The sequence below is a fragment of the Martes martes genome, assembly GCF_963455335.1.
Source record: "Martes martes genome assembly, chromosome: 17".
Classification (NCBI taxonomy): domain Eukaryota; kingdom Metazoa; phylum Chordata; class Mammalia; order Carnivora; family Mustelidae; genus Martes; species Martes martes.
In genome coordinates, this window is record NC_137905.1 from 1,618,088 (window position 1) to 1,755,927 (window position 137,840).

General features: G+C 65.4%; 2 protein-coding genes across 11 annotated transcripts; both read right to left on the reverse strand.

Moving 5' to 3' along the window:
• Positions 1 to 1,474: 1,474 nt before the first annotated feature.
• Positions 1,475 to 66,807, reverse strand: ZFPM1 (zinc finger protein, FOG family member 1). Of its 10 annotated transcripts, none has more exons than XM_080829453.1 (11): positions 49,302 to 49,349; positions 48,323 to 48,669; positions 41,187 to 41,312; positions 38,652 to 38,777; positions 18,339 to 18,472; positions 10,126 to 10,228; positions 8,364 to 8,567; positions 5,322 to 5,552; positions 4,893 to 4,988; positions 4,667 to 4,813; positions 1,475 to 4,529 (listed from the first exon to the last, which is right to left on the reverse strand). In XM_080829453.1, the coding sequence occupies exons 3-11, from the start codon at positions 41,269 to 41,271 to the stop codon at positions 2,677 to 2,679; spliced, it is 2,979 nt and encodes a 992-aa protein (XP_080685579.1). In that variant the 5' UTR covers positions 41,272 to 41,312; positions 48,323 to 48,669; positions 49,302 to 49,349; the 3' UTR covers positions 1,475 to 2,676. The 10 variants fall into 10 exon arrangements, with proteins under 10 accessions (XP_080685579.1, XP_080685577.1, XP_080685578.1 ...); XM_080829451.1 differs by lacking the exon at positions 49,302 to 49,349 and adding an exon at positions 48,928 to 49,014; XM_080829452.1 differs by lacking the exons at positions 48,323 to 48,669; positions 49,302 to 49,349 and adding an exon at positions 66,687 to 66,807.
• Positions 66,808 to 74,399: 7,592 nt separating this feature from the next.
• Positions 74,400 to 87,116, reverse strand: ZNF469 (zinc finger protein 469; the record flags this gene model as incomplete). Its single annotated transcript, XM_080827782.1, has 1 exon — positions 74,400 to 87,116. One exon carries the CDS (start codon positions 87,114 to 87,116, stop codon positions 75,777 to 75,779), a length of 11,340 nt encoding a protein of 3,779 aa, XP_080683908.1. The 3' UTR covers positions 74,400 to 75,776.
• Between the last annotated feature and the right edge of the window lie 50,724 nt (positions 87,117 to 137,840).

The window sequence follows — 137,840 nt, forward strand, 5'->3', positions numbered from 1 at the left end:
ACCCGGTCACAGCTGGCTCTAGGGAGATGCACGTGGCGCAGGGCAAAGGGCAATGGAAGTCAGGAGACCGGCGACGAGAGGGACTGGGGTCCGGAAGGGCCCCGGGTGGGGCTGGCGCCCCAGATGGCCTTCCGTTCCCTCTGGACATCAGCGACCCGAGTGCCCCTCCCAGTGCCAGGTGCCCGGGGCGCAGGAGGCGCTGGTCAAGGCAGGCGGGGCCTGGGGGAAGGGGTGACAGACAGGGGTCCCCAGAGTGACTCCTGCTGTGGTGTCAGGATGGAGGGTCAGAGAAGGTCCCTAAGCTGAGAGCCGTGTGCCGTGAAGGGCAGCCCTCCCTGGGAGCAGACCCTGGCGGCCGGGGTAGCGTGGAGCCGCGTCGAGCTGAGCGGCGCGGTGGGTGAGCAGGGCTCAGAGGCCACCTCTGTGTGGCGGGAAATCCAGAGAGCCTGAAGCAGGGCACAGGGCCACCCTCAGAGCCCAGCAGTGGGGACGAGCTGCGGTGGCCGTGGCGGCGGCCAGGCCACGGGGCAGGGAGAAGCGGCAGCCGTCCCCACGGGTAGAACCTATCACACTCGCTGACGGTGTTTGGAAGTGGGGGCTGAGGGAGGACGGAGGCAAAGTCACAGACCTGGAAGCCAGAGGCAGGTGGCAGATGGGGGAAGGCGTGCTTGGGGCGACCCAGAGCTGCTTTTGAAAGGAGGGTGGCACATGTCACTGGTTTGCGGGACAAAGGTTGCTGGCAATGGCCGTATCTGAGCAGGAGCAGGGAAGACAGGGAAGGGCTCTGGAGGGACAGGTGGGCGCGGTGCTCAGAAGGGGCCGGGCTGGAGAGGGATGTAGGGGCAACAAAACCCACGTGCCCCCTCCCGCGCCCCCCAGGGAGGGTATGTGCAAGGAGAGCTTCTAGGGAGGGCCCTGAGAGCCTTGACGCCCCCTAGTTAGAAAGGCAGCGGGTTTGGGAGGTGTGGCCTGGGAGCAGGGAGCACCGGGTTTCGGGGAGAGGGGCTAAAGGCCTGAGCTGTCCCTGGGCTGCCCCGGGACAGTGTGGGGGTAGGCTAGATGGGGGGGGACTCGAGGGGGTGGCATGGGCACGGGTGGTGTCTGTAGGGGGTGGGAAACCTGCGGTCTGAGAGGGAAGTGATGTGACCGAGGATCCCTGTGCAGGAACCTTAATGAGGTGCGTAGCGCTGCCTCCCAGCGGCCTCCTGAGGCCTGGGTGGGGGCATGGGCTGTAGGGCCCAGACCCAGTCCTAGGCTGGAATAGGAGTCATGGGTGTTCCTGCCCCCAAAAGGGGCTTTGGGATGACTGCGCACCTGCTCGCCTCCCCCGTAGGCAGGGGGCCCGAGGCCCTTCTGTGTGCGACCCTCCCCTTCAGTCTCTGTGCCCTCCTCCCGCAGCCTGCGCAGTCTGTGTTGGGTTTTCCCTTTCAGCCCCTGTCGGCTCATCAGGAGTCCTATCCCCGAAGCTCCCAGCACCCCTTCAGATATTTTATTGTATTTTATGTTCAGTAAAGTTCATTTGCATTAAGTTTCTACTAACAGTATGCGTGGACATTGGTGACGTCTGCTTTCTTCCGGGGGTCTGAGGCCTCCTGAAATCTCCATGCAGACTCGGGCAGGACAAGGCAAAGGGGCCGGACTGAGCGACAGCGTCAGAGGGCTTCATCCGCCCCAGCCTCAGGTGGCAGAGGCCAGGGCATCTCCGCTCCCCTGCCTCGACTGACTTCCCCAGAACGGGCTCTGGTGTCTGGTCAGGCCCGGGGCCTGGGGCCCCACAGGAGGGCGTGTCAGACGGGCAGGGGCCTGTGGCTGATCTTGTCCAAACGTGGGCCCATAACCCCACAAGGGCTGGATGGGAGAAAGACGTGCCTTGAGTAGGGAGAGTGAGCCTGAGCGGCTGGTGGGAGGTTGGCCGTGGGCTGTGGGGGGGGGGGGGTGTGTGGACGCTCTGCTTCTTCAGGCGAAGCTGGGAGGAGGGATGGGTGCTTTCTAGCAGAGGGGGCAGGCTGCAGGGTAAGGAGAACATGGCCGGACTCTGCTGGGGTGTGGCCACCCAGGTCCCGTGGTGGACAGCGGGACAGATTGGGGTGGGAGGTCCCCGGAACCCCTACAGGTGCCATGCTACGCCCAGCTCAGGATTTGGCTCCCGCTGGCCTCAGGGCACGCTGTGGGACCCGGTGCCCCCCTTCCCTGCCCTGCCCACCGAGTCCCCTGGTGCCTGCTGGATGCTTGTGTCCCTTCCCTCCCCAAGAGCCTTGGCAAGCACAGGGCTTCCTCCTCCCCTGCTGGCCGGCCAGTCCGAAGTCCTTCCCTTCGGTATCTGGTGGCCAACCGCGAGCTTCCGGTAGCGCCCTGGAGGACAGCAGAGGGCGGGGAAGGTCAGGGCGTGCTCCCCAGTGCCCCCAGGCGGGTCCAGAGCGGCCTGCGGGGCTGCGACCACCAGGATGTGCTGTGGCGTCCCGGGACCGGGGTTCGGCTCCGCTCTGGGGCCACTGACCACACGACCCCGGTGGTGGCCCGGGCGCCCGGTGTCCGGCCCGTGCGTCCCCCGCCCCCGGGCCCGCGCGCAGAGAACCAGGCCGCGCACCGCCGCGCTCGTCAGGCTGAACCTCTTTATTAGGAGCCGCGGTCCGGGCGCGCCGAGCCCCGCGGTGCCGGCTGTAGTGTGGCGGCGGCTCAGGGCCCGTGCTCGGCCGCGTGCGAGGCGCAGTAGTACTTCTTGTGCGCGATGAAGGTGGACAGGCTGCTGAAGCGGATGTTGCACAGGCGGCAGTACCGCTGGCCGCCCGGCGCCGCCTTGCCGGGGGTCTGCACGCCCTTGTCCGCGCGGGGCGGCGTCGGCGGGCGCGGCGGCCCCGCGTCGGGGCCCGGGGAGGGCGGCGGCGGCGGGCCGGGCCGGGGGCTGCCGTCGGGCGCGCCGGGGCCCGGCTCCCGGGGCTCCCGGCCGTTGAGGCCGTCGCGGGGGGCGGCGGGCGAGGGCGTCCGGGCGCCGGCGGGGGGCTGGGCCAGCAGCAGGCCGTGCGCCAGGCGGAGGTGCTCCACGAGGTCGCCGCGCCCCGGCCCGTCGGGCGGGCAGTAGGGGCACACGACGGCCGCGTCCTCGGGGGCGGCGCGCAGGCGGCGCGGGGCCGCGGGGCACGAGAACTTCTTGTGCGCCAGGTAGGCCTCGAGGCTGTGGAAGCTCACGCGGCAGGCCGTGCACTCGTGGTAGTCGGCCAGCGCGGGCAGGGCCGCGGGCACGGCCGCCTGCCGCCGCGGCTTCTTGCTCAGGTCGATGGGGCCGTCGGCGGCGTCGGGCCCGCTGCTGCCGCTGCCGCTGCCGCTGCCGCTTCCGCTTCCGGGCCGGGGCGACGGCGCCGGCGACGACGACGCCGACGACGCGGGCGGCTCGGGGGCGGGGCCGGGCGGCGCGGGGGCGGGGCCGGCGGCGGGGGGCGGGGCCGGGCCGGCCGCGTGCAGCTCGTACAGCTTGCGGCGCCGGCGCGTGCGCACGGGCGGCGCGGCGGGCGCGGCGGGCGCGGCGGGCGCGGGGGTCCCGGGGGTCCCGGCGGGCGGGGGCCGGCGCGGCGGCGGGTCGTGGCGCGAGGCGCAGTAGTAGCGCTTGTGCACCGTGTAGGTCTCGTGCCGGCTGAAGTGGATGTTGCAGGCCTCGCACAGCGTCCGGCGGGGGTCGTCGTCCTCGTCCGCCCCGCTGCCCGGGCTCGGGCTGCCCCGGCTGCCCCCCTCCGCCTCGGGCTCGGCCTCGGGGGTGGCCGCGCCGCCCGCCTCGTCCTCGCGCGCCCCGGAGCCTGGCGACGCGCGCCCCGTGTCGGCGTCTGCGGGCGGGGGGCCGGGGGGCGCGCGCGCGGGGGCCGGGGGCGCCTTGGGCCTGCGCGCGGGGGCCGCGTCGTCGGGCGCGCGGCGGCCGGAGCAGTAGAGGCGCTTGTGCACGTAGAAGTTGTTGACGTTGTTGAAGGTGATGTCGCACTCGAAGCACGTGGCGCCCTTGGGGGCCCCCGCGAAGAGCCCGGCCTGCGCCCCCGCGCCCGCCTGCAGCCGGCTGTGCACCAGCTCGGACATCTTGGCCAGGATCTCGGAGGCCGGCGGCGCCGCGGCGAACTGCGGCAGGAAGAGCGCGCCGGCCGCCAGCCCCAGCTCGCCGGGGCCGGGGCTGCAGTCCGGCGTGGGGCTGGACAGCTCGGCTTTCACCCTGGCCGCCGCGGGGCTGGGCGGGGACGGTGTCCGCGAGGCCGCGGGGGGCCCTGGCTCCGCCTCGGGCTCCTCCGCGGCAGCCTCCGTCTTGATGGCCCGGGGCGCTGCCGGGGGCTCGCTGCTGCCCCCGTTCTGGGAGGCGGCTCTGGCCTCTCCATTGGTGGTCTCCGCTGGGGCCTTCTTGTCCATTCCTGGCGATGGAGTGGGCGCCAGGCCGAGGTCGGCAGAAGCCAGGGGGCCGTGCAGGGCCGTGGGCTGCTGGAAGCTGGCCAGACTGTCTGCAGGGAGACCCCAGGGGCCACACTTCAGGGCTGGAGCAGGACATACCTGGGCCAGACCTGAGGAGGGGGAGGGTGGGAAGGGGAGAGCTGGACTGGGCAGAGGTGGTGGAGGACCAGGATTGAAATTCACCCCTGGCGGCCACGAGGACCAGCCCCATCCCTGCCCAGTCCTCATGGGGAGCCCAGGGCCTCACCTGGGGGGAGCTTGGCAGCGGGGTGCCCGGCCCCTGGCGAGTAGATCTCAGCCTTGGAGCCCGGCTGGCAGACCATGTGGTTGGTCACCAGGTGGCTGTAGAGGATGTCCCTTGTGGTGGAGATGAAGCCACAGCTGTGGCAGACACCTGCAGGCAGGCTGTGCTATCAGGGCCCTGGGGTAGGGTGCCGCCCCCCACCCCCGGCCCCTTCTCGGCCCCCACCTACCGCTCAGCGTGTCTGTGTGCACCTTCAGGTGCCGCTCACAGTTGGCCTTGGTGGTAAAGGCCGACAGGCAGATCAGACAGATGAAGGGCCGTTCTCCTGGAACACAGGGCTGAGTGAGGGGTGGGCTCCTGGAGCCCAGCTGGCCAAGGACCTGTGACATGGGGCGGGGGGGGGGGTGTGTGTGTGTGAACTCTGCCTTCTCTGCCCCTTGTCTCCTGGGACTGCGGCAAGGGCCCGGCCCCGAGCTGACCCTTCTGATGAGCACAGGTGGGCCATGTGCTGCGGGAGCACTGGGGTGCGGTGGGAGGACCACCCAGGCCTGTCTGTGGCAGGGCGGGCAGCTGGGGGCCGGAGGGGGCAGAAATGCATAGCTTGCGGGGGGCACGCACGCCCTGTTGCAGACAGCGGGGGTCCTGGGGAGGGGCTCACCGCTGTGGCTGCGCATGTGAATCTCCAGGGAGCTGGCGCTGGGACAGCTCTTGCGGCACTGGGGAAAGGGGCAGATGCGCTCGTTGGGGTAGGTCTCCTTGGGCTTGTCGTCGGCGGCTGTGGCCGCAGCACCGGTGCTCTGGCGGCTGGCACAGTAGTACAGCAGGTGGGCTTGGAGGTTTCTCTCGCTGCGGTACCAGATGCCACAGTCTTTGCAGGGGAAGACGTCTTCTGTCGGGGGAGAGGCGGGCGGAGGCTGAGGGGGTCCCCGCGCTGTAGCGGGGGGCTGACCACAGCTCAAGGCCAGGCAGTGAGCCTCCAGAAACGGACGGCTTTGCACGTGTGGCCTCTGACATCCCGAGGAGTGAGATGCAGGAATGGGGGGGGGCGGGGGGCCTCCCTCCTGGTCACTGCTGCTCACGCTCTGTCCCTTGAGAACCCGGTTCTCTTTCTCTCGCTCTCCAGGATGCCATCGGACCACATGGATGGGGGTCTCTGAGTAACCCCCCCCCCGCAGGCTGGCCCCCATGCTGCCTCCCAACAGCGAGCCCCCCCCCAGAAAGATGGCAGAGCCTCTGTGGGGGCCAGTGGGAGGGGTGTGGCCGTGCTCGCAGACCCTCGACGGAGGGAGGCTGGACGGCTGCCATGCCGCGCGTGTGACTCGGCGGGGGTGGCCACGTGTTGGTGAGGGCAGGCAGGTACCTGCCGGTGCTGGTGTGCTGTGAGCGGGTACGAGGGTGGGCCCGGACCTGGGCCCCTGTGGAGGAGACACCCGTGTGTGCGCAGGGGAGCCAGTCGGAGTGGCCAGGTGCGCAGGACACTCGTGACGTGAGGACGAGAGCGTGGCTCTGGGCGGCCTCGAGTGGGGAGGCTGGGGGCTGCAGAGGAAGAGGAGCCCTCCCCCTCTTAACTCTCCCCCCGTGACTTCACATCAGCTGCTGATGGGTCAGAACTGCTTAATTCTGCACATTTATCTCAGGAGGCCTGTGACTTCTCGGTTTATAGGAGCTCAGGTGGCGGGGGTGTGGGGTTTTCCCAGCCGGTGCAGGTTTTTCTCCTGGGTGGTTCTTGGGGTCTTTCTAGCGGGATGGTGAGGAAAGCTGTCTGTCTCTGCTCCATGGCCCGCTGCCCCTTGGCTGAAGACAGGGCAGGCAGAGGCCTCATTCTGGGCCCTAGGACGTGTCCGGGCTCTAGTGCAGTTTAGGACCTGGTCCTCACACCGGCGTCAGATGTATCCCGGGTCCCCAGTTACGGCAGAGGGGACCCTCCTCCCTCTCATGTTCCTCTGATTTGGGGGCCTCAGGGCGGCTCTGTTCGTTGGCTGAGGCGCTGAGCTCGAACTATAACCTGAAAGCACCTGGTGGGTTTATTTCTGTCCCTGGGGGGCCGGGGCTGGGAAGGGTGCTGCTGGCTGTGGGTGGGGAGAGGGGCTGGACCTCAGATGCCTGCTCAAGCCCTGGACGTAGCCCTGCGGTTTAGCGAGGACAGTCATGGTCCCCCTGCCCCAGGGCTGACCAGGGCCGAGTGTCGCCGGTGCGTGCGGGCGACCTGCGCAGACGCCCCTGTTACTACGATCCCACTGCACAGGTGAGAAGACGGAGGCCCAGGGAGGTTGGGTCTGACTTAAACCAGGTACGGTGGACTCTGTACGGAAGCTTTTCTAGCGCTCAAGGTGGAGGCGGGTGCTGGGGGGAAGGGGGTAGGGTACGTAAGGGGTGTAGCCCACAAGGGCAACGGTCCTGCTATTTCTGGGTGAGGTGTGGACACCAAAGCGTCAGACCCAAGAGGGAGAAGCCCTCCCAGCGCCTCTGACTCCCTCGGCCCCCTCCGAGCAGCCTGGACAGAGGATGGGGCCGGGGGGTGAGGCTGGCTCGGTGCTGGGGACTGGGCGGACCTTGCTGGGTCACCCTGGGCATTTCTCCTGGCGGCTGCGGTGAGGTGGCCGTCCTGGGCCCGGAGAGCCCCTTCCAGTCCCCCTCCCCTGCAACCTCGGTGTCTGGACGGGTTCTGCCTGCTCAGCACCCCCTCGGTCCCCTGCGCCCAGTCCCCCCAAAGGACCCGTGCTCTCCCTGGAGGGCTCTGGGGGGTGAGTATCCACCCGCGGCTTGTCCCTCCCCCCATGTCATTTCCACCAGCCCACAGATGCACACGGGCATCGCCCGAGTCTGAGCGACGCAAGCCACGTCCCTTCCACACTCTCCTCCTGCTCACTCAGCCCCGTGGTCCTTTCTCTGCCCTGGGTGTCTCCACAGCCAGGACGCCCACCGCCCTCCGGTGCCGCCTCCGGGGCTCCCCTTTGGCGGGGGTCATGGTGCTCAGCGTGAGCCGCCGCAGGTCCCCGTCCGGCCTGTGCCGCGAGCCTGCCTCGTGGGGCTTCTCCGCCACTTTCCCGTCCTGCGGGCCTGCAGTTGCCACCTCACGGCCCGGGGATCTCGGCCGCGGGAGTGGACCCTGCCTGAGGGCCCGTGGCTCTGAGAGGAAATGCGGGCCCTCGCCTGGCGCCACGCTGGTAGAACCACGCTGCTGGCTCGGGCCCAAGCGCTCCGAATAAAGCTGGCCACTGCCATCCTCTGATCGTGCCCCCGCTTCGTGAGCTGCGCCGTGCTGGGGGCCGGCCGGGCAACCCTGGAGCCTGGACCCCTTGGTTCGTGTGTGTGGAGCGCAGAGGAAACCCTACTCCGTGCACAGATGCGGTCTGACCCCGAGCATCCCCGCAGGGAGTGAGCGAGTCTCTCACCCCGGTGTTCTCACTGGGTGGCTCTGCCCCCAGGGGATGCCGGGCCGTGTAGTGACGCGTGTGGACACGGCCCTGGCCTCTGCCAGGGTGGGGGCCAGGCTGCCGCTCAGCATCCCACCACGGACACGTAACCCGCTCCTTGCCCAGCCGGCACGGGGAGAGCAGGTGGGGCTGGGGACCCTGTGAGGGCTGCCGCTGCCTGGGGCTTGCCTCCGTCCCCCACACTCATCGGCTGCGGCTTGGCCTCCGCCGCCCAGGTCCCAGTGCTCAGCCCCAGAGCCCGGGGGCACGCGTCGTGTACTTACTGTTGATGACCGCCGTGGCCAGGATGGAGGCCATGCCGGCCTGCTGCGGCAGGAGCTGGATGTCGGCGGGGGCGGGGCCCTCGGGCTCTGCGGGCTTCTTCACGGCGAGGCTGGGGGGGGCCCCCGGCTCGGCCGCCATGAGCAGCGCGCTCAGCCGTCCGCCTGCGGGCACCGGCTTGGTGAGTCTGCACCAGAGGGCTTCGTCTGTGGGGGCGAAAGCCTTGGTGAGGGAGGGCTGCGGGCGGCTCCCCCTCCCGTTCCGAGCCCCTCTGCGTGGCCCCCTCCTGGAGACCAGGGTTCTGAATGTGGGCGGGGGACGGAGCCCGGCCCCGGGCGGGGGGCAGCAACAGGCCCATGGCTGGGTCAGGCCCGTCTCTCTAACGACCATCCTGCCTCTAGGAGCCACCGCCTCACGGGAGGCCCCGAGGAGCGCCCGCACGGCTGCCCTGGTGTCCAGGAGAGCGGTGGCCTGAGGGACAGGCAGCAGAGCCCAGTGCCCTGCGGGCCCTCCTCTCCCCACTGCTCCCCTGAGAACTGTCGTTCCCACGGCGGCCGGCAGGGGGCAGCGCCATCCAACCACCCAGGCACCCGCCTGCCCGCTGCAGGCTCGGCCTGAGGCCACCAGGAACCCCACACCCGGAGCTGCAGCCCTGCCCCCCACCTCCCAGCCCAAACTCACGCCCGTCCTCTGTGAGGATCTTGTCCTGCCTGGCGGACAGGGGCTGGAGCCCTGCTGACCGGGGCGGGAGGGGCAGGCCACGCAGCACCAACTGGCCTGCGTCCTGGCCGGGTTAACACACCCAGGGCTGACCGCACGTCCAAGCACCCCTTCATGGGTGGGGGCTGGGGTCCTCCCCCACCCCTGCAGGGGACAGAGAAGTGGAGTGTGGCCCAGGTTCCCATGCCGCACCTCCACCAAGCCAAGGAGCCTCCTGGGGGGAACCGAGCCGGAGAGGGGGCTGCCCGTAAGGCCCGCCGGGCTGGGCATGTGCCCCTGGCCTGCCCTGGACGGCCACTGGCTCCCTCCGGAAATGAGAGCTGCCCACGAGACAGAGCTTGTCTCCTCTGGGAGCACGCTGCTAAGGTACGGCGTGCAGTGAGGCAACATGGCCATGCTCCCCCCCCCCCAGAAACATTCCAGCAAAGCGGAGCCCCCCACAGGGGAACAAGGTCACCTCCTGTGGTCGTGGGGCACACACCTTCCCGACAGCTGTGCTGGCCGAACCTGGCATGGCTGCAGAAACTGTCCTGACGTCGTCCCCTTGGGGAGGGAGGAGGCCCCCGCCTCACATCCTAGTAGCCTGAGCTCTCGGAACCGAACAGTGTGTGTCGGGGGGGTCCTTCCCCTCCTCCCTCCCGAGCCACTCCTTCTAGAAGGTGCAGGGAGGCAAGGGCAGAAGCAGGCCCGAGAAGGCCAGGGGATGTGGCCCAGGCCTCACATGGCTGGGTCTGAATGTGGCCGTCCGGCCCTTCCCAGAGCGCAGCGGACTGCACAAGACCGTGGTCTGGCAGACACTCGGCCCCTGGGGCCTGGGATTCTCTGCTGACCCTGGCGGTCTGCTAGAGACCCGGGGACAGCAGCAGCATGCCAGCCTCCCAAGACCCTGGGGCTGACCTCCTGCATCAGGGCGCCCCAAGGGCTGGCCCTGGCTCAGCTACTCTGCTGGGGCCAGCAGGCTGCTGTCCCTTTAAGGGCCAGCCAGGGCCAGCTGAGTGACCCCCACCTGCCGGAAGGCCGCGAGGGAAGCGCCATGATACCAACCCTTCCTGTAGATCTCCGTGTTGGCTTCGGCCTCGGTCAGGGCCTGGGGCAGCGACCGCAGCCAGCAGTGCTCGTCCTCCAGCAGTAGCGTCCGGGCAGGGCCCTGGGGGAGAGGAAGGGGACTCATCAAGGACAGAGCATAGGAAGAGCCCGCTCAGGGGTCCCGCGTGGCGCCGAGGGAAGAGCCTGAGCCCCGTGGCAGGGAGGCCTCCCACCAATGCAGCCAGAAGCCGGCCCCGTCCACGCTTGGGGCATTGGGCTTGCTTAGAAACCATGGCCCAGGGAGCGGTGGAGCGGGGATTCGCACCCAGATCTGGGCTCTCGCCCTGCCTCCCTGCTCTGGCGGGCCGCGGAGTGCCACGGGGCAGCCTGTGGGGGGGGGCACGGGCCAGATTGAGCATGGGCTCCCCCCACGCAGGCCCCCAAAGTGAGCTAGGTCCGTGAGCTGAGGCCGAGAGGGGCCTTAAGGAGAGGGTGTCTCCCTAGAGAGGGGCTCCTCTGTCCTCCCCGAGGTGCAGGGCATTCCCTGCCTGCTGCTGGGCACGGCAGGCCCACCTCTGTCCTGTCTGTCCTGAGGCCAGCACACGGCAGACACTAGAACATCCTCCTGGGCCCAGAGCTGAGGTCCCCATGCCGAGGCTGGCTCAGCCTCCCTGAGGCTCCCAGAGATGGACATCCCTGTGTGGGCTTAGCCCTTCTCCCACCTCGAGGAGAGGGAAGGGAGGTGGGGAGATGGGGAAACGGGGGCGAGGCTCACACCAGCACCACCTCGCCCAGCCATGTCCTCTCCCAGGCTTGGTCTGCAAGCCTGAAAGACAAGAGTGCTCTGGGCTCAGCCCATGAGGCTGCTGCCGGGGTCTGCAGAGTTGGGGGGGGTCCCTGATTTCTGACACCCAGGGCCACCTCAGCAGGAGAGGAGGCATACAGAGCCTGGTGCTGGGGAGGGAGGGCTGCCTGCAGTCCCGCTCCACGGCCCGGCCCCTCATTGGGGTGAGGAGACCAGCACGGGTCTGGGGAAGGCTCCAGGAGGGACAGAACCCTGGCCTTGCTTTGCCCTAGGAGGTCGGGGTGACTGCTGCCACACCCGGGCCCTCTGCCCCAGTGCCGGACCTGGGACTGGGCTGGCTTCTCTGAATAAGGGAGCCCAAGCTCCGCCCCAGGCACGGTGGGCAAAGGCACAGCACGCACCCACTTTGGGGTACATTTGTTTTACGCAAACAAGTGCCTTTTATTCAGAAGTGGTGCACGGGGACCGTGTACTGGAAAACCAGTCTCGCCTGGAAACGCTGCCTCCCAGACCGGGTGGCTCTGTGTACTCCAGGGGCCCATGCAGCCGCTGGCCGGGACACCCCCACGGTGTGGGACAGTGTCCTCACATTCGGGGCACCTCCCTGCCACGCACAAACACGGGGGCTTCCCTGGGCTCTGGGGTCCAGTCCAGGCACGCACCCCCGTCCACTCGGCCCGCACGCCTCCACGCTGCAGAGGGCGCGGGCCCCCAAGCCGAGCACTCCCGCGGAAACTCCCGACAAGGCTGGGGCAGCGTGGCCAGCGGGGTGTGGCCTGGCCACGGAGGCAGCAGCAGTCTGCACCCATGCCTGCCCTCTCTGCACAGGGGCAGTGCCCCTCCCTCGCAGCTGTGACCCAAGCCCGGTGCTTGTCACAGACCTGCCATCGTCCTGCCGTGGGGCTGGGTGGTCAAGGCTGCGTCTCAGCCCTGCCAGGGCACGGGGAAGCCCGATCTGCGCGACACCCTCCTTTCCGGCTGTGCCCACCTACGCGCAACCAGCACGGAAGACACGAGCCCCCGCCCCCCCTCGCGGCCGGCGGGACACAGCAGGCAAGGGCCGCGCATTTGGGCCCAGAAGGCTGCGGTCCATTGGGGCCCCAGGTCCGCAGTGACCACAGGCCGACCCCGGGGAGAGCATCTCCACCAGAGAGTGGCTCCGGGCCGGCTGGCAGCAGGCGACACCCTGCTTTTCGCAGACAGCTGGGGACCCCACAGCTGCAGAGCAGGACGCCCGCCGGGGGTCCCGCCGGCTCAGAGGGGCCACAGCCAGGGGGCGGGGGAGCGGCCGGGTGGGGCCGCCGCTGCGGAGGGTGACCGGCAGCCCCCACGGCCCGGCTGCGCTGACCGGGCCGGCAGCGTGCAGCAAGGCGGGGCCGGGCCTCCTGAGTCTCTAATGAATATTAATGAGCAGAGGAGGGTGAAAAAAATTAATCTGCCCGATTCTCCGATTGGCGCTGTGGTAACGATATGAAATCTAATTATTCGTTCCAATATTTCTAACCCTCAAACTGAGACTGACAGCCTCCCGGTAGGGTTAATGCTTATCACTGGCGCGGGCGGCGAGCGCCCAGCATGATGAAAACGCCGGACTGCTGACGCTGCACCGGCCCGGCGCCCGCGGCCCGCCGGGAGCGAAGGCGGCGGCGCCAGGGTCCCTGCCTCTCGGCGGCCGGGGCTGGGGGCAGAACAGGCCGGGGCATCTGGGGCTGCCCGACTCGGCCCGTGACCCCTCGACGCCGGGGCCGCCCACCTGAACAGGGGCGGCCTGGGGACACCACCTTCCCTGGCCTCACTGCCAGGCCTGCGCTCGGGTCCTGGGGCTGCGCGGCCGCCACCCTGGGGAGGGTCTGACCCGGCTGCCCGGCTGTTGGGTCTCCTCTCCTCCCCCGCCACCCCCAGTTCCAAGCAGCCGGAACAGAAGCCCCTTTCTCTGGTGGCCGAAGGCGACGGGCCAAGGCAGGCCCTCTTCCCGGCTGGCGCTGCGTTGCCCGTGGGCAGGGGCGTGGGGTGCGTGGCTGGGAGGGGCTGTCACTCCCCTGCCTGGCCTATGCTGCCGGCCACCTTCCCACCACAGGCGCCCGCCGGGTCCCACCTGGGTCCCGCTCACCCTGGACAGGCCATGTCGGGTTCAGGGGGAAGCCCCCTCGCCCGCCCAGCCTGTAGCCCCGTGGGGTCGCGCCTGTTCCTCCTGACCCCAGGACGGCCCCACCCAGGCCCCGAGCTAACGGGTGGCCACTTGAAGTTCCCTGGTGCACCTGAGACCACTCCTTGTTCCCCCCAACAAAGAGGTCAGTGTCTGGACTCTGTGTCTGCCGATAACCATCGGAAACTCTATCTCTGCCCCATCCGCTGTGACTTTATCGGGGCTGTTCCCAAACCTTGCTGGCCACCTCATGGAGCAGCATCACGGGGGAAAGGGAGGCAGGAGCTCCGTTCGGGCGGGGGAAGGGGGTGGCCCAGCCCGGCGAGCCACAGTGCCCTGCAGAAGGCCAGTGGGGCTGCCCAGGCCTCCCCTGGGCCACTGTGGGGCCCATTCATGGGAGGCCAGGGCTGGGGCAGGCCCGGTCTGGGCTCTGAGGGGCCCTACCCACCTCCTTCCTTCAGCTCATCCCCAGTTCTGTCTCTGTCCTGCTCGCCCTCCCAGAGGCAACTGCCTTTCTGTCCTCGGCTGCTTCTCTCCCCCAGACTCCGTGGAGAACCTATTATTTCACAGAGGAGGACTGAGGTGCACAGAGTTGTGTGACGCCCGGGGCCGCGGGCAGTGGCTGTGCGCGTGGGACTAGAAATGGGGTCTGCGTGGTCCTGGCTTCCGCCCGCCCGCCCGCCGACCCACGTATCCACCCGTCCCTCCGTCCCGCCCTCCGTCCACTCGCCCCTCCGCCCCGCTGTCTGTCCCTTCCCGCCCCCACCCGTCCATCTGCTCTTTGGTCGAACAGTCCCCCGGAGCCTGGCGTGAGCCCGGTGTGGGGGCACCAGGAGCGGAACGTGCCATCCCGATCTCCCGGGCTGACGAGAAACCACAAACGAAGGCTGGAAACAGACGTGCCAGAGACACAGGCTGAGAAGAGCACGAGGTGTGACGGGGTGAGGCGGGGGCCACGTGGACGGCTCCTTGTGGCCCCCAGGCCTCTTCCTCGGGTGGCCCTTGGGCCCAGGGATGGAGCCAGCTGTGAGGCGGGTCTGGTGCCCACGGCGGTCCCGGCCGCAGGAGGAGGCACCTCTCCCACCGCTCAGCTCAGGTCCTCCCCGCGTGGCGGCACGTGTCCCGTGGCCCCTGAGACCAGGCGGTTCCTCCTCCTGGGCCTCCAGGAGGCCGGTCTGAGTCGACCCCTGGCGCCCACAGCCTCTCCCAGACCCCACTCCTGCAGCGCCCGGCAGAGAGGCTGAGGCGTGGGGGGAGGGAGTCAGGGACCCAGAAAGCCGGGGCAGGTCACCCGCCTCAGAGCACCCCGCGCCGCCCTCCTCGGCCAAGCCCGACCGTCCGTCTCCTCAGGCGCTGCCCCATGGACGAGAGGGGCCTACCCGGGCGGGACCCCCGCTCTGCTGCTTGCCAGCTCCTTGGAGCAGGCTGGACGTGCCCCTAAGGACAGGTCCACCATTTGGAAAAAGGTCTTAGCAGATGGAATTAAACTGGGGACAATCCAGGTGACATCCTCCCAGCTTATCCAGTGTCCTGAATCTAGTGACGCATGTCCTGACTGCAGCAGAGAGGCAGAGGTGGGTGGTCCTGCGAGGAGGCTGGGCTCTGCTGGGCAGTGCCCCCCGGTGCCCAGCCTCAGGGCTTCTCGCATGAGGGCTGCTCAGAGCCAATAGGGCCCCTAGGGCCCCGGCGCCACTGCCATCTCCAGCTGCCGGATGGGCGAGGCCACCCAAGGGCCCTCTGTGCCGATCCCTGCATGAGGATGTGTGGCACGGCACGGCATGGCACGGCCAGCCGGGCTCGTTCGAACCACTCTGGAAGGGCCTTCTCCCCCGTGGGCCTGCCGCCCTCTTGCACCCACGGCTCCCGCTGCCAGCTCTCAGGGATGTCATGGTGACCTCATGGCCACAGCGGGTGAGCCCCACTGTGGGGACTACTGGACAGACGATGGATCGAGCCACTGTGGGCCAGACTCGGCGTGAGAGTTTGCTCATTCATTCATTTGCTCCTTTGCTCGTTAATTTTTCCACCCAACCATCCACCCGTCTATCCGTCCGTCCGTCCATCCATCCACCTGTCCATCTCTCCATCCATCTGTCCATCTACCTGTCCGTCTGTCCATCCGTCCGTCCGTTTGTCCATCCATCTATCTACCCATCCATCCACCCAACTATTCTGAACATTTTTTGGGTCCACGACTGCAAATTTTAGAGTCGGTTGGGTTTCTGAACCCTGGGAAGTGGAAGCCACAGCTCGACCAGGGAGGGACCCGCCCAAGGTCACAGAGCAAGCTGCTGGACCACCTACTCTGGACCTGACCCCTGCCAGGCTCTGTGCACTCGCTCTGTGTACTTCTGGGGTTCCCACCCCCAAAGTCTCGTGCGTGTGTGGGGTCGGGGGGACAGTGAGGGGAGCCACCCCCGTCCCGCTCCCATCGGCAAGCGGCTCCGGGGCTCAGGAAGTCAGCAGGGAAGGGCCGCCCCACTGTCGAGGCCCTCTCCGAACAGCTACGACACACCGCCCGGCGGCTGACGGGACGATCCGGGCTGGGAGATACACGGGGGAGAGAACTGGGACCCATCAGCTGAGCTCGATAAGGGGCTCGCTGAAATGTTAGCAAAAATATTTAGACAATAAATGAAGTATCGGAAAGGCGCGCGTATCTTTAAGAAATCAATCATCGTGTACGGTGTGTCTGGACACTCGGCGCCGACGCGCAGATAGCGCCTGCTGGGGAGATAAGGGTTAATCAAGGATTTAATTCTGCGGGAGATAAAGCTGCAGGGACGAGCAGACGAGGCTCCTTCCTCCCTCAGCTCCTCGGCCAGAGCCTCAAAGGCCACTGGCTTCCCTGGCGCTGGTCCCTCACTCCCTGTGGACATTATCTCCCCGCCTGGAGAGCGTCTCCAACCTTGTGCCAAGTCCCCCCAGGCTGACCCGCACCCGGGGCCCAAGGAGGACAAAGCCCTCAGAGAGGAGGGCGGACGGGGTGGGGACGTGGCCAAGACCATGGGGCCGGGTCAGCCCTGTCCTTACAGAGCCTGCGGAGGTCTCAGCGTGGAATCCCCGACTGCTACTTGATTCTGACACCAGTACCAAGTCCCTCAGCCTGCGGGAGACTCAGCCTCCTCCTCCGTGCGGTGGGGAGCACGCGGACGTGGCGCGGGCAGAGAAGATTGGGGCCGGGCGTGAGGAGGGCACACGTGGTGTGTGCAGGGAGTGACACCTGCCTGTCCCGGAGGGATGGACTGTCTCCAGAGCGGGGAGCAGGGGAGAGGGGGCAGGCCACACACAGGCGCACCCCTTTATCTCGTCAGTGCTTACGAGAACTCAGACGGGGAGCTCTGAGCGCACACACTGCTCCTCCTAGCCGTGGACTGCCCCTCCACAGCCCACCCTCTGAAAAGTCAACTCCTGCTTACATGCCTCCAGTGATGGGGAGCTCACTGCTTCAAGAGACTGCTCGGAACACCAGAACACCAGAAAACTCCATTCTCTCTGCGGAGCCAAAGTCTGCCTTGTGGTCGCCACTGATTTTTCCCTGCTTGGGCCGTGGGACAGGAGGGCCAGCCGTCCTGTGCGCTGGTGGTAAGCACCGTGCAGGCACTGTCTCATCTACCTGCCCAGCTGCCCTGGGAGGCGGGCGTGCCACCAGCTGCCCCACTTTACAGACAAGGTGCAGCTCTGCCACCCTGTCCTCTGCAGGGACGTTGGAGGGTCTGCAGGCCCCAGGGACCCTTCAGGGCCCCCCTGTGTCCCCACTGCAGCCCCACAGGCTCAGGAGCAGAAGCTCAAGTTGCTCAGGACCCCGCCCGGGAGCAGAACAGCCACGGGGAGGAGGCGATGGGCTCCAGACCCTGTGCCGCAGGGCTGGCCCGCTCCCGGGGCGGGAGGCCTCAGTCCCGCCAGCCTCCTACCGCACGGCCGAGGCCAGCACGCGCTCCCCTGAGCCCAGGTGCTCTGCCATGATGGGCGGCGTGGGTGGCCCGGGGGGCCTTGGCCGGGCTGCACGTCTAGATCCTGGGAGACCGCCTGGATCTCCGGAGCCGGGCCCCAGCCCAGAGACTCTGACGCACGTGGGCACTGTGAACGGCGGTCCGAGGGTCTGCAGCGGCGCACTCCCCTGGCGGCTCCCCACCAGCCCCGCGAATACCGCTGCAGGCCTAGTCCCTGCGCCCTGGTTTCTGCAGCTGAGAAACGGGGCTTCTGTTGGATGGCGGCTGCATCGAGCTGCCCGGGCAGCACCCGGTCTTTCCGCGTGGGGGAACCCTGCCCTGCAGCCCTGCCACTGCCCGCAACCACACGAAGGCTGACCAGAGGCCCACACCTGGGGCCTGAGGACCAGGAGGCCCGGCACTGAGGGGCACCCACCAGCCAGGGTGCACCTGGGTCAAGTCGCACCTGAATGCGACATCGGGAATCAGAAAGGGCCCAGGCTGTGGCTGTGCCTGCCCGTCTGGGGCGCCTGAGCCCGGGCTTGAGGGGACCCACCCGGGGGCCTCCTGGCCTTTCAAGTGAGGGGCAGCAGGGTGGGGAGAGGTTTCTGGACGCGTCACGGTCCAGCCCCTCCTGGTTCTGGTCCTGCTGCACACTGTGCATGTGGCCATCGTTTCCCAGACACCAGTGCCCTGTCTTCACCAGTGTATTTTAGAAGGAGCTTTGGTACCCGTGCGAGAGGACGCAGACCGACTTCCGTAAGAAAGCACTAACCCCGAAGTGGGTGACCCTCTCGTGGTGGCGACCGGTGGGACGGTGCCGCCTGCGTGGGCTTCTTAGTGACACAGGCCGGTCAGAAGTGTTGAGGACGTGAAGACCCTGGGGCACCAGAAGGACCCCCAGGGACGAACTGAACCTCAGCGTCTCTGCTGCCGCGGTCCCCAAGCTCCCGGAAAACCACCTCGCTTGTCCCTGCCCACAAAGGCCAGGTCCAGCCCCACACTGGGCTCCTTGTCGCCTCCCTACTCCAAACACGCGTCTCTTTCTCTGTCTTGGCAACTTCTACTCATTCATTAATGGCCTCCTCCAAGAAGGCCTTCCCGTGTCACCTCCTCCAGGAAGCCTTCCTTGTGCTCCCAGGCAGCCAACTCCTTCCCACCCTCCCAGTCCCAACACCTCAGGCCCACATTCCCCAACGCAGTGTGCGCAGAGGGGCAGGCGCTCCGGGGCCAGAGTGTAACCAGGGCTGGGCTCTCACAGCTGAGGGGGTCTGTGCCCCGGGCCGGCCTCTGCCCAGGCTGCTGCCCTGCAGCCGGAGGGTGGGCGGCCGGGGTTGGGGCTCCTTACCGGTTCCAGCTGCCCGGGCGACGAGACCTTGCTGTGCACGTTCCCACGGAAGGGGCCCCAGGACAGGCCCTCGGCGAGGCTGTGCCGAGCCCTCACGCAGCTCTGCCCGTCCTTCCGCAGTAGCTCCAGCTCGTCTGTGGGGAGAAGCACCGGGGAGTGAGGCGTGCCTGGCGCGGTGACCACCCAGCCCCGCCGCTGGCCCGGCGCACTCCACCTCTGCACCCCGAGCCCACTGGGAGCAGCTGCCGGGATGGGGGCACCCCGGGGGGCCTGTGGTCCTGGGAGCCGGGCCGACCCCTGCAGCAAGCCCTTGTCTGGGGGCCGCAGGGGATGGGACGCGGTGCCCGCAGCCGGCTCTGAGCCGGGGGGACCACGGCCGCTCTGTTAGGACGTGTGTCTCCTGCAGCACACGGGGGGCGCACAGTGGAGGGTGCCGGCATGGGTGAGGCTGGCCTCTTGGCCGCCCATCCGCACAGTCCTCCCAGGCCCTCCCCACTGGCCTGAGCCCCCCCAGACCCACAGAGCAAGCCTGTGATGGCAGCTGGGAAAATGCTGGGCCCGGATTTCCCCGAGACTTCCTGCCTCCTCGGGCTGCACGAGGCCGGAATGTGTTATCCCACCAACACGCTTAGCACAGCGCGCAGAGCAGAAACCAAGCCAAAGAGCCACACACCACCCCAAGGCCCTGGGCAAAGCCAGAGTCTGCCCCTGGGGGGCCCTGACGTTGGCTCCGTTCACTCCCTGCAGATGGGCAGGGACGGGGACCCCAGGATGCTGCTGCCGGGACCGCCGCTCACTTTCTGGAAAGGCCTGGGCCCTGAGACCTGCTGCCTCACCGAGAGGCCTCTCCTCGATGAGGGTCTGCGACGCTTGGGGGCTGTGGCCGCCTGTGCCATGGTGGGAGGGGAGCTGCCAACCCTCCAGGCGCCCAGTGCTCCTGTGGCCCGTCAGGGGCCCCGGGGCACGGGTAGGAGGGCCACCACAGGGCATGGCTGCATTTCTACAGACACATGGGCCTCTGCTGTGAGTCCCTGAGACCGTCATCCTCCCCAGGGCGGGACAGGGTCTGGAATCAGGCTCCCGGGTTCAGCCAGCCTCCCCGCACGGTCCACAGGACCTTCTATGGGGGCTGGACGCTGGCGCCTAGAAGATCCATCTGCCCAGAACTAGTGAATGCGCCCTTATTTGGAAAAAGGGTCTTTGTAGACGTAATCAAGTTAAGAGGCTGAGAGGAGACCCTCCTGGATTAACTGACGGGACCCTAAACCCAGTGACGGACGTCCCTACAAGAGACCCAGAGAAGAGACAGGGCAGTCAGAGACCCAAGGGACAGGGTCAGGAGGAAGCCGGACCCTGGCCCCTGGAGCTGGGGGAGGCAGGAAGGACCCTCCTCCCCCACTGCCCTGGGAGCCTCCAGAGGGACACGGCCCTGGCCCAGCCCTGGGAGGGAACGGATTTTTGAGGTGTCAGGACCCCAAGGTTGTGTGCACTTGTTGGGGCAGCCCTGGGGATTCTTTGCACCGCCTAAGCCTCTCAGTGTCCTCCTGGGACGCGGGGACAGGCGGTCGCGCCCTCAGAGGGCGGTCCCTTCCCTGATCCCACACCCTCTGCCCAGGAAGGCCAGGCTACCTTGTACCTCGGGTGCCATCCGGGCTGCCTGGGCCCATGGAGGCCTCACGTGGCCTGGCCTGGTCCCCAAGCAAGCGCTGTGGCGGCGGCCCCACTTCCTGGAGCCCCGATCGGGCAGGCTGCGGCCTTAATGGGCCTGATTATCAGATAACTGCCGGCCTAATGGCAGAGATAAGGTGTAAATACGCCAGGAGGCCCAGCTAAAACGTTCTAACTGGGTCCTTGTCTTCCCTGGGGCAGATAAGATGGCAGGGGACCAGAACAAGGCTGGGGAGGCCTGCGCCCCATTATCAGCCCCCTGGAGAAGGGGTAGAGACTGGCTCTGTCACTTTGCAGCTCGCCCACCACGGTCCACGTCCCTCGCCAGTCCACCCAGGACACCTGGGCCCCAGCCCAGGGCGTTGCCCATGGGCCACCCCTCCCTGGCCCTGCAGGGCCCATTCTCAGGGACGGGAGTGTGACCCAGCCGGCACAGTCACCCACCCCTACTCCAGCCAATTAAGTCCGCCTTCTCCTTACGCCCCTTACAGGTGAGGACTGAGGCCCCAAGAGGTCACACAGCTGGCAGGGGCTGTCAGGATCTGAACCAGGGCCCTGGGTGTATGTGGGTCTCTGGTTCCCTGCCTGGCTGGCCCTTGGGGGACCAGCATATGGGAGGGAGGGGATGAGGAGGAGAAGGCTGCCCAGAGGCAAGCTTGCTGGGGACTCATTTGTCCGTCCACTCATCTGTCAAGCTGTCCGAGGCTGGTGGGGAGCCCACGATGGGCTGAGCCTGTGCGCCGCACCCCCGCTCCCCAGCCGCTGGCGGGGGGTCACGGGGGAACCGTCCAGTGCCCTCATGCTGCAGCCAGCTCCTCTATAGGCCCCCAGAAACCTCGAAGCAACCAGGGGTTGGCTTGCCCTTGGACCTCTGAGCAGGGCTGGCCGTACGCCTCTCTGGGCGGCATTTCACCTGCCGGGACCACAGATGAGATAGGGGTGGTGACCGGGAGCCCCTCCGTTCCCACCTCATTCTCCGTCAGCGTCCAGATGTCCTGGAAGGAGCCCATTCCTGGCCTCGTTGGGCGCGGAGCCCCCATCGGGAGACGACACCTTCCACCTGAGGCGGGGGACCCACCTTCCCGCAGGAGGAGCCACTGAGAATCCAGCGTGTAGGGGCCGGCCCAGGGGTCCCCGAGGGTGGAGGAGGGGTCGGGGGGCAGCCCCAGGCTTCCCAGGTTTTCTGTCTTGGGGCCCTGGCCTCATGCTGATGGAGGGAAGGAGCCAAGCCAGTGAGCCTCCCCCCGCCCCTGTGGGCGCCCACAGCCAACAGCCCTGCTCCCTAATCGGAACCCCAGGGCTGGCCGGCCGAGCCTCCCAGATAACAGCGTGGCTGGCGCTTCCCACGGCGGCCACTCCATCTTCTGGGTATCGTGCCCTGCCAGAGGGAGGGCTGGTTCCCGATAAAGGCTGCCATTCTGCAGGCCTCCGGGCAGAGCCCGGCACTCAGGCCTGGCGGGGGGCCGCTCGAGGCCAGGGAGAGGGGAGGAGGCCAGGGGGCCGAGGAACTCGGGCTGGGGATAGGGCAATGCTCACCACAAAAACCCACCTTCCTGCTTCGGGGAGGCGGGTTCTGAGGGGCTGTGCGTTAGGAAGGGTGGCCGCTTGGTGCATGAAGGGCGATGGTAGGTACCTGGCTGGGTGAGGGGGACATGGCTGGATCTCACCCCCCACTCACCCAGAGCCCTTGTCACAGTGTACAACCCAGGCAACTGTACATGGTGGCCCTGGCAACGTTCAACATCCATCTACCCAGATAACCTATTTCTAGCAAACAGTTCCTGTCCAACCTCTTGCATAGTGGAAAGATGGTCAGGCAGTATGTGAGCCCAGTCAGCACCGACCGGAGACCCTCTCACACCCAGAAGCAAAACTGCATCAGGAAAGCAGGGGTGGGTGGGGCCACCCGCTCCTGGAGGGCTGGGAGCCTCAAGAGGGTTCAGCTGAAGGCCAAGGATGACTAAAAGTGTGGATGAGTGAGGGCGAGGGGCGAAGGGGTGGGAGACGCAGAGCTGGGGGTGGGGGTGGGGGACTGACAGGCAGGAAGACAGTTTTAAGCCTCTAATAGCCAGCGGACCCGTGGTGGCTGGAGGGTCAGCTCCCAACCAAACAGAAGCCTGGGGCCACGAGCACCCTAGCCACACCGCAGGCTCTCTCTGGACTCGGGACTCAGTGCTCACTCAGTCTCAAAGTGCCGCGTGGGCACCAGGCACAGGCATGAGGGAGACATGGCCTCTGTCCTCTGCATCTTCCAGGAGACATGGGCAGTGGCAGCCGGGAGGGTGGGCCAGCTGGGGTGGGCTTCCAGGTGGAGGTGTCCTTCTCCCTGACACCCTCCTGTGGTCCCTGTCTGCTCTCTCTTTCCAACTCCGGGCTGCTCTCTCTTTCCAACTCCAACTCTCTCTTTCCAACTCCAACTCTCTCTTTCCAACTCCAACTCCTGGCCTCTGTCCCCACAGGGGGTCACAGAGGTGATGCCACGTGCCCCGAGAACATGTGATCCCGACGTGATTCCCAGCCCCCGCGTATCAAGCCTTGGCCTCGCGCCTCGCACAGCCACTGAAGCTCTTCCCCCAGTGTACAGAGGGGGAAACCCAGGCTCGGAGGGGTTAAGCTACCGGCCTGAGACCCGCGACGGAGAGGTGAGACTTGAGCCCCAGCCACGCTCACATCCAGGTCCCCGACGTCCTTTTCGGGGCTGATGCAGAAGGCGGCAGAAAGACGGGGATGCCACTGGAGGGGCGGCGGGCGCATGGGGCAGGCTGACGACTCCTGCTCTGTCCTCAGTCTCCCCTCTGTCCTGGTCTCCTCCTCCTCTGTCCAGGCCCCCGTGGGGGTCAGGCTGTCGCTACAGATGCCACATCAGGACCAAGACTAATTCATCCCAGCAAACAACCTCACACGTTATTTCCAGAACAAACACGTCGCGCAGGATTCAGTTTTGCCCCCGAGCATCTTGAGGAGCCGAGGCCAGGATTCAGGCCTGCATATCTATAGGATCTAAAAGTCAGCTTAGGTGGGGCACCTGCGTGGCTCAGCGGGTTAAGCCGCTACCTTCGGCTCAGGTCATGATCTCGGGGTCCTGGGACCGAGCCCCGCATCGGGCTCTCTGCTCAGCGGGGAGCCTGCTTCTCTCTCTCTGCCTGCCTCTCTGCCTACTTGTGATCTTTCTCTGTCAAATAAATAAATAAAAAATCTTAGAAAAGTAGTCAGCTTAGGTTTCAGAGTCCTCTGACGGCACCCCAGAGGAGGCAGGGACGAGTGCTGCCACTTCTGGGGCCCCGACGGAGGGGGCAGCCGGGTAAGAGACCTGGGGTCTGGAATCAGCAGGCCGGGGCAGGGTCCCACCTCTGCCCAGCACCTGCTGGCCTCAGTTTACCTGCTGGGCCGGTAGCGGTGAGGGTAAAGGTGAGCGTGTTCATCTGGGAGGCCAGCACGGCTCTCCCTCCCCGGGCCGTTCCGGGTCGTGGGGCCCAGCCCAGGGTGGTCCTTGAGCCACGGCCCCTGGCCAGCTCTGCCTCACGCCTGGCAGAGCCCTTGGGGCCACGGTGTGCACAGTGAGCCCGCCGGTCTGCAGAGGCAGCCTGGAGAGCTTGGGGTCCCACGGCAGGGATGCAGTCACTGCCACAATGGTCAGGTGTGGGGCTCCGACCCTGAGACCGCCGGGCCTCGGTCCCCCGCCCTCACCCCCACGGCTGTCTTGCGGCTCTGACTAGGGGAAGCCCTGGGATCTGCAGGAGCGCCTGAGCTTGGGGCCGCCTCTGCACCTGGCGGGTGGGCTGCTCCTTCCAGGGGCCGGGCGGTGCTCGTGCTAATGGCGGGTGGTCTCCAGAGCAGACAGCAGGTCCACAGGCCCCGCAGCCCGCGGCCTGTGCGGGCGCTCTGGGGTCCCAGGGTCACCGCCAGCCCTCACTCATCTAACCGGCCCATCGCCTGGCCCCACCCTGTGGCTCCCATGGGCCAGCTGGCCCCCGCCTTGTCGGGAGCGGCCCTATCTCAAGGATCATGCTGTTTGCCTTTGATAAAAGTCACAAAAAGAAGGGGGGGAGAGGAAAAGAGGGAGAGGGAGAGGAAAAAAGCCGTAGGCCGAGCCGGCCCCACCCTGCGGGGTTCTAGAAGTCTCTGTGGCGCTCACCCAGAGTGGGTAAGGCTAGGAGGCTGTGTGTGTTTCCAAATGTCCTGTATGAGCACGGAAGTGAGGCCCAGAGAGGGTGAGCCACTCTCTCGAGGTCACAGGGCACAGCATGACCAGCAGGGGTGAGGGGGGCGGTGTGGGGGGCACCAGCGGGCACCAGCTGTCCCACAGTGAGGGGCCAGGCAGACCCTTTCCTCATTCGCTCGGCCACTCCCCCTGCAGGTGCAGACCCCACTGGCCCGGGCCGGGAGTATAAGCCCAGTGTTCCTGAGGGTGGCATGACTTGCCCAAGGTCACTGGCTGTCAAGTCCAGCCCTTTCCCTGCCCCCAACATAGTCCTCCTGACTGGGGAAGCCACGAGCTTGGCGGCAGGTGAGGTCCTAGAAGGACAGAGAGAGGCCACTGCTGTCTAAGGTCTGCCGGTCCTTCTGGAACCGCGCTGCCTACAGGAGGGGTGGAAGACGGACCCCTGTGGGCCCAGCCGTCGGGGAGGACGCAGGGTCTGTGCCACCCTGGGAGCTCTCGAACCCGGGCCTGCGTCCCAGGACACACATCTCCCAGCTGCATGGGCCACCTCCCTCCCTGCCCTCACTTTCTGCTGATGTGACATGGGGGAGAACAGCCCCCGCCTCTCAGATCAGCGCAAGGTGAGGGGGCGCAACGGGGGGGGGGGCAGGAAGGACAGCGTGGGACACATGGCGGGTGCACGGGAGCGTCCTGCCAGGCCACAGTGGTCCCCACGGGACGCTGGCCAGACTCTCAACCACTCTGGGCCCGGGGCGTCCCGCTCCTAGAACAGACCACACCAGAGCCCACCCTTGGAGGTAAGGGGGCTTCCTGCGGGCTCAGGTACATACAGCATCACGGGACCCCACTCCTCCCCCCGAGACCTCGGCGCTAGGCCACAGCGGCCGCTGCCTCCAGCTGCCCACCTGGGTCCCACGGGCCTTGGCCTGAGGGGAGATTTGGGACCCACACATGGTGGGCAGAGCCCGGTCACATGGATAGAGCCAACGGGGGTCACCTCCCGGACAGTCACCCTGAGGTGCGCGGAGAACCCAGCCAGGTGGGTGGGCGCTCCCTGAGGCTTGGGAACGGCAGGCCTGTGGCCAGGGAGCCTGCCGGTGGGGACGGGAGTGCCGATTCCGTGCGGACGCCGCCCTCCCGGGGTCTGGCTGGAGGGGACGGCAAGTTCCCGTCGGCTTTTGGGAATATCTTCACCTGCCGGACCTGTCCTGTCCGCGCCCGTTCTCGTCCTATACAGATGGGGCATCCAGGCCAGAGCAGGGGCCCTGGGGACAGGCTGAGCGGGAGGCCCTTGCATGGGCATGAGGAGGGCACGGGGCTGTGTGCTGGTGGGTCGGCGAGGTCCGAGTGCAGCGGGCAGGGAGGCGCTGTCCGTGGCTGCGCAGGAGGCCTGACCTGGCGCGGCCTCTCCCGTGGGCTGGCCTGGGGCAGTGGCTGGACTCCCACTGGGGAGCCGGCAGGCCCGGGGGCGGTCCTGCTGTCTCCTACCTCGCAGGGCGGCGGGAGTGCCAGTATGCCCAGACGGCCTGGGCCCCGCCGGCCAGCTCGCCCCCTGGACCAAGCCACAGCTGAAGCCCACATCAGGAGAAAATGGGCAGAGCCTGATCCCAGCCTCCCTATCGCCAGGGGCCACAGCCCCTTTGGGCAGAGCCCGCCCCATCGCAGGCCCCAGGCTCCCCTCTGTGAATAGTGGGGAGGAAGGGTCGCAGGGACGGGGCTAAAAGAGCTTTTTGGCAAAAACGGTGCGGTCCGTCTCCTGTGCTCTCCGCCAGTTGAGAGACGCGAGCTTGGAAAAGTTGAGGGATTGTCTGAGATCCCAGAGCCCAGGTGGCTCTGACCCCTACTCGAGCAGCACGTCCTCACCCCCACGAATCTGGCCCATTGAGTGGGCGGGGCGGGACAGGATCCCGATGCCCAGGTTGTGCGCGCACAGGCAGCGAGCCCACGGCACCTGCTGTAGCCACGAGAGAGGGAGTTATGGGACAGGTGCCGCCCCAGGAAGTAAGATGGTGGGGGCAGGGGGACATGGACACACATGCGGTCACCGGCTCAAGGGCCAAGTCCTTTGAGGTCTCAGGGCTTGAGCGCCTCTCAGGAACCTGGGGTGAGGGTTTCCACCTTGCCTCTGGCCTGGGCAACCCCCCAGAGCTCCGCTGGGAGGCCCAGACCCCGTGACCTGAGGACACATAAAAATGAGGACCACCGGCCATCATCTTTGAGAAACTGTATTCACCCACAATCTGGGACTTCCAGCCCCCCGCCGCGGCAGAGGCAGGCTCACCGTCCTGCAGTGTGAGGGCGCTTCAGAGAGGGAAGGGCTCTCTGGCACAAGAGTTCTTCAAAGGGCTTCAAGCCCAGAACCTTCCTTCCTCAGTAGCTGGGCTTAGGCTGGAGCGGGTGGGTCTCGGAGCTCAGACCCTGCGGCCCAGGGAGCGACTCCCTGGGGTTGCGGCCTATCTGCCAGGAGCCCCCAGCAGCCTGCCCGGGGTGCGCTGTCCACCGGACAGGGGCCTCGGCCGCATGTGCCCGCCCCCTGGGCGCGGTGCCACGTGCTCTAACCTCCCTTCTGCCACCAGGTGCTACTGCCCGTGGTTCTATCACACCGGGCTGGCCTGAGCCCGGGGGGAGCTGACAGGCGCGCAACATTCCTGGAAGCCAGCTGTAGGGGGTGGCCAGCAGGGACGCGCGGAGGCTGGCTCTGCCGTAGGCCGGTGGGTGCCAGGCACAGCGCCCACCCCAGGGGATGGCCCTGGGCACCCCGGTTGGGGCCTCCGTGTGCCCGTCCCCTCGCACAGGCAGTGGGGGCGATGCCGCTGGCTGTTGGCCTCTCCCTGCCTCCTGCTTCCTCTACCCTGAGCACCCCTGCCCCCAGTGCTGGGGGCTGGACGCTCACGGTCCATGAACTCAGCCTCTCTGATGGGCTGCCCATGCCTCAGGCCGGGGTCACTGACGGCCGTGTCCTACAGGCCCTGGCGGTGCCTGGGACCCGGGGGCACCTGTGCCTGGAGGAGGGCCGCAGGGGGCAGAGCCAATGCTGGACACCCAGAGCAGCCGACAAGCCATGGGCCCGGGCACACACGTGGGACCCCGGGACCTCCCTCCCCACACCCCTGCCTGTGCTGGGGGGGCACCCCTATACAAGGAGTAGCACGGGGTGTGGGGGGGGCAGGCCAGGAGGGGCAGGGCTGGGCCTGGGTCACCGGGAGCTGCCCTTGGACCACTGCGGGTCCGCACCACAGGCCAGCAGGGGTTAGAACAGGAGCTGCGGCCCTGCCTCTGCGCTCCCCGCCCCCCGCCCCACCCACCAGCTGGTGCCTGGGAACTTCTCTTCCTATCGCTGGAACATCACTGGAAATTATTGATTTTTTTGACACAGAACAACAGCCCATCTTTATCGGGCTGAACCCTGGCCCCAGCTAATGGCGGAGCTGGGGCCTCCTGGGACTCACCAGCAGCGCAGGGTGGGGCTCATGGGGGCCCTTCACCGCCCGGGGGCAGCAGCCCCGAGGGCAGGGGGGTCTGTGGGGCTGGGATGGGGCAGAGCCATCGGGACCAGGCCCCGGGTCGCTGGAAGGGACGCTGTGGGCAGCTGAAAGTCAGGTCTGGGGAGCAGGTTATGGTGGGGGCTGCCTTGAACTCTGATCACCCCGTCTGAATCCCCAACCCAGAGCTTCTTGGGGGTGGGCTTGTGCTCTCAGACACTAGGCCTTCCGGAAAAAGCCAAGAGCAGCTCGCCTGGCAGGAGGAGACACGGGGTTGGGGGGGGGGGCGAGACCCCTGGGTGGTCTACGTGCCAGGCCCATGAGGCTGCCTGGCCCCCCACAGCCCCACGGAGCCCAAGGACACGCCTTCCTGGCACCTCTGAGCGAGAGAGCCTGTGGTCCCTCCAGCCTTCTTGAAAAGCCAACTGCCGTGGGTCTGGGGGCCTCCGTCTTCCCAGCTGTGAAGTGGGGAGAGGGAGTCCCATCAGCTCCTGGGAGACCCTGAGGCTTGGGAGCCGGGGTGGGGGTCCCTGGCCCTCCCCGGCCCTGCCTCGTCCCTGCGGCCGGCTGGAAGCAGGGTGTGCGATAAGGTAAAGAAAATGTCTCCTGCGCAAACAGCCTCTCTGGCTCCTATCGGCCTTCTAGCCCCTGCCCCGTCTTCCCAGGGGCCGACGCCACTGAGGGCCCTTCCTTCCCATCCGGCCTCCAACTCACCACCTCCTGGCCCCTGGCCTGGCCAGCACACCCTGCTGCTCCCTGTCTGGGCTGGGGTGTGGCCAGGGGTCCAGGCCTAGTCTCCGCTCCGTAAATGGAAGGGCAGGTGGCAGGTGAGTGTCTGGGCAGAAGCCGGGTGGTCGCAAGGGTGGAGGGCTGGCCCTGGGTAGTGAGCCCAGCCTGGCAGGTACCCACCTTCACCTGGGGTGGGGGCGGCCACGGGCACCGGGGTCACCTGACGTCACGGAGAACAGGACACTGCCAGCGCCTAGGGCCCAGTGAGCCCCTTAGGGCTTACAAAGATCCTTCCAGAAATACCAATGGTCCCCAGACACCTGCTGATCCTTTCTGAGCCCAGCGTCTCTCCTCTGCCCCGCCCACAGAGGCGGCGTTCCCACGCCGGGGGGAGGCTAGGCCCCCGGAGAGGCCTGGGCCTACACGGGGTGGCGAACCTGCAGACACCGGCTTTCACGGCGCTGAGCCGACCGGTCCTCAAACCCGCCCCTCCCCCTTCCCCGCCATCACGTCGGGACGGTTCCTCTCCCCTTCCCAGGCCAGACCAAGGTCAGGGAGGACCCGGCCACACGGTGAGGGGGGGGTGACAGAGTTCAAGCCCAGGGGTCCAACCGCATCCAGTGCTCTGCCTTCATGCCCCTGGGGAGGGGGGAGCAGTGAGGAACAGGGCTGGGCCCGAGCAGGGGAAGAGTGTGATGCCCTCTGCCGGCAGCAGGCCCAGCTCCTTCCCGCCTCTCCTCGGCTCAGGAGCCCTCAGGCTTCCCCCCGGGCCCCAAATCGGGTGCCCTGTGCCGTCTGGGTGGAGCCCACCGCGGGGCGTCTCAGCTGTCAGGGCATGCGGCTTGCTCCCCTCCAACCGTCACCCCTCGCTCATCTGTCAGGGCAGTGGCACGGGGCCTCTGAGACCCAGCAAGGTCCCGGGCCGTCGGGAGAGGGGCTGCTCCTGCCCCGGGCCGGGGTGACTGGGAACTCTGCAGCCCCTGCGGAGGCCCAGGGCGTGGGGCAGGCGGTGGGCAGGTGCGGGGCCTCCAGGGTTTAGCCTCAGATCTGCTATTGCCGTGACAAGACCCAGGCGAGCGTGTGCGGGGAGAGACACGGGCAGGCCAAGCGAGGAGGAATCCCTATAGACCTCGCTTCTCTAAGGATTGCTTCTCCCTCTTCTAGAGATTTGAGAGGTCAGCAAAATAAATAACGGAGGAAGGAAGTGGCTGTGCTCCTGTCAGGAGCACAGGACAGGCCGATGCCCGTCCACGCGGAGGGGACTCCGCGGGGATGAATTCCCAGGAGCCGAATGGCTGAGTCCAGGTGGCACACAGGGGCAGCTGTGAGCGCCGGCCGGGCAGACCCAGTTTCAGGAAGCCAAGGCCCTGCAGGCCCCATGCAGACCACGGCCCCCCGAGCACCTGCCGAGGCCACGGCCGGGACCCGGGGGAGTGGTGCCGAGCAGATGTGGCACGGAGGCCGAAGTCTTCCGTTGCAGGGGGCAGAGGCGGGTCCCGGGCCGGGGGGGGGGGGGGTCCTTGCGATGACACACAAAAGCCCCTGCGATAGCATCACGCCGCATCTCAGGCCCAGCCTGGCCCTTTCGGGCAGGATATGACCAGTCCTCGAGCCGATGGCAGCCCCTTTGTCCCATCTCCAGGGACCGATCTTATCGGCCACGTCCACCGCTGCCCGTAATGGAAAAGCACGGTGAGGAAATCAAAAGTTACGCACAGAGATAGAGAAATAATAAATAAATAAATAAATAAGGAGGGACCCACGCTGGCAGCAGGGGAGGGGGTCTCGGCAGACCGAGTGTCGGCCCGAGGGGTGGGCAGGAGGGCTGTGGGCGCTCCCGGTTTCCATCCCGGGTCTGAGACGGCCGCTGCACCGTGCCAAGCCTCAGTTTCTCCGTCTGTCAGGTGGGTGTGACCGAGGAGCCCACTCCCTGGGGCTGGGGCAGATCCTGCGAGACCCTGGCACATCCCAGCAGAGGCCACACGGCCACGGCGAGGGCCCACACCGTGCTCCGGGGGGGCTGCTGTGCCCTGCAGCCCTCTGGCTGCCCGCCCTGCCCAGGCCCGTCCCTGACCCTCCTCCTGCCTCCAGACAGCTCAGACGCCCTGTCCCCATCCCAGAGGAGCAGCCGAGCCCACAGAAAGGCACAGTGGGCCCGAGGCGCCCAGTGAGAGGGGACAGCTGGAAGCCACCTGTGGGGCCCCGCCAGCCAGGGAGAACAGGAGAGGGACAGGGGAGGCGGACAACGACACCGGCAAGGGGAATCCTTCTGGCCGCCAAGACACGGGACCAGTGCTGGTCGCGGGAAGGGAGCCCTGCTGGTTTGTGCGAGAGCCATAGCCAGGGTGGCTGCTGTGGTGCGAACAGCCCCGTCCTCCCGGGTGTCTCGTAGGTGCGTATCTGTGGCCAACTCCCCATGGAGGTCACAGGCTTGAGCATGCTGAGCTGACATACCCCAGGCCACATGGCCTGGCCGGGGAGAGTCTGGGTTTGGGCCTAGGAGGAGGACAGGGAGCGAGAGTTCTGGAAGGGGTCCCCCAGGTGTGGACAGGGAGACCCCGACCTACGGCCACTGACATTTGGGAGGGGCTGGCCTGGGTGAGGCAGCCGCTCAGACACAGCCTGGGGCCAGGGGGCGGTGTGGCCGAGGCAGGAAGCCGGGCGGGAGGGCGGAGGAGGAAGCCGGCTCGATTAGCCTCGGCGGCCGAGATAGGCCACCCCGGCCACAGATAGCCGCTCCCGGAAGGCCGGTGAGGTCAGCGGGCAGCACAGGGCAGGCGGCCAGGCTGGGGCCCCCGCCCGCCGTCGGGTGGCAGAAGACTCGGGCCACTGTTCTGTCTACCTGCCCTCCGCCAAGCAGTGTCTACAACTGGGGAGGGGCTGGGGTAGCCCCTGAGGACTGTGTGCGATGGGGCTGAGAGGGGGCCGCTCCCCAGGAGGCAGGGCCATGGGCTCAGTCTCCACTCAAGTGCCCAGTGAGGCCCTGGGGGCCTCAGTTTCCACATCTGTAAAATGGGGAGCACAGCATCTGCCGCCAAACTTCCACCGGCTCCCTCATGGGTCTCTCGTGCACCCCCCCAAGTAGTGAGCCCTGTCCCCGGCCCTCCCTCCCCCACTGTAGTCCCACCACAGGGCTTCTGCTGGGCTGAGCTCTATGGGGTGGGTTACCCAGTGCGTCTGCAGCCTGCTCCCCGAGCCGTGCGCGGTCTGTGTGCATCCCTGCCCCCCGCCCGCTCCTCTGCAACCCTGGCTCAGCGTCCGCGCCCCTCACTGCTGTCTCTGCCCCGGGCTGTGGCCCCAGGAGAGCAGTGGCTGGGCTGTCTGTCCAGGCCGTGTCCCCCGAGTGTCTACTACAGGGGCTGGTACACAGCAGGTGCACAACGGACAGAGGCACCAACCAGTGAGCCCACGGGACGAGCTGCGGCGGCAGGACGGCGGTCTCGGGGTCTTTCGAACACCTGCTCCCCTCACAGGTGCCGGGCCCCGGGGGACCTGCGGCCCACGTGTCTGCTGGGGGTGCAAATGGAAGACAGAACCAGCCAAGGGCCCGTCTGGGTGTGGTAAAGAGCCACTAATTACCGTGAGGGGCTGCCTGGGGTCAAGGGGTCAGCAGCCCAGCCATGGGGGAAGCCACAGCCAGCTCCGTGCCTCAAAAGTCCCCACCAGAGAGGGACAGACCGGTCTTACCGCAGACGTGCCTCTGCACACGGCCTTTCTGGGGTGCAGTGCGTGGCCTGGCCCCCAGCGCCCGCTGGGTAGTGCAAGAGGGAGCTTCCGGGGGGCCAGGCCAGCCACGGAGGACAGGCCACGGGCTCACGCATAGCCCCCACCTCAGCCCTGGCCCAGGGGCCCCCCTGCAGGCCCTGCTCAGAGAGATGGGCAGGCCTGAGCTGTGGTGGTGGACGCAGGCCGAGGGTCCAGCGGTCAGAATGCCCCCAGGGGCCTGGCTAGCAGGAGCGGCTGACGGCTGAACTCTGTTTCCAAGACAACCACGTATGCGAGGCAGCCCCCTTGCTCTGAGCCTGCCTCCTCCCACCTCACCCTGCACGCACCCTGGCTGCAGGGGGCTCTCCCCTCCCCTGTGCCCTCTGCCTGGGGCAGCGGTTCTCCTCCCTCTCGTGGGCTGGGCGCCGTGGGGGCTCGGCGAGGCGTCACCCCCCTTTGTTCCTCGGACACATGACCTCGTTGCTCCCGTATTACTCGGTCTCTGTCTCCCGGACTCGGACATCGGCTCTCCGGCCGCCAGGACGTGGCCGGCCCCAGGCAGCATCGAACATCCACGTGTTTGCGGAGCGAGTCAGAGCCCCTTCTCTCCCTACTCCTGGGCCGCGGGCACCACGCTCGTTGGGCTCCACGGCCTGCGGCCCCACAACACACCTCGAGGGACGGAGGGACCACTCCGCGGGGCCCCCAGCTGGTGCTCAGTAAGCACCTGTGCAGAAGAAAGGCGGGCCAACCGCAGGGGACACAGCACCCTGGCCCCGGGCCGCCCCCGTCTCCTGGAGTCCCCGTCTGCTCGGCTGTGAGATGGGGAGGCTCAGGAGGGGCCGAGGGCCTGCGGCGTGGGTCTTGGGGCACACGTCCCCCGGGGCCCACCTGGCGTGGATTCCCTTCCCGGGGACGCCCAGAAGACGTGGCTCCTGACCCAGCCACTGGGTCTGGTCTCTGGAGCTGCTGACCCCAGGCTGACCCTTGCCATCCGCCATCCCCCCTCGCTTGCCCCTCCCCCATCTGTTAATCTAAGACAAACAGGCCTATCGGGCCGCAGTGCCAGGCCCCACGATAACGCAAAATAGCTGAAATGATTTTTCCCACCCACACACACGGAGCCGGTGGGAGGGGACGTGCGGCCAGGCCCTATCGGTCCATCTCCCGGGCTGTCCGTCAGGACAGACTGTCCTGCCTCGGCAGACCGACTGCCCGCTGCCCGATAACAAACCTTGAGGTTTGCCTCGAAACTCCGGCAATGAGATTAGCCAGTCGAGCACGGCCCAGATAGGCAGCCGGACGCCCTTGCTCTCACCCCGGGGGCCAAGATTCCAGCAGGCTCCCCAGGACCCCGGGGGTGGGGGGTGAGGCTCCACAGATCAAGCAGGAGGCAGCCAGCTCCTCCGGCCCCTCACAGTACCATGTTCTCTGGGGGAATCTTCCGACCCATCCGCCAGGTAGCAGTGAGCCAAACACCTCACTTAAAACCCTCCAGTCCCTCATTTTAGAGCCAAGACAGAAGAGCCATGTATGGTCCCTGCACTGAGCCCAGACCTTGACCCATCTGCGTCCATCCTAATGCTCCAGCCACACCTGGGTACTCAAACCTCAGGGCCTTTGCACATGCGTGCTCCATGTCTGAACTCCCTCACCCCACTCTAGTCGGTCCTTTAGGCCTTGGCTGGGGAGGTTTCTGCTGACCTACAGTGCCATGAGGACATGGCCAGCCTTCCCGTCTCTGCCTCCAGGGCCTGAGATGGGGACAAAAAAGGTAACCCCTGATACCAGCCAGATTTTGTTTTGTAAGCAGTGGCCACCAGGAAAGAGTTCCAGGTTCCACGGTACTTGTGGGTAAAAGGGACCCCGGTCCTGGGGCTCTGATCACAAAGCCAGGCCTGGCCACCAAGTGTGAGTCTGACTACCCCTTCCCTCTTCACAACCACCTGATGACCCCAGAACTGGTGGGGAGCCGCCGTGGGCCTCCCAGGTTCACCTCCCTGCTCCCCACCCGGCAGGTGGCACCTGTGGACAGCCTAGCACTCAGCAGCTGGACGCCCACTGCCCCAGCGGGGGTGTCTGGACCTTGGCTCCCAGACCGGCAGATCGAGAGCAGGTTCTCGCCTGCCCCGTGCCAGGCAAGCCGGCGGGGAAGGGACCCCACACCATGAGGCTGGTTGCAGAGGACGCTCCTGGACCGTCCCCTCCAGGGTCCCCACAGCCGTTCCCTTCATCTAGTTCCCGAACCCAGCCAGGCAGGCTGGGGGCACGCCAACTGCCATGGGACAGGGGCTCCGATGGGGGCCAGGAGGTGGATGACGAATGATGGACCCAGGACCCACACTCAGGACGGGACCCTAGAGGCTCTCGGTCCTAACAGGGCTGGCCTGTGCGCCTGACCTGCTTTTCCTAAATGTTAAATGGGGAGACAGGGGGCAGGGATGGGATGACGGCAGGAGGGCTGGGGGGCAGGGAGTAGGGGGCCGACCCCTCACAGGCAGAGAGCTCCTGGCCAGCTGCCCTCCAGACAAGCTTTGGGGACTGCAGATTTCAGCTCTCAGACATTTGCGTATCAGAATTTTAAACAGCCAGCCAGCCCCTCCAGCGCACAAGGTCATTTCAAAGACAAAAATACTGAGCTCCCCCCTTCCTCGCACCCATTTTTCCCTTCAAAGCCCCCAGCCCAGCATCCCCCTTTCCCCAAGCCCTACGGGGGGCCTTCCCCATCATGGGTTGTAACCCCCTCTCTACAGCCCAGGGACCAGGCTCCACCTCTCCCCTGCACCCTGCTCAGGCCCCAGGGCCTCCTGGCCAGGCCTCAATCGCACCCGAGCCTTCAGACTCTCCACTTGTTACCAGAGGACATTCTTGCCCTGGGAGGCCCGCCAGGATCTCCTTCCTCCCCCACGCACCCCGTGGCTGACTCGCTGGTGTGGTTCGAGCTCACTGCACGGACACATCCCTGCACACCAACCCACAAGGGCCAAGAGGGTATTCATGGAACCCCTGGGGTGGGCTCTGTCCTGGCTGCCACCCGCCCGAGGTGGGCTGCTGTCCCGCACCTCAGAGGACAGAGGTGACAGTGCTGGCTCAGAGCTGGGTCTCCATTCCCACCTGGCCCCACCGACTCGAGGTGCAGTGGGGGCTTCTCGTGCCCAGGGCAGGAGGGAGCATCGGGGAGATGAGCCCACACTGCGGAGGGCAGCCTCTCTCTGCCTTGGGGCCACAGTGCCTTTCTGGCCCAACAGTGGCTTCTTCCCACGGACCCCACGGACACCCCACTTTCCAGAGGATTGCAGGCTGCCCGGGTGGCCGGACAACACTGTGGCTGGCCCTCTGCCAGCTGCGGGGATGACCTCTCTACAGGCCCCCCGGGAAGCCACCACTCTTGGATCTCCCCAGCTCCAACGCAGAGATGAGGAAACGGAAGTCCCAAGAGGTCAGGCAAGCAGCCCACAGTCGCTCGGCAAAGCCGGACTCAGTCCTGGCCAGGTGTGCCTGGGGGCGCCCTGCTCCTGCCTCTCAGGGTGGCTACAGGAGCGGCTCCCGTGGGACCCGTGACGCTCAGAAGCTAAGCCGCCAGCCGCCCACGGAGCTCCCAACTCTTTCACACGAAGACACACCCCCGAGGAGCCCCCTTTGCCCCCGGACTGCTTTTGGAGCTCTGGGGTCAGCAGGCATCAGGAAGGGGCAGGAATGGTCCTGGGAGACTGTGGGCCCCTCACGCATCCTGGACCCGCACTCCAGTGTTGAAGATGCTCCGCCTCCCCCAAGACTGCTCCTGTGCTGGTGGGGTGTCCAGGCCCTTCTGGGAGGCTGCTCTCCTGCCTGGCGCCTCGGGGAGCCCTGGGGATGCTCGTGGCCATCCACTCTGGGCCTTGACCCCCGGAAGGGCAGCCACAGTGCACGTGCTAGGCTGCGGCACGGAGGCCCTGATGCCCGGTCTCTGCTGGGCTGCGGTCACCCTCCCCTGGGCCTCCCTGCATGGTGGGTCCCCCAGGGCGAAGGGGGTCCCCTAGAGCCCCATGAGCCCTGGTCAGTGGATGGCACCCAGACAGCAGAGGTGGGGGCGAGCACTGAGCACCATGCTGGGTGCCTGCTGAGCCCGGGGCTCTGTGAGATGACCAGGGCCCGCCTCGTGCACGCTGGGTGGGCAATGGAGGCTTGGGGCCCGGTCACTCCCCCAAAGCCAGGCAGCGCCTGGAGCACCGGGGTCCAAGCTAGCTCCTCCATCCCAGAGGAGAACGGGAGCTGGTGTCCCCCAGGCTGGCCTCCAGAGCCCGGTCCCCGAACCCGGGGGTCGTCCAGCATTTTCCACATCTGGGGACACCGAAGCAGCTGCCAGCCAGAAGCCAGACAGACTCAGTGACACAGGGAGGGAGAGAGGCTTGCCCAGGACTGGCAGAGGGGCTCAGAGGTCAGAGAAGGGGAACGGGGGGGCAGGGCTTGTGGGCAAAGGCCACGGCGGCACCCTCCTCTGCCGCGGCAGGTCACTGGGCTGGGCACTGCCCTCAGGGACGCTGGCCTGGACAGGCCCTGCTGCCCCATCGCTGGCACGGGCGGCCCCGCAGAGATAAGGGCTCAGTGGGCCTCTCTGGCTTCCCTGGCGGGCGATAAGTGGGCCTGCCTGGGGTCTGATAGGGGGCAGGCCCCACGGCGGTTGGCCACTGGCGCCTTATCGGCCCATCGCTGCCCACTGTACAGATATTCCTATCTGCGGAGGCTGACAGGGAGCCCCCTGGCCCCACAGGGTGCACCCCAGCCCTAAACCACAGCCACCCCGGGGCCAACCCCTGCCCTGGGGTCAGTCCTCGGCCTCTCGGGGCCTCCGTGGCCCATCTACAAAGTGGGGGTGAGGATTCTGACACCGAAGGGTGGGTGAGGCCCATTGGGGCGGCGACGGAAGCTGGCGTTGACGTACCACAGCCCCCTCCGGAGTCAGGTCTGCGACCCGCTTTGCCGCCTCCCTGCTGGGTGACCTTGGATAAGTCCCTCTGTCATGCTGTGTCCACCTCAGAGGCTGGCGTGGGGGCTGCCTGGTGCTCTTCTCCCCACGACGCTCTCCCTGGCGGCTGTGGCCTCAGCCTATGGCCTGCCCAGCGGCCAGGCAGGGCCCCTCCGACCCATGGGTGGTCCCTGCTCCCTGCGCTGGAACAGGAAGTTTCCTGATGACGAACGGGAAGGGTCACGGCCCGTGGCAGCGCTGACCTGCCTTCTGTGGGGGCCTCGTTGTTACCTCGTCTGCAGCTGGGGAAACTGAGGCAAGGACCGCACTCTGGCTCCAGGGTCCCCACCCAAGGCTCATGGCACCATCCTGTGTGTGGAAGGCCCCGGGGCAGACCCAAGCACCCAGCAGGTAGGCATGCGGCTTAGCGGTGCCTGACTAGGCCCTGAGGGCCCCAAGGACACAGGGCCCTACGCCCCCCTACCCCCCTCCCCGCCCTCGGGCCAGCTGCGCCTTGGTGGAGACAGGACACGTGGCCGCCACCTATCTGCCAGGACACCTGGGCGCCCCCTGCCATCAACGGGACCCCAAGATGGCAGGGTCACAGCTGAGGGACATGACGCCCAGTCTGTGAGGGGCAGCAGGCCTGCCGTGCTGTGGGGAGCAGCGGGGACCCCCAGCGCTGTCTTACCCAGGATGCGCGGCTCCTAGGCAACACCACAGCCCAGCCAGGGGGGAGGGGCTGAGAGCGGACTCGCGTTCCCCGTGGCGTGGGGTCACTGTCCTGGTTGTGACCATCTGTGGCCCTCAGGAGAATAATGGGCAGCCTCTGGGCCCTGGCCAAGCCCTCCCTGACCCCGCAGCAAGGCCCTGCCTGTGTGCCCCCTGCCACCGTCCCTGAGCCTCCCCCGCATCACAGCGGCATGCACAGTCCGAGGCCCGCCTGCTCCTGGCCATCTGGTACACAGCAGGTGCTCAATGGATGCTTCCCGCACCTGCACTTGCCCTTGGTCCCCAGCCCTTGAAGACAAACCATGCCTGTGCCTGGAGACGCAGCCCTAGAAACACCCCCCACGCCACCCCACGTTCCTCAGAATTACAAAGAACGGGATGTCCAGGTTCTCCGTTATCCGTAAAGGTGCAAGCGCACGGAGAACACCTCTGCTCAGAATTTTGGCCGCAAACTGGTGATCAGGCCGAAGGGGGGCAGGAAACTCCCCTCAAAACCACACCCCGGGCTCCAGCACCGGGCAGGTGGGGCCAACGCCGGTCTCCCACGTGGCTGCAGCCACCCGCACAGACCTGGACCCCCAGCCCAGCGGGGACGACCCTCTGGATGTACCCCCGCAACGTCTCTCCCTGCCCTTCCCACCTGTTCTTCTTTCCCAGCCCGAGGGGAACGCCTCCTGGGAGCCCCCGGGACTTGTAGGCACAGCGTGGTGCCCAGCCCCACGGGCGGGCTGGACTTCGGCATGGGCCCCGACCCTGGCTCAGAGGCTTGCCCGCTGGCCTCCTCAGACAGGAGGTGGTGCGTGTCCCCCACAAGCCGCCAGGACAGCAGTCTCCCCAGATTTTCAGAAGGCTGGGCCACCAGACCCCAACTGACCGCAGGTGTGCGTTACCTGGCCCGCTCCAGGAGACACCGGACTCCTCCTCCAGCCTCGTGTCTGGCTCCTGCCTCTCCATCTCCTGGGGGCCTCCTGGGGGCGTGGGGGGCGGCGGTGATGGTCGGGGTGGGGCGTTAGCGTCTGCAGACAGAAAGCACCATCAGGCCCCACCATCCCTGAGCGCTGATTCACCCACCTCCCCACCCTGCCCTGTGGCTGGGAGGGAAACTGAGGCCCAAGTGGGTGACACGTGCCCAAGGGCACCCCCACACCCAGGCTGGCTCTAATGGGGGCAGACACCTCAGTTTTCTCCTGGGCCTTTAAAACCTCTCATCCCTTCATTAATTGTGGCAATAATTGCTATTCTAGCTGCAGTCAATAATTAGAGCGTAGCGTGCCCTACTAGGCACACCCAGGCCAGCGGGCACACGTGCGGGCCCCGGCTCCTCGGTCTACTGTGCCAGCAGCTGGGGGCCCCTCGAGCCGGGCCCTGAACCCAATTCCAGCCCAAAGGGCATATTTGCCTTCCCTGCTGAGCCTGATAACTCCCGCAGCCCCCAATCGATGAGCTCCCATAAAAGCCCCCCCTTGGTGACGTCATGCGCCCGGCAGATTATTAATACCCAAGATAAGGACCGTGATTAACATCAAATAAATCAATCACACAGTATAAAAGTCCTATTATTTTTGGCTATAAATCAACGTGGCTGGCATTTGAGCTCCAGCCATTGCGCGGGAGCCGAGCTAGGCCCGCCCCTCCCGCCGCCTTATCTCGCCCATCGCTGCGTTATCACCACGGCCTGTGCCAGGTGCAACCCCGGCTGTTTTTTCCAGCTCCTTCCTGGGCCCCGCCCCCACCGCGCGCAGCCCCAGTGAGGAGCAGATCAGATAAGGGCCGGCTCCCCGGGAAAACCACCGGGTCAAAGTCCACCAGCAACAGGCACTTGCCCTTTGGCAGCTCTGGGCGCCCCCCGTGGCACACAGCGCCCAACAGCAGTGATGATGGCGGGGGCGATAAGGGGGCTCCTCATGTGCTCCTGCAGCCCTGGCCGCCCAGACACAGATGTGGAAACTGAGGCTCAGTCAGGGCAGGGGCACGGGCCCCAGGGAATGGCTGGGGGGCACGCAGGCCGCACCTCTAGCCGCCAGGAAGAGAAGGTGGGAGGCAGAGAGAATAGTAATGAACGCGACGCGGCTCCCCAGCCACTGTCCCTGGGTGAGCTGGCCGGAAGGGAGCCTCGGCCCCTGCTCCCAGTGAGCCTGCCACTGTGGAAAGGGACACTGGGGCCAGCAGGTCTCCAAGGACGAGGCTCGCCGGGCTCTGGGCCTGTGGTCATCCCAGGGGGCGGGGCACGGATGCACGGAGACTGGGGAACGCCGGGGGCCGGGGGCGGGGGGAGGTCCACAGTGAGCGCGGTGGGCCTGGGACCTCTGCTGTCCCCTTGCCAGTCCCCTTGCGGCCTCTGCCCTGGCAGGCGTGCCCCTCTCTGTGCACCCTTTCAGGCTCTGCGCAATCTCTCCTTCACCCCATCATGCTGCCCACTCACTGCCTTCCAAAGTGGTCCGGCCTGGGACGGTATCTTTCCCATCAGACTATGGCCTGGGGGTCACTTGGGCCGCATGTGCCCAGAGCCTCACGGCCCTGATTGGCGGTAAGGGCTCGGCCTCAGGCAGCAGGGGGGAGGCAGGGAGAGGCGAGTCACGCTCAGGGCAGGCAGCCCCGATCCCCCACTAATCCCCCAAGCCAAGTTTCCTCCTCAGGAAAACAAGGGTGAGGTGCTGACCTCCCCCCGCGCCTCCACCTCAGGGAGGCCTCTCCTCCTGGGGGTGTCTGGGGGTACGGCTAGCTCGAGAGGCTGTCCTCACTTGGAGGCCCTCTGGGGACCTGTCCAGAGAGCAGGCTTCCCGGTGTCAGGTTGATTCACCCCTGGGTCTCTCTCCAACACCACCCCCAGCCCCGAAACTGCCACCGAGAGGGTCCAAGGAAAGATTCCAGTGCCTGGTATGGGCCTAGGGGAAGCAGGTTTTGTAAGAAGGGCGATCACCCTGAATCCAGGGCTGGGATCAGATCGTTAGTTACTCGGGTGTTTACAGGCTGTGTGACCCTGGACAAGTCCCTTAACCTCTCTGGGCCTCGCTCCCTCGTCTGTAAAACAGGGTAAAGGGCCATAGCAGGAGAACGTGCTATGTGCTGAGGCCTCCCTGCCCCCATCCCACAGAGGGTCAACAGAGCTTTTCTCAAGGTCACTCAAGCCCAGGACTCCCCCTCCAAGCCTGGGCTAGACCTTCCCCAATGAGGCCTTTGTCTCCCCATCTGTAGCCAGGAGGGGCTGGACTCCCAAGGCTCTCCCGACGCTGAGGGTGCACATGTGTCCTGCGCCCGCCCCTCCGGGCCCTGGGGGTCAGGGCCCTGGCCGCCTAGCCCCCCAGCCGCGGGCCCACAAGACACCAGCCAGCTCAAGATGCGCTTCACAGGGGCGGGCGTGGGAAGGGGTGGGATGGCGCGGGGTGTGGGACCCCGGCCTCCAGCACACCCACCGCCCGACTCACCTGGACTGGAAGGGCTCGGGGGCTCAGGCTCGGGCTTGGGCTCCGGCGCTCCGGCCTCCCGCTCTGGGAGGCAGGTGTCGTCCATGGCCTGAGCCTCCTCCGTAGCCTCCACGTCTCCAAGGGAACCTGCAGACACAGCCCGAAGGGAATCGTGAGGCTCTGTGGGGTGACGGCCCCCGCCTCCAGACCCCCTCCCGGGCAGAGGGCACAGGCTCCGCCACCCCACAGGGCCAGGGGCCATGAGCCGCACCCCCGAGACCCGTGTGCACCTCACCCTTGGATCAACCCCAGTGCCGGCAACAGTTCCAACGCCCGGGGTCGCCGCCACCGTCCTGCACCGTCCTGCACCGTCCCGCGCCCCACCCCCAGCTCTGCAACCTCTCAGCCCCCCGGACCCCCGGGACCTCCCTGGGTCTCCCCTCCGCTCTGTTCCAAGCTGTGGGAGCAGACACGCTGCCCCTTCTGGTTCAAGGGGCTCCTGGGGGTTGTATGGATGACAGCCCTTGCCTCACCCTCGCCAGGCCCCTCTGGGGGTTCTCGAAGCCGCAGTGTGTGCGTGCAGCCCCACAGACGGGGGGTAACGCTCTCCTGGGCCCAGAGTGGGTGCCCCGAGGAGCCCCCCACACTCAGGCGCTGCGGTCTGGCAGCTCCGTGAGGGTGGGCCCCGTGCGTGGCGTCCAGGAAGCACCGGGAAAACCGGGCTCCGGGAGTCCTTGCTTGACGGGGCACAGGTAGGGGAGGGCACAGGTGTCAGCAGTTAGGCCTCTGGGACTTGAGGGCCTCGGGCCCGCAGCACCTGATTCCGACCCCATCGTCTCGCGGGGGCCTCCACAGGGATCCCTGCGGCTGAGAAGGCGGACTGAGGGCCCAGAGACTTCGTGGGGCGGGGGGGGGAGCCACACACACACCAGGGGTGTCCCTCATGCTGGTCTGGGCAGAACCCTCCGTCCCTGAGGTCAGACCAGGGCGTCCAGGGGGGCGGACAGAGGGAACACTGGTGAGCAGGTGTCCCTCCTTAGTCTGCCCTCCGTCTCCCCAGGCCCCTTCTGGCTGTCCCAGTCTGGGCCCTGAGCCCCCGAGACGGGGGCTGGCGCTGGATCTGCCTCCCGGCCCAGTTACCTTCCCAAATTGCTCCTCTAGCCAGCGCCTGTCCTGCCCCCACCCCCAGTCATCAGGGCATGGCCACAGGGCAGGGTCCTGACTCACAGACACCCCCTCCCTACTCAGCCCACTCAGGAGTAGGTGGGGGGCTCTTCTGGGCCCAGGGTGCCAACCCCACAGCAGCCAGGCCCTTCTGTTGCTGAGAACCTGAGCAAGAAGAAACATCTGGGGAACATCTGGGAAAGTCATCTGCAAATCCACGCGTCGGGAGCTCCTGATGGGGCAGAACGGGGCTTGGGGGACAGAGGCATGCGGGACGGAAGGGCCAGCTTCTAGGGGCTGAGCTCCCCATCCCTGGAGGCAAGCAAGCAGCAGCTGATGGAGATCCGACGGGGAGTCATGCCTTTGTGACCTTTTGTACATCATGAACCCTGTGGGGATCTGATGAAAGCAGGGCCTTCTCCCCAGAAAACGGAGAGAGACCCAAATCTGCCCAGTTTCAGGGGCTTCGCCCCAAACTCCTAGTCTCCTTCGTGGTGCCCTCCCTCACTCCCCTCCTTTGCTGTGTTCCCCCAGGGGTGAAACCTGGTGGCCCAAGCCAGGGTCCACTGCGAGCCACAGAAGCGGGCTCACGGCTGCAGTCCAGGGAGGCTATGGTAGAAGGAGCAGTGGAGACACGAGGCTCCAGCCTGACTTGCCCAGTCTGGTAGTTTCCATGGGGCCGCGCGGTGGGCAAGCTGCTTTCCTGTCTGCCTTTCGGCTCAAGTCCCTGGTCCCTGGCAGACGGCAGCCAGCTCTAGTAAGGAAAACCGAGTGTTCCCGTCCGGGCGGACGCCCTTCCTGCCTCCCGTGGACATCTGGGGCGAACACCGCTCCAGGAGGCAGAGGTGCCCGGGACATCTGGACTCTGCGGGGTCTTCCAGGCCTGCTGGGGAGACTGTCAAAGAACGACAGACGGGCCCCAAACAGGAAACAACAGATTCTAAGAGCCGTGAGCCAGGGGGCAAACGAGGGAGGAGAGAGCAGGGGAGATGCCACCAGCAGAGGTCAGAGGTGACAGACAGCTGGGAATACGGCTCCGGATGGAGGGCCTGGGGACCGAACAGAGCTCGGCTTCGAGGCAGGAGAGAGGCCAGGGCGAGGAGTGGACCCTCATCCCAGAGGCACTGGGGAGCCATAGAGAGCCCCAGGCAGAGGTATTTCCAGGCCGTCTGGACTCCAGCTCCAGACCTGAGCCCCGGCCTCCCCGGGACACCCTGGAGCTGTAATTGCAGAGGAGGGACAGGTGCTCACGCCCCTGTGGCCAGGCTGAGACCGCACAGAACCAGTCCCAGGCCAAGTCTCGTGCTGGCTTGTTGATGTGCCTGCATGGACAGGCGAGCCTGACGTGGACCGGGCACAGCCCAGGCTGGTCCAGCTTGTGCCCCTGGGACGGCTGGGAGGCCCGACTGCTGCGACCTCCCCCGGCAGGCATCTGGGCAGGGAACCAGAGGCTGTGGGGGAGGCTGGCCTCGAGCTGCCCTGCCCGTGGGGCTGGTCCTGAGCAGGTGCCACCGGTCCCTGTGGCCACAGCGTGGCTCCCCTCACCGGGCAGCACGAAGGCCTCTGGGGTCAGCCTGAGACATGCATGGGCCTCCCATGGCTCATTAGAGCTCTGAGGGGATGTCTCGTAGCTGAACGGCCACAGGGCCTCGGGGCCTCAGTCGCCTGCTCTGGTGACCGGGTACGAAGCCACCTGCTCTCGGGGCAGAGCTGACTCGGCCCTCCCGACCCCTGCCTGACCCAGGAACGCAGCTCTGACTGTCAGGGCCCTGCTCAGGTGGGCCTCAGCCACCCAGGGAGGCCCCAAGCTCGCGGCGGGCCCGTTTATGGGAGAACAAAGGCCCCCGCGCCACACAAAGGCGTGACAAGGAGCGTGAAGAAAGAGGCGGCCAGGCTGCCGCAGTTTATTCTAATGCCGCTAATTCAGTTCCAGCGCAATTAAAGCCGGGCTGATAATGCTGGAGACAGCCGCCGACCAGCAAGAGCTCCCAGGCTCTTTGCTGGCCAAGGCTGCTCTGTGCCTGCCTCGGCACCCTGAGAATGGGCCATCCCGCCCCCCGGGACACCTGCAGTCCTGGGGGGGGCACCTGGGTCCCACTCTGCCGGGGGCTTGGGGAGGCGGGCTCCTCCGCCGGCCAAACATCAGGGAGACCCTGCTGCGTCTCCAGCAGCCCTGTGCCGGGAATGAGCTCCCCGGGCCCCTGGGGGACACTCTATGGCCAAAGACCCCAAGAGCTCAGTCAGGCCAATCCGTGCACAGCAGGCGTCCGTGCTGCATGACCTCAGGCAAGTTACTCTACCTCTCTGTGCTTGGAAACCACAAGTGCTCCTCCGTCACAGGGTGAAGGGAGTGGTAAGTGCGCTCCTGCCGTCATTACCTGTCCCCACCTGCCACACAGCAGGGCCTGGGGAATGGGGTGGGGACAGGGGCGGCCCGTGTCGTTGCCAGACACCAGCCCTGTGCTCAGCATCTTATAATGCTCTCCCTTAACCACACCTGCCCGGTGGCCCAGAGTGCAGGGACGGTGGGGGAAGGGTGTGTGGACTACAGAGGGGTGGGGTGGGGGCTGGCCCGGCCGGAGCCAGTCACAATGGGCAGGTCTCCTCCCAGTCTCTCAACACCGCCCAGAACTCACACCCACTTTGCAGACGAGTAAACTGAGGCCTGGCAAGGTGAAATGACCTGCCCATGGCCCCCAGGAGGAAGCAGTGGTGGGGGCGGTCAGGGCAGGACCCCCCCCCAGACATACCAGCCTTGCAGATGCTGGCTCAGGGAAGCCCCTTTTGCACCGGGTGCCCCTGTGCCTCCCTGCACCCTCCCCGGACGCCCGGATCGAGGGGGGACGCCGGTCGCACAGGCCAGTGCCCACGGCTGGACCCTGTCTGGGGGCGTCCGTGGTGATGATGGCGGTCGCAGCGCTGCCCTCGCTGCCCGGAGCCCCTCGGTTATCACGGCGAGCAGACGCCCCGCGCCGATCCGTCTCCTACTCATTAAGCTGGACGTGGAAATGGAAATGAAAACATAATAGCTATTTGATTGGGGGCGAGATAGTTTGCATATTGGCTGCGCGCTGATAGCAGAATTTCATCAACGCCCGTTCTTCATGCTTCAAGACTGAATTACGGAGCCGGGCTCTGTGTGGCGGGATGATCCCGCTCCCGTCCGAGTTCCCGAGCCACAGGACTAAGGGCCCCTCCTGGCTTTGATGGCCAGGCAGCTGGTGGGGGCGGGGGGAGCTGTGAATGACCGCCTCGAAGAGGGCCAGCGCTGGTCTCTGCAGAGGGGACAAAATCCCCCAAGACCCTGCCTCCGAGGCAGACCGGTCGGGCAGAGTTGGTGAGGGTGTCTCTGAGCACTGGACGGGGAGTCCCGAGGCCCCGGGCCTCCTGCTGGTCCCAAAGACTGTGCCGTATTGAGTGAAGGGGACTGTGCCCGCTCCCCAAAACCACTGAAAACGTTATGTGAAAGAACCGGGGCAGAGTCCCCTCGACCCCCCCACCCAGCTCAGGGCCTGACCACAGCGTGAGTCTCTACCTGTGTCCCATGACGTGGGTCCTTTACGCCCCTCTGGTAAGGTCCTTCTTCTTCTGCCCCCTTTACAGAGAAGACAGAGGCCCCTCCTGCGTCTGGGTTGGATTCTGAAGGCAGGCCCCCTGCCCTGGCGGCGGGGCGGCCAATGATGGGTCACGGGGCCCTGCCCCTTCTGCTGGAGTGCCCTCATCCTGGGCCTCATCCTTCCCCACCGTTCTCTCCTGCACCCCTCCTAGGCCCCCGCATTCATTGACCTGTCCAACCTTTCCTGGCTCCGGAACCCCAGAGCAACCAGGACACACCCCACAAGAAAGCAGAGTGAAAAACACAAACACAACTGCGGCCATTGCTAGAAGGAGAGGTGCAGGTGTCAGTCAGGGAAGGCTTCCTAGAGGAGGCGACAAGTGCTGGTGATCTGGAAGGGGACAGGGGATGGCCTGCAGCTGGGGCCAGGGAGAAGCATTCCAGGCAGAAGGCCCAGCAGGAGGCTGAGGCAGGCGGTGGTGTGCAGGGTGTGCTGGCCACACCTCCCGGAGCCCGGTTTCCTTGTGGAAAGCAGGGCTGGGGTCAGGGTTCAGCAAGGTACTGGGCACAGACAGGTTATTATTACAACTGTTGTGACTGTCTCAGCTCTCCAGGGGGGTGTCACACCTGCCTTCTGGGGGTGGCAGGGTGGTGGACCGGGTTGAGGCCTGGCGGGGGGACAGTGCAGGCCGAAGGCCTTGGCCTCCTGCCTCACTGGCCCTGGGCGGCTGGTGGGCAGGCTGGCGGCGCTGGGCCCAGGGCGGGTGGGGGTGCGGCGCTGCCAGGAGAGAGACCCTGGCCTCTGGACCGCACACAGTGGCCAGATAAGGCCCTGATAACAGAGGGAAAATTGCAACAGATTCCGACTTTCCCACCAGGGGAACCGCGGGGCAGCTCAGGCCACGGTGGGGACAGCCCTGCTCCCCACGAGGGAGCCTCGCTAGGGGAGCTCTGGGTGACTGGGGACCATGGCCAGCATCCCAGGGGCCCAGGTCCCCCAGGCAGACAGGGGTGTTGGCAGCCGGCAGTGTGACCTCTGGGGAGTGCTTCCCTGAGCCCTGGTGAGTGCAACTCCTGGGGACGAGGGTTTCTAACCCAGCAGGTGTTTGCCAGACAAGGACACTGAGGCACAGGATGCCGGGGCAGCTGGCCGCTCTGGCCCCGCACTGGCCCACTGGCTGCACCCCCAAGACCCTTGGGGCCCAGCGACTCCTGCTTTACTAGGTCCTGACGAGCAGCTGAGCTGATTCCCAGGCCGAGGTGGATGGAGAGAAGCAAGATGGAAGAAGGGGGTGCTGAGCAGGGCTGGGGGTCGGGCAAGCCCAGGAGGAGCGGAGGGGGGCGGCACTGCTGAAGGGCAAGGGTGTCCCCACACCCCAGAGCCCCAGGGCCCAGTGCACAGCAGCCCCAGACAGCTCCGGTCCCATGTGGTCGGGCTCGTGCCGCCGATGGGTGGGCATAGAGGTGACAGGTGGGCACAGGTGGCAGTGGGGGGCGGGGGGCAGGTTCTAGACCCCAGTGGAAGCTACAAAGGCCTGGGGGGAGGAGTCCATTTAATAGAGAGCTTAACACAGCTTCTCAAATATTTAGAACAGAGGCGGGGGCCTGGCCCACTTCCTCCCAGAAGCCTACAGCCTCAAAGGGGTGGGGGCTCCCCAGGAGGGGTGCAGGCACCCACGGGAGGGAGACAGGGCTCTGGGGAGGCCTGGTGCACACACTGTAAGGAGCCTGGCTCTCCTGGGGGCGTCCACCGCACCCCTGATCCATACCCCACCGTGGCCTGAAGAGGCCCACGACTGCCCACCCCCACCAGCCGCGGGGCCTTTCCCAGGCGGCTCCCCTGCCCGCTAAAGGCCTCCTCAGGCCTCCGACCTCAGCAGGCTCTTCCCACACAGACGGGCCTTCGTGGGGCTTCCGAGTATCTGCAGGTGCTCTGCTCCCTGGCTCGGGCGGGGAGGGAAGCTGCCCAGCGGTGCTGCCCACCTGCCCCAGGGGCCTCGAGGGGCTCGGGCTGGGAGGGGCCCATAGGCCTCTACTGTGGCCCCACCAGTGGCTTCTTCAACCCTGGTCAGTCCCTGCTGACAGCCCGGGGCGACCACAAGAGGATGTTGGTGAGATAATCTTGGCTTACTTGTGCGGGCACCCTGGCCCAGTGGGGAGAGCGGGTATCTGAACCTTTGCCCCCCGTGCCCTCCCACGCTGGCTCTGCCCCCCGACTGCCTGAGTGGGCCGGCGGCGGCAGGGGGGCTGGGCAGCCGGGCAGCCGGGCTCTCCACCAACCATCAGTCTGCCAGTACTCGCATGCCCCTGCGGCGGGAAGCTCACTACGCCTCTCCCAGACACCTGGGTCCTAGAGCCTCTGCCTCTCAGGGTTGCCCCCGCACCGCCGCCTCGGGGAGTCCCTGTTAGGGCTGTGTATAACGGACTGTCGGTTCACCTGCTCTGCTGTCCGTCTGCGAGCCAGACCCCAACACCCGTGGCCTCGGGAGGCCAGCAAGTAGTCAGAGCATGCTGGCGGGGGCGGCGGGGGCGGCGCGGGCGGGAGGGTGCTGTCCAAGGTAAGCGGCTGCAGGAGGGCGACGGGCTGCTGTCCCGACACACTCTGGGCCCGCCGAGGGCAAGGAGGTGCCCCCACCCCCGCGTCAAGAAAGAACGTGGCGTGCTGACGACGGTGCCAAGCAGGGCCCCACACTCTCGGGGGCACAGACCACGTCTAATGAATAAGCGTCGTATGGCCTACTTCAGCTCTGAACACGCTGGAAGCGTCCCACTGAGACGTGATTCCTGCACGGGAAGAGTCATCTTTTAACGGTGGTTCAGCCTTCCAAGCAGCGTCACTGCGAGACGGGCGGGGCCCGGGCCTGCGTGGCCGTCCCAGCGCAGACCTTCACCCGCCCCCCACCCCCCAGCTTCCCGGGAGCCGCTCAGGGTCCGGGGCTCTGTACGGGAGGGCCCCCCCCCCCGGCCCCCGCGGACCCTGATGGCGCCTCCCAGGGCTCCTCCCCACGCCCCCTCGGCGGGCTGGCAATGACCAGAACTCACCGTTCCGTGCCCCCGGACAACATAAGCCCTTCCCCTCGGTGGCAGATGGCAGGCAGGTGAAGTGGGAAGAGCCAACCAGCGTGTCCCTGTGTCCCCATGTCGCCTCGGGGCCGCGGCAGTAGCCAAGAGCGGGGGAAGGCCGCCTCTCGGGGCCCCGGGCTCCTCTCACCCCGCGGCCACCCCCTCCTCCAGGCCTCACCCTCCCCGCACCCGGCCAGTCAGCTTCCCCAGCTCCTTCCTTTGGGGCCTTCGGCGTGGACTCCGACGACACACCCACCTCCTGACTCACGCTCCCCCCCACGCCCCCACCTGGCCTCCTCTGCTCCTTTGCCTCCCGGCTCCCCATCTCTCCCAGCGTGGAAGCCAAACCTCACTGGGGCCACTGAGCAGCCATCTCGCTCCAGGAGGCGCCGTCCTGGCCTGAGCTCCCACCCCTGCCCGGCTCTGCTGACCCCACGGCTGCCCAGATGCCCACAGGGCGCTCGCTGGATTAGTGGGCTCCCTGGCTGTGCCCGGGACGGCGTCTGACACACGGCAGGTGCTCATGGGAAAGGGGACCATGCGCCAGGGCTGGCAGAGGGCCCGGGCAGCAGGGAGCCTCCCCCACACCACGACGTGCAAGGACTGGGGTGCGGGGTGCAGAACGGTGGGGAGGACCGTTCTGGGGGGCTTGGCCGGGCCTGGGGGGCTTCTCGCCACAGGAGATGCCGCTTACACTGTGACGGCAGGAACGGCCCAGGCAGAGGAACGGCCAGGGCGGAGGCCCCGAAGTGGCCGTGTTCGGTGGCGTCCTGCCCGGCAGCGAGGGATGGGTGCGGAACAGGCAGAGGGCTCTCCTTGCCCAGGGTTTTATTCTCCCACGGTGGGAAGCAAGATGGGCTCTGGGCTGTGGGACACCCAGACCGGCCACCGCCTCCAGGCAGCCCCCAGCCGGGTGCCACCTCCTCGGCCTCGCTCAGGACCCTCCCCTGTCTCCGGCCTGGCCCGTCTCCCTGCAGGGCCGGGTCCAGGGCCAGTGGGCAAGACCCCCGCCCGGTCCCCGGGGGCAGGGGCCGGGCCAGGCGAGGCCGGGAAGGGGAGCGGGCCTGGGAAAGCCCGGCCGCGCGATAGGGAGAGATTGGTTTCAGCCGGAGCCGCGGGCTGCCAAGTCCACATCCTATCCGCGGCCCGCACCGCCTCAGCATTCATCACCGCCGAACTCGGAGGCTTTATCTCCGCGAGGGCTTGGCGCCATCTCCGGGCCCGGCCGCTCCCGGCCCTCCGATGGGCCCGATAGCCGCTGATAGATTACCCGAGATTGCCGCGGCCAGCGCCGAGCGCGGACACCCCTGGGCGGGGCGCGCACCACGTGGCCGGGCAGAGACCGCGGCCCGCCCGGGGGGAGGCGGGCGCGGCCGCGGGGCGGGGACGGGGAAGTCGCGCCCGCCGAAGGGCGCCGCGGGCCGCGCACTGATTCTGCCGATGCGCCGATAAGGGCCGGCGATGGCCGCGGGGGCCGGGCTCCCGGAGCCGCCGGGCCGGGCCGCGCGTCCGCGGGATGCAGCGCGCCGCTTCCCGGAAGGGGCCGGGGCCGGGGGGTCGGGACCCTCCCTGCCGTCTGGGGGCGGGGGGCGCGGCGCGCTGGGCCGCAGACCCCCGCCTCACCGCGGGGCCCGCTGTACGCTGCCCCGAGGCGCGGGCTCTGGGCCCTCGCGGCCCCTCCCCCGGGCCAGGCTGTCCTGCTGCTCTCTGGGTCAGAAGCAGGGGGCACGCCCAGGCCGGGCAGACCAGTACTCGGGCTGTGTCCCCGGCCCCTGGCGGATGCCATGCGGGGAGGAAGGAGCTGGGGCCTCTGGGCTAGTCTTTTTCCCTGCTGGGCGTGGCCAGGTCCCCGCAGCAACTCTACTGGGCTCCCACTGCACAGTGAGGGGTGGAGGGGGCTTCCTGGTCCGCCGGGGAGTCGGAGACTGCAGGGCTGAGCCCACACCTCCTGGCCCCGTGAACCCATTGTCCCCACCAGGGCCAGAGAGAGCCATAGGGTCGGGAAGCTGGAGGGGGCCCCTCCCGGGCCCAAAACCTGCCAGGCGGCCCCCATGCCTGTTTCCTGGACTCCCGAAAGTCTGCCTCAAGTTTCTAGAGAGAGCAGAGGCAGCCGGGGCCAAGAAAAGAAGGCAAGACAGGGGGATGGCATGGGGAATGAGTGCTCAAGGGGGACAGTTTCTTGTGGGATCTTACATCATAGTGGGGAAAACAAAGGTCTGCAGCCCAGTGTCATGCAACACACAGCAGGCACTGCAGAAGTGCCTGTTCCCGTCCTAGGGGATTCAGAGACGCGTGTCCTAGCCATGTGCACAGCCCCCCATAGTGATGTGGCCTTCCCCAACACTTTGGTGGGCTGGGGGATGCTAGGGGCTGCGTCGAGGCTGGGAGGGAGGCCACGGGCACTGGCCCATCCCATGACTGGTCGGTCCTGGGCGAACCTCTGGCTGCCAGTTAGCACTTGGCCTCCTGGATCTCTCAGGAGGGGGCTGAGGCTCGGGGGTCTTGGTGACTGGCCCAAGGGATCTGCAGCAACACTGTGCAGCTCCAGAGCCTGTGGTCTTGACCCCTCTAGGGTGAATGAGAGCCACGGCGATGATGGTCATCTCAGGGCCTGGGCATTACAGCTTTGGAACCAAACCTTCTGGCTGCTGGCGGGTCAAGGGCCCTGCTAGCATCTGGAGTCCTCAAGGCCACCCGCCAGGATAAAGTACATGGAGAGGAAAAGTCTGGTCCATGAGGAAGAGGAGGGAGGGGAGTTCCTGTGTCCTACCCCACATCCTGGGCCTGCCTGTGACGTGGCTGCTGAGGGCACACAGGAAGGGAGTGCCCGTCCTGGGGGCAGCGCTGGCATTTGAACTGAGACCTGACCCAGCTGGTCAGCGCCTGGTGGGGGCTGCCATGCCCCCTCCCAACCCCATGGTAGCTCATTGCCTGCTCAGAGCTCTTGCCTCTGCGGCTCCCTCTGCCAACACTGCTCTCCCCCACCCCCTGACGCCACCATCCGTCTCTGCTTAACGTCGGCTGCCTCACCTTCCACGACCCTAGTGTCCCAGCTTCAGGGGGCCCCTCTGTCCTTAGGGTTTATTTCTGGTGTTCCCTCTGTTCCCCAGCAGCCTGGGGGCATTATGAGGGCAGGGACCGAGTCCCCGTGAGGGTCACGGGGATCCTGGACGAGGACCAGGCACACCAGGGACTCAGCCAAGTTTGGAGGCCTGAACACATAAGGACACCCAGAAGTCCCACTGCTGTCCCTATTCCAGGCACCCAGCCTCCAAGGAAGCGAGCCTCAGCCCTGCTGCAGGGGACGGGTCCTCCTTGTCTGCTGGTAATGACCCCAGCTCCCTGGGCTCCACAGCTCTGTCCATGCCAGTGCTCAACGGAGGCGCTGACTTTTTCCTTGCACTTTCCTGGGACAGAGGCCAGGGTGGGGAGATTTTGAAATCAGTTGAGGAAGTATTTACTAAGCACCTACTGTATGCCCTGAGCTGTCCTGAGGAGACAGAGCTGCTCTAGAATGAAGGCCCCTTGGGGACAGACTCTGAGGCCAGTGCTGTTGGACCCCTCCCCGGGGACAGGGCCTAGGAGTTGTCCTTTCCCTCTTGAGCACCGAGTGCCTCTCACTCCATGGCCTGGGAGGCACCGTCACCCTGTTTTAAGAGGGTGTGAAGACGCTCAGTCTGGTTCTGGTCCGACAGCCCCCTCCCTATTTCCTCCCCTTAGATCTCAGCTCGAACCTGTCCCCTCCTTGCCCCCCTGCTATTTTCCACTTATGCATTTTTACAAAACACCCACGCCTGTGACTGGTTTTCGGGTCATGGAGTCCTGCAGGTGCTGTGGAACTGGGGGAGCCCCTGGCCACGCTCTGGGCCAGCTGGGCCTAGCCGGGCCCCCATCTCACCGCCAAGACAATCCGTGGGGTGCAGAGCGACTGTGAACACAATGAGAATTCCCCAGAGCTTCCTGAATAGTTCACACAGACACGGTCTCCTGTTATATAAGTTTTTGAAAATGGAAAATCTGAAAGACCCCAAGTTTCTAGAACATAGCCTAGCCACAGATAGACTAAGAAACCCCCTGAGAAACTCCTCTTTCAGCCCTCATTGTGTGGATGGGGAAACTGAGGCCCAGGGAGTAGATGGTGCCCATCAGAGTACACAGAAGGTGCCCTGAGAGGCAGACAGACCAGACTGTCCCATTTTACTAACAGGAAAGCAGGCTTGGAAAACGGGTCGGGACTCTCACGCGTTAAAATGGTACCATGGCCCCATCCCAGCCAGGGGTACAATGAGCCTGGCAGTGTGAGGTCCTGGATAAAACTCATAGCCTGGGGGGGGGGCAGAAATGGGGGGAAAGCCTGCACAGAGTCTGGAGGTGCCCCAGACACAGGGAGGGGGTTGCTGGCTGTCCTTGGCTGCCCCACCCCATTTTTGAACTCAGTGTTCCCATCTGGGAGTCAGAATTGGCGGGGCTGATCTCGGGAACGCCCCAGTCCTGGCCCCCTAATTCAGGCTGTGGGGGTCTGGGTTCTGAGGATCAGAAAGAGGTCATTCAGAGGCCAAACTGTCCATCCCCATGCACCTGGGCAAACGGATGGCCCCAGAAGCAAGGTCCCAGAAAGGCTGGCCCATCCAGAGCCGGGGGGAATTTCCATTACGGGGTCAAGGTCCGCGCAAAACAGTGTCCCCCATCCCATAAACTAAGGGCTCCTCCAGAGCCCCGCCCCCCGGGAGAGGCCCCGCCTCACACATGGAGCTCAGCCAATCCCCAGGCCTCCCTCCTGCCCATTTGCATGTCCGTTTCCATTGGCGGCAGGCGTAAAGATCAGGCCCTCCATTCCCGGGACGCGGGGGCGGGGCCTGGGGAGAAGTTGCTGGGGGGCTGGGCTGGGCTGGGCTCTGGGGGGCCGGGCTCTGGCCTCCGAGTGAGCAGATTCTGGGGGTGCCAACCTCTGGATGACCCGCCCCAGGCTCAAGTCGGGACACAAGATGGCCACCTGCCACACGGGGAGGGCTCTGGTTGTAGTCGGGCTCTTCCTTTTCCTCTAAAGCTCCGTGAAATCCTCGGACTCCCCCACCCCCTCCCCGCCCCCGCCCGTTAGAAGTGACTCAGAGGGGGAAAGACAGTGACCCAAGGTCACAGAACCGGGACGGCGGCGCACAGCTGGGACCTCGCCCCTCATCCCAAGGCCAGGTTCCTTCCCTGCAGGGAGGGCCTCCTGGGGGGCAGCTGATTTAGAGCCGCGTCTCCCCAGGGAGGGGTATTTTTTGGTTTCCTTCCCAAAACAATGATGAAGACGATGATGATTTTAAGAGGACCCCCCCCCCCCCGGTAGTGGCATCCCGTTCCCCATGAACAGCGGGGTGGTGGGCTCTCAGGGGTGAGTGTGAGTGTGCACAGGCTTTTGTTCCTGGCATTTTGGTGGGGTGAGATAAGGGGAGAGCCGCACACCGGCCGGGAGCGAGCAGGCAGATAGATAAGGCGATAGGGGCTCCTCCACCACACGGAACTATCGCCTTTTATCAGAGTTCCCTTTTCTTTTTTGTTGGGGGGGAGGAGGGTGGAACACAACCCACCCCCGGCCCCCAAGGCGGGAACCGAGGGGTGGGGGCCCCCCTGGCTCAGATCCCTCCTGCTGTGTCCCACACCCAGAGCCCTGGCCTCCCCACCCAGCTCTCGACCAGAAGGTGGGGTTCCCGAGGACTGTGCATACAACGGGGGGAACACAGCTGCACCGAGGGCAGGGGGGCCCAGAGGCTAGTGGCCTGGAGACTGGGCACTGAGTCCCTCTCTCCAGAAGGCCTGTGAGGCTCTGTAGGCAGAGCTGGGCAGGACAGGGAGATATTGCTGCCCTAGGTTTCTGGGGCTGGCCTCAGCGTCTTCAGCCCCATTTTATAGATGCAGAAACCGAGTCCTGCAACAAGGCTGTGCCTGTGAGCCACAGCAGCAGGGGCAGGCTAGACCCCCATATACCCTCTGCATTCCCTCTGGCTCTGGAAGCCACACTCCCAAGGCCACAGGATAAACATTCTAGAACCCTCCACAGTACTGTGTAATGGGGGGGGAGGGGGCTCACACCTCTGCACCTTGGAGCTATTTGCCAAAATCAGTGCAGGAACAATGCTGGTGGGATTCACAGGCGGTGTGCAGCAGGCAGGGAGGGCGTGGGGAGGCAGCCCCAGCCCTGGGGACCCCAAACCCTGCACATGTCCCCGGAGGACAGGGCCCACTACACATGGCTGGCCAGAGTTATGATTATGCCCACTGCACAGACGAGGAAACTGGCATCCAGGGACATTAAGTCACTTGCCCAGGCTACCCACCCAAGGGGCAGAATTTGAACCTTGGTCACCCCTGACTACGCTTGTCTTCCTCCCCCACATATGCACACATTTTACTGGAAATAGCTGACTTCCTTTAGAATAATGAAACAAAACAAAACAAAACCCAATAGACAGAAAGAAACCAATTTTATCACCAGAGGAACCTATTTTCTGGGGGCAGATGAAATGACCCCCAAGATAAGCAGGAGTGGGACGCCCCATTGTCTCCTGACTTCAGACAGGTCTCGTGGTCCCAAGCGCTCACTCACCCTCTGTGCCTGGGCCATTCTCCCTAAATGGAGGGAGGAGACCCCTTAAGGGAAGAGGGGGGCTACAGCTACAAACACCCCCAGAACCTCCAGCTATGATGGAGACCCAGACCTTGACTAGGTCTCCCAGTCAGTCTCTACTGCTCCCTTCTGTGCTGTGTGACCTTGGGTGAGTTGCTCAACCTCTCTGCCCCTCGAGTCCTCTTCTGAGAAGAAATGAGGTCAGAGGTGGCGCCTTTCCAGGGCTGCTGGGACTCTACAGGGTATCACAGGTCAAGCCCAGGCCTGGCATACAGAAGGTGCTCAGTAAACCAAGCTACCCGCTCCACCATTAGGACTGCTGGGACTGTGGCGTCCTAGATCACGTCGGAAACGTTGCTGACTGCCCACTCAGGCCTCCTGCCTCTGGGATCACAGAGAAATGTCGTGTCTTGAGAGTCACTTAAAAAAGAACTACAGAAAAGGGGGAACGATGACCTGCAGGCCGCACCTGCGGGGAGCCCTAGGCACACACGGGGGGGGGGGGGTTGTGCCCCCCCCCAGGCCTCAGCGTCCCCTCTGGCACAGCTGCGGGTGCCTGGCCCCCACGTGGCTGCCGCGCCTGTCCCTCAGCAGGGGGATTAGCCACACGCTGGGCCCTAATCGCTGCTAATCGCACCGCCATCACCACAGGATCTCGGATCAGCTGAAGGAGGCAGCTTTATCCAGACAGACGCAGAGATGGCACCGGCGTCCCATCCGGGGGCCGACCGTCACAAGTGGCAGTGGGGCTGGCGGGCCAGGGAAGGCAGGGGGAACGGGAGCCCCTCCCCATCGGAGCTCTGCGCAGTCCCTGCATCGACTGGGCACGCACTGTGTGACCAGGTATGGTGCCGGGTTCCCCGGGGACAGCGGAGACCCTGCCCTGGGGCCCACCGGACAGAGGATGGAACTGAGGCACACGCACCCGGAGTTAGAGCCCGGGCAGCCGGGGCAGACTCCCAGCTGTAGTGAGGCACCTTGAATCCTTCTCCCCCACCCCTGTGCCCCCATGAGGTTCACCCCTCAGGCCAGGGGTCCCCTTCTTCCAGCATGCCTCCTCCTCCCGCTGCTGCTTTTCTGAGTGGACGCCCAAGCCCTCCCCTCCCCAGCCGGGCCCCCGGATACTGCGTCGGTACAGAGGCCTGTGAGGGGCAGGATGGACGGGCTGAGGTTCACGGCCAGCCCGGGGGCCAGGAGAGGCTGGCGGGGACGGCCAAGGGCTCCCCTCCAGGGCCCTCCCCATCCCCACCCTCCTCCCTACCTTCTTTTTCAAAAACATAATTTATCTGTGTATTATCAAGAAATCCAGACACTTTAATCAGTGAGCTATGAAGTCAGAATTTCCATTCTTATCTGCGGGAGGAGTGGAAACGGAGGAGATAGGCGGCGGGAACGGATCGCTGGTAGGGAATGTTAATGGGCGGAGAGGCTGGGCTATTGGCCACGGAGACGCCGTATCTCCCCCATTATCAAGGCCGTATCTCGCCAACCATCTCAGCGCGGTAATGGGGCCAGTTCAACTTTCCGAGTTATCACAGGAGCTGAAACCTGTGCCTGCCAGAGGCCCGGCCGGCAGACAGTTCCGGGAGGACTGGAGTTCGGCGGGCAAAGCCAGGAGGGAGGGGGACAGCCGGCCTGGCTGGGGCCCCTGAGGGCCTGGGTGCCCCCCGACCATAAGGCCACCACAGTGAATGTCGGGAGTCTCTCTGTACTCTGGGGAAATGTTTGGTTTGGGCAGGGCCGGGCATGGGCACGAGGCACAGGAGGGGAAACTGAGGCAGGAAACGAGCTCAGGGTCCCAGGGGTCCTGGGCCTTCCTGAGCTGTGCCAGGCCCATGAAGCGACAGAGTGTGCTGGTGGGGAGAGGACGGGAAGAGCATGCCCTCGTACCAGGCGGCCCCTTCTTGGGGCCTTTTCCAGGCTCTAAGCCCCGGGAGCCAGAAACATCAGTGACAAAGCCAGCAGGGCGAAGACACCCTTGTGGCCTCTCTCCCCTGCAGGTTCTGACCTGAGGCTTGGCTTCGTGGCCCTTTGGCAGCCTGGGGTACACTCACTGCACCCCTCAAATGTGAAAGGGCCTCCCACGGCCCTCAGCCCTCCTGCATGGGACACCCCAACAGGCCATAAGTGGAACGCTTCTGTTCATTCAAAAGAAGGGACCCCAAGTCCACTCATTCCAACCCTGCGAGGACTGAGTGCTCAGAGGGGCATCTGAGCTGGGGGGCAAGAGTCTCCCCGGTGGCCCGGCCCCTGCCCGGAGCTCCCCATCTGATTCCAAGGGCCCTAGGAACTGCCCCGCGTATACACGGGGTCGACCGGGGCTCTGGTTCCTCTCCTGCAGCTCAAGGGCAGGGCAGCAGCCACCTGGGCACAGAGCGGGGAAGGGACTCGCCCAAGGTCATACGGCCAGTAAGCAACAGCCTGGAGACCATAGCTGGACGCTGCCCGGAACCGCAGGAAGGGCCTCAGTTTCCTGGACTCAGGCGTGAGTGCTGCCGGGCAGCGGGAAGCCAGGAGAGCTCTTCCCCGCGGAAACCACCACTGCAGCCATCCTCTCCCCTCCCCCGGGGCGGCAGCCCTCCATCCGAAAACTCACGCAGCCTCAGTTTCCTCTGTGCACGGGGTTAGCCACTCAGCGCCCCTCAGCGGGGGCTGGAGGTTCCAGGCACACAGTAGGAGCTCAGTAAGTGCTCAGGGGACGCCTGTCGCGCTGACCAAGGCCGGGCGAACCTGGCTTCACGGCAGGACGAGCGGGAGGCCCCGGACAAGCCGGGTCTGCACTGGGGGGAGGCCACGTAAAGTCCTGCAGCCGCCCGAGGATCTGAGCCGAGGCCTTCCCTTGGGTCTCGGTCGTTCCAGCACCTGAGGGCTGGGCAGCCGCCAAGCCCTCCCCAAGCGCTGAGAATCCGGGAGAGCCCAGGACAGACCCACCACTGCCCGCGAGGCCCTGTCCCCAGCGGAGGGCCCACTGTAGGACGGAGCCATGACCACCAGGCCCTAAGCCCTCTTCCCCTCCTGCTCTCTGGGTCTGACTTGCAGGGTGGGGGCTTGATGGAGAAAAGGGACACCGAGGCAGGAGGCCTGTGACAGGTGCAGGCACCCAAGGCAGACTGGGAAAGCTGGAGGGCTTGAGTCAGACACCAAGAAGAACTGGTGGGAAGCAGGCCCGGGGGACTGAGGAGAAGACAGACGACCCTCTGTGCTCTCCACTCTAATTGTCGCACAACCCCGGTGGCCCCCCAGCTCTGAACCCAGCCACCTCCTACACCAGGTCTTAGCCTCCCCACCCTGAGCTGTCGGAATCTATGTTCCACTTCATGGGGGAAACTGAGGCTTGGCGACTTGCAGGAGGTCTAGGCACCCTCAGAGCCCAGCCTGGCATCCTCATAACATCCTGTCTTGCGAAGGTAAAGACTGAGGCTCGGGAAGGCAGGGCAACTTTTTTGTCTCTGCAGAGTCTTACCCTTGACCCCAGGATTCTGGCCTGTCCTTGGCTGCGGCCACCCACAGGGAAGCTCCTGGAGGCACCCACGGTCGGAGCCCGCCCGGTGGCCATCCCCTCCTTCCCAGGAAGCAGCCTGCCTAGGATTTCTGGGAGGCCTAGGACACACACCCTCAGCCTTCTGTAGACCCCCTCCTCAAACCCGTTTCTATGCTGCTCATGTGCTGGGCGATCCTGGTGGAGCCACCTACCCTCTGGTCCTCCACTTCTCTGTGTGGACGATGGGTTGAAAACCCCAACCTTAGCAGGCGTCCAGGAGAAACACAGGAGGGGATGCCTGCAAAGCACTTAGCAGATGGGAGCTAGCAGCGGCTGGCTGTCTGGGTCTCTGTCCCCACTGCAGCGCCTGGATGGAAGGATCCAGGAGCACCAGGGCTGGTCTGAGCTCTGCCCGTGCTCAGGCTCCTGGAAGTGGTACCCCAGCACCCTCTCTCCTCTTCTACAGCCAGGGAAAGCTGGGCTCTGGGAGTGCACAGCCTCTGGTCTAGGGGAGGCAGACAGGAGGAACGGGAGGTGGAGAGGAGGGGCTGGCTTATCTCCCTAACCCAGCTCTGGCCCAAGGTCAGCTGCCACATTCCTGACCCAGCGGGGACACTGCCTTCCCCCAAACATGGGTCCTTGGGAGAGGGAGAAAGAGGAGGGGAAGAGTGGGCTAGAGAGGTCCTGGGACAGGTGGCCTGAGGGGCGAGCGAGTGCGCCCCAGAGAAGCTCTGCCTACCACCGGGGTCCACAGATCCAGCTTCCATCCCACAGCCTCCAGCGGGTCCCAGTCCCCCAGGGCCTCAATGTTCTCACCTGTAAGATGGGTGAACCCATAATGCTGCCGGTCATAAGGACAGGTAAGACCCTTGGGCAGGAGAAGGACTGAGGGGGTGTGGGGCCAGCCCAGCCCGGGTGTGGCACATCAGGGCACCCCGCCCACAAGTCCCCGCAGAAAGGAACACCCGAGGGCAGGACTCTGCGTGAAGTGTCCAGTCCTCCAGGCTCCCGGCAAAATCTCAGTAGCGCAACAAACAGCGCCTGGGCGGCCGCATCCACCAAGGACGTGACCTTGGGACCATACTTCACAGCTGGCACTGGCGATCGCACACGCCTCACATAACGACCCCAGGAAGGAGGTGGTGCTATTAAGCTCTTGCTTCGAAAGTGGGAACTGAGATCCAAGAAGTCATCTGTCCTCAGGGTCACGGTGAGGTCAGGACCCAAAGCCAAGCAGCGGCCCCTCTGCGGTGGCCTCCCGCTCTGGAGATGAGGGCAGCCCAGGCCCGAAGCACAAAGCCTCTGCTCCCTGTGTGGGCACAGGGTGGGGATACAAGCCCTCGGGTCCCAGGAAGAAGGGTCTCTGTCCTCCGTCCACCCACTGGCCCCCAGGGGTGCGTGGGAGCAACATGTCATCGAGAAACAAACAGCCCGGGCTCCCATCCTGAGCTGGGGCGCTGGCTGTGCTCCAAATGCTGCTGTTCATTAGGCACCCACGGCATCCCAGTCCTACTTGGGCCCTCGGCACAGCAGCAGGAGAAGGCACCGTGATATACCCATTCTACAGATGAGAAAACCGGCACTGGGAACGAAAGACACTCGCTGAGGTCGCTCAGCCAGGAAGCTGAGCGGAGGGGAGGCAGGAGGGGCACTGTCTCAGACGATGTGAATTTCCCTTGGATTCTCAGGGCTGTGCTCAGGGACCAGCAATGTCATCATCCCTATTTTGCAGATGGGTAAACCGAGGCTTACTCGGGAGGGCCTTGGCCATAGTCCTACAACCATTTCACACTGTGTATCCATTATGTCATTTATGTGACAGAGTTCTGGAAAGCCCACTATGTGGGGACAGGACAGATCCAGTCCCCGTTCCCAGGTAGCAGAGATCTGGGCTACCCGTGCAAAGGCCCTGGGGCTGGGACTGAAACATGCCAGAGAGAAATCCTCCCCTCTCAGCTAGAGCACAGCGGGCCGGCAGGTCCACGTGGAGGTCAGCCCCGTCTGCAGGTGTTGCTGTGCTCACTTCTGGAAGCCCCTGCACCCCAGGCCACGCCTGCCGAATGGGGAGCAGTAGACAAGGTCCAGAGAGTAAACACATGGCTGGGGCCTCAGTTTCCCCTCCTGTGAAATGGGAACAGGGACCCTGGGGCAGCTCCAGGGGTATGGTGGCTGGGTGGGCAGGAGCCCGAGGGCAGGCCCAGGCCCGGGTCTCTGCGCTTGGCGATACCAATCAGCGGGCAACAGCTGCCTCCAGGAGGAGGCCCGTCGATGGCAGATAGACCGGCTGGGACTATTATTCACGAGTCCGTCAAGCCCCAGGAACGTCTGGTTGGCATAGAAACAGAAGATAAGGGGTACAATTAATGGCATCACATTCCCTCCTCCTTTCTTCCCCAACTGACCCATTTAAATCCCTGGCGGGGCTGGTGCCATGCTGGGCTCCCAGTGACCTGCAGGGAGGGGCTGGCTGGGCTGGCCGGGCTCGGACAGGGCTCAGGCCCTCGGGCAGGGCAGGCTTCCGTCTCCCCAGGGAGCACCCCTGCGCAGCAGCGTCTCGGGAAGGAGGCCCTGGGAGATTCGGCCAGGGCTGGGCTAGAGAAGGACCCAGAGCAGCTCCGCTCCCAAAGGCCCATTTCACAGATGCAGAGACTGAAGCCGGATATGCCTGGGGGCGGACAGACAAGAGGAATGCTTGTCTGACAAGGTGATGCTCACAGGCAGGCTGGTCTAGAGCTCGGGGAGGGCTGCCTGCATTCCAGCTCTGGCTCTGCCACTTTTTTGGGGGAGAAACTTAAGCTCGGTTTCCCCAGATGGAAAGGTGCTAAGAATAGGACCTATTTGAAGTTAACATGTAACCTTAAATATTAGCTACAGTTAATGCCATTACTGTCTAGTGTATGAATGAGCGGTTCATCTTGCCTGAGGCCTGGGTGTGCAGGAAAACCAAGAGCCATCCAGAGCCAGGGCGGAACCCAACCTCGGGGTGAGGGGGGCGGGGGGGGCGGTTGGGGGTGTGTGTCTCCAGGGTCCACCTGGAGCGTTCAGGGCTGGGGACCCGTGGGCAAGGCCCTTCTGGCCTCCAGTCCTTTGTCCCCTGGGCTCACCATAAATCGGTCCCCGTGTTCCCAGGGCCAGCGGAGGCCAGGACTTACATCCCTGCTGACCCCGGGATGGCAGGCACCGTCACACCTGTCTTTCACAGAGGGGAAACTGAGGCCGTGGAAGGCAAGTGAAATGCCCATGTGGGTTGTGCATCAGGACAAGCCAGGTGGCCAGGTCCCCCTCTCTCTTCACCCCTCTGCCATCCCAGTGAGGGGGCCCTGTGGGGCCAGGCCGACCCCCACGCTGTTGTTGCCTCCCATACTTGGGAGGAGACTGTGCACAGCCTTGTGCAGACAATCCCTCTTACGTTCCTGAAAACTCGAGGAGAGACCACCTCTTCCTCCCCACCCACACCTGGCTCTCCAGCACCTGCCCTCACCAGAAGGCCCCGTCAGCCCTGTAGGCAGGTGCCGGGCTGCTGGAGAGAGTGCGGGGTGACGGAGTGAATTAGTCATCCTGCGGCCACCACTACTTTGCTTAATCAAACTCGGAGAACGGAGAAGTGTGAACACCACCCTCCCAGGAGAGGCAGTGGCTGCTGGAGGGAATGGGAGGGGCAGGCCCTCAGCTTCTGCTGGAAGCCCCCCACCCGGCCGGCCCGGGTTCCTACTCGGTGTCTAAGCTCATGGTCCCCCAGGGGCCTCCCCCTGCCAAGGGGTCCCCTTGACAACACCAGTCGGACCTGCCAGCATTTTTCAGAGGGGGGAAACCGAGGCCTGGCCCCACCCGCCTCACCCCTCCACCGTGGCGTCCCTTCCCTGGCGCCCCTTGTCTCTGAGCCCTTCACAGCCCTGCCGACAGCCAGGAATCACCATCCCACTTCTCAGAGCTGGAAACTGAGCCCGCCCATTGTCCAGGGTCCCGCCACAGGGGCCTCCTGCTGACCCGGCTGGAGGGACCCCCTTCCGGGACGCGTCTCTGGCTGGGCTTCCGCCTATTACCCCCCACTTAAGACAGGGCTGGGACCCAGGGCATGCATACAGCAAGTGCTCAATAAAGATTCCGCTGAGTGAGTCAAGGCGGGTCTTCCATCCTGATCTGGGGGACCAGCTGGGAAAGACCCTCAGCACACTGCCCCCGCCCCAAACTCAGCCTCGGAAACAGAATCCACCTTGATTTTTTTTCAAGAAAACTCCAAGGAGGCTACACTTAAAACTTGCCAGGAACGCACACCAACCCCAGCACCATTCAAGGGGGAAAACATGCTCTCGCTGGAGGTGACAAACCCCACCTAGGGCTATCTCACACCATCTCGTAGGAATCGGGCGGGTGACCCCTCCCCTCCCCCCGCAGCTCTGGGCCAGCGCGGAGTCACTTTCCTTTCATTTTGACGGACTGTACCACCCGCAGGGGAGGATCAACTTCTTGGCAATTAAGTATGTTTGGGAAGAAAACTCGCCAACACGACCCGTCGCAGACGCCCGCTCCCCCTGCCCCCGCCCTGGCCCGGGTCCGAGGCCCCCACTCCTCCAGCCACGACTCCCCCACGCTGTTGTTGCCTCGAACCCGGCCGGGCCTGGTGGCCATAGATAAGGCCTCTTATCGCTCTTGGCGATCGCCATCCGGCCGACCGGCCCTGCGCTTATCGGAGCTCACATCGACCCGGGCGGGAGGAAAGCTCCGCGGGCCGGGGGTCCCGAGCTGGGCTCTGCCCCGCGCTCCCAGCCAGCTCGGCCCAGCCTATCGTGTCGGCCATCTGGCCGGCCAAGGCCGCGCTCCTGCCTCGCCCTCCCCCGCTCCCACGTTTGAAGTTAATAAATGGAAGCGCCTATCGCCTCCGCCATCGGTTGCGCGCCTTATCAGCACGGCACATCTATCTCCGCGCGGAACAAAAGGCGCACAGAGGCGCGGGCAGCTGCGCCCCGGCTCTGGTGAGGGTGCAGGAGGCGATGGCCCCAAGCGCCCGGCCCCCTTCCCTCACACCCGCGGCCTGGTCGCAGGTGAGGCTAGCGCGGCGGGCGCACAGCTGCGAGGGCCGCACGCACCGCCGCGGGCAGAGGGCGGGCGGGCGGGCGCCGCCGCTTGGTGACAATCAGCGCTCGCATCTTAACGCGCCAAGATCTGCCAGAGGGAGGAGGCGCCCGGGGGTGCCGCAGGGAGGGTGCCCGGTGCCGCCTGCCGCGCCCCCACCCCTGCCCGGATTCTGGCCGCGCAGGGGGCCAGCAGCGGGGGTCCTCTGCGTGCCTGATGCGGTCCCTGTCCCCAAGGCGCACCGCTCGGCCGACCCCGCTGGGCCCGGGCGCTCGCCCTGCTCGAGGCCTTATCGGCGCTGTTGATCGGTTCCCAGCCCGAGATCTCCCTGCCCGCGCTATCTGTGTTTCTCATCACGCTGAAACACATACACACACGCACACACGAGAACAGACCGAACAGAGGCGCACAGGGGAGGAGGGGAAAAAGAAACCAGAGAATGAGCGCAGATCGGGACCTGTGGGTGGTTTTAATACTTAAGTTGACTTGATAGAAGGAGACTTTCGGAAAACAGGTCCCGCTTGCGCACTGAGGGAGTGGGTTACGGGAACCCAGATTCATGCTTGCTTTCCCCCTGTCTCGAACCTGGGGGGTAGACACTCCCCCCAGGCGCGCGCACATGGGATCCTGGTGGCAGCGGTCGTGTGGACAGCCCGGGTGCCTGGGGCTGGGCAGAGGGCTGGAGGCCTCCCCTCGTCGCTTCCCATCCTGCCTGGCAGATGCGACCCCCGGAGGAACCCCCGTACTCCGGCCCTAGGCGAGAGGCGCGAAGTTACGATGTGGGGTGGGGAGCGGCGCTTCCTGTGCGCGCGCGCTCTCGCTCCTCGCGCAGTCCAGCCGCCCAGAGTGCGCGTCGCTTTATCACTGGGCATTGGCAGTATGAACTCGGCGGCCGCGCGGGCCCCTGCGGAGGGGCCCGCGGGCCGTAATAGGCGACAAACTCGGGACACGCGCAGAGGCGACCGTGACCTGGGGCTGAGTCCCCGGAAGCCCCCCTTCCCTGGCTCGGAGAAGCCCCCTCGCTTGACGGGGTGGGTGTCGCCCGGCTGCTGCTACACGTGCGGCCTTGGCCGGGACAGAGAGTAAGGTCGGACCTCCAGGAGGCTGTCCCCCCGCAGGGAAGGCTGAGTTTGAGACCCCGGCGACAGGACGCGGGAGTCCGAGCGGCTGGAGCCGAGCGCACGGGTTGCCGTGGCCGCCCCCGCCCCACCCCCCAGCCACGCGGCTCTTGGGCCGGCAGGAGAGCCGGTGGGCGCGGGCCGGTCCCCGCCACTTGGTCGTGCATTTCCACGCGGCCCGGGTGCCCCCTCTCCCTCCCAGGTCTCTGTGTTTCTCCCTCTAGATACAAAGCCTGGGAGAGTCAAGCGCGCGGCGAGATAAGATCACAATTTCAGCCCGTCCCGACAGAGCGATCTTATCAGGATGGGACTTGCAGAATGGAATATTTTAAACTTTATCGGAGCCCAGATCGGGGCCGCCTTATCGCCGCACCATCTCGGGGACGCGGGGGAGGGGCAGGACGCGAGGGGGCCGCGCCCCCAGCCTCCCCGCTCCCGGCCCCCCGCGCGGACACCCCTCCCGGCCCGACCCTGGGTGCCCGAGCCGAGACGCGGGGGCCCGGCCGGCCGCCGGAGATTAGATTACCGCGCGCTTGGCGCACAGCGCGGGGGGCGCGGCGCGGGGTGAAGGTCGCGGGTGCCGCGAGCGCAGCCGGCCGGCCGTGCGGGGGCGCGCCGGCGGGGGCCGCCGGGGGTCGGGGCGGTCGGGCAAAGTTTGACTCACGCTTTATCTGCCGGGGGTTGCTCTGTTTCCTCCTGGACATGTCTCCGGCGCCGCGCGCCCTCCCGGCGGCCGCCTCTAGCCCCTGGCGGGCGGCGGCGGGCGGCGGGGGCGCGGCGGGGCCGCGGGGCGGCTCATGCCCCCGGCCCCCGGGCTCCGCGGCCGCCCCGGCCCGCGCCCCCGCCCGCCGCGCCCGGCCCGGAGCCGCAGCGGAGGCCGGAGGCAAGGCCCTGCGCTGCGGGCGCGCCGACCGCCGGGGGCGGCGGGCGGCGGGCTGCTGCCGGCTCCTCTGCTCCCGCGCAGCCGCCGCCGCCGCCGCCGCCGCCGCCGCCGTTCGGCTTTTCTCAATGGAGCCTGCGGGCAGCGCGCGGCTCACCGGGCGGCCTCGGCCGGGGCTCTCCCGGCGGGCTGGCGGGCGGGCCGGCACGGCGGGGGCGGGGCCTGCACGGCGGGGGCGGGACCTGCGTGGCTCCGGCGCCGCGCCTCCGGCCCGCCCCCGCCGCGCTGGCCCCGCCCCCGGGCGGACTCTCGTTCGCGGCAGTCTCGGCCCCGCCCCCGCCGCGCTGGCCCCGCCCCCGGGCGGACTCTCGTTCGCGGCAGCCTCGGCCCCGCCCCCGCCGCGCTGGCCCCGCCCCCGGGCGGACTCTCGTTCGCGGCAGCCTCGGCCCCGCCCCCGCCGCGCTGGCCCCGCCCCCGGGCGGACTCTCGTTCGCGGCAGTCTCGGCCCCGCTCCTGTCGCGCTGGCCCCGCCCCCGGTCTGCACGGCTCTGGCCCCGCCCCCGGCCCTGGGCAGACCTCTGGCTTCTTCGGCTCCTCCTTCGGTCCCGCAGCTTTGTTCCCAGGCCTAACCCTGACTCCGCGACGTATTCTTTCCCGCCGCCCCGCGGCACCGGGCCCGGCCGAGCTTCGGGTCGCTCTGGGCCCGCCCCCTCGGCGCTAGCCCCGCCCCCAAGCCTGACCCGGCGAGGCTCTGCTCACCCCCCCCGCCCCGCCCCAGGCTCCTCGTGGCTCCGCCCCCGACCCTCGGCCCCGCCCAGGACCCTTGCGCTCCCCTCCAGCTCCCTCCGCCGGCGGGACGCGGGCTGTAAGGGTCCGCTCAGGAGGCCCGAGGCCTTGACTCCCCCCAGTGTCTTGGGCTAGATTTGGGGTGTGGAGGCGGCTGCGGCCGGGTGGAGCAGCATTCCTGGGGTCCACGGCCTCCGGCGGCTGCGACCCCCAAACGGAGAGCAGGGACCTCAGGGCCTCCTCCCTTGGGCTCCCGTCTGGCTGGAAGCCGGGGAGGGTGCGGAAGCCAGCAGGCTGTCCCTGCCGCCCGCGCAGCAGCTTCCCCCCTGCCCCCGGCACTGCCCCTGGGCAGGGCCTGACTCCCCAGGGCGCCCCTGCTGGAGGCCCCGGGAAGAGGCCCCTCTGCGGGCTGAGCGGACACTCGCATCGCCTCCCAGCCTGGAACCGGGCCAGCGCTGTCTGTTCTAGCCCTGGAAATGGACCTTGTCTCTCCTGTCTTTTGGGTCATGTTCATAGGATCCCAGAGCCCCCCCCCCCCATTTTCCAGGGCAGCTCAAATCACCCGGCATGAGGAGCTGTGCCCCCAAGTTGAACTGTATTCTTTTAATATTATTAGCCTGCATGTGGTTGGTAACTTCTCCCTCTGCCCCATATTCAGAAGAAATAGGGGGTGAGTGAGGCCAGGGGCCAAGCAGAAGACCTTTGCGAAGACACCTGGGTGGGGCTCCAGACGGCCCGTCCACCTGACGGCTGGGAGTCATCACAGCTATCACCGGCAGAGGCAGGCTGCGGGCGGGCTGTGCACTTTGTCTGTGAGACGTGCCCCCTCCGTTTGACCCCTGTTATCTATGCCCCTGCCCCATGGAAGAGGAGAGAGGTTACCCCTGCAGCCTGGGCACTCTCCCCCGCACCGCCCCTGCTCAAGGGGCCTCTGGGCAGGAGAGTGGCAGGCAGGGCAGGAGGCTGCCCATCCACCCGAGGTCTGCCCATCCACCACTGGATGGATCGGAACCCTGAGGCCAGGAGGCCAAGACACTGGCCCAGGGTCACATGGCTCACAGTGCTTCCTGCTCCCTTGCCCTGGGCCTGGGTGGGGGGCAACCTTCCTACAGCTGCCTGGTGCTGTACCCGCCTCTGGGGAGACTGGGGGCCACAGGTGGCTGGTCCCCTCAGCCCAGAGCTCCTACAGTATTTGTCACCTGAATGAGGCGCCCCACCCGTCTGCGTTTTCCGTTGGGCCTGGCCGTTCCTCCCAAAGCGGGGCCCCATTACAGGACGGGGACTTGGGGGGGGGTGGGAGGAGTTCTAGAGGAGGGGGCCGTGAGGCTCCATGCACAGCAGGTGGCATCCGGGCAGGTGCGGCGGGGGTGGCTGGGGCCCTGCACTGACAAGGCCTTGGAGGGTCCGGAGAGAGAGCCCCGCCCCATCACCTCTGCCTGTCTAGGCTGCAGAAGATAGGAGTCACTTCGGCTCCCCACTTCCCATACACAGATTATAGACCTGAGGTCCCAAGAGGAAGGACACATCCAGCTCTCCCAGTGCCTTAGAGGCAGGGGTGGGTCAGGAACGGAGCCTGGGGACCAGCACCTACGACTGCTGGGTGGGGGGGAGCTTAGTGCAAAATGAAAACATAGGGCTTCCTGTTTGAAAATTAGGAACTTCAGAGCAGCCAAAGAGCGCGTTTAAACCAAGCGCGGGGTCTTCCCGAGGGCGGGACCCCAAGCGCCTGCAGGGGTCACACAGCCCTGAAGCACCGGAGAGTCTGGCCCAGACAGAGCTGTTTCCGGAGCACTTTTCTCCTGAGCTTTGTCCCTCCTATCTGCCCTGGGGGATACCCTATGGCCTCAGAAGTGGAAACCACAGCCTTGCTTAGGACCGGTGGCACTGCCATAGGACCTCGCTGGCACAGGCTTCTACCCCTCAGGGGAGGCCTGCTGACAATGACCACCTCCTCAGGAATGAGGAGCAAGCAACACTGTCCGAAGGAAGGTCTGTGTGAGCCCAGAGGAGGCGTGACCGCCCCTGTCTGGGGAGTCTGGGGTAGGCTGCCTGGAGAAGGTGACATCCGAGGGCAGCTTGGCAGGGGCCCCGATCAGAGGTGGGAGAAGCAGGGTGTGGGGTGGCCGAGAGTGTCCACCTCCATTCCCCACGCGCCGCCTGCTGCGAGCCTGTTTCCACCTGCCCCTGCATGTCTGCGAGGGGCGCCAGGGTTCCCATCCCAAAGCCCCCGGTGGGGAGAACGGAGCTCTGTTCGGCCCGCGTGTAGGGCTGTCGGCTCCCATCGTGGAGCTGGGCTGCTCCGCTGCTCCCGGGATCAGAGCTCTGGGCAGCTGCCCGCCGGGCTCGCAAGGCCCCGCGGAGGCCTCCTGGCGTGGCTTTGACCGGGTGCCGGCTCCAGGGACGACGTCGCCATCACCTTCGTGAGCCCTTCCTTCGGGCCGGTTCCCTCACGATGTCCTCGGGCTCCGCTCCGGCGGTTAGGACGTCAGAGTCAGCGCCGCAGAAAGCAGCGGAGCCGGACCCAGGACACGGGAGGCTCTTAAGCACCGGGAGGGTCTGGTGGCCCTGAGGAAGACGCCGAGGCTCAGAGCGGTCCCACGGCTCGGACGAGGTCGGCCGGGATGCGGCCCCAGGCAGCCGAGCTCCAGCGCCCCCATGGGGAGGCCGGCCCGGGAGCAAGGGGAACTGGCCCCAAATCCTGGCTCTGCCATTTTTGAGGATGTGACCCCAACCATGTCCTTAACCAATCCGGTCCTTGGTTTCCTCATATGTAAGTGGGGCTGGGGGCGTGACCCCTCAGGGCTCCTCTGGCCTTGATGTCCTGGTCTACCTCTGCCCTCTGACCTGTGGGCTGTCTGTCTGTGGGCATGCGTTGTGCTGCCCCACTGCCCCCAAGGGCTGCCCCGGGCTGGGCAGGTGCTGGGGGTGGGGAAGGGGCGCCCACGTGCCAGGCCTTGCACTGGTTTCCGGGCTATGACCAAGGGAGCCATAGCATGTTCTAGAGACTTAAGGCGGCCCTTGAAGGATGAAGAGGACACTCACGTAAAAGTGGAGGGCAGAGGGCGTCCTTTCCTAAAGGAACAGCAGGTGCAGAGGCTGGGGGAAGCCTGGGGCCGAGCTGACGGGGGTGCACGTCCGGAGGCCAGGCCAGAGGGCCTTCTTTCGGAGACACTGCCCTCCCTGCGCTCAGAACGTCACCTCATCACAGCTGTGAGATGCGCCCTGGTACCGTGCCACCATCCCCCGCCCTCCCCGCTCCAGGCCCCTCTCCCCATCCCCCTGCCCTGCCCATCCTGCAGGTCCCCCACGGCCACTGCTGCCCTTCCTGCAGACCGAAGCCAGCGGGACCTTCCCAGCAGCCGTGTGTGATAGCCTCAGGCTCAGCCCTGCCCCATTCTACCTTCTCCTCGGAACCTCCTCGCCTGTCCTGTGGCCACAGGGCCCTCGCACAAGCTGTTTCTGCGGCCGGCTGCACCCTCCTCAGGGAAGTCCCTCACTGCTCCCAGACAAGATCGGGCTCTCGTCTCTGCTGCAGCTTGCAGGGCCTGGTGTCTCTTCTGTCCACCCAGAGCGCCATCAGCTTACACCCGCTGCACAGTGCGGGCTTCCCTGGTGCGGGAACAGGACCACCTGCTCATAACGGCGTTCTGAAGAAGGGACTGTTAGAATTCCCATTTGCCGGAAGAGTAAACTGAGGCTCAGAAGAGTGAAGTAAGCCAGTTGCCCAAGGCTGCACAACAGGTGTGTGGCCGAGCCACGTCCTCCCTTGGGAATCCACACGCTCTGTTCCAGAGCGGACGCTGGTGGCCGCGCTGGAGGAAGGGGGACCCGGGCTCCATCTGTGGCCCCAGGCCCGGCCTCGCTCCCCCGCCAACCGGTCTGCCGGACGCCCCGAGCTGCTGGCAGCCGCGGAGGCCCGTCCTGACATTCATCAACACTGGCTCTGTGAAGGGTTTAATTAACTTCCTGTTGCAATGAGGGGATAATGAGTTTTAAGCACCACGTGACTCTGTAAGGAGGTCAAACGGCAGCGAGGATGTCAAAATAAATTAAGTTAGGAATCAGGAGGCCGCCTGCGGGAGGGGCAGGGGAGGAGCCCAGACAGCTCTGGCGACAACAAGGTGCTGCCCGGGCCACCCTTGGCGGCTGGGTGGGCGTGGGGGGGGGCTGGGCTGCTGCCTCTGTGGCCCCCCTCATGGGGCTGGGGGTGGTTCTGGCTGTGCGCCGGCAGCTGGGGACCCCATCTGATCTCTGGGTTGCCTGAGGGACAGAGAGAGCTGGGCTGGGACCACACGGGACCGGCCCTTTCTCCCCCCACCCCCGGGAGTCCCCTGCGAGGCCAGCATCTCAGGCATCCTGGGACACAAGACGGTTGTCGTCTGCAGACGGTCCTCGGGGCTTAGTGAGAGCCACCCTTTCACGCAACTGCCCACGTGTGGCCACTTACCCCGCCAGGCAAGGCCGTGTCGGGCGCAGACAGGAAATATTATCTAGATATTTCCCAATCTCTGGGAGTTGGGGTCATGTGACATCACCAGATAGGAAACCTTGGCGTCCCCACTGGCCTCCTGCCTTTCTTTCTCCTCTTCCTGCTGCTTCCTGCCTCCCCTCCTGCCCTGCGCCCTTCCTCCCTTCCTCCCACCCCAAACACATAGGGAACCCCTCACTGAGGCCACGCAGGGACAACTGTGGACCACACACGCACACAGAGTGCCGCTTGTGGTCTGGCGGGAGCGGGACTGTGGCCATGGCGGAGGAGTGGGCCATGGGACACGTGGCAGGGTGACCTGTGCTATAAATAAAGCAGGGAGGGGGGTGGGGCACTGTGGTGGGTCTGGGAGCCACCAAGAGGAGGTGCCGGCCGGACAAAGACCAAGGCCGGGGGAGACGGTGGCGGGAGGGTCCAGGCAGCGCCAGGAGACCGGGCTGGGTCCGGCGGGCCACGATTCTTAGCCCTCAGATGCAGCCACTGATTGTCAGGGCTGCAAAACGTTTTGGTGACTCTTGTGCCCGCTGATGGCTCGGGGAGCTGAGCTCCAGAGAGGACGGGCTCCAGCCCCACCCGGGGCCCTATCGTCCCTTCGTACTCCCGGCCTGGCACAGCACACGGCCCCAGAGACGGGCCTAGGGGTCTCTCAGCAGCAAACCGAGCTGCGGTTTGTCCAAGCCCACCAAACCCCGGGCCTCTGGAACCCCATGGCCTGCCCCGCTCTACGCCTGGGGGCTCCAGGTGAGGGGGCACTGCCCTTTGGGAAAGGGGCCATGGCCTTGGGTGCCCAGGCCCGGAGTGGCTGGGAAGGAGAGACGGCTGCAAGGGGCTCAGCGTGTCACTCCCGGGGCTACAATCTGGCAGGGGACATGCGGCCCTGAGGGCAGGTTCCCAGGAAATGAGCTGCCGTTGCCTGCCCACTGGACGGATGGAGAAACGGGGCCGGGGGGACATGGCTTCAGGGCTGGAGCTCCGGAGCCCAGATGTGGCCCATCCATAGGGACACGGGCAGGACCCAGGAGCCCCCAAGTCCCAGCCCAGAGGGCAGGACCCAGGAGCCCCCAAGTCCCAGCCCAGAGGGCAAGCACCCATCCTTCTCCAGACGCTGTTTGCTCCTGTCTCTGGGGGTCCGTTTTGGTCCCGAGTCTTGCCACTGTGAGTGTGGCCGTCGACACGCTTTCCCCAGGAGGTGGGATTCAACCCCAGAAACTTGGGAAAACCCACCGTGTTTTCTGGGTGGGGGGGCATTGAGCAGATATGCCGCGGGAAGCCTGGGGCTGGGCGGGGAGCCTCCTGCTGTGGGGCCTGGAGGAGGAGGTGGGGGACACATCTGCTCCTACCACCAGCTTCCCTCCCCCCGGGGGCCAGGCCATGGGCGGCCGCCCTGACCCTCTGTGTCCGGGGGCTCGCCCGTCCTGTCCCTGCACCTGCACTCCCTCACCTGGTCCCAGGAACCGTCTCTCCTACCCTGTCTGATTTGTGGGGCCGAGGGGTCATTGGGGTCAGGTTTTGGGCCTCGTATAGGATACGACTGAACAATACATGCATTTATGTGGCCTTGTTGCTAAGACACAGTATCCCCGCGGCCGCTGGCCTGCCTCAGGGCAGCTCCCAGAGGGACCCGCAGGTACGGGGCTTCCTACAGGGCTGACAAGCCAGGCCCGAGGGGGCCCGGGGCTCTGTGGTCCTGGTATGGGGCCCATGCCCGGCTGCTCCCGACCCACCCCCCGTCTTTGGATCGAACAGGGTGCTCTGGGACACGTGCACAGGGCCGTCTGGAGGGCCAGGTCCCCGGAATGGAGGCAGTGGTGCCGCTCACCTGCAGCAAGTCAGGACGAGGTGGTGTGTTCGCCCTGTGTGGGTCTGTGGGCCCCAGGGTCAGCCCGGGTGAAGCTGTGTAGTAAGTGTGTGTCTCTGAGCCTGTCGATGAGGTTGGGGTGCCTGTGTGCTGGTCCGGTTGGCTGGTGGGAGCCGGCGGGCACCATGCCCTCGGGCCTCGGCGGCTGAGCGGCCGGCATCACGGAGCCGGACCAATGCTGCCACCTGCCGGCCAGGGGGGCACGGGCCGCTCGGATTCGTGGTCTGGGGTGGGGCCTGCAACTTCCTTCCTGTTCCCAGGGGCTGGGATGCCGCTGGTCTCCCGCTGCCCCAGGTGTGGTTGAACAGGCGCCCAGCACTGCGGACCCCGCCGCGCCCCAGGGGTCTGCACCCCAAATCACCAGACAGCCATTGTCAAACACAGCTCAGACTCACCTCATCCCAACCCTAATCCAACCCTATGTCCCTCTGTGCCCCCCTTTCTGAGGCCCTGCTACAGAGACCTCCAAGGAAACCAAAGCCCCCAGCTCCCCCACAGAATCGGTCTGGAAGCCCCCAAGGGCAACACACAGTAGGCGTGTCCACCGGAGAGGGGTGACCCAGGCCCTGGAAGGGCTTGGACTGAGCAGGAGTGCCTGGGAAGGCTGTTCCTGGCCGAGGAAGGTGAGCAGGGGTGGTGGGACCCCACGTATGACCTCACCTGTGCATCCCCCTCCCCAGGGGTCCCCTCCCCTGCACATACCTTGGGGGGCTGCTCTGAGTGCCCCTCGTGCCTGGGGTCAGAGGCAGGACAGCATGGCTGCCTGACTTTGGACAGCCCTGCGTGCTCTCTAGGCACACTTGTCCCGGACGCCGGGGTCTCCAAGGGTCCCAGGGTCTGAGCCTGCGGTGGGTGCTGTCTCCCGCTTTGACCCTTCCAGCTGCCTCTGCTGCCATCCTGAGACCCCCAACTGAGCCGTGCTGACGAGTTCCCGACACTCTGCCTCTCCCGCTCCGATCCCCCAGGTCAGGTCCCCACCCCCGCCGTGTCCACGGGCCCAGAGGAGCTGGCGGGACTGCTTGGCCGCGCGGGCGCAGCTCTGCGGGGACAGAGGCGTCCACGGAAGGCAAGGCCCTCTGGACCAGGCCCTGGGCTCGCGTGGGGGGTGGGGGGCAGGGGGGCGGCGAGAGGACAGACGCCACAGCCGGAGGCTCTCCGGGAAAATGCTGAGGATATATTTGACAGGATGTGTTCACCATGATTCGCACAGAACAACCTCAGAGTCCCGTGTCTCATTCATCAGCACTAGAGGCATTCTGAGCGCACGCAGCACCTTTGAGAAAGGCAATTTGGGGCCATTTGGTCTCTTTCAAAATATCAAAATAAAAACTTTTGACACACACATTGCACCCAAGGTAAAAAAGTGAAAAAAAAAAAACACAACAAACCAACAGAATGACGCAAACCACAAACCTCAGAAATACCTATGGACAGAAGGAAACCTCGCCCACCCTCCTGCCCCGTTGGAAGACAGGACATGCGCGACGACCCCTGGGTCATGTCAGTGCACGAGACGCCTCCAGGATCGGGCCACAGCGCCATGCCCCGGCCCGCAGTGCCCCACTTGGCTGCTCCGACCGCGGACCGCCACCCTGGGGCTGGGGCCAGCCAGCGGCCGGGGGAGCCAGTGAAGGACTTGTCGGGGCCGCCGGTGTCCGTGGGCCTTTGTGCGCCTCCCCAGCTGGTCTCCCCGCCCAATGCTCCAGGTGAAACGCGCCCAGGAAGCCTGAATTCACATTACGACACGAAATAGCACCAGAAATTCAGAGTAAAATTGCTGATACTTGCAGCGGAGAGCTCCTTGTGGGAGGAAGGCTCCAGAAAGGCATCGGCAGAGGCCGGGGGCTGGGGAGGGAGAGCGGGCAGTGGGAGCTGGCTGGTGAGCAGCTGTTCTCTGTGTTCCTGACTGGAACTCGGTCCCCAGGGGTCAAGGTGCGCTAGAGACCGGCGTTTCCGTGAGCAGCACAGACAGTGGCCGTCGCCACTCGTTGGTCAGAGAAGCCTGGCACGCCCTGGGAACCTGGGGGCCCCACAGTCAGTTCTTCCAGGGGACAGCCCTGCCCCCGCATGTGGCTTCTAAGCCCTCCCAGCAACAGCAGCAAGACTGAGGGGAGCCTGCCGTGACCTGAGTGCAGGCGGCCTTGGCTCACTTCCCTGCCAGATGACATGGGGGGGGGCCGTGCAAACCGTCGGGTGAGCAGAGTTCTGCGCCTGGGCCTCGGGGCGCACGGGGTGGGGGGCGGGGTCGGCTCTCTCTTCGAGTTCTTGGTACTGAGAAAAGAGCTACATGGTCTCCAAGGGGCTCACCCTCACCTTCCATCTAGAAAGGCACTGCTGTCCGCCCAGGCCCCACTCAGAGTATCACAGTCTCGGCCCTAACGCCGGATGCCGAGTGCTTGTGCAAAGTCAGGCGGACCACCAGGTGGCCCCCGTCCGACGCCCTCAGAGGACTGAGGCCCGTCAGCACAGACAGGAGCCCCCAGTGCCGGGCTGTTCCGAGCCCTGCTCCCAGGTACTCACTCACGGCCGTGAACTACTCGGGAGGGTCCTTCTTTAACGGGATCTTGAAGCTGGTCAGTCTCTGCCCGAAGAGCTGGCTGAGGAGGTCGTTCTGGGACGCGGCGGTCCGGCAGGCGCGGCGGTCAGCCGGTTCAGCACCGTGGACAGCTCTGTCCCTCTTGGGGGGTCTGTGCAGGGGTCTCCCCTGGGGGCAGGCCTTGCCCTGCCCCTCCTTGCTTCGTCTGCAGTCCCCATGGGTGTGTCCGGGGCCCGCCTGCCGTTGCTCTGACGGCTGGGGCGGCATCGGGCCGCTCTGGCTACCGGGCCTGGCCTTGGTGGGGAGCACACGGCTGGGCGTCGCCTGTTTTCGGGGGGCCCGGGGGGGCTTGTCAGGGACCAGGTGGGCTCTCCCCAAGCTCCCCACACTCTCACCCCTGCTTGGCCCCGGGGCCCGGCCCTTCCTCTTCTTCTCGCTGACCTCTCCATCCTCCCTGGTGCCCAGGCTCCCTCGGGAACCCTGGTCACCGGCTTCCCTTGGCCCCTTGGGAGAACTTTTGGCTCGAGGAGGGTGCTTGTCTGGGGCGGGGCCCTGGCCTGGGCAGTTGGGCTTGGCCGGGGTGGTGGCCGTCTCACTCTGGAGCTGCCCGCTGGCCGGCTGGGGCTGGCTGCCACCTGCCGTCTTGCTGCCGTGCCGTGGGCCTCCACTGCCCTGGGTGCTGGGGCTCGGCTTGGCTTTGAGGGTGGTAGGCTCAGTGCCATGGGTCAGCTCTTTGGGTGTCGGACTGGCCACGACCTTCTTCGGTTGCACCGGGAACCTGGGGGCTTTGCTGGGGGTGGGCATAGCCGACCTGTCCTTTGACGAACTCCGGCAACCCCAAGGCTTGACCACACTGCCCTTGTGGGAGGGTCCCCCTGTACCTCCCTCGGGCACCGTGTGGCCTGTGGACACCTGCTTCTCCTTCTGGGGCAGGGACGGGGCTTCCAGGCAAAGGTCAGGGGTACTCGGGGTCCTGCGTTTCCCTGAGAACGGGCCAGTAGCCCTCTTTTCCTCTCCATCTTGGCCTCTGGCCCCCGGCCGGGGCTCGGACCCCCCCAGCGGGAGAGCCTGCTGAAGAGGAGGCCCAGGGCTGCCCGGAGAAGCCTCACCTGCGGACCTCCCCGGGGCTCCGCCTGGCTTGCGGCCACCTTGGCCATCAGCGGAGGCCGCCGGGAAAGGAGACAGAGCCGGGGGCAGCGGCTCCTGGAGGTCAGAGGGCACGTCGTCCCCCGCGCCCGGGTGGCCCACGGGGTCTACAGGCCTCTCCGGGGTCCCGGGCTGCCCCTCGGTGGTGCCAGGAGCTGCTTCTGGGCAGGGCTGGGGCAGGGCTGGGAGCGACCCCTCGCTCCGGGGCGGGCTGCGGCCCCAGGACAGAGGCCCCCGGGCGCCGGGCGCCGCGGGGCTGCTGGGCGCGGCCACCCGGCGCCGCTTGCTGGGCAGCGCGCCCTCGCGGGCCGGCGCCTTGGGGCCGGGGGCGCCGGGCCTGCGCACGCGGCGGAAGGCGAAGGGCGGCTGCGCCCCGCCCCGGTGCTTGCGCATGTGCCGCTCGAACTGCTCCTTCCTGGCGAAGGTGTAGTTGCAGGCGCTGCACACGAGCGACCGCCGGCTGACGCGCGTGACGTGCGCACACAGCTCGCAGGCGTAGAGCGCCGTGTGCGGCAGCTCCAGCGGCCCCCGCGCGCCGTGCGCCCCGCCCAGGTGCGCGCGCAGCTGCTCGTGCTCGGGGTACACGCGCGGGCAGCGCGGGCACAGGTAGACGCGCTGCGGGCTGTGCACCGCCAGGTGGCGCTGCAGCTTGAAGGGCTTCGGGAAGCGCTTGCCGCAGTGGTGGCAGTCGCGCGACGGGTCCTCGCAGGCCGGGGGCGCGCGGCCGGCCCGGGGCGGCGGGGAGCGGCCGGGGCGCGTCTGCGCGCAGCCGCGGGGAGGAGGGGGCTTCCCGCAGGCCGCGGGGCCGCTGCTGCCCGCCGGAGCCCCGTCCGGCGCCGGGGCGCGCTCGGGGCCGGGGCGGGCGGCCGCAGCCGGGGGCCTCGCGCTCTCCCTCGGCGACCCTCTCCCGGCCCCCCGCTGCGGCCCCGACGCCTCCCCGGGGCGCCCGTCTGCCGGGGAGCGCCCGCCCCCGCGGGGTCTGGACGCCCGCCCCGCGCCGCCGCCCGCGCCGCGCGCGCCCCGCCGGTCGGCGCCCCCGTCCCCGAGGGGCCCCCGCGCCGGGCCCTTGCGCGCGAAGCGCAGCGCGTGCTCCCGCAGGTGCTCGTTGTACATCCAGACGTCGGCGGCCGCGCGCCCGCACATGCCGCAGGCCCAGCGGCCCGCCCTGCTCCGCGCGTGCTTCTCCTGCAGGTGCGCCCGCAGCCGCTCGCGGGAGCCGAACCTGCGCGCCACGCACAGGTAGCAGGTGGGCGGCGGCGCGGGGCTGTGCGCCAGCTTGTGCAGGTCCAGCCCGCCCAGGCCGCGGAAGCGCTGGAAGCACACCTTGCACTTGTAGGACGCCCTCCCGGCCGCGGCCTGCCGGTCCCGGCCCGGCGCTCCCCCCGCCCCGGCGGCCCCCGGGCTCTGCGGCTCCCGGGGGCTCGCCGCGGCCGCGAAGTCTAAGACGCCCGTGCTGAGGACACCCCCGGGGTCGTCCCGGGGCGGCGGGAAGCACAGGTCCTGCTCGTCCAGCTCGGTGCGGAGCATCTCCAGGTCCACGGCCGTCCCGGGGGGCCCGCTGTCGTAGCGCTCCTGCTCCAGGTCGGGGGGCTCTGGGCTCAGGTCTCCCAGAGAAGAGGCCGCCCCTCCGGCTGGGACCGGCAGGTCCAGGTCTCGCCAAGACGCCGGGACCATGTGCAGCTCCGGAATGTTCTCGGACCCGCGGTCCTCCGTGTGGCGGGGGGGCACGTCCTCTGCACAGTCCACCCCGGGGTCGGCCTCCAGGGCCCACAGGCTGGGGCTGGGGGCCCAGGGGTCAATGCCGGGCACCTTGCTGCTCAGAAAGCCCTCGAGCAGGAAGGACTCGGGCAGACCCACGGCCTCGTCGCCCCACGGGTCCTCCTGGGAGAGGCAGAGAGAGCCCGAGTCGCTGAGGTCTGTGGACAGGCGGGCCGAGCCCAGCGCGGCGCAGCCCCCCACCTCGCCGAGGGGCTCCAGCGGGGGCGGGGCCTTCGGCTTTTTATAACGCTTCCCGTACACTCGGGGGTTCTTCTTCCGCGTCCAGCGGTCGCCCACAGGGAAGAGCTGCGAAAACGAGGCTTCATCATCAAACACGCTCAGAGGGTCCCGGAGACCTGGGCTGGGGGCTCCCGGAGCAGCGCCCTCACATGCCTGGACCCCGACCTGCGCTTCTGGGTTGGGCAGGGGGCCGTGGGAGCAGCCCCTGCTGGCGCCTCCCGCAGACGCATGTGTCTCCTGAGGGCCTGGGGGGCTCGAGGAGGGCCCGGGCCCCTCCCCGACTCCTTGTCCTGACCCGCTCTCCACTGCTCTGCAGTACCCTGCAGGTTCGGCCCCAGCTGCCCACACCGGCTCTTTGTGGACGTCCAATGTTCTGGCCTTCCTGGGCCCCCAGCAGCCCCTGGCCAGGGCTGCCTTCTGTCCTCTGGGCCCATCCCCAGGCAGCGTCCACCCCACCCCCTCCACACGGGTCATCCAGTCCTGGAGTGACCTCTGTGCCGGCGTCTCCTCCGGATCCGTGTCCACCGTGTTCTCCATCACCCCGGGCCAGCAGGCGTTGGCATCCGGCTCGGCCCGCACTGAGAGGTGGCCGCCCGGAGGCCCCGGGGGACTGGCGGTTGCAGTGGACGGGCCCCAGCGGCTTCTGCCGGAAATCACACCGGGACAGACCGGAGGACCCCTCGCCTCCCGGAACCTCCTCGCTCTTGGCTTTCTCCCCTTTTCCTGCGACGTCCGCTCCACCTTGCCGGGGACGTCCACGGGCGCCCTGCCCCGCCGCTGGGCGCTTCCCTTGTCTGCCTGTTTGGAACAGCGCTTGTCCCTCACCAGCTGGGCCTGCTTCCTGGGCTCTGCCGGCCTCATGTCCTCTGCCGGCTCGCCCGGACCTGGGGGAGGAGGTTCCCGGCTGGGGGAGCGGCCCAGGGTGCCCCCCGCACTGAGTCCCCTGGCCGCCTGTGGGCCTGACGCACCCTCAGGAGCCTCGGCACCCTGGTCAGGATGCAGCCCAGGGGCACGGCCAGGGCCGTCCAGCACCTGGCTGGACTTCTCCTTCCCAGGTGCCCGGCGGCTCCTCTTTCCGGGGGGCTGGCGTGCTGGGGGCTGGGGGCCGGGTGGGGCGGGGGGGCCCCTGTGCAGCCCATGCTTCCGGGCTCTGTGGCGGCTCAGGCCCGGCCTGGAGCGGAAGGAGGCCGCGCACACTTCACAGGTCACCGGCCGCCCGCTGGAGGCTCCGTCCTCCTGGGGGGCGCTTTCTGTGGACACGGCCTTCTGTCTGGTGCCCTGTGGACTCTGGGGTGTGCAGTGAACAGTTCGGAGGCTCTGGGGAGAGCTGGGTCTGGAGTCCTGGGCTGTGCTGCTGGGAGATGTGGTTCTGCCCTGGGGGAGCTCCGGGGACTGGCAGGGGACGGTGAGGTCGCTGGTGTCGGCTCCGGGGGCCGTCATGGCGCCAGAGCGGCCGGCTCCCGCCTCGCCTTCCTGGCGGGCACAGGACTCTGGCCCCGTGACCCCCCCTGTGGAAGGGTTGGTGGGCACAGCAGTGACACCCTGGCCTTGCCTGTTGCCTGGGGGGTCTGGGGAGGCAGGGCCAGGGGGCCTCCTGCTGGGGCTGGGGTGGGGTGGGGCTCCCCAGCCGTGCGGATCTGGATGGTCGACCCCAGGGCCTCTTTCTGCCCCTGTGCCGTCTGCGGTGGGAACCTCGGGCCCGGCAGGGGTGCTTGTGGTGACTCTTGGGGAGTTGGGCCTCACGGGGGGAGAACTGGTGACACAGGCAGGAGAGCTCCCTGGCTTCTCCTTTCTGGAACCTTCTAGAGGTCCTGACATGCCGCCTTCGGGGCGGTCCTGCCCCCAGGCCGGAGTGAAGACACTGATGCAGCCAGGCCGGCCCAAGGGAGGGTTCTGCAGGGGGCTGTGGTCTCCCAGGAGGGGGCGGTGGGCCAGGCTTTCCTTGAAGCCACAGGAGCTTGTCCTCGAAGACGGGGGAGTTGCCGCAGGTGGCCCAGCCCCAGCATCTGTGGCGGCCGGGCTGCAGTCAGTCCTTCGTGGAGGGGGCCCGGCAGGAGAAGGGGGTGGGAGGAGCTGTGGGCTGTCAGGATCCCCGCAGGCTGGAGGTGCTGGGAGCAGCCCCCCCAGCTCGCCTGAAGTTCCCCTGGGAGGGTCTTCCCGGGGCAGATGCTCCAGGCCGCAGGGAGTGGGGGTGGCTACCGAAGCGGGCAGGGGGACACAGGTGGTCAGCTCCCCGGTGGGGGAAGCGGGGTTGTCCCCAGTGAGCGGCAGCTGCTTCTCGAGGCCCGGGCTGGCCGCCTTCTCGGAGGTCCGGGCTTCAGGCCCATTTCGGACGTGGGCCACTGCCAAGTCCGGAACCAAAGTTTCTGCGTCACACGAGGTAGGGCTTTGGGCAGCCCAGGCCTCTTTCTGAAGGCCTAAGAGCTGGCCATTTCCCTGGAGCTGTCCCCCTAGCTGGTCTGCCTCCCTGGCCAGCCCGGCCAGGGCAGTCTCAGGACTGGCACTGACCGTGAAGAGGCTGTCCAGCCCCACCGGATCCCTCCAGTTATCTGGCTGCTGTCTGCCTGCTTTGCCTCGGTCCTTGGGCTCCCCAGCCTGGCCGAGGGGGTCCAGGTGTCCGTCAGCCTCAGGTTGCAGCTGACGTCTGGCCACTGCGGGGACGTCCTGGGGGGGGCTGCAGGCCATGTCCCCACCTTCCGCACTGTCCCCTTCCAGAGACCCAGGGCTTGGGGTTCCAGCAGATGGGTGCCCCTGGGAGCCCAGGGCGTCCTCTTCACTTCCAGCCGCTCTGGCCACCAGGAGCTGCAGCTGACGGAGGGGGCTTGCGGCTGCGTCCCGGGGCCTCCCGCCAGGACCGGTGTTGGGCGCGCAGGCGGGACTCGGGGAGGCCCCCAGGGGCACAGACTCCTTATCACCCTTAAGGCCAGGGTCCCCTGCAGCAGAGTGGAGCGGGCCCGCTTGGCTCACAGAGCATCCTTCGGGCGCGTCGCTATGACTGGCATCACAGGACGGGGCGGCCCCCTGAGAGGCCGAGCCGGGCGCCAGTTGGGCTAGTGGGCGGCCAGATGCTTCCAGCTCGGGGGGGTCTCGGCAGGGCCCTCCTGCCTGTGTGCAGGGAAGGGGCGGCAGGGCATGGCTTGGGTGCATCTTGGCAACCCCATTATTTTTGGGAAGTAAAGGCTCACGGTTTGGGCTGCACCTCGCTAAGCGTCTCACGTCCCGTGGAGGCTTGAACAGCTCTCCAGAGCTGGGGCAAGAGACATCTGCGTGGACCCCGCAGTCCCCTTTGGCCTCGGGGGGGCCCGTCTCCAAGACTCCCGCTCTCTGTACTGCTTGGATGCTGTGGTCGGCCCCACTGAGGCTTCTGGGAGCCCCAGATGCCCCGTCTGCATGCACACAGGGGGAGAGGGCTGCTTCTCCCGGGTGGGGTGAGGACCACTCCTCCTGGGGGCTCCCCAGGCCCCCTTCCGTGGTGGCCACTGCTGTTTCTGCCCCTTCTGCGTGTGGAGTCAACACCCCAAGGCCGGTGAGGTCGGCCTCGGAGAAGGCGTCCCTGGGGGACGAGGCGGCCTGGTGGGTGGGCAGAGGGGCCCCTGTGCCCGCCTGCATTCTGCCCGCCTGCCCACCTGCGCACGGCAGTTCTGGGGCCTCGGACACCCCTTTACTCTGCAGCTGAGTCTCTAACTCGGCGACCAGTCTTTTGATTTCTAGTTCCTCTTCGGACAGGCTGCCCATAAAAGCGATGCCGCATTCGCTGACCTTGCCAGGCAGAGGGGAAGGGCTGGCGGCCTCTGCCCCTTCCCCGGGGCGTCTCCTACTGAAGGCCTTCTCCCCCAAGAGGTCGGGAAGGTGGCCCACGTGGCTGGCCAGCACGGGGGCCTCCACCAGCAGGGACCAGCCCTTGTCGGGCAGAAGCGGGGAGTATGGTGGCTCTAACTGGGGTTTCCTTGGGGGAGGATCGGCGCACAGCGACGGGGGGTGGGTGTCTCCACTTCCCAGCAGGCCGCTGTAGGTGGGTGGGTCAAGCCTGTCTGCAGGCAGCCCCGGGAAGAGCGGTGTGGACTCCAGGGTCAGCGGGCGTCCGGCTTTGTCGGGGCCCCCGTGGATCGCGTAGGGTGGACTCCTCGGTGGTTTTGGCTCGAGGGCACCGGCGTGCAAACCATCCTGGGGCCGGTGTGTGCCGCTGGCAGCCAGAGCGTCTGGCACTAACGGCTTGGAGTAGAGGCCTTCTTGGAGACGGCCAGGCAGGTCTTTGGGTCCGAGGAACAATTTGCTGGGGGGACTGCTGTAGGGCTGGGGCCCCTTCCTGGCAGGTGGAACCCCCCCTGGGTCTCCGTGAAGAAGAGCAGGGCCACAGCCGAGATCAGGGGTCTTCAAAAACAGGGCCCCAGATTCAAGGTCGGAGGTGTCGGCGGCGTGAGCCACGGGCACCAGCAGCTCTCCTGATGGGTGGGGACCCTCTCTGTCCTGGGAGGTGGGTGGCTCCGTGCACCGGGCAGCGCCTGGCAGACTCCCACGGGACAGCCGGGGGTCCCCTCTGCCCGGCTCCGGGGCTGGGGACCGGGGGCTTCCCTCCCCACAGGAGGCTGGAGAAGAGCTTGGAGCCTCTCTGGGGAGTTCGGGGGCACCCGGGGGTCGCTCCTCAGCAGGGCTGGTGCTCTTGGTCTCCAGGGGGGAGTCCAGGGCCGGACGGTTCTCCTCTGGGGGCCCGGCACTGGCCGGAACCTGCAGGAGATGCTCGGGGCCTCTCTCCTCAAGGCCTGGGCAAGGCCTGCCTGGCTCCTCGGGGCTGGGGGAGGCCCTGACCTTTGTGGCTTCCTGCCTCCCGACCGTCCTGGCTTTCTGCGGCCCTCCGTCCTCCTCGGGGCCTGGGGCCACATCGGCTTCCTTCTGCTTCGTGCCTCGGTGCCGCCGGCCGCAGCCCTGGCGGGGCCGCCCTGGGAGGCAGGAGCCATGCGGCCGTGAGCCGTCCTCCTCCTCGGACTCGGAGGCGCAGATGAGCTCTCGGAGCCCGTGCTCAGTGCTGCTGGGCACCCGCCTGGCCGGGGCCGGAGGGAGGTGCCCGCCTGGGCCGCGCCGCCGCGGCCGTCCCTGGGCCTTGTTCTTCTGCTGCACGATTTTGTGGATGAGCTCCTTGCTCCAGGTGCCGGCCCGGGGCTTCCTCCTCCTGGAGCCCTTCCCCGGGGACAGGCGGAGGCGTGGCGAGCTCCTGGTCTCTGTGGGGAGGGCCCGGCGGCTGGGATCGGCGGGGCTTCTGGGGGCCTGGGTCCTGAGGTCCCGGGGGCGGGGTGGGGGTGCCTCCACCCCGTGGCCTTTCCTCCTCGGCCTCAGGCAAGTGGTTCTGGGGCCCTTCCGGCTATCGGCGGAGCTGGAGGTGTCCAGCCCTTTCTGGAACAACTTGAACTGCTTCCCTCTCCTCTGCTGGCTGGCCAGGCCAGCCCCACCTGCCTCCGTGGGCGCGGGCCCCAGGGAGCGGGTTTTGGGCCGGCTGTGGGCCGGGCAGCCCCCATTCCCGGGGCAGGGGACCTGGGGCTCCAGAGGGGCGGCCTCGCCTGGGAGGGGGGGCTGGGCTTTGTTCTCTGGCACGGTCCCCACCTTGGTCTTGGGGGGCTGCCCAGCACCAGGCCCTCTGGGGCCGGAAGGCTCCTCATCAGCAAAGACATCGATGAAGCTGCTGTCGATCTCGGGGTTGTCCGACTGGTACCCCAGGCCGTTGAGCGCCTCGGTGATGAGGCTGTCCAGTTTGGCGTCGTCCTCCGGGTCCAGGTCTGTGGCAGGGAGGGGGAAGGGGGCGGTGGCCAGGCCGGGCAGGAAGCTGGTCCTCAGGGCGTCCTCTTTGCCGTCAGCCCGGAGGTCCCCGCTGAGCAGGAAGGGGACCGACTTGGTGTGGCTGAGCAGGCTCAGGTTCCCGCCGGTTGGTGCTTTGGGGGCGGCAGGGGGGCCAGGGAGGCCCGGGGGCTGTGGAGGGCTGTCCTTGGCCCTGGCCAGCAGCGCGCGGCAGAACTGCCGGTGCCCCAGGAAGGCGGCCAGGCTGCTGTAGTTCTGGTCGCACTGCCTGCAGGTGAGCAACACGTCCAGCTGGTCCAGGCTCGCGCTGCTCAGGGGGAAGTGGTGGGCTTGGTAGGGGGGCGGCTCCCGGGGGAAGCCCTCCAGCCTGGCCTCGGGGCCTGAGCCTGGGAAGGGGGCCTCCTCTAGGCATTTGAAAGTGCCCTCGGGCCCCAGCGCCTCCGCGGGGAAAGGGAAGTCTCCGACGGGCTCTGGCTGGTAGGGCATGGGCACGGCGTGTGGGGGCTCAGGGGACGGGTAGGGGCTGCTGGTCTCCGGGGGGCGAGCAGGGGCGTGGAAGAAGGTTGGGGGCCCAAGCGGGCCAGGCACCTGGCTCTCCTCCGAGCTGGGGTTGGCCGGGCTGCTGGACAGCGGGGACAGCGAGGAGCAGGAGCTGCTGCTGGCCGTGTTGGTGGCTGGTGAGGGCAGCGGGGACCCGCAGGGAGAGGCGCCCACGACTCGGGGAGGGGGCAGGCTGGGGGTTGCCCGGGGTGAGACCTGGGACTGGGCCACCCCAAAGAACAGGGGCTGGGCTCCGGAATCCTTTAGTCCATTGTAGGCGAACAGGCCAGGGGAGCTGCCCCCGTGCTGACCTGGGCTGTTTCTCAGGACAGCCAGCTTCTCCCCAGGCCCGGGGGTCTTGCCGGCAGCACCCAGGGCTCCCTGGCTGCCACCCTGCCACTCGGGGGCTCCTGCGGGGAAAGGCAGCTGGCTCAGCACTTCCATGTGCTGGGGGCCAGGCCCGGTGGCTGGGAGCATCTGGGGCCAGGGCAGTGGGGGGCTCCGGGGGAGGCCAAGGCGCTGGCCTAGGTTGGCCTGGCCTTTAAAGAAGGCATTCCCGGCAGGGGCTGGGGGGCCCAGGGGAGGTGTGGGATAAGGGGCTGCAGCAGGGTCCCACAGCGGGGGCAGTCTGGTGGGCAGGGGCCCTGGGGCGGCCAGCTCTGCGTCTAGAGGCCCCGGGCTGGTCCCCACTCCACTGGCCCCGGGCCTTCCATAGGGCTGTCCAGGAAAGTGCCTCTGGGACAGAGAGTTTGGGGGCCCCCTGGGGCTCCCCAGCCTGTCGTCCTGGGCCAAAGACAGTCTCTCAGGCAGGGCTTCGGTCAGGCTCTTGTGCAAACCGTCCGGAAAGGTGGCCGTGCTCTCCGAGAAAGGGCTGGGGGCTGGGGGAGCAGCACCAGGTTGTGGGGGAGCACAGCCGAGGTCACTGGGGGCGTCAAGGCTGGGCTGGCCTGGGTAGCAGGGTGGGGGCTGGGGAGTGGGCTGGGTGGGCAGGGGGTAGGTGGTGCCTGTGCCCACCACGTCTTCTGGCCATGCTCCCCTGGGCTGGCAGAAGGCAAACACCAGCGCTCTTTCCCTGTACGTGGGGGGGGACCTGTCCTTGGGGAAGGGTTTTGGGCTGGGCCCGTGCAGGGCCTGGAGGGGGTACGGGAAGGAGGCCACCCCGGGGCCGTCCCCTTCAGGAAAAGGCTCTGGCTTGGTAGCAGGGCCCCCAAATCTAGCACCTGGGAAGCCGTTCCCAACAGCGGGAGGCCAGCTGTCAGCTCCCCCGGCCTGGAGTTCCGAGTAGGAGGCCGGCCGGCAGGGACTGGCGCTGCTGCCCGGGGGGGGCCTGAGGGGCGGGGGCCCGGAGGTGGCCTTCTGTGAGGTATGGTTGCTGGAGGTAAAGCTGGAGGGGGTCTCCTGGAAGCACCTTTGGAAACTGAGCTCTTCTGGGGTCGGTGGGGCCTTTGCCTCTGGGGGCCCGGGGTCCTCGCCCTGTGGGCCCTCGGGAGTCTCGTCCAGAGTGTGTCTGGCCCTTGGGCCAGAGATGCTCCGATTGTAGAGCTGCTGGGGGCTGCCGTCAGCCCTGCTGGCCTGCTGCGTGAGAGCCTGCGCCGGGCTCCTCCCGGGGGTGCCCTGCGGGCTGCTCAGGGACTCGGCTCTCAGGAGGGGTGCCTTGGGCTCCCCGCCCCTGGCCTGCCACAGCTGGGGCTCTGGAGGCTCCCCCGCCCAGGCCCTGCTGCCCGTGGCCTTGGCGGTCCTGCTGGCTGGGGCGCCGTCCTCGCTGGGGGGCTGGGAGGGCCTCCCCGGGCCACCAGCTGTTTGGCAGGGCTGCGGGTCTCGGGTCATGGCTGGGGGCGGTGCTCGGTGGGGCTGCTCCCCGGGCATGGCCCCTCCGTCTGGGCGCTGGGAGGACGTGGTGGTCCAAGGGGGTCCCTGGGGAAGCCTGTTCTCATGGTCCCGAATGGAGCCTGCAAGGAAAGCACAGGGTGAGTCGGGGCCGCCGGGGGCCGCCGGGGAGCCCCTGCGCTCAGGGGAGGCTTCCCTTTGGCAGGGATCCAAGAAGAGCCCTGGCCGTTCTCAAACCAGCCCTGCCAGGCGCTAGCTGGGCCACGAGTGGAAGGGCCCCGTGTGCCATGCAGGCTCCCAGACTGGACCCCCGTGGCGGGGACGACGGGCACCTGGGCGTCATTGGCATGGCCCGAGATAAACCCAGGGGCGACCGGGGGACAGCCCAGGGAGGAGGACGGAGCTGTGGGAAGTGAGGAGGTGAGTCTGTCCCTGGTGCGGCTGGCCCTGCCCAGGGGGCCCACTGGTCAGCCCCCGCAGGGCGGGCCTGCGTGTGGATTTCTAGGCAGTGCCAGTCTCTGGGGGCACTCCCTCCCTGCGCGTGGACACCTGCCCAGGGGCCGCCCCACTGAGGAGGGGTGTCATGCCTGATTGGGGCACAAGAACCCCTCGTTCTCCTGGGAGGGTGCCACGCCCACTCCCAGGGGTCCCCCCACATCCCATCACCCTCCTAAGTGGCAGCCTTAGCCCCCCACCTGGCCTGCTGCCTGGGGCCCGTCCTCCACTCTCCTTTCTCTGTTGGGACCAGGAGACCTTGGAGCAAAGTCTCATGGGGGATGTCTGTCAAATGAATGTGTGATGGTGACAGCAGCGTTGAGCTCCTTCTGAGCTCCGCTGTGGGCCGGGGCCCCGGGCACTTCCCGCCAGTTCCTCCCGTTCTCGCACCGGCTCGGGGGCTGGAACGGTTAGGCCCAGCCCTGGCTGATGGGCAAGGAGCAGACATGGGGGCCTCACGGTTGGGGGCGGACACTGGGTCCCCGGGATTCCCATGTGGCCCGGCGGTGACGCACAGGGTCCACAGGCGCTCAAGGCCAGGACCCCTGCAGAGCCCCCCGCGCTCCAGGGCGACGTGGTCCGGGGAGGGGGCAGGGCCCGTCTGGACATTCCCAGCTCAGTCTCTGACCCACCTCGTGACGGGCGACAAGGCCCTCAGCGTCCCCGCCCCTGGGACGTGGGGGTCTCGGTGGAGCCCCCGGCTGGTGCAGAAGACGTTGGTGCTGTGCCCCACGGGCGGAACGGGCCCCTCAAAGGCTGTGTGCTGTTGCCGTGGTTTGCTGACGAGTTGTGTTTCTGTGGAGCCCAGGCCCTGGAGACAGGGATCCGGCGCCTCGGCCCTGCCCGGATCTGGGGTCTGACATGCGGAGGCCCTCACGGCTGGGGAAAGGTCAGCTCTCACAACCTTGACTTCGTAGGGATGGTACACGGCGACTCCCCCACGGGGTGGCCCTAAGGTTCAACGGTCACATAAGCTGGCTTGGTGCCTGGTGCACCGGTAGGGGGGGCGGCACTCCCCAGGGTGGGCTGGCTCTTCCCCAAGCCTCAATGTCCCCTCTGTGCCTTCCCAGGACACAGGACCCTTCTACATGTCCCCAAGCCGCTCTGTACCTGCCTGTGTCCCGACGGTCCTCTCTGTCCCAGGCCCCAAGCCTGGCCATCCCCAAGAGCAACCCACTGCCACCTCCTCCGGGGAGCCTGCCCTGATCCCCAGCAGCCTGGCCGCCACGTGTGACCTCAGCCCCCGCAAAGGCAGCGGGATGGAGTCTGTGCTTGGCCCGCGTCCCTGCTGCTCACATCTAGTGGCCACATCAAGCTACGCGGACAAGCCTGCTAGCAGAGGGACAGGCTGGGACAGGCTGGGGGATGGCAGCAGCTCGGGTGATATTCCCCCTGCCTCCCCGGAGCCCCAGAGGGAGGGGCCCTGAGAGCACAGCGAAGTCCGGGGGAAGGTCTCTCGGGGAGGCGGCTGGAAGTCCCCGCAGCTGGAGGTGGAGGGGGCCGGCCAGGTGCGGTGGGAGGGATTCGGGCTGGGGACAAGGACATCTCTGGCCTGAGAGGTGGCGTGAGCCTGTTCTGGTGTCCTCGGCTACATACCTGGGGAGTCAGCCCATCAGCCGGGTCGCTGTGCAGGTCGGTTTCCTGAGGAATGAGGGTTTCTTGGCTGCAGAGAGAATGGAAAGCATGTCAGGACCCAAATGGTGTGTGGCTGAGGTGGTGTGCCCCCCCCCATCGGAGGAGCCAGCCCCCGACCCGGTGCCCTGCAGAGCCAGTGGGGCTGCCACCGGGGTCGCAGGGAGATGGGTGAGCTCCAGAGGCTTGTCCCTGGGGCCCCTGCCGGGCTGGGGGGCGGCCGCCTGCTTCCCTCCAGGTTTGATGATTATTTTACACTTCCTTCTGCTAGGAAGTGTGTGCACAGAGGACACATTCATGCGGTTCCCAAACCCAGGACAACGCTCCAAGGTCTGTAGAGAGAAGCCTCGTGCCAAGCCCGGCCCCATGGGCCCTCTGCCCCAGCCCTGCTGGGCGAGCACCGGAGGCGGATTCCTGTGTTTCCTTCTAGAGTCTACCGATGCAAATGCCAACCAATATGGGGAGAGGCTGTCAAAGCGCGGGGATGACGGCTCTGAAAGTCGCCAGAAATCCCTTCATTTCTCCTCCCTCCCAGCGCTGGAGCCCGATCCCCTCCCCTTCAAGGTGGGCTGCGCACCGAGACCGGCTAAACGCACGGGGGCTGGGGAAGGGAGGCGGTCCGGCTGTAGAAATCAGCTCCTATGAGGCATTAGCATCCCGCCCTGCTCGCTGTCAGTCGCCCACCTGGGCCACTGGCTGCCAAGTTGTGGAACACTTGGCAGCCCCGTGGGCAGGCCACATGTGAGGCCCCGGGGCCCCACCTACAGCCACGTGAGCACCCACTGGGAAGCGGCGCCTGCAGCCCCGGCTGGGCCTCCAGACCAGCCGGCGGTCTGTGCCGACGTTCCAGCACAACCTCGGGGAGCCCCTGGGCCCGCCCCGAGGAGCCGCTCCTGGACTCCTGACCTGGAAACCATGCGAGACACCGGCGGCGGCTGCTTTAGCAGCTGCTTGCCCCCTGCAGCAGACACTGCTTCTCCTCGCTGACGGGTCGGGGATGCCTCCTGAGGTCCCCGGCTTCGGTCTGAGTCCCGCGCCAGAGCAGGAAGGACGCCCCTCCCCTGCGGCTGGCAGGTGGGGCCCGCTGACCCCGTGTGGAGCCGTCCCTACCCTCACCCGTCCGATCGAGCAGATGTCTTTATGTTTGTGCGAGGCACGTGCGAGGCCGTTCTTGGCTCTGCCGCACGGGGTCTGGGGGGAGGTCAGCACGACAGAAGGAGGTGTGACCTGTCGGTGGCACAGCACGTGATGAGGCAAAGGGACGGGAAGCCGGCCTGCGACCGTGCTCCCGTGCCGGACACAGCGGCTCCGCACCGTGGGCCCCGCCCCAGGGACCCCTTCCCCTCCCGGGGGTGCCAAGGCTGTGGGCAGGGCCACACCGTCACCCTCTCTGCCTGCGGCTCCTACAGGGGCCGGACAGACCGTGTCCGGGGCCTGGATGCTAGCGCAGGCTCGGGGCAACAGGTGTGCCCAGGGTCTCGGGTTCCCACCCCCGCCCAGGCTCTTGGCAAGGCCCCTCGGTGTGCCGGGTGTGGGTTTCAGCGGGCCTGGGGCTCCTTTGAAGTCGATGCAATGCCTCCGATCCCAGGCCGCCCCAGGGAACCCCCAGGAGCGCGGGCACCTCCTTTTCCCGCAGAAACACGAGCTGGCCCCCTCGTCCCAGGTCACCCGAGACTGTGAACGTGCCGCTGGCTCCGGCTGGGGTGTGGGGCGGTGGCTCCTGGCAGTCCTACTGTAGGCTTGGACCTGGCCCTCCCGGGGCCTCCCTGCGCCCTCCCGACCCCCTGCATGGTGTCTGGCCTCTGTTCCAGCTCCCCCCCTGCCCCCAGTCTGCCCTATGTCGCCGGGGCCTCTCTGTCCACTCTCCTGTCCCTTCGCTCCCCGGCGGCTCCAGAGACCCCCGCCCCACCTAGGACGCCTCACCCGCTTCTTTCCCGCCTTCCCGATTCCCACACACGTGTACGGAGAGAGCGTGCAACGGGTCAACCGGGCCAGCCCGGGCCTCTCTGGGACCGTCAGTGTCCCGACCTCAGGGAGTTCCTGATGCCCCATGATTCGTGCAAAAACCAACATGCAGTGTGCCCCTGTGGAGGGGGCGCTTCCTGGGTCCTTTCTCTGTCTGCCTCTTCTGAGAAGCCCTCCTGGTTGCATGTGTCTCCACCCGGGCGATACCGGTCAGGCGATCACTGAGGGTGTCCCCCGCGGTCATGGCAGACCGTGCTCCCACGTCCTGGGCTGGCCTGTGCAGTCAGAGCCTGGCGCCCCGGCCTGTCTCCCGGCTGTGGGGCTGTGCCCGAGCATGAGACCCTCCCCGCTCAGGAACTCCTCAGCCCCCCAGCCCAGCCCCCTACCCAAGGCACCTGCCGGGGTCCGGACCAGCCGGGGGTCGGGGGGTCAGGCGGGCCAGGACGAGCCACACAAGGCCGCCCACCTGGGTTCAAGTGCTGTGTGCCTCCTTGCTTCCAGCCTCCAGCCCTCCCCACCGCGCCCCTGGCCTCAGAGAACCCGCCATAGAACCCGGCCCCGCGGTGGGCTGCTCTCCTCACGCCACCCTGCCAGGCCCCCTCATGAACTACAGACGGGACGCTGAGGCACGTGAGGGGTCTCTCCCAGCTGGGGCAGCCGAGGGAGACAGAAGCAGGCGCAGACGTGGGAGCAGGGGCCGGGACAGAACACGCGGGGTCTTAGGGTAGGAGCCGGGGCCGGTGAGGGCGTGCGGGGCCCGACAGGTGGGGAAGGGCCTCTCAGCACTGCGGCGGGGTCAGGGCCTCCTGGCTGGGAGGTGCCCTGACCCCTGGTTCCCTGCCCTGCCTCTGGCAGCCTGCCCCCACCTCCGGCCCTGCTGCTGGCCTCCCTGGCGTGCACCCCTCCTGGCCGCCCCCCGGGGGCAGGGGAGCATGCAGGGGGGCCTGGTGCCAGCTCTGCAGGGTGGGGCCAGCAGCTCTAGGGTCCCTGCTAGAGCAGGGCCGGGCAGAGCCTTGTCCCCAACCCCCCCACGCCGAGGCTGTGGGCACGCGGTGCCCCCCTCGCTCGCTCTCCATTCCTGCCGCAGCCATCCCGGCCCTGGCCGGCCGCGTCCCTGCATGGGCCCTGGGTCCTCAGGGAGCTGAGTGCCGTGGCCCGAGCCGCGCCGGGCTCCCAGTCCCCAGCCGGGTGCTCTGGGCGCTGTGGTGGCTCCTAGCGACATTCTTTCTGCCGACACTCTCCTGCTTTCCCTTCAAACGCTGCCGCTTTGCTTAAAAACTATCTGTTACCCGAGTGCGCAGATAATCCCGTGCCGGTGCCACCGTATCTAGGCCGTGGGCCGCGGCAGCGCTTGCGCGTGCCCTGCCAATTATCGGCTGCGTTCGTCTTAATTACTTGGGGGAAGTGGAGGCAGGCGTTGCACGGGGCCGGGAAGCGTGTTTGTCTGCCTTATCGGGGCGCACATTTGAGATCCTTGAACAGGAGGGAGATAAGAGGAGCACGTGGGAGGTGATGTCTTCGAGAATGACAGGGAGGGGGCTGGCGGGGTGGCGGGGACTCCTGCCTCCGGACGGGGCCGTCGCCCACCGGGCGGCCCAGACAGGCCCCTTGCCCCGCCCTCCTGTTCCGCGAGGACCGACACTGGAAGTGCAAACACACTCCCACAGCGGCTCGTGCTTCCCAGAGTTCAGGGGTCAGTGGCCAGCCAGTGCCCACAGGCCAGATGGAGCCTGGTGACCGCACCCGGTGACCGAGTGGGATCCCTGCACCGCCTGCAGCTGTGGCCGCCCAGGCCCATCCCAGACCCCACATGCCCTCCCCTGGGCGGGGCTGCAGATCTGATCCCCAGGGAGCTAGGAGCCCTGGGATCCCCGGCAGGGATGGGCAGGGTCTGGCCGACGTGTGACAGGGTTGCGCTGACTGCGGCTGGCTGTGGGAGCAGGGGGACCACAGGAGGAGATGCACACGCATTGGACTGTCTGTGTCCAGCCCGGCCCGGGGGAACTGTCCCCGAGCCTGAGCGGCCTGGTCTGGCACGTCGGACGGCCCGTGTGGTCTGGAACGCACTTGCTGGCCCAGCGAACCACCTGGCATGCAGAGAGCCGCCAGGAATCAAAGGTGGGAGTCCCGGCCCGGTCACCACTCTGGCCAGGGGCTGTCCCCGATGCCTGTGCTGACGGTGCCCTCTGGAACCCCGGGCACCAGCAGCCCTGGGTGACGGGAGCCCGGCCAGTTCTCTAGGGACCTCGGCGCCCTCACCCACAAGACGGCAGTGACCACACCGTCCCATACAGGCTGGCCAGGGAAGGGCCACAGAGGGAGACTGGGGAATCGAAAATAGGAGAGGTGTCAAGTCCTTTGGAGGGCAACATGCTGGGTACCCAGGGGAGAATCGCTGCGGGGAATCCTGTGCCTTCGCGCCCGAGCTCCGGGTTCAGGCGCCACATGCCTGAGAGTTCTGCGCACGGCACTGCCTAGATCTCTGTCCCGCCACCCTCTGCCCTCACCCCTCCACCGTCCCTGACACCTGCTTGCCCTCTGCCATGCTCCGCGTCCCTGCACACCGGGCAGGCTCCTGCCTTCGGCACCTGCCCTGGCCATTCCCTTCCCAGGATATGCCTCCTTTCCCTCCTCCCCTGGTCTAGCTGCAATGCCACCTCCTCCAGGAAGTCCTCCCTGACCATGGAGCTAGCATAGCCGCTGCCTGCGGTCGTTCTCTGGCCCTCCCCGGCTTGCTGATGCACTGCCCCGAACTCCACCGCAGGCAGCATGAGGGCTGGGGTCCAGCCTGTCCTGCGGCCGTGTGGGCTCAGCCCCACACTCAGGGTCCAGCACAGGCTTCAGAGGACCTGGGTCTGCCCAGCCTTCTGCTGACCTTTCTGGGTGCCTTGGGGAAGCTCTGCAGCCCACAGTTTGTCCGTCTGTGAGATGGGCCAGACAGCCCCTCAGCACACGCACGCCCATGTGTACCCACCCAGAAGCACGCACGCACGGGTACCCGTGCACACACGCCCGAACATGTGAACAGTCTCCAGCACGTGGACACATACGGATTTATGCAAACACACACGTGCACGTCCTGTGGTCTCTCCCAGGCCGTGGAGGGGGCGCACGGTCTTTAGACTCTGGACCCCGTTCTCCTGGAGGAGGCGGCAGGCAGGGGAGCTGCCCGGGGCCTCTCCATCTCCGCCCTGGCACCTGAGGGCAGGGACATCTGGGGGCAAGGCCGATGCTCAGTTTGGGAGGTGCGTCCTGTACCGCGAATGTCAACACTGTATGCAGCTAGTCGTGGCACAGGCTGGCGGCCCCCTGGCCTATTCCTTGGGACGTGCTTCTCCCCGGCTCAGAGGGACAAGGGACCGCAGGGGTGGTGACACCCAGGGTCTGCCATGCCGGGGTCGCCCTGGGATTCAGAGGCCCCAGCAAGCTGTCGGCCAAGCCGGGGGTGTGTGGAGCAAGTGTCCACTGTCCCAAAGCCGAGAGAAGCTCCCCCAGGGCAGCGGCTCGTGAGGACTAACGGCGGCAGCAGAGCTCGGGGGTCCAAGGAAACCACTGTTCACGGCTAACGCGGGCAAGGCGTCTTTCCGAGTGGGCTCGTGATTCTAGAATGAGGATCTTTGGGGGCACCTAGCTTTCTGTGCTCACTTCACAGCTGCGCACTGCTCTGAGCTCTGCCTGCTCAGAGAGGGCGTGGGCTTGCTGGAGGCCACAGTGGCAGAGCCTGGGCTCCCGGGACCAGGGACATTGAGGTCGTGGCCAGGGCAGCGCTCCAGCGACGCTTGAAGCAGCCGTTAGTGTCCCTGCTCCTGGCCCCCCGCCCCAGAGAAGGGAAGACACGGGTCTGGGTGCCGAGCAGCTGGTCTGAGAAAGGGCTGGCACCAGCCGGTTTGGGTACCAGCTCGATCAACCCCATCCCCGCCGGCCGGGGGGGAACGTGGCTAGAGGGACCGGGGTGGGGGGAAGCTGGGAGGTGGGGGTGGCTGGCCTTATCCTGGTGCCCTCTGTCCCCAGGGTGGACCCTGAACCCCATATGGTTGCAGACCCGAGGTCTCCGTGGGCTCTGTTGGGGCGGACACCCCCTCTCAGAGACCTGGCTCTCTGTCCTTCTTCGCAGCCCCCCATCATTGCCCCAGTGCGGGGCAGGAACCTCAGTGCCCCCAGCCTCAGCTGGCCTTGGCCCACTGGGCTCAGGGTCCCACTGGGAACGCCCGAAGTTGGGTGTTCAAATCTTCCCATGGCTCTGATTTTCGGGGAAAGCCAGTCGTCGTCCTTCCCCCAGCCCCATCCACTGACGAGAGTCTGTCCTTTGCCGTCCCTTTCTCAGTCCCGCATGAAGCCCAGGGCGCACTGACCACGCCTTCAGGGAGCGAGCGGCTTCCCGACCTTTGATGCCAAGCATGGGCAGAGGACCAGCACCCGAGGGAGGGAGGGGTGGGGGCCCAGAGCATGCCTCGGGAAACTCGCAAGCTGTCACCCCCCACCCTGTGACCCCGGCTGTGGCACAGAGATCAAGTTCTGCAAGAGCGGAGCAGAGCATTGCAGACCTGGAGGGAACGGGCCGGTGGGGGCCAGCGTGGCTGGGGCTGGACTCCGGGTGAGGTGCCTCAGGCCGGTCTTCCCTGCTTCCAGCCAGCCTGGGGGAGGAGCCTTAGACCCATTTCACAGGTAAGGAAGCCGAGGCTGCAGGAGGAAAGGGAGCCGGTCGACAGCGGTGCCCCGACACCCCCCCGGAAGGCCAGGGAACCTTGTGACGTTCGGAAACTGAGCGACCCCCCCAGAAGCCCCCCTTCCCTCGCTTGCCGGGGCCATGCGGATGGCGGGGTTTAACGAGCGGTTTCCCGAGCGACGAGATGAACGGGCTTCCGTGGAGGCCCGGTGGCTGCGCTCGTTACTCTCGCATCAGCTTCCGGATCCTATCAGCCTCTTTTTTCAATTAAAAGTGATTATAATTTCACTTCCCAAGGAGGAAAGGATTAGCACCACGCCGGCGGGCAGCTGGCTCAGGGAGGGGCCCTCAGCACGGGGACCTGCCGCGTGGGGGGACCCGCCGCGGCGTCCGGGCCGTGGGAGGACGCGGGCGCCGAGCGCCGAGCCGACCGAGCGCCGGGCAAGGCGTTCCCAGGCCGTCCGTCCTGGAGGCGCCGGCTGCCCCGTGGAATTGGGGATGCAGCACCCAGCTCGTTCACACAAGTGGGAAACTGAGGCTCAGGTTTGGGGGACGGGCTCACGGTCACAGGGCGCCCGCGCGGGAGGCCGGGGCTCGCGCCCAGCTCCAAGCTCTGTCTACCCTCTTGTTGCCTCCCGCCGCCCCAGAGCGCGCGGGTCCGTGTTCGCAGAGGGAGGCCAAACGGCTGGAAATCCCGCCGCAGGTGGGTCCCAGGGGGGCCGGGAGGCCCCGGGGGCTGCTTCTGGCTCTGTACCCGCTGGACCCCATAGCACCGTTTGGAGAACCCTCCCCTGGTGGCGGGCCACCGAGAGGTGGGGGGTTCACGTGCCTTCCCACACCGGGGGTCCTAGTCCCCATGCAGGCTCAGTGCGTCCCCCGATGACGCACGGCCCCGGCGACGATGCCTGACAGCCAGCGCGACCCCGTTAAGCCTCTCGGGCCTGCGAGGTGGTTCTGTCGTGCTCCCTGTCGACCAGAGCAGACGCACAGGCTCTGGGAGGGAGAGGGACTCAAGGCCACGGGGCCGGAAGGCGCACGCGGTTGGGGGCTCCAGCTCAGCGGCTGGGGGCAGGGACCTTCCTCTTCCTGTTTTCCGTGAGGCTGTCTGGGGTCCAGGGCCAGCCAGCCCGCTGTCCTGCCAGGAGGTCTCGGCCGGTGTCTGGGCAGCCCCCGTCGGGGCGTCTGGCCATGCTCTCCCTGGGCCCACCCCATCTGGCTGACCCCGGCCCTCCGAGCAGCCCTTTCCAGTGGGCAGGGAACCCCCACTCGGCGGGGGCGCTGAGCTGCGTGTCGGGTGAGCCTCTCGCTCTGATAAGCCCCAGGTCTGCCCTTGAAGCTGCCACCTGGACCCCTTTCCAGTCCCGGCTTTCGCTGTCCCCTGCCAGCTGCTCACCGGCCCAGACTATGTCCCCCTCTGCCACATTCTCGCTTGCGTGTGGCGGCAACACCCATTGTCGACTGGAGTGAGGTCTGTGTGTGATGGGGAGCTTTGGGGTGGCAAACCCCAGAGGCTCCTGTGGCCTGGGGTGGCCGGAAGAGGCCAGGCAGGGGCTTCCAGCCCCCAACACAGCCCATCCTCCTGGGGACATGCAGGGCCTCCACCTGAGGGGTGCATGGGGGTGACAGACCACAGGAACCAGCCTGGGGGGCCTGCCACTCCCCCATCCCCTAGGGAGTCCCCGATTCCTGACACTGAGGGGGCCCAGAGTACCTCCAGCCACAGCCTCCTGGTGGGTCTCAGGGGCCCCGGGGGGACAGCTCATCACCCCTGGCCGCCCCCCAGCTGCCCCCAGGCCTCTCAGTGCCTCCCCCGACGGCAGCCATCGCCTGCCCTCCTGGAACACATGGCAGAGTTGGGGGGCAGGCCTGGGCTCCCTCCCCACCATCCACAGAGCCTGCCCAGGGGCCAGAGAGCACTGCCGTGTGGACCCGAGGAGCAGGGTCTGCTGTGCAACCCTCTGTCCCCAGCTGCTCTCACGGTCACCCCTTTCCCAGAGGACAGAACGGAAGCCGAGGCCACAGAGCCAAACGTACCGCCAGACAGGGTCCACCCCTGCTGGTGCAGGACACCCGATAGGACACCTGTCCCCGGCCATCACCGCCCCCCCCACCAGTGCTGTGCAGGAGGGGACACTGAGGCCCAGCAGGGTGGACACTCGGCCGGCGTGTCGTGCAGTGAGCGGCAGGCACTCAGGGGCCTTCACCGGCCTCTCTCCCCCTGGGACCGGCACGGCCCAGAGAGCCCTTCTTCCATGGAGAGTCGGCAAACGCGTCCGGCTATGGGACGGACGGGCTGGTCTCACGGCCGCAGCCCTCCTGAGAGTCGCCCCGTCTGGGCTCTAATTTAATGGACTCGCTCAGCTCTGCCCGCTGCGATCTGGGTGGGGGTGGGGCGGGGACCCAGGAGGTGTGGGGGTGGGGGACCAGGCCTGTGCTGCCAGCAGGCCTCTGTCTTCAGGAATGTCACCTGCTCGGAAGCCTACCTGGTCTCGTCCACGGCCTCTCACCCCGTGCTTGCTTGACCCCCGTGCCCCACTGCTGGACCACGCGTCCCTGAGGACAGAGCGTGTCAGTCCTGGCACTTGCCTCGGGGTCCCTGGGGCCCGGGACCCTGGCTGGACAGGGCTGAGACCCACATGTTTCTTCAAGGAGGGCCTGGGAGCCACCTTGCTAGCGCCCGTCTCAAGTGCAGGGTCATGGCCACGCCCTGGCCAGTCCTGCAGCTCCCCAAGTCCCCATGAGTCTGGCCCAGCCACGGGCTCTCTGACGCCTCAGGAGAGGGGTCCTGGCCCCTCCACGAGCTGGGGGCCATGGGCCAGTCAGGCCCCATCGGGAAAGTGGGACCGAGGGCGCAGATGCTGTGGTCCGAGGGAGGCACCACTGTCTCCTTGCTGTGTGACCTCAGGCCATGAACTTAGCCTCTCAGCCCCATTCACCCACCTGTAAGTGGGTCTGACGCTGGTCCCTGCTCATGGGGTCTGCAGGGTCACATCAGACAGCACATGTCGAGCATCAGCTCACGGTGCGCCCCAGTGAATGTCCACTGTTATTGTGCCGCTGTTGTTTGTATAATGAACCATCAGTCATTGCCCTCCGGGTGCGCGGACAGACCTCCTACAAGGCAGGAATTCAGATACTTACAAAGTGATGCTACAAATGTGTCTCTCTGGGACCCCATTTCCCCATGAGATCTCGCCCGCCCCCGCCCACCCCGGGGATGCTGGCCGGGAGGGTGGTGCGTGCACTGAGCTGGTTCCCAGCTGGGGTCTCAGAGAGGCTGTGGGGGCCTCTGGGTGTGCGGCCCTCATGTCCCCTCGACGTCCAGCAGGTGGTGCCTGTTACCAGGTTCCTGGCCCAGCCGGCTCGGAGGAGGCGGGAGTCAGGGTGCAGTAAGCACCGGAGCCTGTGTGTGCCCGCGTGCACACGTGCGTGTGTGCCTGTGTGCGCGTGTACGTGTCTGTGTGTGCACGTGCGTGTGTGGCTGCGTGTGCACATGCGTGTGTGGCTGTGTACCTGTGCGTGTGTGGCCGTGTGTGCACGTGCGGCTGTGTGCGTGTGCACACCAGGGTGTGTGTGCCTGTGGTCTGTCCTACTGCTGACGTCTCTACATGCAGGACACTGGGCTCGGCCGCTCGGAGGTCCTCGGGGGCCCTGACAGCTTGGGACACCACTGCCTCTGGTTTCTTCCTGTCTGGGGTCACCAGTGGGGCCGGGGCAGCTGGAAACACTCTGAAAACCTACATAGAATTTTAGGTGCCGGTGTGGAATCCAGCTGCGTGGGTCATGACACCTGGGTCCCCTGCGGACAGCGGGGACCCCAACAGCACCTGCCACACAGGCTGTGGGAGGTTTCAGTGAGCCAGTGGGTGTCAGGGACCTCCCTGCAGGCCTCGTGGAGCCTCCGTGAGACCGTGATCGACTCGGACGCGGAATATGCAGAACCAGCAACATGTGTCCCGCGGAGCAGAGGGGCCCCCACCACGGCCGCGTCACCCTGCTCCCAGCACAGACAAGCACCCTGAGCTCTCCCTGTGCAGCTGTGCACGGACTGGTGTGGACAGAAGGCCCACGGCAGCGCTGTGCCAGCTCGGCCCCCGCGGTCTCCACGCCACTCCTGCGGGCCCGTCACGGCCGGCTGCTGGCCCCCGGGCTCCCTGGCTTGACTGCAGGCCTGCTGGGGTCACAGGGGCGGGAGAGCCCTGGCTGCTGGGCGCACAGGCTCTGGGCGTCTAGAGGGGCTCGCTAGTTCACGCCACCCCCTCCCACGCGGTCGGGACCGTGTTGGTCCTCTTCCCCCAGATAAGAGGTGTACACCGGTTTTAATGTCAGAGGAAGACTGTAGGGCTTCAAAGCCCCCCCCCAGGAAGGGCATCCCCAGGACCCCCCGAGGCCGCGCAGAGGGAGGGCGCGCACTTGGCCTTCCGGCTTTCCGACGCAAGGCAGGGGGCGCGTACGATGACGAGGATCCGAGAGTGGGTCTCCTGCAGACCTCCAGGCGGCCGAGCAGCAGGGCGCTCCGTGGGGCCCCTCTGGGAGGGGGCAAACCCAGGCTGGGGGACGGCTGCTCTAGGGGTCACAGCGAGGGACCGCCCGCCACCGCCACAGCAGCCACCCTGAGCCCTGAGCATGCGCACACTCCTGCCCCCCGTCCCCCACACCCCCGGATCCCCTGGGCACATAGCGGCAGCTCCCCGGCCCGGGGCCGTTGCGGGCCCGGCCCGACGCAGTGGCGGCTCGGCGGCTCGCTCTGGGCCCTGTGGAAAGTTGCCCCTGGCTCCTGCCACTGTCCAGCTTTTCACGACTCAGCTGCTTTTAATTAGTTTCCTTCAAAGTCCCCCAAACAACGGAGCCACGTTAGCGTTCACTAGCAGCCAAGAGCTCCAGTGCGCGTGTGTTTGGGGGGTGGGCGCCGCAGAAGCCGGCTGGCCTTGCTGAGCCGCAGGGCTGGGGGGCACGTCTGGCCTGGGCCCTCGGGCGGGCCGGCACTGACTGGGAAGGATGCTGCAGCCCCATGGGAGTGGCTGGGAGGGGCTGGCCTTGACCGCCCGAGGCTCCCGACCTCGCTTGTTTCCTGGGGGGCCTGTAGGACCCCACAGCCCTGGGTCTGGTCCCACCCCTATGGTTAGCCGAGTCTTAGTCCCGCCAGCCGTGCCGGGACCCGTGCTCTCTCCCAGCCGCAGTCCCCGCAGGCCTCCAGGGGCCGGGTGAGAGCACGTGAGGCAGGAGCTGGGACGGGGGGACGCTGTGGCCTGTTCATGTCCCCACCCCTGCCATGTGCCGTGGCCGAGGGGCCGCAGCAGGGATGCCTCCTGCAGGGTTCCGATGGAAGTGTGGGTATCACTGTGGACTTCTGTGATGTTAAAAACAGCCCAAGGGCACGCCAGACACGCGTGCAGAACGGATCTGACCCGGGAGCTGCTAGCTCGTACCCCCCATCCTGCTTGGGGGCTGCACCCCGAGGTTCAGGGCGTGAATCTTCCTCCTCGGCCCCGTCCCCAGCCCAGGGCCGCCCCTGCCGGTGGTCTCCGTGTGGCGTCCGCTCCTTGCCTGCCCAGCACCCCTCCCTGTTTCTGGCAACGGTCACTCGGGTGTGCCTTGGGGGGCACCCCTCCTCTCCTCCCCGTCCACGTGGTTCCGGTGGGCTGACTCTCCCCTTGCCACGAGACTGGACTCCGAGGCCATTACGGGTGCGCCTGGACCCAGCTACACGTGACGCAGACCCTGTATCACCCCATTTTGTGAGCCAAACGGTTTCCTTTTGCTTAACCTGTTTTGAGCTGAGTTCTGTCCCCCTGTGACCAATACAGCCTCATATGGGGGCTCACAGGCGACTCCGCTGGGCACCGGTCCTGTCCTTGCCCAGCAGCTGGCTGTCCTGAGAGGCCCAACCCACCCTGGGCCTTACTTTATCATCCTTCTCCTCACGTGGCCGCTAGGACTCAGCTCTGTACAGTGGTCAGTGCCTCCTTCCTGCTGCGTCCCTCTGTCCCCCCACCCGGCCGTTCAGAAGGGACGACTGCCCCGTGAGCAGATTCACGCGTGCTCTCAAAGCAACCATCCTGCGCCGGAGGTTTCCAAACTTCTCTGAGGCCCCTGGGTCTTCCCGTGAGACCTGGCACAGATGACGTCCATGCTCCGGGGACCGTCGCTTCCAGCAGCTCAGCTACGACGGGCCTCCCTCACCGTCCCTTCCTCGCCTGCCAAGAAAGCCTCACAGAATGGGGCTGAAAAGGGATACGGCCGCAGGGCACGCCTCAAATTCACTCTCGCTTCCATTAAAGAGGCCAGCGACTCATTTGCACTGGTAACTTGTTACTACCCTCTTTGAAACCCCTAACTGCGGACCACTGGCTTGTCCCTGGAGGGCCGGCAGTTTTTCTGGAGGTCTTTACAGGCAGAATGCGCTGGCATCTGGGCTTCGCTTTGAAAAATGCTACGAGAGTAAAGGCACGGCTGCGACACGCACTCGGAGCGGTCTGCACGGTCTATCGAGCCCGGGGTGACTGCTGGGCCACATGGGGTGTCGGACCACGGCCCGGGGTCGCCCTGCCGGACGGGCGCTCCCACGCGGTGTCACTGCCCTGGCCTCGGGTCCTGGGCTCTGTGCTTCTGACCCGGACTCCTGCGTCCTACGCTTCCTCCTCCCCCTCCAAGGGTCTGGACCTTGTAGAAGTTGAAAGTGTCCTGATCCGCACATGTCTCCCACAGATGTCACCTCTGGTATGTGAGGCTGGCTGTTGGCGTTCAGTTTTCTCTTCCGAGGCTGAGCTGGCCCTTTTTATGGGCTCGTCCTGCTCTGTGCAGGCCGGTCAGATGAGACAGTCGGCAGACCCCAGCAAAGCCTGGCTGGCCGCGTGACCCTGGCTTAGCCCCCGGACACCCTCCCCACCAGGGGAGGAACTGGATGGGGGAGACAAACAGGGGTGTACTCGGACAGAGAGGCCCCATGAACCAGAGGAGAGGTACCCATAGGCATGCAGGCCGCCTGGCCGCTCTCTGTGCCCCCAGCTCCTGGCAGAGTTAGTCCCCGTGCAGGCTCAAAGACAGTGGGTAACTGTGCAGTGCTGGAGAACAGGCAAGGGCCCAGGGGACACTGAGGCACTGCTGGGACGCACAATGTCTGTCCCCACACGCCCTCACACTCGACGTGCTCATGTAGCAGCTTCTCACCACGTCACTGTCCCTTCACTGTCTCCTTGTCATCTCCCCTCATGACATTTCAGAGACTTCATCATCCAGCAACACTTGCAGTGCCTGCTCGTGGCTTCAAGGTCCTCCACACACATGTTCACCTGGATTAATGGCCTCCTGTGTTAGATGGGAAGCCCCTGGGGGACAGAGCCTAGCATGACAGGTGCACAGTTGTGTCTCTGCCCGGCACACTGCCTGGAAAACATAGTCATCCATCCAACCATCTGTCCATCCGTCCATCCATCCAACCATCCGTCCATCCGTCCAACCATCCGTCCATCCGTCCATCCGTCCATCCATCCAACCATCCATCCAACCATCCGTCCATCCGTCCATCCATCCAACCATCCGTCCATCCGTCCATCCATCCAACCATCCGTCCATCCGTCCATCCATCCAACCATCCATCCAACCATCTGTCCATCCGTCCATCCATCCAACCATCCATCCATCCGTCCATCCATCCAACCATCCATCCAACCATCTGTCCATCCGTCCATCCATCCAACCGTCCGTCCATCCGTCCATCCATCCAACCATCTGTCCCTCCGTCCATCCATTGTCAGGACTAGAGTTCGGGTCTTGGGGTCTTGATTGCTCTACTTTAGCCCCTGGCTCACTGCAGGGCCAAGGGAGCAAAATCTTACAGGGAGCAACTGCCCCACCACCTACCCTCATTACCCCAGAAGAAGCCATGACATGATTGGAGTTGGGTGGCCTGGGAGCCCACAGCACTATCACCAACAGCCTCTGTCTCGTGGCTGGGAGAAGGGACAAGCCGTGCCCTCCCCTGGGTACACTCCTGGTCAGCGGGAGTCCTGTGGGAGGCGGGACCTTATGCAGCCATCTGAGTCTGGATCCCCTTTTGGCTGGAGCCTCTGGAGGGCCCCAGGGCACGCAGGCCAGAGCGGAGGCTAGGGGCTGGGGAGCCGGACTCTAGAGCCCTTTCTCTAGAGTAGATGCTCCGCCATTCCCTGGCAGGACACACTAGCGTGCTCTCTCTGACCCCCTTCCTGTCCCCTGTCTTCCCTGGGCCTGCTCCACCGTGCTGGGCTCCTACAAGACACTACCGTGCTGCCCTGAGAGCAGAGCTGACTGCCGACAGACTACGGCACCAAGAGGCCCAGCTCCACCACTCCCCTCCACGTCTGCCTAGAGATCCCAGCCCGTAGCCTGCGGCCGACCCCTGGCTGGGCCACCCCCAGGCCTGTCGCGGCTGCCATCCTCACAGCTGGGCTGGGCTGGAGAGGCTGGTCCCTCCGCGAGGGCTCTGGAAAGCAGCAGACTGCTCAGAAGGAGGCTGGCAGCTTGTAAGGACCTCTGGGCCCCTTCCCGGCCTAGCCCATGGCGCACAGACTGGCCCAGCTGCAAATGCTCCGCGAGCGGCTGCCGCCATCCTGGGTTTGGGGCTGTTGGTTACCCAGCAAGTGACAGGTGTGGTTCTCACGGGCTCTCGCTCTAGAATTCCCCTCTGTTCATAGGGGTGGCCGGGCACTAAACCAGACGGGGCAGGGGGTGGGGGTCAGGCTGTCAGCACAGTGAGTGATGTTCTCATCACCCGCTTGGTCCCCAACCCATGAAAATGACCGCTTTGCAGGTGTCGCAGGTCCAGTCTGTCCATCTGCTCCCAGGGCCCACCATGGATGCTCCGGCCAAGCAAGGGGTCCACATCTGAGCTCCCCTGAGCTCCTAAGTCTCCCTCCTGGGTCGCTGGTCGCCAGCCCGCCCCGCACGTGTCACATGTCCGTGTTCTGAGCACAGGGCCGGCGTGGGACATGAGGGGTGGGGGTGACCCGGACTGCCACTCCCCGCCGCTGGTCGCGGTGAAGAGCCAGACGTGCAGAGCCAGGAGGCCGGGATCAAAGGCTCCGTCCGGGGAAGCAGAGGGACGGCTTCTCCCCGCGGCTTCTTTATTCGCCTGTAGAAAACGCTTTCTGAGGCTTCTGGTTTGTCTTCTCTGACCCAGCTTTGTCCCATGTGTGGACGGGTGTGGTGCCCGCTCCCCTGCGCGGCCCTGCACACTGACGGGGCGCCTCTGACCGGCACCCCGGGGTTGGGCCCAGCCCGTCGGGGACAGGAGAGGCCTGAGGTCATCCTGGACTGGGGGTCTCGACATCTATGGACACTGGAACCTGTGCCAAAAGAATTCCTGCCGATCACCTCCCTGACCGCCTACGCGCCTACCCGGCGGCTCTCCCCTGTGTCTCATAGGGACATACGTCACACCCACTCAAACGCTCGGATTCAGGTGGATTCGTTGAGGCAGTGATTACTGATGTAGGAAGATGCGAGGCCCTGCCCTCCTGGACCTCCCAGACCCCTGCATTTTGCCAGCTCTATGTTCCTGCTTCTTCATCCCAACCTTCTCCAACAGCTGGGAGGGGGCCAGCAGCCCCACATGACAAGGGGACCAAGAATGGGGGAGAGGGAGAGAGGGGAGGGGCCCACAGGACCCAGAGCCGCCCCAGGGCCCTGTGTCCGTCCTTGGGCGCTGCGGAGAGAGCCCTCCCTGGCAGCTCTTGCTGGAGCGGCCAACGGAACAGAGGCCCGAGCTATGGGGGCCTTTTTGCTACCCTCAGGAGGGTCTCCCGAGAGAAATGCTAACGCAGAGGAAGGCAGAGCGGTGAGGTGGAGACAGGTTGACTCCCGAGGCTCTGTCTGGGAACCTGGATCCAGCAGGGCCTGAAGCCCATTTACTAGTCCACGTGCTTTTCAGTCCCACCAGCCAGTAGATCCCTGTTGTGCTGTGTGACGTGTGTTTCTGTCACTCGCAAGATACCAAAGCACGAGGACGGGTGGAACACAGCAGATGGCCAAGCTCCCCGTGGGGTCACGAGGAGAAAGGACCCAGCGTGGGGGTGGGAGGCGGGAACTGGAAACGCTCTCGGGTGCCAGGTGTTTCTGGCAGCAACTGCCCCGTGCAGGCCTGACCCCCCGGGACTCCCAGGAGCCACACATGCCTGCAGGGGCACGGCCGGCCAGGGAAGATGTGGCAGAGGCCACCACGGAGAGCCCAGGGGCGTGGCCTTCCAGGACCCAGGTCTGGCGGGGAGACAAGGGGCCGTCTGAATTCAGCAAGCTCTCCTGCCTGATTGGGGCCACTTGGCAGGACGGACACGCGACACTGTCCTGGCGCTGGGGGCACGTGTGTGGACTGCGGCCGGTGCTGGGCTCTGGGACAACCCAACACAGGGGAGGAAAGACTTTAGATTTGCAAATTGGGGTTCAAGCCCTCCTTGGGGTGCTGGGTGTGCCCCTCGGAGCGTCCACGCACAGTACCCTCATGTCATCTACACAGAGGGGTCCTGTGGGGATCACACCCATGATCTGGGCACGGCTCCAGCACGGCGCCTGGCACATGGTGTCCGGGGCTGGCGTGCAACAGACCAGACACGCCATTTACACGCTATGCACACACACACACAGCCACGTAGTTGGTATCAGTTACATACATGGCGATTGCCATAACATGTAGCACGATACACGCGTGTGTGCAACATTTATACGCACAACAGCAGGCTTGTGTTCGAGACGTGTGACCCTACTGACCTCCTGCCCTTCCCGACCCGCCGTCCCCGATCACGACACAAACTCCCCGCCCCAGGACTCGCATCCCGGTTCCCTGGACGGCGCCGGCATGGACGGTGAGCCCCTTTCTGCCGAGGCCTCACGGCCGCCCGCACTTGGGGGCCTGCCACTCTTCCCGAGGGCACGTGACTGGGAGACCGGCGGCCAGAAGGCTGGGGACGCGGCGTCCACTCCGCCTTCCGGGGGAACGCCTGTTGCCAATGCCGTTCCCGGCCCCCGGCTAGCGACGCATTTTCAGGCTGACTGCCAGCCACACAAGCCCTCATTCCTGTCCTGGGAGGCAGGACAGGTGGGGAGACTGAGGCTGGAGGAGGTGGGGAAATGCCCTGACCAAACCCCACGCCCGCCCGTGGACTCTCGCCCCGAGCCCCTCCTCGGGCCCAGCACGTCGGGGTCTCCGGGTCCCCGTGGGCTCAGTGTGGAGCTGCTTGGGTAAATTCCAGGGCTGCTGTTCTACTCAGCAAGTTCTGGGGGACACGGCCTAAGAGGGCCTCAGGGCTCAGGCCCCTCCGGCAGCTTCTGAGCCTCTAATTACTCCCCAGGCACCGGCCCGGCATAAATACAGCCTCGAGGTCCAAGAAAAGCACGCTGCCGGCACGGGGAGCCTTCCCAGGGCTAAATGCAGCCTCGGCGCTGGGCAGGTCGGCGAGCGCGCTCAGATAACAATCGGATGCCGCAGGCCCTGAGCTGACCCTGCATCGGGCACGCTCCCACTCGCCGGGAGCGACCGCGGGGGCCGGGCGCAGAGGGCCGCCGGCTGTCCTTCTTCCGCTGCGAGGGCGCCCCAGGGCGGGGAGCAGGAATGCACGTGGGCTGGCCCCGGAGTAGCATGTATTTATAAACGGGGCACGGCTGCCAGCCGAGTGGTACCCTCGAGGTCAGCTTCCTGCCAGGGTCTGCGGCCAGACGTTTTCCCCAGATCGCAGAGTCCGCTCCGCCCACGCGTGCCCGGAGTCCGCCCGGAGTCCGCCCGCACCGACGCGCGAGGCTGCTCCGCACCCGGGCCTGGCGGCGCTCCAGGAGCTGGAAGAGGTCGGGCGCTCCGGGGACGTGAGACGCGGGACACTCACGCACAGGGTGGGAGGGTTCTGAAAGGAGCGAGGAGGGGAGGGGAGCGTGCTGCCTCGGGAGGGACGCCGTCTCAGAGGAAAGGTGGGGCAGCCCCGGAGGTGGGCTCTGAGGGACAGTCTGTTTCTCAGACATCGCAAGGAGCACGCGCTTTGCTTTGGAGGTGAGCTAGGGGACAGTGCTCTTAGGGACAGCTGCCGTCCCATGTGCCTGGCATACGGCGTCTGGGGAAGAACACACGGGAGCCCCGGAGGGCCCCGAACTTCCACGTGGACAAGGCTGCAGGGTCCCAGGCCGCCCCCATCGGTTCCGACCCAGCAGAGCAGGGGGGATGCAGGGAGTCCGACCCGGGGCTACTGACCCCGTCTGAGAAACCGAGGGTCCGAGAAGGAAGAAAAGTCTGGAGGGCTTCCTGGAGGACGTGGGGGCAAGGGGCGGGAGGTGACCTCTGCGAGGGGTGGGCGCCAGGGGCTCCATAGTCGGGGGGGGGGACCCAGACGCCAATGGCGCACGGCGGCCACAGACACACGGAGACACGGAGTGCTCGCACGCGGCTGGTCGGAACCAAGACTCCAATTACATAGAAAACCAACCCTCCAGGTCTCAAGAAGCTGGACTCCCCCCTTGACGTGGCTGAAGACACGCCGGGATGGCGGCACTTTGGTTATGGCGTAGGACACGAAAGGGATTTCATCCGAACTTTCAGGGTCACCCGTGCACCTTGCAACTGTAGCTTGTGCTGTGTCTTCACATTCTAGTACGGTGTTACACACGTGCACACGCCCACAGACACGCACACTCAGATGTGCACACACGTGTCCACAGGTGTCTGTGCATGCAGGCACGCTCACACACACTCAAACGCTTCCCTGCTCTCATGGCCACGCACTGCGAAGTACTGAGACAAGGAAGGCTGTGGGCAGGGCTGCGGGCGGGTGTCTCCCCCCCCCCCAAGCCGTGACCTGGCCCACCCCCAGGCTGTGCCCAGGCCCTTAGGCTCCAGGGACAGGCTGGTCCCCCAACCCCATACCTGTTTCCTCACAAAGCAGCTCCAGCAGTCCCGCCTTGCCGGGAGAGGGACACAGCATTCACAGCTGCTCGGCCACCATAGTGCAGATCAGCCCTGGACAGCCTGGTGGGGAGGGCTGACCGTCCCCTTCCAGCGGCCCCAAGGCTTGGGGCACAGCCTGGCCCCCAGTGGCCTTCAGCAGATGACCCCCAGACCCACGCGGGAAGCACAGAGTGTGCCCAGCTCTGTGGCTGTCCTGGGGAGGACACTGTCCCCTCTGCCTCTGCACACAGGATATGTATGGCTAAGGAGTGGTCAGCCTGCCCTGGGGGGACACTGAGCCCCTGACGCGCTCTCTCTGATGTGGCTGTGTCCATGGGAGACACCTCCCAGCAGGAGCCAGCCAGGATGGCCCAGGGCAGAGGCCCCCAGTCTTCACACCCCACGGGAGCCGTGGAAGGTGTGTGCGCTCTTGTCCTGTGTCCGGTGAGGCAGCCTGGCCTGAGCCCCCGAGCGCCCTGACAGCTCCCTGCGGGGTGCACTTGGGACCATGTTATCACTCTTGGGGGGGAGAGCTGTGGATCCCGCTAGTTGTTGGCTATGTCCATTCTGATCGTGAATTCTGGAACTGTAGCCACAGGACGGGCTCGGGGCCCCTGCTACTCTGGGGCAGGCCAGCGCTAAATGCCCACCCGTCAGCTGACCTCAGTGTGTGATGCTTGGGCCTCCTGGATCCGTGTCCCTGAATGGTGGGGTGATTCCTTTTCTGTAGTGAGCTGTTGGCCTGGGAAAAGGCCACAGGTCCCTTTGGCTGGGAGAACGATGAGCAGTGGACGTTTCTGGCCGTGTAGCAGGGCCCTCCCCTGAGGGCACCGTGAGGACGGCAACAGGGAACGTGTGTGCAGAGGGGGGCACTGCCCGGCACGCACTAAGGGCCCAGGAGAAGCCTCAAGGAGGGCAGGGGTGAGAGGGCAGAGCCTCCCACAGGGCCGTGCCCGGAGCTGCGACTGTCACGGTCTCTGCCTCGACTTCCCCGTCTGTGTGCCTGTGGCTCTGGAGCCCGGGCAGAGGCCACATCCAGGGCCCCACTTCCCAGCTGTGGGACCCTGGGTCTTCTCCTCCCTGTCCTGGCTTCCTCGCGCACAGAAAGTGGCACGGAGACCTCCACAGCCTTACACGCTGGCACGGACGGGACACAGTGCCGCTGGGGATGGTGACGGTGAGCACGGAGGCCGGCGTCCCACTCCCAGACTCTGGCCTTGAGAACCTCAAATGCATGCCCCCCTGAGACGTGCTCCCAGTGCTCCCAGCGGCTCCGCACGACCGGTGGTCCGGCCACACCACGGAATAGTACTCAGCCATAAAAAGGAGCGAGGCCCTGGGCACGCTATGCCGAGGATGCCCCGCGGCGACGCTCCGAGGAGCGAAGTCAGGCGGCCACAAACACCGTGTGACTTCATGCACGGCAAATGTCCTGAGTAGGCAACTCTGCAGAGGCGGACAGCGGATTCGTGGTTTCCAGGGCTGGGGCCGGCGTTGGGGGGGCGGCAGGGACCGCCACAGGGTGCAGTGTTTGCTTCTGGGGGATGGAAGCGTTCCAGGAGAAGACGGCGGGCGTGCCGGCACACCCGTGTGAACACACTACGGATCCCGGAGCCCTGCACTGGGGCTCTGCAAACTGTGCTCCAACCCAGGAGGTCCCTGCTGAGTCGGGCTGGTCTGGGACACGGGACGACCGCTGGCCTCGGCCGAGAGGGCCTTTCCTCCAGTACCGGGACCCAGTCCTGGCTCCCTCGCTCGGTCCAGCCAGGGTCTTGGTGTCTCTGCACTCACCACCCCCCCGCCTCTTGCCAGGAGCCCAGAGAAGCCCCCCTCCGCCGTGTCCCCAGAGGGCAGGGCCCGGCCAACCCCATGCCGGGCCGGGAGGGGCAGCCCTGTTTACCCACGGCCACCTTGGCGCAGCAGCTCCGGAGGAATGTGGGGAAGACAACGGTCACATCTGCAGGCGGCATCTGTGCCCGGGCCGCCAGCAAGCCTCAATGGCCGCTCATGAATGTGGATTTTGTTTGGCCTGTTTGGCTGGGACGCAGGCCCTACGAGCAGTCCTGAGCTGGGACAGAGGCTGTGAGCAGGCGGCCAGGGATGGAATGTGCCCGTCCCGCCCTGGCTCCAGCCAGGGGCCAGGAGCGAGGAGGGGGCTGCGGTCCTGCGCGCCCACCTGTCCATGCACACGCTTACGGGGATGCGGCCTCCAGCCCTGGCTGGCCTCAGTCTCTGCGGTCCAGGCGTGCCTGGAAGGACGGCGCAGCCAGAGAGTGGGACCCGACCGAGGGCTGTGAGGGGCCCCAAGTCCACGCTGCCCCCCTCAAGGGCCTTGAGCACCAACACCGGGAATGCAGACCCCCTGGGGGATGGGAGGACGGCTCTGCAGCCCGCGCTGGGAGGCTTTCGTCGAGCACTGGGGGACAGGGAGAAGAGGTGGGCAGGGGGCCTGGGACCACCATTTCAAGGTCGGGAGGCCAACCCCGGAATCCCCCAGACAAGCCCAGCCTCCCCACCTCCGCCTTTAGGCTCTGCCCACAGTCACCCCCGCACTCAGATCTGGAACTCTCCTCCCCAAAGCCGGCTCTATTTAAACAAGGATGTAATTCTCCGAGACCACCTCGATCCCGACAAGAGCTGAGATGAGTAATGAGCAGGAAACCTATAGTTTGACGCTGGGGTCACAACCCCCAAAGCCCCGCCAGTGTAGTCGCTGACCTCACTTTCGGGTGGTTGGGAAGCAGGACCAGCGTGAGGGGGCGGGGCCCGCGGGCTTTGATGAGCACCGGAGGCAGGAGCTCCCAGCGGTGCTAACCAGGGCTGGCCCTGCCACCGCTCCCCCCACCCCCCGCCACCGACCCCAGCTGCCCCACGGCCCCCGGTGGGCCCCTGACTGGCCTGCCACGCTGCTTCCTACCCCTTCCCAAAGCTGGCCGGACGCACCTGAGCCAAAGGAGGGCCTACAAGAGTGACGTTGACCCCGAATGACCCGGAGGCGTCTTGGAGGCTTGACACAGCCCGTGATGAGGGAGAAGGGACTCTCAGGTCAGAAGTGACAGATGTCTCACTCTCTGGCCTTTGGGGGTGGGGGACAGCTTCCCGTGTGCACACATGACGTCCTCGGGACCAGGACGGAGGTCCACGTACGGCACATATGTCTCAAGTGGGGCCTTCCGGGCGGCGCCCTGGGTGGACAGAGCCCCTCGGCAGGCCGGCGGCCCCCGCGCAGTGACCAGCCGCTCGACGTACAGACCCACTTCTCCTTCCTCCCAGAGAGACGGGGGCTCCCCGGCTGCCCTCACGGTGGGACTGACGTACAAGACTGCAGTCGGTCCCCGAGGACAGCATTTGCTGTCCCAGCCGTGGCTGCAAGACAGAGGGGGAGGACCCGCTACCAGGGCAGAGGCGAAGACACGGGCGCTTGGTACCTGCAGGGACGTCCGGCTCTGCCTCCCCCCCTCCCCCGCATGCCCTCCGCCAAGCTCAGGCTCGCCTCCAACACGACCCGAGCTGATTCTCTCTGAGAGTCCCGCAAGCCCCCCAGCCCGTGTGTGCCGAGCGCCGCTGCGGCCGGCCCAGCGGGGACGGGGCGCCGAGTGGGTGTCCTCCGGTGGAGGGATGAGCCGTGCCCACACACACCCGCAGGTGGGGTGCCGGAGGGGCTGGAGGGGCCGGAGGAGCCGACAGAGCAGGGCTCTGACGGGGTCGGGGACACGAGCCACGGCAAGGAGGTGGCTGGCTGCCGGAGATGGGAGACGGGAGGCTGGGTGTCCCGCGCAGGAGGTCACGGGCAGGAGACGGGGAGGGCATCCCAAGAGTGGACCCCAAGGATGGTCACGGGGGAGGGGGATGGTGTGGGGTGGCGGCCGGCCTGGAATGAAGGGCTCCGGGTTTAGTGCTGCCTGCAGTCGTGGGAAGGTGGGCTGCTCTCGCCCTGCTCAAGTCTCCCTCCTTCTGCGCACATCTAGAATGAACCGGGGTGGACTGGGCCAGCTGGCTAGGGTAGGTTCCTCGCCGGGGAGAAGCTGGGAAGGCAGTGTCCAGCAGAACCCGGGCTGTGCGACCATACCCTACAGTGCCCTCCTGCCTGGACTTGTCGCTGGCGCCATGCGCCCCTCCCGGCCCTTTGCCCCTGCGAGCCCTTCCCTCAGGCCCCGCGGGGTCTCCCCAGCTGTGCGGGTAGGAGCCACAGTGGCTCACACTGCATCGGGCCTCTGCTGCGGGGACCCTGTGCCTCCGTCCCCCTGGTCCTTGTGAGGTCTCCCCGTTCTCCCGATGGAGAAATCGAGCTCAGAGACATCGGTCACTTGCCCACACAGCCCCGGGGCAGCTGCCTCCGAAGCCTGCACTCTTGCCGCCGCCACTCATCACCCTCCCTAAACTCCGAGCCCCTCATTTTGGACGAGGAAGCAGACGGGTAACTGAATCCCGGGACGGTGAGAGCCTGGAGGAAGGTGGGGGTGGGGCCTGGCTCGGAAGGCTCTGGGCTCCGAGGAATCCACAGTGTGAACTGATGTCAAGAAGCACATGCGTCTTTGGCACCGTCAACGGTGGCGAGGTTCCAGAAGAAAGGAGGTGGGAACAGGTCTCTGCTTCCAGGCCACCCTCGTGTTCTGCAAATGGGGAGCCAGGGAAGAGACCCACTGACTTTCTCCCAGGGAGGGAGGCAGGACGCTGCCTGACCTGGGATGTCAAGTCAGAGAGGGCCCAGGACCGGACAAGGCCAGGCTTCAAGGGAACAGGATCTCCCTATTAACATTCTCCAAAGGCAATGGTGTGTAAGCGCTAGCCCGGTGGGCGGTGTGCTGCTCAGGGAGACAGGACCAGAGTCGACAGAAACCACAGGTAGGAGGCCTTTCCCTCAACCTGCAACAGAGCCTTCTCCTAACCTTCAGCTTATTCCAAGGGCGGGACCGTGGGCTGGGCTGGTGTTATAGGGGGTGAGGTCCCCATCGCCGGGGGTATGCAAGCACCGGCAGTCACCTGGAGGCAGGGTCTGGTGGAGAACGGAGCACTGATGAGGGAGCTGAAGAGCCTCTGAGTTCTCCTTGACCCTGAACCCCTGGCACTTGCTGGCTTCCGCACCGCCCCTGGTTCCAGCCAGACCCTCACCCACACTCCCCAGGCCGCGACGCTATAGGGGCTGTGGGCTCTCCTCAAGAGGCCCAGCCTCCCTTTTGGCCTCAAACGCACTCCTCCTTCTTTGCACTCCCAGGTGAGCCTCTCGGCACGCTCTGCCCGGTGGTTCTGGAACCTGCCAGGCCGGGCACACAGCACCCGGAGGCACGCCCTCCTCCCTGGACCCCTCAGGGGTGGCCCTTCCTCACCCTGTGACCCTGCCCCAGCTTCCCCACCCTCCCCACCCCCGGCTGACACTATCCCGGCATTTTCCCTGCTTATCGTGTTTGTTCTCAGGGAGGCAGGGGGCTTTGGTGGGTTGTGGGCTCCTAGGACTGTGGGGCACGGAGAGGGCGCAGTCACATGTGTTCAACCAACAGGCAGCCTTGGACTGGAGTGCATGTGACGGAACGGATAGAGGCCAGCAGCTGTTGCCGCTCGCTGGCTGTGCAGCGTTGGCCCAGTCACCCAACCTCTCTGATCCTGGGTTTCTTGACCCACAACACGGGGTTCCACTATCTGGTGCTATGAGGCTTCCGCACAGTTACACGTGGCACAGTCCCCACCCGGCACCGGTGGCTGCTGAGAGCTGGTGCGGAAGGAGTTAATGGTCTCAGTCACCGCCAGGGCGTCGGAGGCCAGTCCAAGAGAAGCCCAGTGTGTCCCTACGACCCCCTAGCCTCCTTGGCCCCGGGTGCAGGGGCAGTGTCTGGGTGACCGCGGGAAGTCCCCGCGAGCCCCTCCGGCCTTCCCTTCCGGCCGCCGCCGCGCGGCGCCGCGTCCCCACGGGTTCCCCCGGCCCGACTCCCAAGGCGCGCCCAGCCGGCCAGGGGCGCGGGCCGGGTGTGGGTGCCGCGTGGCCTCCCCGCAGGCGCGCAGCGGCGTGGAGCCCCCGGCCGCCCCAGACTCCCACCCTGGCCTGCGCGCTGCCTCCGCTGCCGCCTTGCCAGCTCTCGTCCCGGCTAGCGCCTGGGGCGGCAGGCCCGGGGGCAGCCCGGAGGAGGCGGCCGGCGGGCCTGTTGCGGGAGGGGGGGTGCCGCTGCTCCAGCCCGCAATGAATGAGCCGGCCCGCGGCCGCGCGCGCCCCCGCCCCCGCCCCGGCCCTGCTGCCCGGAGGCCCGGCTTTCCGGAGGCCCCGCTCGGCGGCCCCGGCGGGCACGCAGCCCCGGGTACTCTGGCTGCACTTTGCAAAGTGCCCCGCGGAGCTGGCCCGGGCTCAGCGAGCCGCGCTGGGCAGGGCGGAGGCCGGCCTCGCAGCGCCGCGGCCCCCGCCGAGCCCCCGGCGAGCCCTGGCGTTGGCGGCGCGGCGCGTCCCGGGCCGGCGAGCGGGGTCGGGGGCGCGGGGAGGGTCGTCGGCCCTGCCGGGGCGCGCCGCCGAGGGCGCCCGGGACGTGGCGGGTCGCGGGCAGCCAGGTGACCCGCCGCGCAAGCCCCGGTCCCCGCGCACTACCCAGGCGCGGCGCGGCCACACTCACCTCCCGCTCCGAGGGCCCCGCTCCGTTCGCCGCGCTGGCGGGCACGATCGAGCTCCCGGCACGGCCGCGGCGGCCCCGGCGCTCTGGGCGCGGAGGGCAGTCCTCATCCCGACCGCAGGCCGCCCGGGCCGCGCAGACGGGCCGCCCGCCCGCCGGGCACCGAGCCGCCCCGCCGCCGCTGCGCCGCGCTCTGCCCCTGCGGGCGGGGTGGGGAGAGGAGGGGAGCGGCCTCCACCCGCTTCCCAGGTCCGGCCGCGCGCGGGGCCAATCCTCGCGAACACGCTCGCAGCGGCGGCGGCGCCTGGGTGCTCCGGCGGGCCCTCCGCCCAGCCCTGGGCAGCGCGCGCGGGTCAGCCCCCAGGCACAGCCGGCTTCGGTTACAAACGTCCACCCCCTGCCCCCCAGCTATTTTTAGCAGCGCTCTTCCTAGGTGTCTGTTTCACGGGACGCGCGCCAGTGATGGGGACCCTGGTGGGTCAGGTAGGCAGCCATGGAACCAGGGCTCATGCACCCCCACCCCAGCCCACCCCAAGCCGGCAGCCCGCTGGTGCTCCATGGCCGCGCTGGGTAGAGCACTCCTGTCAGATCTGTGGGCCTCAGTGTATCCATGCGGTTCCCAACAGTTCCTCCATCCCCACCCCCTCCCGGCCTCCTTCTCCAGCCTCCCGGGGGCCAGCACGTGAGGCATTGGTGCTTCCGCAGGGAGGGTTGGTGTTGGGGGGTCATGCCACACCCATCACCAGGCACCTGCTTGGCTTCGGGCCTGTCACAGACTGGCCTGGTGAATTCTGGAACACAGATGGGGGGGCTGGGACTGTGCACACCCCAGAGTGGGGGGGCCCGTGCATGTCTTCCGTCCCATGGTTTCCTTCACAGAGGAGGACATCGAGGTCCAGAGAAGGCAAGGGACCTTGCCGAGGCCACACAGCTCAGGGCACGGGACACTGGCTGGTCACCGGTGTGCCCCTGCGGGTCCCTTCAAGGTCAGGGGGACACCCACTGAGAGCAGCAGTCCTCTCTCCTCTACTTCAGAGGACCCCAGGGCGCAGACAGCCCTAGCCTCTGAGCCGGGACATTGTGTGCTGGGGGGCGGGGGCGGGTCTTCACTTGGTAGAAAGGCATCGTTCAGAACTGGTCCTGTGAGCAGCATCCGGGAGCCTGCAAGCAAGCTTTAACTTACCCAAGTTCAAATTTCACACCCCCTTAGGAACACCTTTATCATGTAAAGCAAGGTATAGGTGACACCCAGGGCCTTTGGCCCAGAGTCCCGCAGGCCGGCTTGGAAGGCAGCGGCTGGCCCCCCTCCTCCCCCTGGCACCGGGCACCGTGGTCTGCACCCGCGGAGGGGCTCTGAGCTGTAGGAGAAGTAGAATACAGTGCGCGTCGAAGTCAGTTTCCCGTGGCTGTTCATTACAGCCTTGGAACGAGGTTCCAGAAATCCCTGCCCTGGACTTGAGAAGTGGAACCGAACAACGGGTTAGGGACCCAGAGGCCCCTGCCGCCCAGTCCTGCTTGGCACTCAGAAAGCCCGAGCCTCAGCTCACATTTCCGGGGCATCATTCTGGGCCTCCGGGTCCTGGGATCTCCTTTTCCATGGAAATCGGCACAGGAAGGGGCTGAGAGCCCCCCTCACGTTAATCGGTATTTCAATCAAGTTGGTTTCCTAAAGTTTCTAGCGTGGGGTCCCCTGGCTCAGACCAAGTTCCCAGATGGTATTTGCTTCGCTAGCCTTCTCACTGGGCCTCTCCTTGTTTCTAAGAGAGTCCATGGTTTCTGAACTGTGTGTGTGTGTGTGTGTGTGTGTGTGTGTGCGCCCAGCCCCTGGTGCACCTGGATGCCCCTTGGTGTGAGGGTCGGCAGAGGACTCAGTGCCACGCCCATGCCCACCCTGGGCTAGCACTGCCCACCTGGTCCAGGTGCTGAGGGCACGACCTTGACATCCTAGGAGGTGGGCTGCCGCACTTGCCATCTCCCGGGACGGTTCCGAACATGCCTGTCCTGCCCGAGGGCCACTGGCCGACAGAGCTGGGGGCTGAGCCATCCGGCGGGAGACTCGGTCGCCCGGAGCTTCTGCTCCAAGGCTCTAGGCGCACTTGTTTCAGAGAACCCAGCAATTCTCCGTTGGGGGCGACGATGCCCCCTCCAGGGGACAATTTGGCAGTGTCCAGAGACATTTTTGGTGGTCACAACTATGGGGCCATGATGGCAGAGACCAGAGAGGCTGCTAGACCTCCTGCAAGGCGCAGGATGGCCTCATAACAGAGAATTATCCAAATGTCAGTAATGTGGCGGGGGCATGGTCTCCTGGGGTGGAGCCCAGCGGTCCCCAGGCCCCCCACAGGCAGCACCCTCCCCTCCTTCCCGTTCCCAGAGCCCGACAATGAGCTTCATCCAGCCCTGGCAGGAGGAGCTGCTCACTGGGAGACATGGGTACGGGGTGCCACGGAGGTGGCGTGGGCGGGTGGGGTCTTGCCCAGGGGAGTCCCTGGTCCTTTGCAGTAACGGCTGGAAACTGGGTATCTGCCGGATCCTGCTCTCCACCAGCACCCCAGCAGGGGTGCTGACTCAACTTGCCCAAAGTGACAGACGTCAAGCCCCACTCCCCTCCGCGGCCAAGCCCCCTTGCCGCCCAGGGCCTGCCACCCGCCAGTGGCCGCTCTCAAGGGGGCAGAGGCTCCCCGGGCCCCTGCGTGTGCCGGGAAAGCCAGTCAGCGCTCCTGAGTCATCTCCTTGACTTCTGCCTGATGTCAAAATGAAACCACGTCCTCAAAGCCAGAGCAGGGGTGGGAGGAGTGAGAAGCGTCCGGCAAATTCCAGGGACATAGCGTCACAAGGCCGCACCAGCCTGACTCCAACAGCGCCTGGACACTGGACACCCATCCGTCCAGATGGGCTCACACCTTGAAAGCCATGTCCTGCCCCTGCCCTGTGTGTGGGGCCACCCTGGACCTAGTGGGACCCCCGAAGCCCAGACGCTCATCCCTGGGAGTCCGGACCTCTGACCTGGGACGTGGCACATGGATGTTTGCTCCCTCCTGGGAGTTTTTGTGGCAAGATGGACGTGTGATCTTGTGGGCTCCCTCGGGCCCCTTAGGCCCATTTGCCAGATGGGGAAACTGAGGCTGGAGGAGGCAGGGAATCCATCCTAAGGACCCACGAGTTAGTGGGACAGCCCCTTCTGGGCCCGGATGGCCGGCTCTTGTGCCTGCTGGCTCCCCGCGGAGCCCAGGTTGAGGGCATGGCCATGAGGGCTGGGGGTCAGGGGGTCAGCCTCCCAGAGGCTGCTGCCTGGGTGTCTTGGCTGGCAGATGGGGGGTGTGGGCCTTGTCACACTGAGCTGCCATTCAGCACAGCTGCCAGCGAACAGGGAAGCACCCGGGACCCGAGACCTTTCTAGGAACGAGAGGCCTCGCCCCTCCAGAGCTAGTTATCTGTGCAGCCATCCTCGATGCCTGGACACTGGGCTCCCCGGACCCGTGTTGGGAACACAAGCAATGTTGGCAGAACTTCCCAAGGAGCCCGACGACTCGGAGGGCCTGGCTTCCGTCCCCCGCTCCCTGCTAGCTGCCCGTCCTTGGGGAAGTCAGCAACCTCTCTGGGCTCCTGGCCCCCCGCCCGGCCACCGCTCAGGGAGAACGCAGTGGCCAGGAGGGCAGTGCCGGCCCCCCGAGGCATGATGAGACAGCCCCCGCTCCTCCTGACAGTGGCTGGGGGTCTCTGGGGGGTCTTGGGGAAGCTGGACGCAAGGGCAGGGTCTGAGGGAGGAGAGGCAAGTGACCTCACGACGCCAGGGCGTGTCCCACGGCAGACGCTATCCGGCCCTGACACCCTGCTGTGCCCTCAGTGCCCCCGACCCTAGGTCTGGGGCCTCCGGAAAAATCCCTACAGGCTCCAGAGCGCAGAAAGGAACAGACACGTGGAAAGGCATCTATCTTTACCTACGAAAGGCAAAGCATCAGCTCCTATGTGGCCACATGTAAGACCCTCTGTGTTGTGGGGGGTCTGCAGCCTTGGGGGTGGCAGATGGGAGGGGAGTGAGGGAGGAGGCGGGAGGGAGGGAGTGAGGCTGGGTGAGTGGTGGCGGGTGGGGCCAGAGCCCAGCGAACCCTTCCAAGGAGACATTCCAGACTGACGGTGGCGCATGACTCAGACCCCGGCCGATGCTTTCTGTCCCTGCCTTCCTGTCTTCCAAATGGTCCCGTTTGTGAGCAAAAAGGGAGACAGAAGGGCACCCTTCCTGAGGAGGGTCTCACACACAGACACAGGCACGCCCCCCCCCCCCATGCCACCAGCACCTACACGCTTTCCCACGTGTGGGCCAGCCCAGGCCACGGGACCCAAGGGCTGGCAGGAGGTCTGAGCATGCAGAACTTGCCAGAGCCCACAGCCCACCTTATCCTCCTTCCTGGGATCAGCTCCTCCACCTCCAGGAAGCCCTCCCTGACTTACACACCGGCTCAGGACACCCGCATTTCCTGAGCTCTTCCCGGCAGGGCTACGGGGCAGCTTGGCTCAGGTCCAGTCCCCGACTCTGCCGTCCGGCAGCCATGGGACCTGAGCCTCAGTCTTCCCCTCTGGGCTGGTTCGTCAGACCCGTTCGTGAAAGCGCTAAGACCCACGGGCAGCCGTGTGCCTCCCGGCACTCGGCACAGCACCTTGGACTCAGCCTCCCGCGGGCCTTCGGTATGGGAATCCTCCCAATGAAAGGAAAACAGAGGCGGTGGGGGCCGGCTCGGCTGCAGGAGCCCGGGCCAGCGGCCTGGGGCGTGAATGGGCCCTTTCATGGGGCGGCTGCCGCGCGAGGGCCCAGGGTGGAGAGATCTGTGCGCGGCCCAAGGAATGGCGGTGCCCCGGGCAGGCCCGGGCAGGAAGGAGGAGGACGGCAGCCTTCAGCCCTGGCCTCGGGGCCTTGGGGCCCAGCCTCCTCCCACCCTGCATCCCCGACGCCCCCGACGCCGAGCCCGGCAGCAGGAGCAGAGCCAGCTGTCCTGGTCCAGATGCCACTGTCCCTGTTTTTCTCCTGTAATTATGTCTCCAAGGGATAACTACAAATTTACATTTTGCTCAGCGTGGTGGTTGATTCGGAGCCCGTGAGGAAGGCCCCACCGTCAAAGGCGCATTGATGTGTGTTTTCGTGCTGCTCGGGGTGACTGGCCGGGGCGGGCGGACACAACCGGCCCTTGTCGCAGGCCCGGCTCTGCGAACGGCGTGCCCTTGCCAGCTGTGCCTGTGTAAACGCCTCCGCCCCACCCGCCGTGAATGACTTCAGTGTCCAGGGGTTTCTTTTTCCATACCTGGCCACCAAAACTTCCAACATTCTTCTAGAAAAAATGTGGCAAGCGTCCCTGGGATCGTTTTCTCTCCAAATGGCTTATCCATCCTGCTCAGGCCCCAGACTCAAGCCGGCTCTTCTTCCAGCGGGCGACATCAGAGAGTCACGGGGCCTCCGTCTCCACCACCTGCTGCAGGGGCCCCGCGGACGGCGTCGTGGGGTCACGGGCGAGTGATTAGACATTCGCGAGTCTCTGACCGGATGTCAATAGGCTGACGGCCCCGGGGTGTCCCACCTGCAGAGGCGCGTGGGGGCCCCTGTCCGGGCACAGAGTGGGCCGGTCTGGGTCTGGAACCAGCCCACTGAGCCCAGGCCCTCTCCGGACATCGGCAGACGTCGGGCAGCCCTGGGTCAGAGCACAGGCTGTCTCTGATGCCCCCACTCAGCCCTGCCTGGCGCCCCGGGGTGCTGCTGCCTCCCCCCGGGTGGTGCTGGAAAGAGTACCTCCTCCAGGAGGACACCAGGGCCAGGACAGGAGGGGACAACGGCAGGTAGGTGGGCTGACCTCAAGTTCACGCGTGTGTGTGCCAGTGTGTTTACCAGTGTGAGCGTGTGTGTGTGTGTACAGCGTGTGTGTGTACAGCTATGTACACATAGCTGTGAGAGCATATGTGAGACTGTATGTCCGTATGTACGTGTGCACACACGGGAGCGTGTGCGTTGGCATGTGCACGTACATGTGTGTGAGCGTGTTCACACCGACCCCTCCTGGGGCTCGGGATGACTAAGCCAGCGGCAGGAGCTCCGTCCCACTCACCCCGCGCCCTCGGTGCCCGCGTCAGGACTGGCACAGAAAACTCCCGTTCGTGGAGGAAATGAATGGACGAGAGCTCAGGGACGGCCGGGGAGGATCCCGTGGGTGAAGACGAGCGGGAGGCTGGTGCGTCTCCGCTGTCTCTCCAGGGTGTGGGCCCAGCGGCGGCAGGCCCCATGGCCCCTAGCGGCTTCAACAGGTGAAGGTTTCCAGCCCTCGGAGCTGCTGCGTTGTGCGGGGCTGGGGGCTTGTCTGAGACACACCGTGGCAGAGCTCTGGGTACACAGCCCCACGGGCCGTGACAAGGGGCCTTCCCACCCCGTGCCTCAGTGTCCCGATCCCTGTCGCTGGAGGCCCGTTGGGTTACTGACAACCAGCACGACGCGCCCAGAATCTCATGGATGCTAGCTCTTAAAACCACTGTCAGTGCGTTTCCCGGGCGATATATTGTCTCCTTCACGTGTCCCCAGACCTCCACAGTGGTCGTGACTTAGTCGTCATCAGAGTAGTCCTGAGACAGGGCACCTGTGCCCACCTCCAGCATGTGGCCCAAACTTCCCAGGACCTGCACCAACTGCGTCTCCTGGAGGCCCCCCCACCTCTGTTCCCCAGCAGGTGCTCAGCACACGGGCGAGTGAGAATGCAGGGTCCCCGCCCCACAGACTCCCCGTCACAACAGCCAGAGAAGAACACTTGGTCCTCTGTGTCGCCCCTTGCCCTTGTTGCGTGTCCAGTCCTCGGTCAGCCACGGTGCTGGGGGGACACAGCCCCCCACGCAGGGCTAGACGATCGCCTGGATGCTTGTTTCATTTTGTGAGGTTAGTGAGAACAGACACGCACCTACAAAATCTCCGTACTTTACTACAGGAAACCGCGCTTGTGCCATCACGCCCCACCCCCTCCAGGGGCAGCGGCAGGTGGAATGTAGAAGGACAGGGGTGTCCCTCAGAACCTGTTCCATCCCAGCCCTCGGGGGGGACAGTACCCATCAGGCAGGGTGCTCAGCCCTCCCGCCCCCCAGGCGGCCCTTCCGCTGATAGGAGTGGGCACCCGATGCCTGGTCACACCGGGGGCGTGGCCGCCACCTGGCCAGGGCGCTGGGAGGGACGGCAAGCACCCTGCAGCTCGCTAGGAGCTGCCTAGCTGCTCAGTCCCGGCCACGCCCGCGGAGCTGGCACTATTGCGGCCACGGGGTCTGGGCAAGGGGGACAGCTCTCAGGGCCCTGGGCTGTCTCACCGTCAGCTGCTTCCGAGAGCAGATACGGTATCTCTGCCTTGCGGACGTGGGCTCTGGAACACCGAGTCGCCGCGTCGCTGCCAGGCCCAGCAGCGTCACACGCGGCCATTTTCCCCCGAAGTCCCAATCACGCGGCAACCGCAAACGTGGGTCAGTGTCGGTAACAGCACTGCGTCCTTCCCGCTGCGGAAATGTCCACGAGCACCGCGGGCGGTCTTTCTAGAACATTGTCACGCTCTGCTCTCAGCCCCCATGGCTTCCGAGTGCCCACGGAGTGACCTGCACACTCAGGGGTAGACTTGAGGCCTCTCCCCACCAAGCTCCGAGCTGTCTTTCCAGGCCGGGGCCCGTCCCTCCTCCCTCCTGCCTTCCCCAGCTCGACTCTGGCTTCACGGGGCTGCTACACGTCACCCTGAGGCCCCCCAAGCCCCCACACCTCGCTGACCCTGCACTCGTTTCTCCTCTGCCCACCTTGTGGCCTCACACATCCCATTCATCCTCCAAGACGCACTCAGGAGCCACCTCCTCTCAAGGCCGTCCTCTAGATGCCAAGGGGGCGGCGCCGTACATCTCGCTGTTTCCTGCACCTGTCTCCTGTCTGCGTGGCCACCTCCTCTGATGCACCTGGGACACCAGGTCTTCCTCATTCTCATACGCTACACACCTCTGATGGTTCCCGACCCCACGCGGGGCTCCCGGCACCACGGGCGGCCGAAATCTGTCCTTCTGTCCCTCACCACGTGCGCATCTCCTCTTGGACACTTGAGGCCCTCTCTCTCTTTTAAGCCTGCTCCAGATGCCCCCGCTGCCAGGGAGCATTCCAGGCTTGATACTGGCGTGACGACATGACACAGGCACTTCTCAGTGCCTGAGCATGTTGGGGCCAGAAAGACTCTTGGGGGAGTCTGGTCCAGACCTTTCATGGTACAGATGAAGAAACTGAGGCCCCGGGAGGGAGAGAGAGCTCGGCACGCAGCTAGAGTTGGACCAGCTCCCGGGGGGAGTTTCCATTTTGCGTGGATGCCGTGGACCCAAGAAGGCCTTCTGTGTGGGCTCCCCACCCAGCCCTGGCAGGGGGTCCCACCAGCTCGTCCTGCTGGCAAGTTTGACCACTGCCTCCACGCCGTCTTGCTCTGTTCCCTTTCGAGGTGTTTTTATTTCATGTCTCCCCCCCATCCTGTGACACATTCCCACTGTCACAGGCAGACACCCCACATGCTGTAGCCCCTGCATCTCTGGTGATGTGTGACTATGGGCAGCGGGGGAGGCCGCCCCCTGCTCACCAGCTGCACAACTTTGGGCAAATCACATTTCTTGTCTGTGTTCCTGTGTTCTTGTCTTGTTCCTGTAAAAACTGGAGGTACTGTGTGGAGACTCACACACGCAGTTGTCACAGTGATTCAATAAAAGGGTGTGTGTAAAGTGCTGAAGTGATCAGAGCCAGCGGACTGCCCCCGTGTTACATGAGGACAGCTACTGTGGTGAGGACGGTGAGCGTGATGTGGTGATGGTGGTGATGATGGTGGGGATGTTGGTGATGGAGATGATGGAGATGGTGGGGATGTTGGTGATGGTGATGGTGGAGATGGTGGTGGTCATGGAGGTGGTGACGGTGATGATGGTGGTGGTGATGGTGGGGATGGTGGTCATGGAGGTGGTGACGGTGGTGGTGATGGTGATGATGGTGGTGGTGACGGTGGGGATGGTGGTGATGGTGATGGTGGTGATGGTGGTGGTCATGGAGGTGGTGACGGTGATGATGGTGGCGGCGATGGTGGGGATGGTGGTCATGGAGGTGGTGACGGTGGTGGTGATGGTGATGATGGTGGTGGTGACGGTGGGGATGGTGGTGATGGTGATGGTGGTGATGGTGGTGGTCATGGAGGTGGTGACGGTGATGATGGTGGCGGTGATGGTGGGGATGGTGGTCATGGAGGTGGTGACGGTGGTGGTGATGGTGATGATGGTGGTGGTGACGGTGGGGATGGTGGTGATGGTGATGGTGGTGATGGTGGTGGTCATGGAGGTGGTGACGGTGATGATGGTGGTGGTGATGGTGGGGATGGTGGTCATGGAGGTGGTGACGGTGGTGGTGATGGTGATGATGGTGGTGGTGATGGTGGTGATGGTGGTGGTCACGGAGGTGGTGATAGTGATGATGGAGGTGGTGGTGGTGATAGATGGTCATAATTAGGGTGATGGTGGTTGATGATGGTGGTGGTGATGGTTAGGCTGGTGGTGATCATGGCACCAATGTTCACGTTACTCCCAAATTCTCTCCTGCAAAGACTGCTCCCGTTCCCACCTTCCTGGCTCACCACAGAACATCGCAGAGGTGCCGGCTCGGGCCGGTGGCAGGTGTGGGCGTGTGCGTGCGGGCGGAGAGCTCAAGAGCAGGAACGGCCTGGGCACCTGTGTTCGGAGTGACACTGGCTCCCTTGCCTCGGCCCCTCCTGGGGTCTGGCTTCCCCATCTGTGAAACCACGGGATTGAACTAGGTAATACCTACCGGGTTCTGGCGTTAGGGTTCTCTAACTATCAGCTTGTTTATAACGACGAGTGGTTTTGCAGGAGTCCTCGTCCCTCTTCCGGACATTTGCGCTCTCTGCCTTTGTTTCAACAAAGCCTATCCCGGTCACATCTTCACGCAGACATCGAGCAACAAATCGGCATTTGACATGCGCGGAGACACATAGACACAAGACCACTTCCCTGCACGTGTGCGTGTGTGCGCTCCCGGCCGACGTCTGACACCCGCCGTGCGTATACCGACGCCTCCACGAACCCTAAGTCAAGCACCGCAAATGCATCGACTCGACCCGGAATAAGCAGCCCTGCTCCGGTGTGGGCGACGGGCAGCCGGCGGGGTCGCTCACAGTTACACAACCCAGAAGAGCAGGAACCAGGAGCACCAACCCCCCACGCCCAGCGTGCTCCGAGGGAGATGGCGAACCCGAGCCGGCCGTGGCCCAGCTTCCCGCCGCGAATGAGACGTGGACTTCTGTCCTGCCTCCAGCAGCACGACCGGAGGCAGGGCCCGCCACCCCACCCCGTGGGGCTTAGGTCCCCCCCGTCTGGCACGTGGGGATGGTCAGTCCTGCCTGGCCCCTCTCACAAGGTTATTAAGAGGGGCGCCCTCCTAGATGTGTGCCAAGCCCTTTGGACGGTCAAGTCCTGTGTGTGAGGCGCGCTGCCCGTGCGTGTGGGTTTCAGGACACATTAGCGTCTCTGATTCTGGAGCTTCTGCCTCGGGCACGTTAGGGTTGAAGGAGATGCGGTGTTGCCCGGTGCGCACACGCAACAAGACCTCTGTGGGTCCTCCCTCCTCTTCCTCGTCCCTCCTCCTCCTTCTCATCGTCCTGATTGTTATTCTACAGAGAACAAAGGACCAGTTTTCTTAAAAAGTAGAAGGGGGCCAGGGATGTCTTCAAACAGACATAAGCAGCTTCTAGCTCACTCTGGAGCAGAGGATCTAGAACATTCTATAGGCAGTGGGGGACAGAAGCCCCACCAGTGTTGTTCTCCATGTGGGTGTTAGGGCTGAGGGCTGAGAGCCTGGTGTGGCTGCTCCTAAGGGAAGTTTGTCTTGCCCCAGCCCGTCTTCTTGTGGCTGATGTCCCCAGGACGCTGGCCCCCCTGAAGGGCTGTGTGGCCAAGGGTCTGGGTGTCTGAGATCATGCAGAGTCACAGGGGTCACAGGGACTCTCGGGGCAGGACACAGGGGGCATTGTGCTGACTGGGCTCCAGCCCCAAATGATGGCATTTTTTTTTTTTGAAGCAGGGACTAGGTATTTGGATGGCACAGACACACGCGACTGGAGTGGCCCCACGAGCTGGGGGCCAGTTTCTTGACTGGGCCACTCTGTACTCGGGAGGCCACACAGTTAGGCCTTGGGTGCTGAGTGCCCCTTGGACCAGCTCGCAGAGCGGACGTGTCTCCAGCTGTGGTTCCAGGTGATCGGATTTGGAGGGAAGTGAGCTCCCAGGACACTGAGGTCAGGGGAGGGTCTGGATCGGCAGTGCCTTGAGTCTGGGCTCTGAGGCTGCTTCGCTGGGCGACCCTGGGCGATCATTCCATCCCCACAAAGGAAGGAACAAAAGGGTATAGGAGGTCATGGGGTTCCGTGTGGAAACACCAATCTAGCCTTGAGGACCCGGGGCACATTTTGAACTCCCTCGACCTAGCTTCCTCCTCAGGGTGGCCTCAGGGTGACTGTTCCCACCTCTCAAGGAAGCCGGGGACATGTGGGACAAGGCAGGGGAGGGCACACAGTCCATGGCTCTGCAGACATGTGGGGACCCTGTTCCCAGTGCTGGGACACAGCCAAGAGGGGGCAGAGGTCATCTCTGTCCTCACACGCTGTTCTCCCCGGTGTCTACTCCCTTCTCTCCTGGAGGGGGTGGAGACCTGGGAGAGGTGGTCCCTAGGGACCTCAGCCTGCGGTCACCCAAGAGCTGGGGTCTCGTGTCTCCTCTCTGAGCCCCTCCTAGACCCAACAAAGCCTGGCTCAGAGCAGCTCCCATGAGATCTGTCATCTCCTTCCATTCGCCAAGAGACAAGCACTGTGTCATGGGTCGAGCTGTGTCCCCTATAGGACCTCGTTGAGCCGAACCCCCGGAACTCTGGACATGGCCTTATCTGGAAATAGGGTCTTTGCAGATGTGACCAGGGGAAATGAGGCCACACTGGACTAGGATGGGTCCTGAGCGGTGACTGGGGTCCTTCCGGAAGACGGCTGAGGACCAAGACTCAGAGAAAAAGGCCACGTGACGTTTAGGCAGAGCCTGGAGCCCAGACTGGGGCCCCTGGAGGCTGGCGGAGGCGGAAGGACCCTATGACACCTTAATTGTGGGCTTCCGGCCTCCAGACTGGGAGAGGATCCATTTCTGTTCTTCTTGACACCCCGATCTGTGGTCCTTTGTTCGGGCCACCCTGGGAGACTGGGACGCCTGGGGGTGAGAACGGGCGGACGACGGCAGCGGCACACACGGGCCGGCAGCGCCCATCGAGACGAGACATCGTAGGACCCGAGACGATACACTTTGCTCAGCAAGCTGTCAAGGTTGGATGCCCAGGGCCGGCCAGGTGTGGGACATGCAGAGCTCACACCCTGCTACTTTCTGGAACATTCTTCCATTTCGTGACTTTGTCCCGGGACAGGACGGGGCAGGTGGCATGGCAGGCGGTGTGGTCTCCGGGGACACGGGGGGAAGGAGGTTGTTGTGACTGGGCCTGAGTCCCTGGGAGCTGGGGCTGGGACGGAGCTTCCCCGGGCCTCCCACGACTCGAGTCTGCCCAGCCCCGTGGGCGCCTGCTCTGTCATCTGAGACAGGGCGGTGGGACAGTGTCGCCCTGAGCAATCGGCATGAGAACATCCACGTGCTTGGGGGCAGTTACATGAACGTGGGCTGTGGCATTAGCATCCACCAGCAGATGAAGGCCAGGGTCAGAGCGGCCAAGGGAATCGTCCAAGGTCACACAGGGATGGGCAGGGGCTGTCGGCAAGCCCCGCCGCGTCCGATTTCCATCCCCACGTGCTTCCCGCACGGCTCGCCGCGTTTTGTAGCCCCCCGCCTGGAGCCCCCGGGCCAGCAGCGTGCTGATCGGAGGACCATCCGGACAGACTGAGTTCAGCCCACCGGCCGAGGGCTGCGGAGGAGCCGGGGAAGAAGCCAGGGCCCCTGGTCCTGCGGCGCGGCTCTGCATGTCGTGTGTTCGTCCCCTGCACGCTGGGCACGGGTGTGATTCCTCGACGCGCGGGGCCGGGCGGGGCTGGGCAGGTGGGCTCTGGTGTGATTCAGCCAGAGAGGGACCCCTGAGGTCAGGGGTATGTGGGGGACACATGTCACAAGCTGTGTGTGCTCCTGGGTCCTCGCACCAGCCTCAAGCCAGCCAGGATGGCGTCCTCGTGGTGGAAGTGGCATCGGGGCTCGGCGGGCTGGGTGACTTGTCTGTGGGCCCCCAGCAGGCGGCGGCCCTTGCTGCAGGAGAGACGCCTGCGCTGGGTGTCCGGCCCACCTGGGGGAAGGGCTCCCTCCTGGGTGAGGGCTGGAAGTCAGCCCGAAGCTGGGCCACCCCCCACTGTCCCCCGAGGAGGAGAAAGGACAGACCAGTCTTCCGATTCTTGGAGTACAAGGGCTGCGCTCTCCTCTGGTCACACTCTCTGGGCCATGAGCTCCCCTGGCTCCCCCCTGCTGATGACTGAGCTCCGTCCTCAGAGAAGGGGAGCCCAGAGGGCGTCAGAAAGCGAAACAAGAGCTGCCTTGCCTTCCGTCGGAGGCAGGGGCAGGGGCCGTGTCCGGGGGCCCGAGGAGCCCTTTGCAGCCTCCCGTGCAGGGTCTCTGGTCTCCTCACACCCCTCTCCTCGGGTCCATCCAGGCCGTGACTGGCTCTGTCCGGAAAGGCCCAGGACCTCGATGCCAAATCCCCTTCCTGGGGCAGAGGCTGGGTGAGCAGAGCAGGCTTGTTTGTGTTTGATATAAGTGCTGGATTGTTCTCGCTGCCCTCCTCGGCTATTATGCGGAGGCAAGTCCTAAAATAATATTGCGTTTCCGCTCTCATAATTTGGAGGGAGGATGCTCGTCCGGAATTGAGCGGGACGGGGTGCTTTCGCGTGCGGGCACCAGGGACTTGCGCTCACCACCTTTCCCAAGCCGGCCGGCGTAGGGGCTGCTCCGGGAAAGGGCTGCTTTTGTTCCTAAGAAGCACGTCTTTGGGAAAGCTGGTCTCTTCACCGGATCGCTCAGCATTCTGGATGGAGCCGTGAGCTCCGGACCCCAGAGACCAGAGCCAGTGACTGGCCGGTGACCAAGTGTGAGTCTGGCTCACGGAGGCGCCCCCGGGCGACGGCGGTGCCTGGCGCATGCTGGGCGGTCAGCACGCACTCAGGACCGGTTCCAGCACAAAGCACTCGCACGGCGCTCTCCGCTCCGGCCGCAGGTCCCGCTTTGGTTTCTGAATGCCTGCTTTGCTTTGTCGGAGCGGCTGGGGTGCACGCCCCCTCCGCAGTCCTGAAAGCCCTTCTGTCTTCGCTGTCCCGGCGGGTGTTCTGGGGCCCTGAGCCTGAGGGGGAGGTGCGGAGGCCGTTCTTCTCCGGCTTCCTGGTGGAGATGAAGCCCAGGTTCCGCGCCACTCGGACCCTGTTCAAATCCCAGCTCCTCCTCCACCTCTGGGCCTGGTTTCTCCTGTGCCTTCACTTCCTCACCTATAACACGGTCTCAGTGCTGACTGTCATGAGGAGTGAGCTGAGATGGCACAGGTCCCGACATCTAACTCACTACATGACGCTGCCAGTATTCAAATGAAGAACATAGAAGGGCGCTGGAGCTTAACATGCTGATTTCTTTCATTTACCCCACAGACATCGCTGAGCACTTGCTGTACATACGGCCAGGTGGCTGGCACCACAGGCACACAAAGAAGAAATGCATCTTGTCCTCCAGTGAAACAATATGGCGGTGGTGATGATGATGACCATGGTGATGGTGATGATGATGGTCAGGATGGTGGTGGTGGTGGTGGTGGTGGTGGTGATGGTGGTGGTGGTGGTGATGGTGGTGATGGTGATGGTGGTGATGGTGGTGGTGATGGTGATGGTGGTGGTGGTGGTGATTGATGGTGGTGGTGGTGGTGATTGATGGTGGTGATGGTGGTGATGGTGATAATGGTGGTGATGGTGATGGTGGTAATGGTGATGGTGGTAATGGTGATGGTGGTAATGGTGGTGGTGGTGATGGTGGTGGTGGTGATGGTGGTGATGGTGATTGATGGTGGTGATTGATGGTGGTGATGGTGGTGATGGTGATAATGGTGGTGATGGTGATGGTGATGGTGGTGATGGTGATGGTGGTAATGGTGATGGTGGTAATGGTGGTGGTGGTGATGGTGGTGATGGTGATTGTTGGTGGTGATGGTGATGGTGGTGATGGTGATTGATGGTGGTGATTGATGGTGGTGATGGTGATAAATGGTGATGGTGATGGTGGTGATGGTGGTGACGGTGGTGATGGTGGTTATGGTGATGTTGGTGATTGATGGTGGTGATGGTGATAATGGTGGTGATGGTGATGGTGGTGACGGTGATGGCGGTAATGATGGTGGTGGTGAATTGTACTTCTCCATACCAAGACACATCTACCAGGAACTTGTAAATAGGACCTCATTTGACCAGGGTCTCTGCAGATATAATCACGTTAGGATCTACAGCTGAGATATCTCTGGCTATTTGTTACAGTAGCCACAGGACATTCATATCTTGCCTGAGGTGGCAGTGATGATAATGAGTTGGGTTGTCTTGAGGGCAAACCATGTGCCAGGCTGTTGGGCTGTATATGTTGTCGAATTCTACTCCCTACAAGAATTCCAAGGGAGGCCGAATTATCCCTATCCCACAGATACGGCAGGCCAGGAAAGTGAGGAGAAACCAGCTGCCCACAGTGACTATATGGATATGGAGGAACTGGGATCTGAACCCAGCAGCCCAATACCACACTCCTTGTGATGGTTTGTGTGGTGACACCCCCTCTGCTGTGAAAGTTAAATGAGACCCTCACTTCTCCTCACTTGCCCTGATCATAGCTCTAATTTGTCAAGAAGTAGAAGGGTGGTGGAGGACATCAGCAACCAAGCTCAGCCCTGAAGTCAAACCAGATCCTTGGAGTTGACTGCTCATGGCCAAGAACTTCCGGGGGCACGCAGCACAAAACCTAGCCCAGATGGACCAAAGCTAGAAAGGGAATGTCTGGCTCATGTCACTGGAAAGCCCCCTGGCAGTCCTGGCCTCTTGCTGGCTGATCCTCCCCTGGTGGTAGGGAGATAGCCACCCCGATGCTAGCATCAAGCCCTCCTGGTTCTAGCCCAGAGGCAGTGGGCGTCCAATTCCTCTCTGACAGCCCTAGAGTACATAGTCACTGTCTGCAAGTGGGTCACGTGCCAATCGTGGTGGCCAGGGGGACCGATCCTCTGATTAGATGGGCTAAACTGTATGCCCACCCCTGGAGATCAGAACCACCCTGGCCTCTGGAAGATAAGTAGAGCAACATAAGCCAAAAAAGAAGGGAGGCTGGATGCTGAGGGTTAAAAACTCAATAAATATCCAATACATGGGCACGGCTTCCACTCTGCAGATAAGAAAATAGAAGTTTGGAGATCTGCCCAAGATTACTCAGCTAATACTCAACAGGGTGGGGGCCTGAGTCAGAGATTCCCCAATAGTGCCATTTCAATGTCTCCAAAACCAAATAGAACATGAAATTTAAGAATCAGTGTCGTTTGCAGGGCACCTGGGTGGCTCAGTCGGTTCAGCGTCTACCTCTGGCTCAGGTCATGATCCTAGGGTCCTGGGATCGAGGCCCACATCAGGCTCTCTGCTTGGCAGGGAGCCTACTTCTCCCCCTCTCTCTGCCTTCCTCTCTGCCTGATTGTGATCTCTCTCTGCGTCAAATAAATAAATAAAACCTTGAAAAAAAAGAATTAATATGATTTGAAACGTCAGAAAACATCAAGTATTTAGGAATAAACTCATGAAAGATGTGCAAGACTTTTACACAGAAAACTGTGTAACGGCATGGGAAGCACTTAAATAAGCACCAAATAAATGTTGGGATATACCACATCCATGGATTGGGAGACTCACGTGCATAAAGATGTCAATTCTTCCCAAACTGATCTATGGGTTAAATGCAATTCCAATCAAAATGCTAGCAGATTTTTTGAAATCAACAAGATGATTCTAAGATTTATGTGGAAACGTAAAGGAAGAAATGTAATGGAATGTAGAGTTTCTAAAACAGGTCACTCACAACCTCCAGGGTACAATCCCAAACTACCCGACACATGAAAAACATGACACTTTCCCAAGAGACAAGACAGCCAACAGAGGCCGACCGTGATGCGGTCCAGGTGTTGGAATCAGAAGACAAGGATTTCCATGGAACTATTTCACTATGCTCGAGAACATTAAAGGCATTATGTTTATAGTAAGTGAAAGGACAGAAGAGCTCAACAGAGAAGTAAAAACTATAAAAAGGAAGCAAATGAAAATTCTAGAACTAAAAAAATCATATGTGTGAAATAAAACAACTCATTAGATTTTCACAGTGAATTCACTATAGAGTGGAGATGACAGAGGAAAAAAAAAATCAGTGAACTTAAACACAAACCAAAAGAAACAATTTAATCTAAAAGCAGAGAGGCAAAGATTGAAATGAAAATTGATAGAGCCTCAGGGACCTACAAGACAATGTCAAAAGGTCTACCATGTGTGTAACTGGGGTCACAGAGGAGAGGAAGGTAAGAACGAGGCATGGCAAGTATTTGGACCAACAGCAGCTGAAACCGTCCCCACTTTGGTCAAGGACACAGGCTTACAGATGTAAGAAACTCACTGTAACCCAATCAAGAGGAATACAATGAAATGTACACTCAGGTACGTCATAGTCAAACCTGTGAAAACCAAAGATACAGGCAAAATCTTGAAAGCAGCCAAATCTAGGGAATAATGATTCCAGATGACCACTGAATTCTCATGAAATGCAATAAAATCTAGAAGACAGTAGAACATTTTTAAAGTACTACAACCAAAAACCCCCACATTTTATATCCAGCGAAAATATCCTTCAAGAATGAGGACAAAGGGAAGACATTTCGCCATAGAATCCATCAGCGGCTGAACTGTGCTTGGAGAAATCCTCATCAAGTTCTTGATTATAAATATAAAATTAATTAATAATTAATAATTATTATTAATGATTTATTAATTATAAATATTATAAATAGGCGGAGGTTCATATTTCTGGAAGGAAGGGAGGGCAGCGGGAGTGGTGGACGTGTGGGTGGGCCGCCGTGAGGGTGGGAGCACAGCTCTCCCCAGAGTTCTGTGACCCTGTGCAGACCCTAAATTCACACAACCCCACTGTCATGTCGTCAGGAGCTCTGTTGTTGTTAGAGATGGAGAAACCGATTTGAAAACTGACGTGAGGAGGCCAAGAACCAGAATATCCAAGGCAACATGGAAAGACGAGAGCAAAGTCGAGGAACCAGCCCTAGGGGAACGCGAGACCTCGCACCCTAAAGCCGCCGGCGCTCGGGTGGACAGAACAGACCGTGCGCTGCGGAGACAGACCCGCGCCGCTGCGGTGATTTCGTGCCGCCAGGTAAAGACGAAAACCGTGACGCGTTTAACATAAAGGTTTCCCAGGACATAAAAAGCGATACCATAAATGAAAAATAGTTATAAATTAGGTTTCAGTGAAATTAAAAACAAAAGCCGTCGTTGGGGAAATGAAGCGGCAAGACACAGACTGAGAGAAGATATTTGCAAAACGTGGATCTGACAAAGGACTGGTGTCCGGGACGCACGAAGAGCTCGAACACGGTTTTGAAAAACGGGCCAGCGGTTGGAACAGATCCCCGCAGAGGAAGGTGTGCTCACAGCCAGGATGCGCAGGGAAAGGCGCCCACATCAGGGTCCGAGAGGTAAATGAAATCACCCCGATTCCCTTCCCCGATCTTCCCCGGCAGAGAGGGTTTGCTCGCTAGGTCTCTGTGTAAGCGGAACCCTGCAGGGCGTCGTGTCCGCGGATGCCCCGCGGGCGTGAGGGCACCGACGGGGCTCTGCGTCTGGATGGGTTTTCGCTCCCATTCGTTGGAACGCGCTGGACGGCAGCCCCGAGACCTGTGCACCGCGCTGGGGGTCACGTTTGCCAGAGGAGGGAATGAGGAGCCGCGAACAAATGTTGGCGTCCGGGGAGCGTGGACGAGTGCAGTGTCCGGGGCGGTGCACGCCCAGCTCGGCACCGAATTTCAAAACGCGTCGAGAAAGAAGATGGGCTTCTGGAGGCGGAGAGGTGGGGAGAAGCAAGGGTGCTCGGTGCCGGCCGCAGGAGCGGAGAAGTGCAGGGTGCCCGTGCGGAGCCTCTCGCGGGCTCCTTGAGGGTCTGAACATTTTCATATCAAGTGTTGGGGGAAAGGGAAGAAGAAAGCACACAAGCCACAGAGTTAGACAACACGCGTGCAAAGCGCTTCCGACAAAGAGCCGGTGTCCGCAGCGCGCTCTGGGATGGCTCTGGAACGGGCGAGGACAACAGCACGTGAGAGGACGAGGCGACGGCGACCAGACGCTTTGTGAGAGGAAGTCCCCATGGCCAATGCGGTCCCAAGGACCCTCACCGTCCTCAGTCAACGGGGGGCGTCGATGACAGCACACTGTGTCCCTTCGCACGCAGATCAGAATGACGGAGAAAGCGACCAAGCAAAGCCGAAGGAGGGCGGGTGGCAGGCGCCGCTGGGGACGGAGCCACGGGACCGCGGGCTTGGGGGGCGCGAGCGCGGGCGCCGGAGTGAGCGTGTGCTCGGCGGCGTCAGTGAGCCCGCCCGACACCCCGCGGCGCTACCTCTCGGCCGGGTGCCCTCGAGCACCACAGACGCGTTCGAGAACGTTCCCGGCAGGGTAAGTCGTAAGAGCCCGAAACGGGAAGCGACCCAAATCACCACCCGCAGCAGAGTGGGCGATGAGACGTGGTGCCCCCACACGATAGGATGCGACACCCCAAGGGGCGGCCGGGTGGCAGACGCGTTTGCCGGCTGACGAAGCCAGACACGACGCGCTGCGTTCGGAGTGATCCCACGTGGTACGGTTCAAAGTCATGAGCCGGCCCCGTGACGGAGCGCAGATGGTGGGCCCTGCTGGGGAACCCCGGGGGGAGTCCCGGGGTGCTGGAGTGTCTGGATCTCGGCGACTGTCACGTGGATGGGTGGGTTCACGTTGTACGCACTTGGGTTGTGCGGTTTTCTACATATAAATGACTCCACGGTATTCCTAACGTGCTCCCTTCACGGCGCGCTGCCCGAGATGGGCCCGGCAGGCCAGCGGGACGGCCGGCCTCGCTCCGGCACGTGGACCTTCCAGCTGGTGGGGTCCTGCGGGGCGGAGGTCTGAGCCCCCAGGCGCCGGGGAGTCCAGGCCGGGTCTGTTTACTTAGCTGGGCCTCCGCACAGGCCGCTTCTGTTCTTCCTGGGCTGACGTCAGGCACGGCGGGGCAGGCGCGGCGGGGCGCGCACCGGGGCCGGGCGCAGCATGGAGCCCAGCCAGCGAGGAGGCGGCCCGACGTGTCCCAGTGTGTGCGTGTGACCTCGCCTTTCCCTCCCTGTCTTCGGTTCCCTCTGGGCAGAGTCGGCTGCCCCGGGCGGGGATGAAGCCTGTGGGGGTGCGGAGCCGCTTGTTTCCACCCGTCTGCTCCCCCAGACTCTGGTCTTCACCACCAGCTCCCTCCTGCCTTCCTGTCTACACCTCTCGGCCCGAGTCGCTCACTTAATAACTAACACAGTTTGGGAAACATTTAAACACGCTGCACATTTTCTTCATTGCACTGGCAACAAAAGGATTAATTGAATCATATCCCCCATAAATGTGGATGGGGAACGACCCCACACAGCCTCAAAATAGACCTGGCACGCTTTTACGCTGAGTCGCAGCTAACTCAAACCCAACACGCCTGCTTCCTTACCTTCTCGGCGACTGCCTCGGCGCCCAGAGCCGCCCCGTGCACACCTCAGAGCCCGGGCCTGGAAGAGGCCTCAGGTCGACCTCCACGTCCCTGCTGCCACGAGGCCCCGGGACAGCGTGGGGCCCCTGAGCTCAGGGCTGGGCTGAGACGAACCGGGGCTCGGGGACTGTCCCCTGCAGGTGGGGGGGAACACAGCTCCCACCTGTGCAGGGTGCAGCGGCCAGTAAGTCCCGCCTCTGGTCACTTTGAAAGCTCCTTATGCCGCCTGAGAGAGGACCCCACAGTCCCATCTCACACTCCAGAAGGAGCACCCCTGCATGGCCCTGGGGACCTACCCAGCCTTCCCCGCCCCCCGCCGGCCGGGCGAGACAGTATGGGGGTGCGTGTGCCCCCAGGAGCTGCCCAGCCCGAGGCTCCCAGGGGCTCCGCAGGGATGGTGGTGTGCCCACCACGCGCGGGAGATGCCAAGGACCAGCACGACTCCACCCCATTTCACAGCGGCACAAACTGGGCTTCCAGAAGGCTGTCTGGTGCCTGCCCAAGCCTGCACGGCTGTCCACGAGACAGTGGGATTCAGCAAAATTCCCACCCCCTGGCCTGGTGTTTCTCTCCCCATCTCCACCGAGCTGGATATGGGTCCTGCCAGGAGGAGTCCCAGGCCGCCAGCGCGGGGGGGATCTGCAGGCTGTCGTCGCACGTGGGCCGCTCAAGGCCACGGCTCAAGGCTATGGAGGAGAGGGCAGCTCCCGTCCCCCAAGTCGCTTTCTGCATTCACCTGGCCACTCCTTGGCTTGGCCCTTCCTAAAATTCTGATCTGAACCCACTGGCAGCTGGCGGAAAGTGATGACGATGGTGATGACGAGAATAATTCTGTGTGTATATGCACACATCCACACAGGTACACGCACAAGTGCACACACGCACACATGTGACACAAGTACACACAGCACACACACGTGCACACTGACCCAGGCACACACATGTACACCCACAAGCACAGTGACACGAGTACACACACACACACATGCACACTGATACAGGTACACACATGCATATAAACAGGCACACTCCCGTGGTGCAGCCAAGAAGCAGGCTCAGTGGGACTGGGGACCTGGCAGCTCACCGGGTGGGCACAGGTGGAGTCGGCACCCAGCTCTGTCCAGCGTCCCGTGCCTCCAACCCCTGCCGCTCACCCTCGCACACCTGAGATCTGTGGGAAACAGGGCTGTGTGTCCACATTCCCTGCATATCACAGGGGCAGATCAGGGCCTGGGGGAGATATGCTGGGCTGGAACTTGGATGGGAAAGTCTTTCCAGCCCCCAGGTGCCCTCGCTCATGTCCCCAGACTCGACTCCTCTCCAGCCCCCCGCCCCGCCCCCCGGCAGCACTCCTCTCTGGTCTTGCCTGCCCATCTAGTGTGGGAACAGCAGAGCTAAGAGGCCTCTTGGAAGTGGGCAGAGGTGGTTCCAGGACACAGAAGAGGAAGCTTGCGGAGCCCCGTCCCCATGGGAGGCTGGAAATAGAAATCAGATTCACGGGGGTTTAGGTAAATTAGTGCCTGTTGATAGCTGCTGCTACGCCACCTGTGCCAACGAGCCCAGCCCGGCTTCAAGCCCTTCACACGCGTCCCCTTATTAATCCAGGAAGCGTTCCCAAGGAGACTCACCATCCCGCTCCGTGAGGG

Coding starts and splice junctions, on each gene's coding strand:
- ZFPM1 (XM_080829444.1), bottom strand. CDS start 50,111: ATGCTGAGGCGGTGCGGGCCGCGGATAGGATGTGGACTTGGCAGCCCG. Junction 5,553..8,363: donor GGCCACGGCGGTCATCAACA/GTAAGTACACGA, acceptor CTCCCCCGACAG/AAGACGTCTTCCCCTGCAAA. Junction 4,814..4,892: donor GCACACAGACACGCTGAGCG/GTAGGTGGGGGC, acceptor GCCTGCCTGCAG/GTGTCTGCCACAGCTGTGGC.